At 41.0% G+C, this 144,179-nt stretch overlaps 8 protein-coding genes across 12 annotated transcripts; 4 read left to right on the top strand and 4 right to left on the bottom strand.

The window, feature by feature from the left end:
• Window positions 1–49,619: 49,619 nt before the first annotated feature.
• chst3a (carbohydrate (chondroitin 6) sulfotransferase 3a) lies at window positions 49,620–58,402 on the bottom strand. The gene is made up of 4 exons (XM_035173525.2): window positions 58,008–58,402; window positions 55,595–55,760; window positions 54,137–54,688; window positions 49,620–53,325 (listed from the first exon to the last, which is right to left on the bottom strand). Exons 2-4 carry the CDS (start codon window positions 55,672–55,674, stop codon window positions 52,632–52,634), a joined length of 1,326 nt encoding a protein of 441 aa, XP_035029416.1. The 5' UTR covers window positions 55,675–55,760; window positions 58,008–58,402; the 3' UTR covers window positions 49,620–52,631.
• Window positions 58,403–65,806: 7,404 nt separating this feature from the next.
• Window positions 65,807–80,029, top strand: cdhr1a (cadherin-related family member 1a). Of its 3 annotated transcripts, none has more exons than XM_035171806.2 (17): window positions 65,807–65,983; window positions 67,608–67,703; window positions 68,316–68,461; window positions 68,583–68,633; window positions 68,708–68,797; window positions 68,886–68,972; window positions 69,647–69,763; window positions 70,585–70,728; window positions 71,187–71,265; window positions 71,363–71,463; window positions 71,808–72,011; window positions 72,697–72,849; window positions 73,120–73,284; window positions 74,219–74,286; window positions 76,598–76,826; window positions 76,902–77,159; window positions 78,295–80,029. In XM_035171806.2, exons 1-17 carry the CDS (start codon window positions 65,923–65,925, stop codon window positions 78,895–78,897), a joined length of 2,652 nt encoding a protein of 883 aa, XP_035027697.1. In that variant the 5' UTR covers window positions 65,807–65,922; the 3' UTR covers window positions 78,898–80,029. The 3 variants fall into 3 exon arrangements, with proteins under 3 accessions (XP_035027697.1, XP_035027700.1, XP_035027698.1); XM_035171809.1 differs by having other exon boundaries at window positions 77,538–78,432; XM_035171807.2 differs by lacking the exon at window positions 65,807–65,983 and having other exon boundaries at window positions 67,592–67,703.
• Window positions 80,030–82,910: 2,881 nt separating this feature from the next.
• lrit2 (leucine-rich repeat, immunoglobulin-like and transmembrane domains 2) lies at window positions 82,911–88,069 on the bottom strand. Of its 2 annotated transcripts, XM_035172882.1 has the most exons (4): window positions 87,845–88,069; window positions 86,809–87,590; window positions 84,213–84,958; window positions 82,911–83,923 (listed from the first exon to the last, which is right to left on the bottom strand). In XM_035172882.1, the coding sequence occupies exons 1-4, from the start codon at window positions 87,952–87,954 to the stop codon at window positions 83,897–83,899; spliced, it is 1,665 nt and encodes a 554-aa protein (XP_035028773.1). In that variant the 5' UTR covers window positions 87,955–88,069; the 3' UTR covers window positions 82,911–83,896. The 2 variants fall into 2 exon arrangements, with proteins under 2 accessions (XP_035028773.1, XP_035028771.1); XM_035172880.1 differs by having other exon boundaries at window positions 82,911–84,958.
• Window positions 88,070–88,593: 524 nt separating this feature from the next.
• Window positions 88,594–93,543, bottom strand: lrit1a (leucine-rich repeat, immunoglobulin-like and transmembrane domains 1a). Its single transcript, XM_035172824.2, has 4 exons — window positions 93,178–93,543; window positions 92,259–92,719; window positions 90,996–91,301; window positions 88,594–90,705 (listed from the first exon to the last, which is right to left on the bottom strand). The coding sequence occupies exons 1-4, from the start codon at window positions 93,297–93,299 to the stop codon at window positions 89,639–89,641; spliced, it is 1,956 nt and encodes a 651-aa protein (XP_035028715.1). The 5' UTR covers window positions 93,300–93,543; the 3' UTR covers window positions 88,594–89,638.
• Window positions 93,544–96,623: 3,080 nt separating this feature from the next.
• On the top strand, window positions 96,624–101,478 carry rgra (retinal G protein coupled receptor a). Its single transcript, XM_035171759.2, is given in 8 exon segments — window positions 96,624–97,041; window positions 97,044–97,070; window positions 97,473–97,629; window positions 98,165–98,286; window positions 98,970–99,123; window positions 99,220–99,337; window positions 100,991–101,104; window positions 101,315–101,478. Coding segments are annotated over 8 exon segments (885 nt in total). The 5' UTR covers window positions 96,624–96,992; the 3' UTR covers window positions 101,459–101,478.
• An 11,125-nt stretch (window positions 101,479–112,603) lies between these two features.
• Window positions 112,604–115,311, top strand: slc18a3a (solute carrier family 18 member 3a). Its single transcript, XM_035172898.1, has 2 exons — window positions 112,604–112,966; window positions 113,106–115,311. The coding sequence occupies exons 1-2, from the start codon at window positions 112,937–112,939 to the stop codon at window positions 114,696–114,698; spliced, it is 1,623 nt and encodes a 540-aa protein (XP_035028789.1). The 5' UTR covers window positions 112,604–112,936; the 3' UTR covers window positions 114,699–115,311.
• A 579-nt stretch (window positions 115,312–115,890) lies between these two features.
• chata (choline O-acetyltransferase a) lies at window positions 115,891–125,610 on the top strand. The gene is made up of 15 exons (XM_035172865.2): window positions 115,891–116,208; window positions 116,531–116,630; window positions 117,040–117,231; window positions 117,639–117,757; window positions 118,332–118,385; window positions 118,478–118,658; window positions 120,326–120,503; window positions 120,600–120,769; window positions 121,338–121,438; window positions 121,650–121,778; window positions 121,863–121,985; window positions 122,081–122,222; window positions 122,864–122,926; window positions 123,024–123,161; window positions 123,941–125,610. Exons 2-15 carry the CDS (start codon window positions 116,583–116,585, stop codon window positions 124,319–124,321), a joined length of 2,019 nt encoding a protein of 672 aa, XP_035028756.1. The 5' UTR covers window positions 115,891–116,208; window positions 116,531–116,582; the 3' UTR covers window positions 124,322–125,610.
• A 1,096-nt stretch (window positions 125,611–126,706) lies between these two features.
• Window positions 126,707–143,966, bottom strand: ogdhl (oxoglutarate dehydrogenase L). 2 transcript variants are annotated; one of them, XM_035172336.2, is made up of 23 exons: window positions 143,747–143,966; window positions 142,907–143,139; window positions 142,259–142,429; window positions 141,262–141,364; window positions 139,248–139,363; window positions 138,974–139,128; window positions 138,439–138,585; window positions 138,240–138,330; window positions 137,969–138,148; window positions 137,735–137,863; window positions 136,816–136,995; window positions 136,578–136,730; window positions 135,858–135,960; window positions 135,646–135,774; window positions 134,729–134,879; window positions 131,636–131,763; window positions 131,368–131,546; window positions 131,150–131,221; window positions 130,494–130,619; window positions 128,898–128,970; window positions 128,646–128,809; window positions 128,384–128,538; window positions 126,707–128,300 (listed from the first exon to the last, which is right to left on the bottom strand). In XM_035172336.2, exons 2-23 carry the CDS (start codon window positions 143,135–143,137, stop codon window positions 128,177–128,179), a joined length of 3,060 nt encoding a protein of 1,019 aa, XP_035028227.1. In that variant the 5' UTR covers window positions 143,138–143,139; window positions 143,747–143,966; the 3' UTR covers window positions 126,707–128,176. The 2 variants fall into 2 exon arrangements, with proteins under 2 accessions (XP_035028227.1, XP_035028228.1); XM_035172337.1 differs by lacking the exon at window positions 143,747–143,966 and adding an exon at window positions 143,490–143,651.
• Between the last annotated feature and the right edge of the window lie 213 nt (window positions 143,967–144,179).

The raw sequence follows: 144,179 nt of genomic DNA, 5'->3' as shown, positions 1-144,179 counted from the left end.
TTTCGGCTTTATCACACTAATGTCACAGTGTGGCAAAGTTTTACTGATTTCAGTTAGTGGTAAAAAGTATCTTTGAAATCTTACTTTCTTCATGTTCTTCACTGTATTTCAATTTAATGTGACATTACCCTTTTGCCTCATTATATTTTATAGGCAAATATTGCACATTTTAAATCCATTAAAATCAAATAATTTCATCAATCTTTCTTGCTAACTCATCAAATAATCAAACATGTGATAAGCATATAAAACCAAACAAACATACCAGTTGTATAAATGGGAGAAACAGATACAGTAGCAGTGGTTGTAAAGACAACAACTCCCGTGATTCTACACTACTTCATGATGTCTAAAGTAGGATTCTGAATTTGATTAGTTGTAATCAAGATTTTTATATTGTGGTATTTTGGTACTTTTATATAAGCAAAAGATCTGAGTAAGTACTCCAGCACTGTTTGTGCAGTCCTAATAAAGCTTGTTAACCCAACTCTGACTTGTTTAAATGGGAATCCCCTGCCTGCCTCTTGACACACACACACACACACACACACACACACACACACACACACACACACACACACACACACTAGACCTGTCAAAGGACTCCTTTGTCCGCCTCATTATTCATTTCTTCTTCCACCAAAGTTCACTCCTAAGCCTACCCTGGACTCCCCTTACTGGAGCCATCTGAATGTTGCTTTGTCGCTCCTCGCAGGTTTTTCATAGAGCTCAGGCCAAGCTTAACTAATCACTCATAAATGTTGCTGAGTGGACGGCCACCGCACACGGCAAAACAAATCGCTCGCCATGAGCACTCTAATTGGCCTCAAGGTCAGAGGCGAGTCGGCGTTTGGGAGGAAAATACAACAACACTCTTTAGGTAAAATCTGTCTTCTACTTTCTTGATTCCACACACACACACACACACACACACACACACACACACACACACACACACACACACACACACACACACACACACACACACACACACACACACACTTATGCAGGCATATATTGAACCAGGCTGCAGTTTGTGCACGTACACAAACAGCCCCCCCCTGCGCTCTTCGATAAACCACCCTCTCTCCACCACTGCGCGGGTTTGTGAATTGTTAAAGAGTAACAAAGCTGTTTTGTGCCCGGCAGATAAAAGACCTGTGTACCGGTGAGGTCAGACACTCCATAAATATGTTGGCTCTTCTTATTACAAGCTGTGTCCATGACAAAGGACAAACAGCTGGGAAAAGAAATGCTACATGGCAGGAATGGACAAGGGCCATTTTCAGCCTGGCTGGTCAGACACCAGCCCCTGAGCTGTCCCCACCGAGGCTGTTTACTTGACCCACAGGAGAGAGAGAGAGAGAAGTTGACACAGAATAAGCCCCTCCTCTCTCTTCTCTCTCTCTCTCTCTCTCTCTCTCTCTCTCTCTCTCTCTCTCTCTCTTGATGACAAAGATTAAGCCTTGGAACAATATATCCAATGCTGAGGAAGGGTCATCAATTACCCCGTGATACTCTTCATTACCCTCCACCTGTTTCATCCACCACTTCCCCTTAATGCTCCGCCTGGCTGTGTACGCATCACGAAGGGAAGTTTAAGACAGCATGTAGCGGTGTATTTACATACCTGCTGTCAGATTAGCATGTGTAGAAATGTGACACTCTCCAGGTGTAAGGTGTTGTTGAATTGTGTCGGGGAAGAAAGGATCAGAATAAACTTACATTTCACATTTTTGAGGTTGATTCTTATGAAGGACAAAAAATAACACAAGTATATAGAAATAAATGTGGTAATATATAATTAAATAAATACATAAATGAAAAAAATGTAATACAATTTCCAATGAAAAAGTCTATTTCTGTATTCCTACATTTATTTATTTATTCATTTATGTTTTTCTGCATTTACTTATTTCGTTTTTTCTGTATTTTTACATTCATTTATTTCTGTTTTTTTGTGTCCAAATGTCTCCAGCCTGATTGGTGGTGTCGCTGTGATCATCAGATCTACTTTTTCTGTCTTGAGTTGATCGGTACACAGTTTTTTCTCCCCAGCCATTTTACATTTAGGGAGATTAAATGTACCAGACGGGAAATGTAACTGAGTAGTTAGGAATATATAACAAATTAGCCACTGGTTAGCCATTATTTCAGTGGCTGGTCAAACATTTATTCAAGACTCTGAAGCTGTGAGCAAAATAAAATAAAAAAATTCTGTGAAAAAAAAGCGTATGTTGTCTGTTGTTTGAGGCATCAAATTACATTTCCTATGCAAGAGAGATTTCAAGAAATTGGAAAAACATTATTATTTTTGTTTAATTTTTACAGGGAAAATTATTTTCCCTGAATATATTTTATTTTCCACTCTGTCTGAATTTGATTATTTCTGATATGAGAATCAGTCATAGTGGAGGAACCGGTTAATGTTTGATAAAGAGAATTGGTTTGTGAAAGAGAGAAACTTAATTGGCAGCGTGTGAGGTGCATTCCGAAAATAATGCAGAGCAGCTTTTACTCAACGTGACTCTTGAAGACAGCTTTTCTGAGAATCACAAGGAGGGTGAATATAAATAATCCAAAGAAAACACATGAATCCATGCATGTGTTTTCTTCTGCCTTCTCAGGTAACTCATATTTACAACAGTGTTAATTAAAGCAGATGCACAGGTCATGTTTGGCCAGTTCATTAACTCACTGCTGTTCATCTCCCAGACTTTGACTGGTGAAATCTGGAGGACCAGCTTAAGCGAAACTTGCATTTGTATGTTCTCCTTTCTGTTCTTTTAATATTTGGACTTGACCTTATGGGATTTTTTAAATCAAGACATACAGCAAACAGATGCATCTTTGGATATATCAGTGTTTTGAATGGTTAATATTTAAAAGAAAAACATTACATTAAATTGTCTTCTTTCTCAGGTTTGTTATCGCAGCAGAAGGTTTCATTTTTCTTTCTTTCTCTTACTTTTTTCTCACCAGATTATATATTCATGTAAAGTCTGGGATTCCTTATCTGGGCTGACCCTCTGTGCTTGCTCTGCGTCACAGTGGATGCGAAGGTGGGGATTTGTTTGTTCAGTTGATTTTGGCTGCTGTGTTTCTCATTTTGTCTCAGATGATGCTCATCAGAGCAGCGCTCTTTGGGGAATTGTGCTTCTGCTTCTCCTCCTCTGAGATAATTAATATTTAAAAGATGTTTACCAAGTTTAAAATTTTCTACAAATGTTGATTAATTGTGCTGTTGGTGCTTTAGAATCGCTGTTGTTTCATTTTAGAATCAAATGAACTTTCTTACTTTGCAAATAAAAGTCTGTTTTAGATACACATGTGTCAGGATTACATGCAGTATCATCTATTAATACCTTATTCTGATAGTAAAAGTACACAACATGTTTATTTGGATAAATATATAGAGGGAACAATACTATAATTCCCATTATTTCTTCACTCTCTTACAATTTATGAAAAATAATGTTAACCTTTTACACATTTTTGTGTAGTATCTAATTTCACCTATTAATTATTGAGTTGCTTCACATGAACTCTGATGGTGCCTTCTCAGTGCTATCTGTTTCAAAAGGCCTCATGCAAAATGAATTAAGGGGTACGTATTGAAGAAACCTAATTCTTAAGGGAGGGGGATCTGTTGAGGTGTATTTAAGGGGCAATGCTTGTAATTTATGAGCGCCTATTTTTTTGTAATTAAATACCACCTGATTATTTAACACCACTGTGTGGCTCTGTCTAGAATGGGTGCAATGCCGTTTGGACTATCAAGTAACTATTGTCTCACAAAATGAGATATTAACTGAATTGAAAACCATCCCCTGTCGCATTTGATAATTTATTTGCATAATTAGGTCTTAATTTTAATTCACTATGCAAATATATGCCCCTTTTAAATTGCATTTAAATGTGAACTGGATCCACTGTCAGGCCTAATGTGAACGTATTTAATTTTATTATCTGAGAAGCATGAGAAATTGTTCGGGGCTAAATAGGAAAAGGGGCCAGCACTGGTGATTTAACAGTGTTTGAAATAAAATACACAAACATCTCTGAACATTTTAGCCATATCTCAGAAAAAAAGTCAATAAGGTTGTTTTCACAGTGTCCTCCAAGAACTTGGTGTTGGGAGAATTATACAGTATCTGTTTCTATTTGGATGTCCCTTCCTTACCAGGGAGTGTTATCTCTTGTTTCACTTTTTTAAAGGAGTTGTGCTCAGGAGGCATGTATTGCCATCTATTATTCCGTGAATCAAATGGGGGCAGAGACGGGGCAGCTGAGAAAAAGCAAGCCTCCCGTCCAGTCCAATGGTGGCCTTTGTGGACCGAGGGAATACAAACTCCAAGACAGGACAAAGTCAGAGGAAATTGACCTGCTTGATCCTTTCCCTGAGAGGGAGGCGGCGCTCCGTCTTTCATCTTTTCCCGAGGGCCCAGATCTTTGAGCTACACTTAACAAACAAAATACTGTCTGGACCTAACTCAGGGTAGAGGTTGTCTGAGGAGCTTGGAGATGCTGATACCCAGGGTGGCAGTGGGCTGGTAAGGAGGAGGAGGAGGAGGAGGGTAACCTGAGACAGATAGGCCTCTGGGGTAGGGAAGTAGCCAAAAGGGACAAATTAGCTTTAGACAATAGGGGACCTTTTTCACCAGGGGGATAATTAAACGTTTCTTCATCAAAGCTGAGACAGTTTGCAAGCTGCTCTTTTTGTAATTCTATCATGTTTGCCCCTGAGATACGCATTTTGTATTTCGTCCACCCCCCACCACTCAAACCACTTCCTCAGTACATCGGCATTACCATTAATTTAGATTCTGTTTGATTATTGTGTTGAGGGTGTTAATTACACAGAGCTAGCACCAGCCTAAATTAGCTCTGTGGAGACAGAGGGTCTATTGGAGTGACATACTAGCATTAGCATACTGCACAAATACCTTTGTTATCAATTCTTGCTGAATGTGAGAAGTATTCAAAGACACAAACTTGCTGTGATGTTAGAAAACCTTTTGCTGTTGTTGCAGGGCATGATCATAGCGTTACAAGGGACGAACGACTGACGATAATGTAGGTTTCAGTTAGTAAGTGAGCCAACTTGTCACGTAACAAAAATCGAAACAAAGTTATACCTTAGAGAAGTTAACAAGACTCAAACTTACCCTACTTTTATGTGTGCTTGTGTCATGTAGTACATGCCCTAATGGGGGTGATGCATAATGTGCATGCCTCTGAATGTGCGTATGGGCAAAAGACATTGTGTGACGGGTCTTTTTCCTTGGCCACTCAGCTGTGGACCACAGGGTCTGTTGTGTGCCTTGGATCACACGGAGGAAGCTGAATGATGTTGCCCCAGCTCTCTGAAGGAAGGCCATGCTTGGCTGGCTCCAGAACAGCCTTAACAGGATATCACAGAAGAAACTGTGGCTTTTGTCCAGCTCTCCTTTTTAAAAAAAAAAAACGAAAAAAGCTGTGTCAAAGGGACTTGGGAGGGTGTTTCTTTTTCAACAGATGCTAGAACAGTGTGTAGTGGCTCTCTGGAAGGCCATATCTACAATGGCGCCTATCTAACCCTGTGACATCATCAAAGAGCGTGCTGTGTGGGGCTGCCGCGCTGCAGTGTAGGATTCATGCCATTACAACACCAGCAACATGTCTCTTATGGCACCAGTGAACAACGCTGAGCACCAGTGCTTTCAACCCCGCTGGAGCGTTTTCAAACACACGGCTGCAACAAGGTAAAACCATGAGTTCAGATTAAGAGTCAGTGCCAGACAGACGGCGCATTTTCTGTTCATATCTAAGTTATCATTAAATACTATCAGTAAAAATATAGTAGTTTGAATTGGGAGGGCAATGGATATAATATGTAACAATTCTTTATAAATATATTTTGATGATATATGCATTATCCAAAATGTTTCCAAGAATGTTCAAACACAAAAAAATCCCAGATTTTACTCAAGGTAACAGGACATTTTGGTCCTTTATATTGCTTCATATCTGCTTTACTCATGACTTTTCCCTTCTCTGCTATAACTTCCGGGTTGTTTAACAAAGGAAAAACCCACTGCTAGCCGTGTTAGCAAGTCGGCTGTTTGTGTTGGTCACTCGTAATGGATCATGATCATTTGTTGCTGTGTACACTTTGATACATTACCTCAACCATCAATATGATTTGAGTTGCGTTGGTGGTGGTGAAGACAACAACTCCCATGATCCCACGCTGCGTCACCACGTCATCAAACTAGTTCTATTGTTATTGTTTTCATCAAGAGACCCCTAGTGGCTGAAGTTACATAAAGAAACATCTTATTTGATATATTATTTAATAGAGAGACGAGTGAAATAAATAATAATAATAATAAAACACTTAATCTACTACAAATTGGGTCTGCGTGTACAGTATGTCAACAATATGCCTACATACGCACAGGGAGCATCACAGAGTCAGACAGAGTGTTTGCCTCGCTGTGAGCAGCCCATCTCTGTGAAAAGCCTTAGCCTCAGGGCTATAGACAGACCCCTGGGACCAGCAGGCACTCAAGGGCCTATTTGTTCAACAGAATGTGTTATTCTATCACAGCAAGCCTGTCACAGCAGCAATCATTCAAATACCCATTCATTTCTGGAATTCTGAATCCTTGGGCCTCCCAGGACCATCAGGACTTGTTTGTTTGTTTAGTTTTTGGTGAGGGCTTGTCTCTTTGATTCATAGACACTGGAGCTAGAATTACTCGGTAGGACACGTATTTGTTCTTCAGCGAGGTTTTAAGACTGAATCCATGGCGTCCCTCAACAAGCATAAAAATCATAGGAGCCGTAATAATAAAAGATTACATTATCTGCCATAACTTTACTTAAAATAGATAACACAGAGCCAGAGAATAATGTTTTTTATATCATTATGACATCCTGTAATTTAACATGTTGTCACAGAGGTTAGAGACTATTAATTAATCAGTTATAATAACCGATGGAATATACAGCAGCATTTCCCAGTCAGAAATACATTAAACATATTGTCTTTTACACACATTATGATAGGGTGCATTGCCTCTTGCTCAATGCATGCTGGGATATACTCGTTGGCCTTGTGTAACCCAGAAGAGGATGAGTGGTATATGGAAGAGCTGATTTGATATTGATTGGTAATGATATGATCTTTTCCAGCCTCTCACAGCATCACTGGTTTCTCTGGCTCCGCACAAGGGGAACAATGTGCATCCTCCGAGACAAAGTAATGTGAGATCTTGAAAACAGTTTGAAGGTAACTTTGTCAACTTGGTCTTTCTCATCGTGTTGAGGCTAAATCAGCAGCCTCCTGTTAGTCGCCGCAGTCATTTCAAATCCACCTCCATCCTCGCTCATGAATGTTTTTCTAATTGAAAGTGATATCTCGGAGAGAGTCGTTGGTCAGGGGCTGTGAAGAGTGGTGGTACAATAGACCTGTCAGGGTTGATGGATCTCCAACACAGCTGGGATATGGGTCCCCAGACCAAAGCCAATAAGAGCAGCGGCGGCATGTAAAGACAGAGGGCTCAGCGCCGTCCGTCCACGACCCAAACAAACACATGCACACCTGTATATAAACACACACACACACACACACACATACCTGATCAATAACATATTCCACTGTGGGAGGAGAGGGTGTGTTGAAATGCATAACTGGGATCAGGGTGAGTTAAAGTGAAGGGGGCTGCAGATAGTTTCTCATAATCAGTATTTGTACTGGAGCGCTGGATTTTTTTAGTTAAGTATATAATCAATGAGCTGGTCCATTTGGGCTCGGCTGGTTGGTGATAGCCAGTCATTACAGATTGGCCCGAGTGAGTAATGGGACTCCCACAGAGCAACGGTTTCAACGCAATTCAATAAGTGGACGTGTGGGAGGGGACGTGGTGATGGGGGCGATGCTTTTGGGTTGGGGGGGGGACACGTTAACTCAGCCACAACAAAAGCCTGTTTTAACACATTGATGTTCCTTTTATTTCTTGACTAAGATAATGAAGGGGATTAAACTGTGTATTCTCTTTTCATTCCATGACTTCATGCACTAATCCCGTCATCTAAGGTGGTGAATATTCCAGTTTAATCTCAGGCTTACTTCACTTTTTGTTCTACTTGAAAAACAAAACAAGGCGCCCTTCATCTGCCAATTAATTAGGAGGGTATTAATATTTCAGTGCCTTATGATACAATGGTGGCTGCTCCGAGACAGAATTCACAACAGCTCCTAATGGAATATTGATAACATGGTGACGTTACGTGCGACTTTTTCTCAGCTTTCACTGAAGGTGTGCACGAAGCGAGGGTTCATACACTGGTCACACGTTTTTATTTTTCTGTAACTAAAAACCTTTACGACAAATTGTTCAGTGTTCTGTCGGGTGACTGGTCCAGTATTTTCATTCTTGACCAAATTCGAACATTAACAAACAAATAAAGTCTAATAATATTTTACACCAAACAAATTAGTTATTACACATATATTATGTGGTATATGTAATTATATATATATATATATATATAAATATGTGTAGTATTTGTCTCTCCCTGCAGCTAACTCAACCAAGTTACCAAACTAAAAGTGGCTGGCTAATATATAACCCGATCAGATTGATTCTATTGATTAGATCGATGACCAATGAGTTAATGGTGTTTGGTCGACACTTCTGACCTGACACCTTGATAGATGGCAAGATTTGAAAGTACATTTTACAAAAAATATACAAATTTACAAATATAGATATGCAATATACCTTAAATTATAGATGATTATAGTATCAGGCAATGGGAATCATATTAGACTAAATTATTGAATATTTAAATTGTTGTCTGCTAGTATACTTGTTTAATTTAGTTATTTTCAGGTTTCTCAATAATACTGATTGTAAACACACACAAAAACACATTTCTACATTACATTCAAATGTAATTATGATACAATAATAGCTCCCTTCCCTTGGACTTAGACACAAACATTTTAAATAATAACTTATGACTGAATTGAGTTTAAGCAACATTTTGCATCTGTTTGTTTTATGATTCACACAATGGTAAGACCTTTTCATGAGAATAAAATATTTGCTGCACTGGTCTAACTCATGTTATAATACATAACATGGTATTACAAATATATATAACGGTAAATTATGAAAATCTTCCTTATAGCAACACATGGCCTTAACAATGGCATTATCCCTTTGATTTTCCTTTTATCTGAAGAATCTCCATCACTTTATCATATCTTTCGACTGCATTGTCATATTAACCAGGGCAGAGAGGTCAGGCCCTGCTGACCATTTTCCCTTACATAGCATAACATGACAGAATAACAGAAAACAGTCATATGTGCAATATTCAGCCATTAAAAGTCCACGTTTGACGTAGCATGTCAAAAGTGTGTAATATTCATGCCAGTCTCCCAACATCCTGTCAATCACTCCGTTGTGTAGTTCTGCTCCGTCTTCTTAATATTGACTAAGATTTGCATGAAGGTGTTCACAGATTCCACAAGGGAAATATTTGGGACACAGGAAGCATTCCTGTGCCAACAAAACCTTTCAAAGCTGTTGTTTTACATTTATTCATTTCATTATTCCTCATTTTCATGCCAAACCCATAATTATTTTCACATTAACACCTGCTGCATTTCCCATGTGTGCGTATGTTTGTTCTATCCGTTTCATCTTCATCATTAGGTGTGGTAGCCGCGGCCACACGCTGATGTTTATTAAGGTAGAAAGTCAGCTTCATATATCTGTCAGTGTGTGCAGCAGCAGCAGCAGCAGCGGGATAAACCTGCGGTTGTGGTGTGAAAGAGGTGCAGATTTTGTTCCTCTTTTCTTCTCTCTGGCACGGCTCACACTGGCAGAGCTCGTGTTATTCATGGACAGACTCATTTCCTGCAGCAGCAGCCGCACGGTTCGATAGTGAAGCTGTAAAACAGTTTCAGCTAGCCATAAACACATTTGATGAAAACAAATTAGGAGCGAGAAATATAACTGACGGAAAACATAACAGCCGGCAATGGAATCACATTAGTGGGGACGCTGGATGCCGCTGCAAATAAATGTACATTTAATAAATGGATAAATACAACACATAAAGGCCCATGTTGCCAAAACTCATTCATCATTTAAATGTCTCCCTCTTTTTCCATTAAACCCCATATTAAAACACCTTTCAAATTAATGTGAGGCTTTAACAAGTTGACAGTTCACCACTACAGTAACCTGTTGACACTCAGGTCCTGAAACATCACTTGAGGGGAATTGAACGCCTTTCAGATGAAATCACTAATGGCAATAATCTTTTGACAACGTGAGATGAACGTCTTTTTTTTTTCTCCGTGACGCAGAACTATTGTTGTTAATGAATTTTTAATATCCTTAATGACAGGAGAGGAACGATGTAATTAAAAGAGCAAGTTACGAAAATCGCTGACTTCGGCTCTTTATGGGGACCGTTTTAATGTTACTTTAATTAGAGAACTAACACATTATCTTAATGAACAGATTGCCTTCAAGGAGACCATTTCCCCTGCCGAGCTCAAACTAGCCGCTATGCATATAAAGAAATTTCTTTTTATAAACGGTGAAATAATGAAAGCGGGCGGTGGTGTTGAAGAAAAGATACACACCAACTTCCCTGTAGCACAGCATCATTTATTCTTTGTAAACACAAAGTCCTGTGTTGTGCGGCAGGGATGACAGGTCTGGCCTGGTTGAGGAGGGGGATTGAGGGCAGGCGTGGTTGCAGCAGACGCTTTGTGGCATGAAATACATGCATAAAGCCAAATGTGGCCAACAAGCGGACAAATTGACCACTCCACAACCTTGACACTGTTGACACCTGGACACCCATCAACATTTTTTTTTTACTCGCTGCACGGCTTAGAGGAAGACATGGGGTGGCAGGAGTGAGGTGAGTGTGTTTTTTACGCTGGGGAGCTTTGGGCAGTTGAGTTTAATTTGGGATTTACAAGTGACATTGTGCCCCCATGGCTGTCTTCCTACTGGGCCAGGTTTATGGAGTGAGACAGTGGGGGTCTTTTCCTTGTGATTAGCAGGCCTGCGAGCAGCCATGCACAAAGTATTATAGCCCACAGCATTATGTATCAGAGTTTACAGACCCCCGCCATCTCCGCAGACCCCTTCATCAACGCACGGTCAGGCCTCCACCTTCACTCACACCTTCGGAAGGTCAAACCTCTCAAACAAGCCAATAACTAATGAAGACGTGCAACCTCTCCAACAGACACAAGTAACATTTGAGAAGAAAAAAAAAAATCAGAAGCACAAAAATGGAACACGCACGTGAACACACACACACACACACACACACACACACACACACACACACACACACACACACACACACACACACACACACACACAGAGAAGAACAGATTAATATTATTAAATGATTTTGGGGTTTCCAACTAAGGGGGAAAGCAGAGTATGAACTGTGAACAGCCACATGACGACCCAGAGGCTTATCTCACAGAGGCTGTTTGGCTTAAGCCATGGCATTAATACACTGATAGCCTAAGGAATAGCCAAGCATAAAATGAATGTGAAAGGATGAAGAAACAACAAGAAAAGGGAGGAAGAAAGAGGATGAAAGTGGTTAGGCCTCCAGCTTAACAGACCAGAAATATAGAACTACCAGGAGCATTACAGGGAGACCCTCATTGATATGAGTATTATTTCGGAGACATGCTTTTGTTGCTGCTTCACAAACAAAACCGAGAAACACTAATAGAAATAACTTTTTTTCCCCTGGAAACTTCTCCAGGAAGATACAACACCTAGAAAGATATAAATATTCAAAGGTAAAAAAAAATAAATAAATAGATAATGAACTCGGACACATTCATCAACAAGACAGAATAATAAGGTGCACTAAGACTGATAATTGAATTTGAACAAACATAAAGATCCCGGGAAACAGAAGGGATTGAAGGAAACAAATCCTCCGCACAGCCTTTTGTACCCTTGGCCCAGCGCTGAGGCTTTTATCCCTTTATTTTATTGATTAAAAAAATCCCAGAGGCACTAAAACGTACAGTCAATGATTAATGTCCCTCTCAGAAAAAGAAATTATATGGAATAAATTAAACTACTGCAGCAGCAAATTGAAAAATAAGAATGTAAATGAGCTTTGAATACTTAATATCATAGAGAAAAATAGGCAATGAGGCCCAAAAATGATGAGGGATTAGCACAGAAACATGACATTAGCTCTAATGGTAAAGAGTAGATTTTCTCTACTGTCAAAATTTAACTGTCGCGTCTGATTTTCTGCCAGGTAAAATGACAAATGGGAGACAGCGTGTGGCAATCGAAAGGTCTAACCTTGTTCACAAGGTGAATAATATGGACTCAGAGTTGCATATCACTACTTCAAGAATGAAATAAGAGAATGGAGGGATTATATGTTTTGAAATGCAATCATAGGGACTAAGCAGCACTTATCGTTGGTATGATTTCACAGTGGTTTCTGCAGTCAAAGCATTTATTTGCAGCTGTGGCGGGGAAATACTTGTAAATAATAACACAGAGTTGTATTTGTGCTGAATGGAAGCAATAAACATGACCTCATGTAGCTTTTTGCAGCACCCACATATGCACAGGCGCAAACAAGCTCTCGTACAGTAGTTAAAATGCAGTTTTCGGCTGCTCTCCTGCCTCCCGCATTACTCCTCCAGTTATCCAGCAGGAGAGAGGAAAGGTGTGAACTGCATCATGCACGGTTCTCTCAGTTGGAACCTTTAATTATAACTTCACAGTATCAGTTACAGCAACCTTGCACAGATGCTAAAACCCTCAGAGGCTTGGCTACTCTACCTTACTTAATCTGAGCGGGAGGCACCGAGACAGTGCCGTGCCATCAGCCAATTCAATCACAAGGCAGGACGGCGCCGCATCCTGCATCGGGGGTCCAATCACAGCACAAAACACTTCAAGTCATGTGACACAGCTACTTAGCATCCTTCATCGACACCTGTTTTCTTTTTTCTGTGAGCGCAATATTGTTTTTTGCCTCTTCCTCCCTGCCTCTCGCACGCAGGCTCCCTCTTTCCAGAGGATATAGTGAGGTCTGCGCGTGCAGAGCTAAAGACGCTATAAAAATTGCTGAGGTATAAAATCGAAAGTGCTCAAGCTGTCTGCGACCGGAATTGCTGGCTGGCTCGGGCCTGTTGGAGGTGGTGAAGGATCCCCGGCCAAGACCTGCTAATGTTGTAAATCAGAGAAAGTTTGGGCTTGTTTGTTTACATATTACAGGCTTTTACAGTGGGCCAACGACAGTACACAAGGAGCTGTGCATGGCCCAGCCTATTGTATGGGTCATAAAACTAAAGAATATAATGGGTGCGTGCCGCTTGAACCACCCACTCCTGCACTTGTTCACCAGTAATGCTGTTTTGTTCTTGTGTTACACGAACAAACATTTAAAAAAAAAAACACAACAAGGATTTCTCTCAGCTGCATATTGTGGGTGAGAAACTGTATTTCAACAGTTTGGTCTCATAAAAACACGAATAGAAGGATATTTTGAGTCAGATTTATAGCAGTTGATTAGTCAGAAAAGTCACAAAACGTGGCAGCTCCAAATTATTTTTTTTACAATTTTATAAAGATGAATAAAACAGCACAACCACTATAAGACATTAATCATCTGGAAAATGTGATGCATGGCTACAAAAAGATGACTAGCTCTGGGTAAACAAAGTCATTTGGCTGACAAAATGATGAGGTTTTTACAGGTACGATGCTTAACAATGATTTTAATTCTTGTATTTTTGGCTACATAAAAAGATTTGATTATCGTGATGAATGCAAAATTAAATAAAAGTCCGAAAACATCTCCTGGAAACCTGCAGAGCAAGAGCAGATACAAAAAGTAGTTTGTGTGTGTGTGTGTGTGTGTGTGTGTGTGTGTGTGTGTATAATCCCCATGTGGTTCACGGATACATACTGTGGCAGTATACTGTATATTTTTTAAAACATCCACTCAGGTGTTACCGTGTCTTTCCGAATGCACTGTGAGCCAAAACACTTATCCTTAAGAGAGATCAAGCTTGCACGCTATCTTATCAGCGCTTACAGTGGTGCACATACAGTAGATGTACACTCAGCCGCTCATGCACACTCTGATTACAGGAGATCAACGGCAGGTCAGAGACTCCCAACGTACACTTGCTTCTAATCCACAAGCGCCTCGCTGTACGTATGTGCAGGAACGTGAGCGTGTGTGTGTGACAGAGGGAAAGAGAGAGAGAGGAGAAAGAGAGGGTTTTCGTGTCAGCAGCACTGGTCTGGTTGTTTTGTGACAGTCATAGGCGAAGCGCAGGAAATGCACCACGATGTGGACCAGTCACAGTTGAATTTCTTCAGTGATAAGGATAGATTTTTTTTTTTTTACCAAGAGGCCTGACAGTCCATCCTTACAGCCCCATGATGCACTTTGCTGAGGTTTGATCAGTAAAGCAAAAGTACACTTGAAAAAATGTAGTGTGTGTTTGTGAAGTGCAGGGAGGAGTGTTATTAATAATGTTTCTTTTTCCTTCTGTGCATTTTCTTGTTTTCGTCTGGTCGGATTTAAAAGGACGTGTGACGCCTGACCTCTTACACGTGCACTCGCAGCGACGTACACACACACACACAAAAAGAGGAGGGGAGGGGGGGGGGGAAATGAAGGATGGAGGAAGGTGACAGGTAAACAAATTCAGTGTCATATTCTCCTGCTGTCTTCACTGTGCCACTTGGCATTTTAATGGAAGGGAATCTGATGTAACATATAGTGGTAACTACAACAGCAGCCTCGTACCAGAGGGGAAAACTTAACTCCTCAGACCTATGCATTAAACATATTGTAGAATAGAGTGTAACATTTATCACTGTCATTCCTAGAGAGTTTGTGTAAATTTAAATGCGCTCAAGCGTGCTGATTCCCCCCCCCCCCACAATGTATGCGTACAATGCCACCCCAAAGCCCATTTTCCTGAAATCCTTCTCATTGTTCTGCACGACCATACCACCAAACAGCTATTCATCTTTGGGGAATATGCTGTACAGAAATGTCTTTGTATGTGGGGCCTTTTTCCGTCGCTATGTTCCATGTTTCATATCGCGGAATCCGTCCACCTATTTTTCATGGTTTGATGAAATGAAAAAAACTTAAGTGAAATACATATTTATTTCACTGCAAAACGCATTTGTAGGCTGATTTCAGCGAGATATGTATAAATGATGACCTACAAAATGGATTTCTGGCTCAAGGAATATTTCATAGAGGCTGTGTGTGGTATAACTGAATTGGTCATTTTATAAGAAATAAATTATATTGCTATAATCTATTACTGCTTTTCAGTTTCTCCCTCTGACCTACAGGGAAGAATATCAAGCGGAGAAAGGCCAAAAGACAATTAAATAAGACTTTGTGGATTATTCATGACAAGTACTTTTCCAGGATTATGGGCTGGAGTAAAATGGAACAATAATGTCTTTAAGTGTGGAATATATCGGGACAGCAGTGCATGGCAATACCAGCTGACACATTAAACATTAAAATAAATTACCTAACCTTTACAACTTGCAGTGCCAATAACAGGAAAAATGACAGATCATGGGTTATTATTCACTGAGAGATCCTATACATAATAATGATGTCATCAATAATAGCCACGATGACGTGGCTCCTGCAGCTTTTACAAAACATTTAAGTGAAACACTTTATTCTAAATCATCGGTTCTAATCCAGGCCTCGAGCAGTCGCCTGGAAAAAAAGGACACAGGCTTTAAAAGATTGGGGGAGAGACCGAGAATGACGGGTGCTGAGAGAAGAAAAGGAAAGAAATGAAAATGTGACACATTACATTTCTGTTACCAAACGGCACTCATGAGTCAATTTAGGAAATAATATGAGCAGGAATTCACTGAGGAGGCACATCAGTACTGAAACATGTAAGGTTGTCAGTTACCAGTGGACGACAAATATGTCTCATCTGACGAATAGCAGCATTATCCTGAAAGAGGTTCACAGGTAGCGCTGGTCTTTCATTTTTGGCCGGGCTGTTAGTAGAAGTCATCGTGTTTCAGGCTTTGATATTAAGCCTGTAAATGTGTTTATATAGATGATTGTTGAACGCTGCACTTTGCTTTCCTTTGCACACAAACACTGCAGCTCAACCAATGTAACTTCAGGATCGCAGCCACACTGAATGTGCATGCATGACAATTAGCATAATTTGCACACATAAAATCTGTGCATAAGAAATACTTTTTCTATAGTGCATCTTGTGATAGCATGTTAGCATCAATGCACTTTGTATAGGAATCAATGTGTGTTTTTTGTGCATATGTTCAAAGGTTTGCTATGGTGATTTTTCTCAACATAGACTCCTATGACAAAAGGAGACATAATTTTAGAATTATCATCTGAACATATGGTCCTTTGATTCTTTATTATCTTACGGGCATGGAAACAATATTGTATCCAGTTTAAGGGCCCACAAATGACTTAAAGGAAGTTTAACCAAAAATAAATACCTTAATGGAAGCTACATTTATTTTCCTAATCAGAAATTCCCCAGCTGTCGACGTTGAAAACAGGTTTATAAAGATTTATACTTTTCGAAATATGATTCATTAACATGACAAGAAGCTTCTATTATAAACTATAATGACAATCAGTAGAGCTCATACTTCAGTCTCCTCATGTAACCACATTTAAATTCACAAGATCTGTATTTTTATTTGAATCTGCACCAAATTGCAGACACTCAGATATCAGAATGTGAATATAAAGTATTCTCTGGAAAATCAATTCAAATGTCAAATAATAAAAAATTTAAAATCCTGCAAGATCTTTCCTCCCCTGACATTCACTGACCCAAACTGCAACTTTCATCTTTTTTTGCGTATTCTGGCTAACTGACAGACAGACAGACAGACAAACAAACGCAGTTGTAAATATCACCTCCTTGGCAGAGGTAATAACAAAATTAACATGTGCTTAAACAATTTTGTTTAGATACAATTCTTGCATAATACGCTATTTCCTGTAGCTTGAAAGCAGCGACTAGTATAAATACTATATATATATAAATGCTCTATATACGTATATATACACCAGTATATACTACTGTGTATTGGTGTAAATAAAAGAAAGTACTGAATCCTTAATGCGACGACTCAAATCACAACATATGCCCACAAAGGACGACACATCTTTTTTATGTGACGCTCACATATTTGTCCTCCCTTTATCCTTCACTGTTTTAAGACACTGTCCTCTGTGTCCTGTGAATGTGAAAAAGCAGAATATCTTATTTTTTACCTTCCCATGACGCCTCCTGATTGATGTCTTTTGTTCACACTGATTGTACATTATGGAACACATTACAGCATATTGTGCATTTCACTAAGGGTCATTTTCAGAAAGCCGTTTACTCTGCCTCTGCACAAAATCTTAAATAAATTTAATTGTCTGCATCCACCATCAGAAATGACTTTATGCGTTTTGCTTCATAATGAAGAGCTTTCACATCCATAAACTTAAATCACTGTGCACAGCTGCTGAGGTGTAATTAAAGCATTAAATATGTGAACGATCAACTCCCACTAAACAAGATGACACCAACACCCCCGGCACAGAACTTAGAGGTGAACCGCCGGCTGGCTCGGATTTTTTTACTAAAACTAGCACCCAGGCTGCTGCAGTTTTTCTCTCTTTCTTCTGTTTTTAAACTCTCAGATGTCATTCCCATAAATCTCAGCGGTTCGCCTCAGCATTAGTAGCTGAACTGATGCTAACACCATTAGCTGATGATTTAATGACACTGTAGATGAGGACAGTCAGCCTCTTTCTATCATTCTCTCTTTTTTCAGCCCTGCCTGCTGGCTGAGGATACAGGGAATCTGTGTCTTTTTGAGGATGAGGGTGGTGGTGCTCATATCTCATCCTCCATTACGCCAAGGTCACTCCGTTGCTTTTCTTAATGTGATCAGGGAAAGTGTCACTTTTGCAGTTCTGTGGCAGTAAATAAGAACTGGCTCTAATTTGAATGTAGTGTACCAGAGGCCCTTTATGGGTTGTTAATTTAGTGTTTAAATACATTTAACAGTTGAGAGAGGGTACTGATTAGGCCGGCTCTGCAAGTGAAGGCTATTTTTCTCTCCACTATTTCCACCGACTCGGTGTAGATTATTATTGTTATGATGTGACAGATGAACGCCAGCTTATTTTGAATTAGGAGCAACTGCAAAGGCCACGAGAGTAATAAAATGTGTCATTTTCTTAAATCACTTCCCCTTCATTTCTCCTCTAAAATCCTTATTTATTTATTTATGTTACAAATAAATGGCCCCATGTAACTGCAATTTAGTTAAAAGTTAACCTTAAAAAAACAAGGTTTTATAGTTTCTCAACCCTGTCTCCTACAAATTGAGTTTAACACTTACATTTTGCAACTGTAAATTATCAAAAGCCTTTTTAACAAATGCATTTGCCAAGTCGCAAATTAGTTCGTGTAGGTGAAAGATTATGGTTTTAGTTATTAAACTTCCTTTAAAACCACAGTTGTTTTTCTAACCTCATCACAGAACCATTGTTGATTTAACGTGCTCCTAAGCTCATACAGGACGAGGGCGTCCTCAGGTAAAAACATGACCTCATAGGTCGTCTGTCCAAGCAGCTGACTGTGATGCAGTAACATTTTATTGCTCGTCGACCTCCAGAGGCCGATAGTAACAGGAGGAAAGGAGGAAGTCAGGTGACGCAGTACAGAAGCTGTGTCTTGTTTCATGGGCCACATCCTTCCGAGGACCCGACGTCGGCTGCATCCGTCATTGGCCAAAACCGAAATTAAACGGTCTGGTCTTCTAACTGCTTTACCAGCTTGTTTCACCCTTAAAACCGCCGCCTAGCAACAGCGCTATGGACAAGAAAGTTCTTCAGTTGATTAAAAACGCAGAAAATATGTTGATTTAACATGTGTACCGTTAGCTGTTCAGTCGAGTACTTACATTTAAAAGTGAAGTTTTTGTGTCACTTGTTGTCTCACTCTTTCAAAAACAGTTTGTCACTGAAGCGTTATGATTTTCACAACCTAAACAAACACATGTTTATTGTTGTTACCATGGTGTCAGAGGTCCTGTATGCCTGCCGCTGGCTCTTATTGGTTGTATGCAAGGGTTAGGGACAAGGAACCGAAAAGGTTGTTCAGATTTGAGGACTTGTTGCAGGACTCTTACACTTAGAAAAAGACTGAAATCATCATTATACATTATATGCAACCAACATACTTCCAAGAAGTTGGTTTATAAACAGGATTTCTAAGAGACAGGGTTACATACACACCCATGAGAGGTGATTATTCTCTATTTATAATGCATTGTTCAGATGCAATGTTTTTATTACCTAACCAGAATCATTAAAAGGCCACAGATCACAGCAGGTCTTACTTTTTTGCCAACTTAAATATGTTGGCTACATTCACAGACAAGCAAACTGATAAATGGTTTCATTTTCAGAGCCAAACCCCAGGACACTCTGCACTACATGTTGCTCACTGCGAGTCCTGCAACAACTGATAAAGTCCTTGAGCTCTCGTTTATTATTTTTCTACAACTCACCACTTTTGCCCACTTCCTCCACCAGCAGAGAATACACAGTGGCCATGAAAGCCAATAAGGCCCAGCCAGCCACCTCCACACTACAGATTTCTCCTGACACCTAATGCCAGTTATGAAATTGGGGGATAAGTTAATGTGTCACAGTAACATTGATTTTTCATTTGCTTCTCGCTGCCCCCAGTCCCAGAGCCAGCCTGAGCCTTTCCTTCATGCTTCAGGATGGATTACTGTGGCCCCCTTTGAAACAGAGCATCGCATGGTGACAAGGGAGCCGGTGCGGGTGTTCATGAGAGGTGCCACACCTGATTACAGGTGACACCATCCCACCGTCATGCACTGTGCCGGCAGAGCTCAATTATCAAGATCAAGTCCTTCAGTTCATTTAATTTAATCTGTGTCAATAAATACTTTGATTTTAAACCATTTCTTAATATTCAATCTTCTGAAATCTTTATTTACGTGCATATTTTTTTATTTTCCTTAAAAGAGACTATCTGAGACTAATCTGAATATAATTTATTTTCTTTATCTGATCTATAAATCAAATTCAATTTTAATGGCTTATAAAACAATAAGAAGGCCTCTACAGTGGCGATAAAATGAGTGGTACAAGAAATCTGTGCCTGCTCCCTATGAAAGGAAAAATACGCTCACGTAACAACAACACGGTGCTCAATGAGCTATGTCCTCAGTTCCATATGAGATTGGTTAATACAAAAGCTTGCTGGTGAAAAACATTGTCCTGCTCCCAGTGACAAAGACAAAGTGCCTGTGTTTGGCGTACGCGAGTCAAAGGGACAGGTGACGACAGGGAGGGAGACCAGGGAGGGAATTTGAATTTCACATCTAGGAGGAGGCAGCATGTCATTAAAAACCCTAATTTCAGTGTCAGGTAGACTTACAGGTGATCCATCATCTTGTCAGAGGAATTTTATTTTATTTTCAAAGGAGTTCAAAGCAGGCTTTCTGGACTTTTTTTTTTTCTTCTTTGGTTCCAATTAGATTTGAACACAATTAACAGAAAAGTCAAGGCTCGAGTGTGGGTGAGAGATACCTGCCCGCTGAAGCAGATCTGAGGATAAACAATTTGTACCATAACTGAGGGCCTACCATTCTGCATAAATAAGAGGGACACAAAACTCCTACTATGAAACCGCATCATAATTAAAGATTATCACTACCTTCAAGTTAATATTCCAGTGTTGCTGCTGCACCGCCTCTTCATGTACCACCAGCAAACTGCATATCAGCGCCCATGAATGCCATTTATTGGTACATTTCTAAATGTTAACGCCTGTCAACTCCAATCTCTCCAAAGGAGGCGCCCAGGAAATAAAATGCATCGGAGGGTACCTGAGAGGAGGACACACGTTAACCCAGATAGGCTGTGACAAAACACCATTACCCTCTCCTGTTCACACAGTGACGTACAGGACAGCTAGTGGTCCCCTGTCCCTGGGAGGAATCCATCTAAATGAGACACACACACACACACACACACACACACACAAGCACAAACACACACACTTTTATGTCCTCACACAGGGAGAACATCCTTTGGGTATAAGGAATGTAAACTTGGGAGTTTTCTGTTTCGATAATGAAAAGGACTGACTATAAATCTGCAAAGAAAACAAACATTAGTTTTAAAACTACTGTAAGCTGTACACTGCTTTTATAGTTGAGATGTTTTTCATGTTGTTTTTCATTTTATGCATATCCCTACGCAGACAGTGGTAGAGGAAGTACCAGTACTACAACGTAACAATTATTACAAGTAAAGGACCTGTATTATAAATCTTAAGCAATAGAAGAGAAGAAGTAGGGTTAGAGTTAGGGTTAGATTTAAACAAGTGACAGTCAACAGAAAGATATCGGACTACTAGTCCCGCCTATAACCCGCCCAAAAAACTGAACAGGTAAAAAGAAAAAAGAAACCACACCCCTTACCCCCTTACCTGAAAGTTACAATAAAATAAATAAGTGCAGGCTAAATAAATAATTACAAACAAAGTAACATTGCTTTAAAATACAAGCAGTATTTATATATTGTTGCTTGTTGAGGTGGAACTAATCTTAACATTTTATACTATTGTGAAGTTTGATCCAGGGCGGAAAAATTGTTTAGTTCATTTACTTGAGAAAAAAGTAGCAACATTATACAACTTCAGTCCAGAGGTATAAGTACACGTTATGTTGGTGTTTTTATTATTGTATTTGATGATTCATATTGATACATAAACATGTAAACTGTACATTGTAGTAGTTGCCTAGGTTGTTTATAAGATTTATTAATGAGATCTTTTAAGCCAAGGTTTTATGCATTCAATATTTTATTATAAATATCAAACGTGTATCATGAAGAGTATTCCACATTATACAGTTGTAGTATAGTATGGTATAAAATAGAAGTATTCTAATAAAGAAAAAGTATCTAAAAATTTGTCATTTGTTAAAATTCATTATTTCATGTACTCAGTTACTTTCCACCACTAATTAATAATCAATCTATAACAATGCATGATGTGTTTGTTAGTTATGTTCCACCCTTGTATGCAAACTACGAAAAAGCTGTCTGACGGCCTGACAGCGTTCTGTGATGAAAGAAAGCTGCTGCTGCTGTGAAAGACAGTCGGATCTTCCAGCCTCCAGCGTGTCGATGTTGAATGGTGACAGAGCTCAGATGGATGTGACAGCAGCAGTCCGACCACACTGTGCTCCTGCTGCTGTCGTAACATGGATATATAACCACTGTCGTCCTTACATCAGGCGCCTTAAATGGACAAAAATGCCAGGGCAGCAGAAAATGGCGAACAAACCCGGGGCTTCATTAGCAGAACCTTCCCAGCATGCTTTGCGATGACAAATGATTGACTTGGAACAATATCTAAGGCGATCAGGATAAAGTACCAGCCATTTCAAGGCTCAGCAAAATTCAAATTCTAATTAGACCTTGCACCACATTCCAAATAAAAATGGGTCCCTAGGTGGTTTACCCTATCAGGTGTCTCTCCCAGACCACTGAAACAAAACGAATAAAGAAAATGATTAAAGCGATAACAAAGGCATAAAATTCAAATTATAGCAGCATCACATCTGGGATCTGTATGTCACTGCACTGCCATTCCTGCTCTCTCCCTCTTTTCCTTTGGCTTTCTCTCGCCCATTCAAACACACACATGCATGGAGCATTCCTTTCGTCTTTGCATGAGGGCAATCAAAGAGAAAACGACAGAGAGCAGGAAGGAGAGAGAGAGAGAGTGAAAAAGCAGGGAAATTAAAAGGTAGAGAGCGAGAACGCAAATAGGCTCTCAGCTTTAAGGTTATTAATGACTCCTCAAAAATGTGCGACTTTTCCAATCTCTCCGAGAAGCGCTTGAAGGAGCCTGCAGATGAAGCTGACCTTCACAATGTTCTTTGGTCTTTAGTTAAGAAATTCACTCACCATTATGGCATCATTAGGGAAACAAGGATAAAATTACTCCATGGTTAATGACCTATAGGATCCCCACCAAAATTTGTTTCAGATCTAATAAAACTGAGCTTAACACACTCGAATGAATTATGAGGACTGCTGTGCCGGGGTATTAAAATGTGGGGGAAATAGATTTTCAGAAGCTAGGAGGACTGGACTTTTCAAATCAGATAGTAGAATGGAATTTTCTGGGCAATAAATTCTACCATGTCTCAATTTCATTTTTTTTTTTACCTCACAGAATTTTTCAGGCTGTGATGGAATCTGTGAGTGGGATGGCCTCTAAAAATTCATTGCCAATTGCCGTCTCCTCCTCTATCCCCTTAAGGTAGATAGATTGATGGATGAATGGCTAAATGGGCAAATAAGTGGGGAAAAGTACAACCAAATGAAAACTCAATGTATGATAGAAATAAATGATTAGATAGACATAGATACTGTAAAAAAAAAAAAGATCCCACAAGGCAATGCAAAGAATATGTGATAAGCGTAGAAATGGATCAAAATCTGCATTGATGCTGATTATTTTATTTGTTTACATTTTCTCTCGCTTGCCGCTAAATTTAGTACATGCCAAGCCGGTCATTAGCATAATGCAGGGCAGTAGAGAGGACACAAAAACTCATTAGGGAGGACAAGGCTGGGGGGCGACTGTGCCTCGACAACAAACACATGCATCAAAGTGCACATTAATACACCTATGAAAGTTTGCATGTAACATGATGTAAAGTATCATGAAACGTAAAAGGGGAGAAAAGAAACGCCTTTTTAAAAGCAGTGTTGGTTTAGCTCGGTTTGGTTGCAGCCCCAGAGAAAGGGGTTTGTGAGCTAATGGCATTTGCTCTCTTTAAACTTTAATCTTTCCTATTAATTCCCTGCAACTGGAGAATGTGCGAGAGTTAATGTTCCATGAACGTGTTTCTCACTCTGCAATCTCTTCAAGCTAATTACCTTCAGGTGCTAAATGGGGGGAAATTGCAATCCATTTGGAAGGGAGAAATTTCACCTCCCCTTTGCCTATGTAACTGTGTGCGCTGGTAAAAAGAAAGAAAATCAAACATAAGAAGCCAGGTCCGGAGTGCGTATAATCAGAAAATGGACACTCTGTGCCGGGCCCTGATTGGCTCCCCGTTTCCAAGGTAGCTCTGGGAGAGTAAATTGCTTCCTGTAGTTTCCCGCCTCACTGATTATTTCGCAGGTCGCTCCGAGGTCAGCAGGTGCAGCAGTGGACACAACGCTGAGCAGATGTTTGATTGACGTGAATCGCACAGATTGGCAATCAAAGTTATCTGATGAGAAAGGAGAGGCTCGCAGGACGGCCATTTTGAAGGGCGAGCTCCGAGGAGAAAGAGAAGAAGTCAAAAAATATGAATTAAAAGCAGATTAAAAGTCAACGTGGCAGATTCACGGTCGTTTGTACGGAACATTAAATCTCAGGGGGCGGGGGTGACGCGGTATTCGTCAATGACAGGATCAAAGTTGCAAATGTACAAACCCGAGTTCCCGAGTCGATCGCTAATCAGTAACGCGGGAAGAACGGGCTCGTTGCAGACAAATAGCTTTGATAAGTTTTACCTTGGAGAAGTTTTACCTTTAAAGGGAGGAGGGTTGTGCATGGTGGAGAGGAAAAGAGGGGTAGGGTCAGGGCTGAGGGAACAGTGGGGGTTCTTCACTCTCCTCAGTGGAGTCTGGAGCGTGGAGGGTCACTTTGTCCCCCTGTTTGATCTTTGTCTTCAGATGACACGGCAGGAAATTAAAGAGGAAAGGAGTTTCTAACTACTGTCCAATAAACACAGGGGCAGAATGCCCTCATTTGCCGCCACATATCCGGTGGAAACACGTGGGATCTGTGTGTGATCCACACGTTTAAAACCTGGTGTCCTTAATAAGAGCCGACTCAAAGTGTCAACTTTACACATGTTTTCGTATTAGTTCAACTTTATATCTTATTACAGCAATTAAAAACTTTCAAATTAAAAGCGGCATATGTGAACATAACTCATTGCCAATGACTTTTCATATTAATCCCCTGCAAATGGTCTTTTTCATAGTCATTAGATACAGTGGCTTTTTAATCTATCACTGGATATATTTTATGAGGCCATTTAGAAGATAAAATAATTTGTCTTTAATAAAAAAAAAAGAAAATTCTCAGAAGATTGAAATTTATAATTCCAATACTTAAGAAAATGGGGGAGGTTGTGTCATGATGTACAATGGAAAAAAAAATCCCACAGCAACCCACATTTTTTTTTAGTTCCCGGACATATTTTTTGTGTGTAATAATAAATGAATTAGTGGTGGGGAGTACTACAAACAGAGCCTATCTTGGACAAACACTCGTCGTGACAGCCCTGAGCTCCCACTGTGTTGAGGAATCTCCTACCAACAGCACTCCCTTCCATTTATCTCAGTGGCTGAGGGCAGGAAAAAAAAAAGAGCACAGGCTGGGGAGGCAGAGGGAACATCAAACGAGGAGCATCCCAGATAACTGTAGCTCTGTTTTTCTTAGCGCCTTATGAAACGCACCTCTGCGCTGGTAACTAAAGCCCAAGAAGCACGATAGCTTACTCGACTGCACCCTGTGTGGCCTTTTGGCTCCATCGTTTCATGCAGACAGCTCCAAGGCATAAGTAAACCCAGAACGGCTGCTGATGTTTTCTTGTGTTTTTTATTTCTCTTTATATAAAATGCTGTTACCTTTTTTTTTTTTTTGTTGCTATCTTTCTAAAATGCCAAAGCTATTTGGTTAAATCATTTGCGGTGTTATGGTCGTAGAATGGCTCAGTCGAGTAGCATCCCTGTGTAGTGCTGAAAGGTTATTTTCTTCATGAACACTTGAGGGTCCACTGATCCCTTGTAAGTGTCTGTTGGAAAACGCATTGACATTTTACGTGAATGGAAAAACCCTCCTCAATAGACTCTCTTTCATTGCTCTTCAGGTTTCAGGTCATTATACCCGCAATAGGGGACCACTCAACCTAGTTTGGTATTACCTCTGAGAAAACCCTGACGCTACTTCACTTACTCCATTCACAAATTTGGTTTGGAAGTGAGAGATATAAACCTTTGACCGGAAGAGAGGTTTTGAACCTGTGGACGTGTTTCGTGTGGTGCAGGCATCATTGATTATTTTTACAGCTTAGAGTTTGGGAAAAATAATGTCCGACCATTCGTTAAAGCATGTTTTTACTCACAAAATACAACAATTATAGAACATTGTAGGCAACTTTTGTCAGTTGCTGAAATGTCCCCAACTTTTATGGACTAGAGCCTCAGTTATCACATGTGAGCTGTATCCACTTCAGAGCAAACTTTAAAATTAGACTTCGAAAATTAAACTTATACATGTTTGTGTAAATATAGGGATTAAATACATGTGGTACCTGCTGGGCACACTACAATGTAAAAATCCTCCAACCATAAGTCCTGCAAATATTATTATTACAGAAAATGCACATCAAATATCCTAAAAAACTTTTCAGTTTGTAGTAGTTGTATTAAATATGTAATATTGTTTAATTTGCAGAATTGAAAGATTACAGCTTGTTGGGGTGGAGCTAATTTGACAAATTTATTTGTTTGAACAGTGCATCGTAATTTGCTCTTAGTCTTAAAAAGGTAACTGAAGCGATCAGATACATAAAGTGAGATAAAAACATTTTTTATTCAAAGATAACATTGGAAATGCTGGAAAAGGTTCTGCTGGGTTAGGGCCAAGCTGAGCACTAACTTAACCCTAACCTCAATCCTAAACGTAAACCTAACCCTTGCAGCCTAAAGGGCCAAGGTTCAAGACCTGATTAAAGCCCCTCAGATTTCATCACCCATAACCTTCCACTAACCTTTTCATCTGGATATCTTCGTCAGCCATAATATAATCATATATAAAAAAACGACATACATATAATGTTAACATGCTTCTCTTGACACTCTAATCCTAACCCTACATCAAAATCACACCTATTTATTTTCCCAATAAATATAAGTTGATCCGAAACAACCCTGTGCCACATAATTACATTTTTTTTAAAGGTTTCTCTATTGTGTTAGATTTCATTACATTCCTGATATACAAAATTATCAGGTATGTAATGCAATCCAGCTCCACAGGTGTATGTTTCTTTACTGCAAAGTTACAGCATTACAATGCGCACATGTATTGTTGTGTCCAACCCCCAAAAAAAAGTTAAGGCAAAGTTTCTCTAATCAAACAAGGTTGGGATATAGTGGTGGGCACCAATCTCCATATACAAGTCCATTCAATGCAAAAGCTGCACCTGCCACGGGTTGTAAAAGCTTTTGCGATCCCAGTGAAAACAGGGTTCACATCATTTGGAAAGGTAGACTTGCCATTTCACGCACCAGTATCCCAGCAATCCGTAAAGACCTGGAGACATTCCTCGACAGGATTAGAATTTTACGATCACCAGGAAAACGAGTTCAGAGCCAAAACTCATCCTTTTCATATCTGCTTTTCTCACTTCGACCCCAAAATGTTGACGTTAATTGCCAAAATTTTTACTTTAAAGTACATAGTTTTTTCTATGAGTACAATAGCATAAATTGGGTACTTTTAACCAGTGTCTCCAGAGGTATAATTGGTCTTATCATTGAAAATAAAATGTAATTTTACGGCATATCCTGACAAAAATACAAGTAAATTAAATAAACTATATTTTAGGTGCCCACCAACACTGACTGAGCTACAATGGTCAGAGACTGTGTGGATAGTAGATCACCAGGCTTCCGAGTCCAGTCAGGCTGAGTCGGTTCACACTGATAACGTACTGTAGGTAATGGTGTTTCTGGAAGAGTGAGGCCAGATGAAACACACCACACAGACAGATACCACAGGCATACTGGCCCCTTCTGTTGGAAAATTTCATTTTTTCCGGCAGGATGCCATGAATGCTGAGGCTGAATCCAAATCCGGTTTTCCGCACTTTATCAGCGTGTGGCCCACCAAGTGGTGAGATGGCGGGGGAAGTGGAGGGTTGAGGGAAGAGGGGGTGATCCACTGAGCCGAGACCCTCCACTTTAATCCAATTTACAGCCTCCCCCAGCAAAAGATAATTACAACCCTTAAACCAGCGAGGAGAGGGGTAAAAAGAAAAGGCCTCACTCACCCAAACTGTGCCTCTGGCCCCTGAAGTCTCCACCTAGAGAAAGAGAAAAGGAGGGGGCTCTGTTAGCAGGACTCAAGCAAAGGCATTGTGACAAACTAAGAGTGTGTGTAGCTAATGAGGCAAAGTGATTTTTTTTTCTCCAGCAAATGGATGCCTGCTGGGCAGCGGGAGAATGCACCCCAGGACATCTTTGCTCGCTGATGTTCACCACAGATGTTGGGGAGGTGTATTTTAGGTTGGTATTTCAATAAGAGTGTGTGTATTCCATGAATTATTGTATTTCAATAACAAATATCTGTGCAGCTCTGGCCACCACTGTGTGTTTTAACCTCGTAAAATGAGTGAAGTATTTACAGTTTTATCCTTATAATATATTTTGCCGCAAAAGGGGTTTATTTCTGTCTTTTTTCTTGTTGTTGATTTTAAGAAATATATTTGGTTTTAAAGAAAAAGCCTCCGGATGCTCTGAAGTTGAGGCTGACATTTTTCACCAATTTTTTTTCCCGTTTCTTGGACTGCATCTTTGTCACTATAGTCTTTGAAGTGCGAATGAAGGAATGGGGTAAACTTTTCCAAAAGAATGCGAAGAAATAATAATGGAGGGGCTCACAGGGGAGCGGAAACGCTGGCCAGTCCTAATTAATAGAAGGAGAGACACTCCCAAAGTCCCCCATTCACAAGCTCACAATGGAGTTCTCCACCAAGCAGAACCTAGAATGGAATATGGAGGAGGAGTGAATAGAGACAGGGTGGAAAAAAAAAAAGGAGGGAGACTCAAGTCGTCATTCTCTGAGCACCCGTCTCTCTTTTTGTGTTTCTATTTTATAGCCCTGCGCCCATAGTCCTCTTCTGCTCTGTGCCCAGAGAATCCCACTGGTCAGTTTTGTAAATATGGGTATGAAAGGATGGCACATTTCCAAAACTTATCCAACGCAGACCTCTCTTCTTTCAAATGTCCCCCCCCCCCCATTTCTCTCTCCCTTGTACCATCTCTCTCTTTCTTTCTCTCTTTCTTTCTTTCAGGTGCATTAACAGTAGCCGGAGTCAAGTGCGTTGGTAGCCAGTAACGGGATGGGGGGTGGGGTGGGGGTTATTTTGCCAAGTCAAGTCAAGAGGGGAGGGGTTTGTGAGGGGCAACAGGAGAAGTGTGGACCCACCTGCCACTGATTATCCTCCCAGTTAGAGGGTTTAGTCTTGACCCCTGAACTTCGGAGCTGCCCCACACCACTAATCTGTTAATTAACCGAGAAATACCCTGGAAAAACTTTGAGCGGCCTTTGTGTGTGTGTGCATGTGTGCAAGTAAGTGTGTAAAGGGAAGAGACAACAAGAGCAACAGAGGGAGAGAGAGCGGGAGAGAGGGAAAGAGAGAGAGAGAGAGAGAGAGAGAGAGAGAGAGAGAGAGAGAGAGAGGGAAAGTGTGAGTTGTGGTTCCTCTCTCGCTGCAGTGTTACTGGATAAGTGGGATGTTTCAGCCATAGTTTTACATGCTCAGCACTCGTCTTTTGTTGCCATCTTTGTATTCAGTCTCCTGATAGAGGATCCCACCGTCTCTACAGCCCGATGACACTCATCACTCCTGACCCCAGATGTACTTTAGACCCCAAGTACTAAGGACAAGAGCCTTGTTGTATAGGATGTGCTTTTATTGTATATTGCTTTATAGTATGTTTGCTATATTTTAGTTTTTCTTAAAATATATCAGTCTATATACTATGTAGTATTATGTTCTATAATACATGTTGTATGTTTTTACACTTTCTTACAGTCAATTTAATGGTCTTGCAAACAATTCAACTTTGAAATAAACAAAATCTTTTTCACGTCATTCCTCTTTTATTGTAATATATTTTTACATTATTTTTATTCCCTCCAGTTTCAATCATGCCAGTGAAATAATTCAAGAAGAGAGATGTACTCTGTGGTTATATATTAAGCCTGTGTCAAGGTGTCAAAAGTAAAGACATTGATTTGCTTTTTGCTTCTTCATTTCATCTGGATGCATTGTTATATAAATGTATGTCTGTCAGGTCTTTTATAATAACAATATTTTTTGTGTTTTAGGTCCATGCGGGCTGCAGATTTGTATTTGCATGACACTAAATATAATAACTAACTAGGTACAAAGTGAAAACCCCCAAAACATCTCTATTTATCCATCTAATGTCAATTATATGAATCAACATCGTGTCCACTTCCCTGTTGTTTCCTTGTGATCAGTCTGCTACTTTCTTTCCCTACCATCGTAAAAACACCTGTTATAATATTTCTAGTTTATTCCTGATATTGCATTAATACAATGTTCTGCACTATAATGACCATGATAAGACTAATATAATAAACGATATTTTCCTCGGTTGATGACACACATACGCACACACCAGGTAGTCCTTCAGAAAACAAACAAAAATCTCTGCGGTTGCTTTGACTGGTGCAGCAGCTGATAAGTGGGGCAACAAAGTCAATTAGTTCTGTGTTTATTAGTATGTGACAGGTGCTGGGTCATGCAGATTAACTCACAACCCTTGGAGGGATGGGACAACAATAATGGTGAAACATGTCCGTCCGACCAGAAAGTAAAGGTAGCAAAAGCAACATAGCAAAGCCTGCTCAATTAATTATGTGGATTAATGAAGTTCTGCTTGATTAAATGTTGATGGCATTAAAACGCCTATTTTTTCTCCACACCGTGACATAATGGACACTTACATAAATAATGGAATCCTTCATGGTTATGGAAACCAACACGGTGCGTGATATAAACCACTCCCCCTGCTGAACCCTAAATCGATTAATTAAGGCCATTGTCCTTGATTATCCAATCACAGGTTTCCTCCAGGTTTGACCTCTAACCTTCAACCCTCCCTGACTGGAAGGATATTGATTAAGGGAAATGGTTTTTTGTCTCAGTTACTCGAAACAACATCACCTTCAAAAGGAGAAGCTGACAGAGTTTCTTTTCATTGACCCCAGAGAGCTGTTGTAGCGATTGTTTTCTTACACTTCAGGTTGAATGAAGGGCTCAAACATCACGTTGTGCCCATTTAGACAACTATTACATTAAATAATTGTCAAAAATGAAGGATCAATAACACTCACTGTTCTTTGAAAGCCACTGGTGCAAAAAGTTACCCACCCTGTCCTTCAAACACAATAATACCCCGTTTATTGCTTTCAATATAACAAATGAATTATTTCCACTGTTTTACTCCATGTGGCCGCATGTGATTTGATTCATTTGACGTAATTCTTCGTTGCATTGTTTCATGGTAAACACGCTCTATCAAAATTGTGTTTATTTCCTGTTTTTTCTTCCTCGTGATGGAGGATCTTTCTCCTTTTGTGACAAATTAAGCATGCAATGTTTGCAAATGCAATTACAGTAAAACTGATGTTTATGTAAATATGCAATGCATCAACAAAGATGCACCAATCAACCAGTGGTTCACGTCGTTGTGACCTGAAGCTGCTGCACCAGCCACTGGGGCAGAGCCGGCTTAATGAGATATGGTGTGGTCAGAGTGCTCTGCCTGAGGATGTCCTCTTCATCGCAACACTTGTGATCTGATTAATAACCAGCACTGATCTTTACTGTTCATTTCAGTGGGTTTAAATCTCTCAGAGTCGCAGCAGTTAGTTCTCAATTCTTCTGTTTTTGCCAGGATGGTTTGAAGATTGTCAATGAATTGATGAAGATTATCGCAATCGTGTATTTTTCTCCTACTGAAGTGAAATAAATTGTTAAAAATGAAGGTCGCAATTTGCGTGGTAGAATAGTTAAATAAATGAATTTGACCATTTACTATAACCAAACTTTTTCATTGTTGGTTCATCTTAACTGAGCTTTTAGACGACTAATAAATTCATGTTTGTGGTACATATTTCATTTTGTTGTTCTAACTGTAAAAGTATTGTAGGATTTACTCAATTAGGGGCTGAGTTGGAACTACTTAAAAAGATCCATATATATTGTTACCGCAGTTTTTTTAAGTAGAGCCAGTGTATATTTTTTACAGTGTACTGGTTAGTCAGTGTTGAGGGGAAATGGACCAAGATGTAGCACATTTAAGAATGAAAGGAATTGAAATAAAAAAGAAAGGGATAATGTGCATTTTGTTATGCCTGTTTTATTTAGATGGAAATAGCCTTTCCGTTGTAACATATAACTTGCATCACCATGGGGCCCAAACATAAAGAGCATTAAGGACGTTGTTAATATTTAAACAACCAAAGTCATGACACAAACTCAAAAACATAACTAGTATCTGCCCTCCAAACATAACTTTCAGGTCGATGATTAACCAAAGGTCATGTTGGTCTTTGTTTCTCTTTTCTTTTTAATTAAATCCACCGTGGTGACTAAAATATTAGTTTTACTGCCCATTTTCCCGAGTGGAATTCAACCGCAAAGGATCCATGAGAACAGAAATCCCCCTGGCAGAATTCAAAACACCACTGATGTGTCAACACATCAAATAAATGTTGTGAAATGCCAGGGCTGCATTCGCTCCTTGTTTTGGTGCTTGTTGAACAAGGCGGCGTGGGATTGCTCTCCCTCACCCTGTGGTCTGTCCTCTAGGGTGCAAGGATTCGGAGTCACTCACTGCACATCAGGCTCTCCCCCCCGGGGGCCCTGGCACTGGCAGAGGCAGGTTAACAAACTGTAAAGGCTTCAACTGAGCAGCACACAAACTGTTTTCTCTCCACAAAGGGATTGGCTCCAACAAATGTCATAAGCCTATAATGAGATAGCTGATCTCGGTTGTAAAGAAGAAAAAGAAAAGAAAAATGCTTCCCCTCTGTGGTCACTGGCTATTAGAGTCAGCGAGAGTAAAAAGGGGAAGCCTCCCCATTTTCTTAGAAACCCGCGGAGGCTGGCCAACATGACAATGCTGGTCAATTAATTGGTGAAAAAGTGAAAATCCAATTAATGTGTATCAAGCTGGCAGTTTTGCATGATGATGGCTCATTAGGAGACCAAGCTGAGGGTGGAGGAGTAGATGGGTGGAGGGGCTTAAACCCCACTCATTAAAGCTCTGTCTTTCTCTGTGGGGTTTTAGGGACCGGCTTATTTATTCAACAGGTTCTAAACAAAACCTCAATGTAACGCTCAGTTAGTAGATTTGGAACTGATGAATTCCTAAATGGCAGAGGTGGGGATTCTTTGATTCAAGGGCCGAACTTACTGGTGCACAAAGCTACTGTACTTCTACAAAATATATTGATATTTATATACGTGTTTAAAAGGGAAATGGTGGTAACAATGAATGGATTTTGAATGGAATCACTTGCTACATACACTCGCATACACTCTAGCAGTCCTGTTTTAGTGCATAGAGTTATACACAATGTGTAGATGCATGTAAACAGTTTGCTTTTCATTGTTCTATTATTATTATCCTGAATCTGTTTCACGCAAATTTAGATACTCGTCATATATAAATACATTATAATTGTGTTACATTCTGCATGACCTCCTCCGATGTAAAAGCATAGTTGTCTATGTTGTCCTTGTTAAGTTAATTTAAGTATAAAAAACATATGGATCAGCAGCAAAACCACACACATGGATTAGCAGATCATATCGTTGTGGCCTCAAGATGGTCGGTATATCAACTCAAGCTAAAATAAATGACCTGGAAGGCTAAATTTCATACATAACATGCAAAAAAAAATGTGTCATCATTTAGAGATAATACATGTTATCAAAATAGTTAAGAGTGGAGGTAATGGCCTTATCAGTGTATCACAAAATGAGATGATGGGGCTCTCGCGGCTACTTCTGAACCCCGGCGTGCACTGACAAAATAAAGAATGTGCTCCCATACTCGTGCAGCCAGCCTGTGTTTGTCTAGCCTCTGCCTCTATGTGTAAGATTAATACTCTTGCCACACTCTCATAGAATAATGTCACTTTAATCTTGTTTGGGGCGAAATTCGAAGTGGAGTGTGTCTACTTGTTTCCTGAGATTACTTCATCTTTCTTTCGGCAGCGGTGTGTGACTCTGCCGCCTGCTGTCCCCTGGCGTTGGATGTCCCATTACCCTTCACACGCCGCAACTTTCTGCTGTTTGCACAACACTGGCCACAGGACCCAGCAGCAGCCCAGTATACTATTGATGTTTTTAGTTTTTCGTTACTACTGCCAAGCTCATTTTAGCGGCGTGTCGCCTGCTTCAGACAACTATTGCCAGTGGCTGAGCCGTTGTGAATATTTGAGATGCTTCGAAATGTTGCACCCAACAAAGAACATTTCTGCATCATGTGTTGCTCCTTTTGTCTCTTTGGATTCACTTCATATTTCACTGCTATTACGCTGAGTAAAATAAAAGGCCTTCAAATTATACTGCAGCTTTTTTTACATGATTAACAACGAATTCCTGTAAAAGCATCAATAACAGTGACTCTTTTTAGAAAGATGTACTTTCTTTTGTACAGATAAGATTATGAGCTAATTTGATATTCACACATTTTCATTTTTATTTTCTCATTCAAAAATTTACAATAAGTACTGACACACTTATGTTTTTCCACTGTGTTCACCCTGGTGATTTAGTGTGAATGAGCTGCAGTGCATCAGCTATTAATCTCTAATGAGGCTTGATGTAAACACCACAATGTAAATTGCACAAATTCCTTACACAACAAGTTTGTACCTTTCGTGCAGGCATACACACACACATGCACACACACATTCACACACTTACACACTTACACACAACCTCGGGTCCAATACAATTCCAGATGTATTTATTCTGTCTTGTTTATTGTCTTTGCTTTGTAATTACTTTGTGTATATGCTCTTTAAAACCAGGAAATAATTAATGTGACTTGACTAATAGTAGGTGGTAATAGCAGGTCTAGATTTATTTAGATAATTTAATGCTTAATGTCTTATTAGTGAATATGAATTACAATGTACGTCCACAAATGACCACGAATGTGCAGCCGCTGGATTCCTGCAGCTTCTCTCTGTCTGAGGTAGAGAAACACATTCTGTGAGGCGAGCCAGCCTTGTGCTGTTTGAAGAGGCAGTGTGTTTTTCCCCTCACTTCCTAATAATCTATTCTGTTCAGCCAGCTGCATACATTGACAAATGTTTCCAGCATTAGGTATTTACCCGGTGAAAGGTAATAGATGCAAGGGTATAAAAACGCCTGCTGCAGGAAACAGCAAGCACACTGGCAACAAAACATCACAATAGCAAACACACGTCCTTTTCTCTGCAACAGGAAAATGGTCCATTTGGGGGGAAAAAATCTAGTTTGGTACAAAAAAGTCCAAAATGTAAGGAATTTAACTAAAAGAACCACACAAATTTGATCCTTCCCTATTTGTGTCAATAATCTCTGTTTCTAGAATATTTTTCAAATTCTTCTTCCCAATTTATGAGGTAAACTGTAAAAATGCGCACAAACTGTAACAATAGACAGTTATTTTTTCATACTACTGTGTAAAGTGAAGATCATTGCACATGGTGAGGAGGCAGTGAACCTCTCAGAAATACAGATTTACTCACAGTGTGTTTAAGAAACAGGCTAATTCACTGCCACCTGCAGTAGAACACACCCACATAACATCCAGGGGTTTTGGTTTTCAGTGCTGCCAATGTGCTGATTGTCTTTTGGGTACGTTTGGCTGTAACTTCTTCAACGTCTCTTTCTTTGTGATTTACATTGGTGCAGCTTGTTCTTCGAGGCTAATGAAAGCTGTGACGGTGCATTAATGAGGCCGCTTATTTCAACTGAACTCCACTTCTTCCCTTTACCTCACTCACTTTGTTCTCCCCAACCCCACACGTCCTCTCCCACTCTCCTGTGTGCGTGTATGTGTGTGTGTGTGTGTGTGTGTGTGTGTGTGTGTGTGCTGCGTCATGCTGTTAACATTGTGCCCACTCCTTCACGTTCTTATCTCACATTTCTCCGAAATAGTTTTTTCTATTTCCTGGCTCTTGCTGTTCAACACATTCTTCAGTATGAAACAACGTTGCTGATAGTTTAAGCAACATTAAAATATGAGTCAACCGGATGAATTAAAATTGTGTCAGCGCTTGAGAAACACAAGATTAGGCTTTTGTTCCTCTGCAAAAGTTCTTAACATGTATCTGATACAGTTGGTGCAATCCGTCTTCATGCCTGAGACAAATAGAGGAATTCAAATTGTCGTCTCCAAAAAGATACATACTATTTTATCTACCTTTATCAGGAGGCAAAAAGTTCATGTAAAGAACATGTATTGTACAAATTAAAATAAAAGTGGCAATACTGCAGATAATATTCAAATTAAAGCCATGTATCCTAAAAATAAACAAAGAAAGATATGTGAATGTGAACGTCTGAACAGGTCTAATATCTCTATTATCATACTACACAATTCACCAGGAGATTTAAACAAACAGCGTTAAGAATCAAAGAGTGTGTTGGTGTTGTATTCGCTCGTACTCCGCAGCCTGCTGGGATTAATGGATAACTCCGGTGAGAGACGCCTCTATTCTTTAGGCAAGGCAAAATGACCACAGGCAGCCCAAGAATTTGGCGGTCAGTAACTGTGGCTGTTTCCCATACATATATTACTATAGCAATAGCAGCGGTGGTGATTGAATTTCTGACCTTTGTTGAAATGGGAAAGAGAGTGTGTGAGGGGGGTGGGGTTGTATTTCAATTTTTGTTGTGTCATTCATGTCTTAAAATAACCACAGGGATGAAAGATCATGGGTTTGATTCAATTACAGTGCCGTGTAAAGGCTAAAGATTACTGTATCCTACATGGCACCTGACTCGTAGATGTCTGAGACACATACAAACGTTGATTTCACACACTTTAAATGGATGGGAATTGGCTACACGGACACTCACACAGTTGCTCTTTGCAGCCTAGAAATCTTATGTTACAGTAAACTCACACTTCACGGCTGCAGAAAATAAAACAATTATTTCCCCCTCCAATAAATTCAGCCAATATCTCAATCAACAACATCAAATGAAACAATGCATTTTTGATTAGTTGAGATTTAACTGCCATGATAGTATATTCTCAAGATGACAAACCTGATACTGGACTCCTCATACCACACAATCCATCCAGCTCTTGAGAAACTAGAAGCCGCCAAACTTTTCTAGTTTGGTGCTGGAACCTGGCCGGCTCTGCCAATCAATAGCAGAGTTCACATTAAAAACTGCTGACAGCTGTGGGAGAGAGTTCCCACTTTCATCTCGCGCTGTCTGGCCCTCCAGCTAACCTCACCGTCACCCTCTCCCTTCGCAGACCTGCTCTCTTTATTAATCTTTGTCGCATCCCACAGTCCGACCCAGAGAACTGCCCTGGCCACGTTTTTTTTTCCCGGCTTATCACCAAAACTTTTGGCTCATTTCATTTTTTTTCTTCCTTTCTTTCTCTTCTTTTCTTTGTTTTTTCACTTGATAGCCTTGAACCGAGGCTCCTGCACTCCTTGCAGAGGAGCCCACCCGGCAGCTCTGTCTCACCATATCAACCTGTTTGCTGAAAGAAGGAAAATGAGCTCTGCAAGTGAAGTGTGAGTATGACTGACTGCGAGAGAATTTGTTTTCCCCTCGAACCAATGTTCTTACCTCTAAAACTACTTCCCTCATCAAGAAATAAAACAACGTACAAGTAAGTCAATTCTAAAGCTTATCGTAATACAGACATTTGATTATTTTTAGTCAAACTGACTGTTGCTGGATCCTTGTTTCAGAAGCAGGAGGGTCCCTCTTGACAGTCATAGCACAAACCTGCTCCTGGTTAATGCAGACCTCTGCTGCCCCTTAGGGGCCGAAGAAAAAAAGGACACTATGAAAAGGTCCCTCAGCAGTGGAGGAACTTCTTTATATCACGAATAACATATGTTTACAATTAAAACAGAAACATTCATTAGTTTTCATTTGTCATAATGATGGATTATTTTGACTTGGAGTGAAAGTTGTTTGAGTTTTTTCCATCGGCACACGGTCTAGTGTTTGGTGTTTGGTGTGTGTGTGTGTGTGTGTGTGTGTGTGTGTGTGTGTGTGTGTGTGTGTGTGTGTGTGTGTGTGTGTGTGTGTGTGTGTGTGTGTGTATGCGTGTGTGTGTGTGTGTGCACAGCAGGTCTAATCCCATTAGTGCTGCTGATCCTGGGCCTCAGGATCTGTTGTGTCTCTATCCAAACTGCTTTATGCTTTGTCTGTTTAACTTAGCAGGAGTAAACAGTCTTGTTTTCAGGTTGTACATTAAAAAAAGCTAAAGAAAAATCTCCTCAGGCTTGTTTCACATTTCTTTTCACCCTGCATATTGTATTTTAGCTAACACCAAGCTGAACAACTGTTTTTATAATTGTTTTGAGGATATATTTGAGAAATACACCTCTACAACCGTGGTTAGTTTTTAATATTGTAGTTTTACCTGGAGCCAATACTGTTGGGAATGTTCTAAAATATCATGTTTATGCTCACCTTGGAGTAAAATCTCAATTGCATTGCAATTATGAAAAATATTTAAATGCCATTAATAAAATTAATCAGGGATGAACAAAATAATACAATTTGAGCTAACTGTGGAATAATACCCTTGTAACATATTTAAATTCTAATTAACATGAAATAAATTGTAAATCTAACATCTCTCCTGTTAATGCAATAATATTTGCACTTGAGAATTTCATTAGAAGGTTTGAAAATGTGTTTTTTAAAACTTTCCTCAATTACCTGAAAATGATTCAGCAGCACAAATGTAATGCCAATTTAGAAATGATCACAAAATGAGTTACAGTATGGTGTAACACATGAAATTAAATGAATATTTATGAAAAGGGAACCATCACAGTTGGAACAGACATACGTAGTAAAGATAATTGACAAAAGGAATATACAACAATTATTTTAGGTGTACAGGAGGCTGAGTAGATGATCAAACAGTACTATTCATTACATTTAAAATACGTCCATAACTGGGAGCAAACTCTTTGCTAGAACTGGTCTAGCCGAGTTGAAGTGCGGCTATTCATTATTGGCGCAAAAACCAGTAAAGAGCCTTTGTCCCTATGGGAGAGAGAGGCTCAACAAGGTACATACAAAATGAAAAAACTATTGTGCACACACAAAAAGTATTTTCAGAGACATGGGTGCATACATACAATAAGACTTATATTGTATAGACTAACAATAGACTTGATTGACCCTATCGTCCTTCGTGTAGTGTTCAGTGGTCATTTTGTTAACATCCAGCCTAACGCGGACCAAAGAGTCACCGGGTCTGAAGTCTAGCCTGTAATTGTATTTTTGCACATTGGCCATAATTTCTCAGATGGAAACAGAACAAATGGGAACATGTAGCAGGACTGATTTAAGATTGACTCTAATTTAACTTGTGGAAATGGAATCTGTTGTGGTTAGTAACGATGGAAAAAAGCTAAAGTGCTCTGCCTCTTTGAAACCTTAACACCAGAACTCCTATGTGGAACCTAAATTACGATACAAAGTACATGCAGATTTCTGTAGAGATCCTCACAGAACGTGTTGCTGTTAAGAAAAATAATAAACACCTTCAGCTTTTGCCACATTATGTTGTTTTGGTCCAGAAAAGGCCCACAGCCATGTTAATGTAGACTTGCTTCCTGCACTTAAAAGCTGTGTATATGCTACTGAGGACCACCAGGATCCAGAAATGGTCCAATTTGCTCCGCTGTCTATGGATGAATTCAAACATTTTTTTACCCAATCTTTTTTTGTCCGCTGATCAACTATGCAGCCAAATGAGACACAACCCCACAGAAGAGGTCTGGAGCTGAAAGTCTGAAGCCTTGGTACGGTTCTCTCCATGGGAAAAAGAGGTGTCTTGTGCAATTAGGATGAGGGGTGGGCAGCTGGAGGAGTGGGAGTTCAGGTATCTCAAGGAATAATTTATGAGAAAGGTTAAAAGACATTAATCTCCAGTTAGGTGCTGTGGCTACAGCTACATATATTGACATCCGGGAAACAAGAGAAAAGCAAATTTTCTCTGTAAGATAGTTGTTTTGAATTTAATTAATAATTATTACAAGTAAATGTAATATATCATCAAATGAAAAGAATGATATAATAAAATATATAAAGCAATATATTTTAACTTTACTGTCTTCGTCCCATATGGCTGTTGTCTTGTCCCGTCTTGTGTAACAGGATAACAGGGCAGTTTTCCTCTTTTTAAGGTAGACATAGTGAACAAATGAAAGGCTGAGAGGAAGTGCAGGTAATGTCATTATATCCGAAGGTGTTAAGTTCCTTTTTGTGAGTATTAGTACATGCACTTAACCTTCAATCCCCAGCCACAGGCCCTTTGGGCTTGTTACCTAATAAATATGTCTCCGCTTTTCTCTCCACCGTGAGGTTCCCCCCTGAAACTTGTCAACGAGACAATGTGGAAGGAAGTGAGAGATAAAGTTGCCGGGCTCTCTGTCTGTGCACTGTTTATTTGCTGTGTCAAGGATTGAGAGATTACACTGTTTCTACGCGGTAAGGGAGGAATCTGGTCAAGCATTTCCTCGGGCTAAAAACATCACTTGAGGAGGCAAAGGAGGATTACTGACAACTGCATTAAGAGCAGAAATCCTGACTTAGGCCCATTGGCTGTGAGTAGGGAGTCATCATCAATCATTTATTCCAAGTGGTCATTTACAGTGCAGGGGCTTTATTTTGGGCTGGGAAAAGTAGAAACTTGGCCTGTACGCTTTTTAAACGGCTTTTCTCTGTTTTTGTGGTCGACTCCGGAGAACTGCAGCTTTCTCTGAACTTTTTCTGATACATTAGATGTATTTAGTATTAAAATGTTATTGCAAAAGGCTTAAATTCAAAATGATTTCATATTATTTATAGTAGATGAATTCACACCTACACCTAATGGCATTTAAAGAAATATACATACAAAGCAGATTTTTATTTACAGATATAAGCAGGTCTCAGATGCATTTTCTGCAGCATCTCTGCACATACAGTCACAGTGCAAGACTGTGATCAGATATTAAGTGCTGCATTTCCCATGTATTGAATTGTTAGAGTTACCTGTCCTTTGTGCTCCCTCTATACAGACGCCCACTCGGAGGCAGTAGGGACGGTAACACTAACCCTCACGCTGACAGTGGTGTGATTGATCACCAGCAGATAAACATCAGATCTACGCGAGAAGAGGACAGACATTGATCCCCAGAGGAAGAGAGGACTTGTCACACACCAGCATACACAAACCTCTGTGAAACATCTGTCAAAATACCACAGTGACAGAGAACTGTACCTCTGTGACTAACACGGGAGCCCGCAGACAGCTGTCATCTGTTTTGGATGCCTGTTGATGACCAGACAGAACAATTCTTTTCCATTACTTAACTCATAGCAACCGTCCGAAAGTGAAAAGTTTAAACAGTGCACAAACTGATCCATAAGAGTCTGTACTGACGAAATGATCTTTGGTAGTTATTGCTCATGTCCTGTAGGATAGCAGAGATGAACTCCTCCTGCCCTGAGGCACACCAAACAACAGAAGAGGGTGAAATATTCCCTTTTGTTCCTTCGGCGGCTGTTAAAGATCGCCTGTGGCACCACTGTCACAAACAGAACAGAAAACAAAGTGCAAAAATGTGTGTGTTTTTACAAAATGTCAATCCTGACCGGTCACATGATGCGCTCTCACCTGGCTGGGCGCTGAAAATGTTTTTCCTGTCATTAGCTACAGACGTCATGCAATGCCGTACTTAAGAGGAAAAGAAAGAGGGGAAAAGAAAATGAATGAGAAGTGAATGGTCAGTTTGACAAAAGGGGGCCAGCCCTGCGTCGACAGGAAGAAAAGCATTAGCACCCTTTATGTGCGTGGTGGCGGATTTCCGTGTGCTACACTGTCAGTGTATTTTTCCCCTTAATTAAAATAGTCACAAGTTTCATTGAGCGGTGAATCAAAGGGTGGCTACACCATGAAGCAGACTCAACTCTGTAACCCTGAGTGTGTGTGTGTGTGTGTGTGACGTTTGGAAGTCAGACTTAAGCACACACAGGGACCAGGATGAAGGGGATTTAAGCTGTGCCCATTCCCATGGTCAGTCACTCAGAATTGGTCATTACTGTCCTGCCTGGAGATGAAAACACAGCGATTAAGAACCACTTGGATGAAAACATGACCACTTCTAATATGCCTCCCCACAACCCCCTCCCCTCAAAGACAGGAACTATTTTAGATCCCTTTGTCCTTTTTTCAGTTCATCACTCAGATAATATTCATTCATTCATTGAATTCTCATTCTAATGCTGCCAAGAAGAGAAATGTTTTATTTAAACCAATTCTAAAAAAAATTTTTAAACAAAGACAATAAACCTCTGACACACAAGGGACATACTGTATTTTAGACCTAATTAATTCCAAAGATCCAAACATTTCTGAGTTGACTGATGTGATGTTATTCTCTGTCAACAATGTTTTCAGTTCTGAAGTAAAATATGGTGCTGTTGATGCCAGGATTTTGAATTATGGATGGATTATAAAAACACTTTATGAAGAGTGAAAATCTAAAACTGTTCCACACACTTGAAAAGTGTGTAAACATTTCTGGCACCATCCTTAACTGGTTAAAATTATATCACAAGAAATGGACTACTTAATTATGAATCTGAGCCAACAAAAATCACATGTGGAGTTCCTCAAGGGTTAATCCTCGGCCCCCTCTATTCAACATCTACATGGAAAACTATGGCACTTACCATAGTTCACCAGGAAGCATTCAGATCCCTCAGGTCATCTGAGACAAGTTTACTAAGTGTTCCCAGAATTAAAACTAAGCAAACTGAGGTCTGTTAAAATTGTCATTTAAATCAGGGCCTAAACAATAAACCTTTTGCACTTCTGCACATCACAATATGTCTTTATATCTAAGTACAAACGGTTCTTCTACTTGCTCATGCAATCATCCTGTGCCACTGCACTTTACTTGCTAACATTTCTATACAAACCACTACACTGAAAGGTGTAAATTATGTACATACTCAGCATTTTTATTTTATTTTTTATTTTAATCTCTTGTCTACCTCATTCTGACCTGCCTGCTGCTGTAACACCTGTATTTCTCCGGTGAGTGGATCAATAAAGTTGTATCTTATCTTATTTTATCTTAAACCATTATTGTATGCTTTGGATTACAATACCCTACTTCAAATATTACACTATTAATATTCTTGATTAGCTTTTATTTCCATTTTATCATCTTTTAAATGCAATTTTCCTGTATTCTTAATGCCATATTTTTCTATGTTCTGTAAAGGACAGTGAATTGCCTCGTGTCTGAATGATTCTATATAAATAGACTTGTCTTACTGAGGCATTTCCCTCCAGCCAATTCCACTTTCTCATTCCACCAAAATGAATTGTCATGTTAGCCCATCCCACGGTGAACCAGAGCAGGCTTCTCAGATGACAAACCTCACCATCTCTCAGGATAATACCACGTAGACAATAGCAGACTCAACTGAAGCAAGGGAAAATGCTTGCTCCACTTTGGTCGGTGTATGGGATCTCCTCTCAGCTTTGTCATACTTGATCTCGAGATCAGGAGAGAACTGGATCCCTAGCGGCCTAATGACCAAACACTTTCCACACCATTTCTTTTCCTTGAAGGGAGAGGGGCAAACCTGCTCCTTCGATCACCCCCTCATCAATTATAAATCCTCCAGTGTTTGGATAATTAAAAATGCAGCATTATTTTCTAACTCTTAGCTCAAGACAAGCCCTCTGTGTTTTGTTGGAGCAGGGTGGGATTCCCCTCTCATGTTCTCTCGGGGGAAAGTCAGAAAGAACTAGGGGCATGAATTATGCAGGGAGGATACATAATGGCAGAAATTGCTAATCATAGCTCATGCAACTTGAGAGGGCTGGTCCAGCAGACTGATTGACAGAGGGGTGCTGAGGAGATGACACATGATAAGGTAACATCGATGACTGTAGAGTTGTCTTGGGACCGACCTTAACGGGGGTTCACCCATCACACAGGACAGAGGTGCACTGAAGAGCACTGGCATTATAAGAGGAAGAGTGATGTCACACTAAATTTTCTTCTATTCGACTACAGTGCCATTTGAGCTTTGGTCAATTGAAGTTCATAAATACCACCGGCAACTTAATGACATTTGCTATAATCTTGAAACTGAAATCCCTCCTGTGTATGTGTTGGATAAAAGTTTCCATTTTTGGAGGTGGATGATAAACGTTAGAGAAAATGGCGTTGGCAGCAACGATGGGATTGTTTTGTCTGACGAAGCTGACATTCCCAGAGTGACTTTTAATCCTTAACTTTGGCACTGCACATAGACCTTTCCTATGGCGCTTGGCGTCTGGAAGATTTTCAGCTGCACACTGTTTCCTTTTGTGCTGCTGCTGTGAAGTTCACTGGGAGATTAAGGAGGGAATGGAAAACGTTTTTACTTAGCGGATGGCACAATATCATAAGATATGGATTTCTGATGAGGATGCACTGCTCTGTGTTCAATGTCACGTCTGTTCTTTGCTGTTTTTGTGCACGTTGCTCTCCAAGTAAACAATCAGTCCCACCATTAGTGCGCAGGAACAATGCTACAAAGTCATGCTAAGTGGCAAACCAAAATACATACAACAGTCTCAGTTACAGCTCAAATGGTATAAAGAAAGTAAGAAAGTTAAAGTAAAGTAAGTTTAATAAAGCACCTTTCTCAGACCAAAGTCACAAAGTGCTTCACATAAATAAAAAAAACACAGGAAAGTAGTAATACACAATAAAAAGTGAATATATGCAATAAAAAACAGTAAGAAACATGCAATAGAAAGACAATAAAAACACAAGGACAGTTACTCTGCAAATCAAGGTCCGTACATGTTTTTCTGTGCAATGGCACAGTCAACAGAACAAGAAGATGGGGTGAGTCCTTGTTGAGCATTTGTGCCGTTTGTTGTCAAGTCCTCTCTGTCACTATGATGGAGTGTGTGTCTGACAGGTGCTGTGATTTCCCTGACCCCATTGTATTCAAACAACACAGGCTCCTCACACAGGAAGAGCGGAGGAAACAATGGTACAGGTGAGTCGGGAAGAATTTCCCCTCAAGGGATTCCCATCTGACGGTTAGAAAGGTATGTGTGTGGGTGTGTGTGTGTGTCTGTGTGTGTACGTGTGTGTGTGTGTGTTAGTTTCTTGGTTCCAGCCATCATCTCAAACATACTTTTTACTTCCACTTTACGTTTGTCTGTTTGTTGGCAAAAATCTCAGAGCTACCCAACCAATTTCCATGAGATTGGTGGTGGGACATGACTCAAGATCCGGATCAGGGGACGAGCCGATTCAAGAACTCTCCTTAACTTTCTTTAACATTTTGAGATAGGACGTTTTTCTCAGAGAATATTTGATGGATCTGGATGAAAATAACACATTTAGTGGACTGACATTTAGTGTGTGCAGTTTAATCTGAATCTAGTGAATTAAAATGTGGTTTCAAAGGGGACTGCTTGGCGAGGAATGCACGCTATTGAGTGCCATTCAAGTTTCACACATTTTTGCTAGTGTTTCCCAGCTAAGTTTGGTATATTGACAGAAGAAAAAGTACAGTGTTTTCTCTTCATCATAATAAAATACAAGTTGTTAAACGTTTTCTCTCAATTACTTTGCTCTTTTGAGAGGACCATGACAATGCTAACCCGTCTTTATTTGTGGTGCAGGTGTTGCGTTGTAATGCTGATCCTCATCACAGATTGCTCTACACCATCTAAGATTAGGAAGTAAGAGCATGTGTGTTAAGTTCAGCTCCTGCACTGCCTGTCATTATTTGCGGATTAGTGCTAGCCTGCACCCTCTTTGATGTGGACATCTTTCACACTTCCGTCCCATTGAGCTTCGGGGACGCATTGAGGGGAACAAAGAGCCAAATAATGGATTGAAGAGGAACGGGCATGAGCAAGAGTCGAAATCTGCTTTGTCTCCAGCTGCAGGAAAACGTCCTGTAATGAGGAAGATAAAGTGACGCAACAATCACTGCTGCACATCTGAGCAAAAACTGGAGAGAGGCACCACACACATGGCCGCATGCATGAAGGACATACATATATGCATTTACACATATCCGTGTGCACATATACCATTATATGTTCTCAGCACACACGCACACACACAAACACATTTGTCTCTCTATAGCTTTGAGGACACTCATTGACATAACCCTAACCCTAACCCTTGCTAGCCCCTTACCTTAAACTTAACCATTACAACTAAATGCCTAACCCTTATCTAAACCTAATCTATAACTCTAAGCCTAAAATCAAATCTTAACACTCAAACAGTGCTTGGAATTTGTGAGGACCAGCGAAAATGTCCTCTCAATGATGGTATTGAACCAAAATTGACCCTTGTAACTATAGAAAGACATGTGCATACTTACTTACCACACACACACACACACACACACACACACACACACACACACACACACACACAAAAAGCTCACACCACTTTTGATGATACCGTGGGGTGTACCGCCCTCTGCTGGACACAGGATATAAATGCAGCTTTTAACAATAAGGCTCAGTACAGTCATATCTTCGCTTTAAATGACCATAGCATGTCCTTAAATGATCACTGTGTGTAGTGTTTGTTAATACATACATACATACTTAGTTGTATACCATGCTAATTTTGGGTGCTCCACAGAGCAGCCTATCCGTCCATACCCGGTGTTTGGCCGAGTGGAGCCACCTTCCAGAGGCAAAGACAAGGCCTCTTTCAGGGAGAGCAGCTCCAGAGGCATATGAGGGCACTCAGTGTTCCACCTCAACCACAGGATTTATTTACCTTCCAAAGAGGGGCAGCCAGTAAAAGGAGACGGAGTGTGCTCGGTGGAAAGGTAGGGGTGCAGCACAGTGTCTGTTTGCTTGAGGGGTGGGTGGACAGACCGGAGCAGTGATGTAGTGATAGTGTGACACGGAATAACTCATCATCGCAAAAAGAGAAAAGTAAAAAAAAAACGAAACACATCAAAAATACACCAAATAAAACTATCACTACCTGTTAAATGGGAGAACACTGTGGTGGGTCAGAGGATGTTTAAGAGAGTAAGAGCATGGATGGGAGCCAGAGGAGGCAGATTGGGGGGTTTCTGTTTCCTTAGCAGTCTGCCTTCCCTTAAGCAACACAAATAGAGTCATTGAATCTGTGCGTGCTACAGCCTCACAGTGAGCATCTGTTTGGTACAGTCATTTTAAAGGTATGACCATCTACACCAGCGTCGCCCTTTGAGCAAGCGGGGCCAAAATGTAACTGAAACTTTCTTCCCATGTCAGGACTAAAAAAGACTTTAAGTTTAAGTGGAGGGTTGCAGATTTATTTCTGTATACTGTACGTCATACAACACTAATCTGTTTTTATGTTTTCTACACATCTACAGTACAGATTTATTTTATTATCACAGTTGCAAATTAGTCACACAATTTGATGAGGATGGACCAGATCAGACTAAATTAATTTTAAAAATGAACACTGCAGTTAACATGGATTTGTGAAATATTGTCAACTGTTAACTCAAGGTTTTTAGATCATTCCTCAGTTTAACCTGATACAACCAATAATTTGTTGTGTAAAATGATAATGTTTTGTTTTGCCAGCAAGGTTCCTGTGTTCTTGAGCAATCAGGAAATAACAATTTGTGGTATTTGTTTTATTAGTGTGGCTCCACCAGCTCACCTCAGTTCTTAAGTTCTGCATTTTTGTTTTGTTAAATACAAGTTTGTTAATTGATCAATGTATTCTAAACAATTAGTGACATCTAAAAAGATATTTATCTTCCCACAATTGTCTCCTGGGTTGTATCACCATGATTTATTTTTTTGTTTTTTTTGTGGTTTAAACCTGCAGTGAATGACAAAGTTCTCAGGCAATTTACTTGAGGAGAACAGGAATCGTGTGAATTTGAAAAGATCATTTAAATTCTTGAAGAAAAAAGGAAGCGATAGTCGGATCCACGTCCTTGAAACCAGTCTGAATTATGTTTTTTTTAACTAAATGTATGTACTGTAACATGTAAGTTGTGTATGAATATAATTTCTAGGAGATGGCGTTGCACTTAGAGTTGCTGGTATCTTCAGGGCTAAAACAACCAACATCGAGGTTGTTGCTCAAATATTTTCTGGCTATAAACATTCAAGAGAAATTTGGGAAAGTGATTTTAAACCTGTATTGATCCCTTCCTCTTGTATTTTGGCTTGTATTTTCATGTATTGTTAGTTTTTGCAACACATCTGTTGATCATATGTGAAACTGTTGGGTGTTATATAAAAGACTACCATATACCAAGTTTAGTTTTCAGTGTTTCATAATGAAACTGAAAGGCATGACTGTTCAGAGTTACTGGACATCAGGTTAGTCATCCCTCCCCCTCATTACTCATTACACTCTTTACTCTACAACACGTCTGGTGGTCAAACACAAGACCACAAACCAGTGAAACCAGGCCTGACCTGGCTCTTCAATGACTTATCAGACTGTTCTTCCTTTGCCTGTTGGAAAAACCTGCTATGTTGCTGTGGGAATATTCCGCATCGTGGAAATGAACTGGGAGAAAACCAGCTTGACCAACAGCTGTGAACTCTAATGTGTTTTCTCTCAGCTGGGGACAGAAAGAATGCCGACTTGAATGGGCTCCTTGTTTCGGGCCTTTTTTCTTCAGTCAGTTCCCACTAAGCCTTTTGGGGGATCCCTGGCAACAGCATGAATTTGGATGAGGGGGCGAGACAGAGTAAACAATTCCACATTAACCTGCTTTTCAACAAGCCCATCATTTCAGTGTTTAAAAAAATACCTTGATAAAAAAAGCAGAAATACTTGGTATGCAATCCATGGAGGAAGGATACCTATAGGACATGATTGTACAAGCTTGTTGTAAAATCTTCTCAAGTTTTTTCTACTTTCAAAAGAAATGCTGGAAGAAATTATGACCTTTCTACTGTTTTGGTAATGATCTGAATGCTTAGCTACAACATATTTCCAGTGTGGTGAGCTGTAAGTTTAGAAAAAGCCCAAACTTTCCCAAGAAAAACAACTATTAATAACTTTATAAGTGAAATATAAACAAACTTTTTGGTCATTGGTAGTGAAAATACCATAACTCCGAGCCTGTGTTTGTGCCAGAGACACTTCCTCCACAACTTTTTGTTGATGGGATTTTCATACTGCTGCAAAAACCCTCGAGGACTTTATCTTTCCACTGTACTCTGGCGCTGCAGCATGTAACCTGGTGAGCAACAGAAGGTTTTACTTTGGATCTTTGAAAATCTGAAGAAAAACTTCATGTTCGAAAGAACTCGAGCTGTTTACACATTCAAGAGAGTAACAGCTTCAAAGTGCCATTTTTAATCAAAGGAATCAAATGAATGATCATTTCAATAGAACAAACTAACATTTACATCTGTGTGATACATTTCTAGTTGCTTTAAAATAATGGTTTAGTTTGCAAGAAAGACCAGAATGAGACTGCAAATGAAGTTTTAATAGGTAAAACTGACAGCCGGTCATTTAAGCATTTAAGAAACCCATAACTTTGACAACCTATGAAACATTATCATTTTCTTCAGAGTAAGTCCCTTTAAAGTATCAGACATTCGGCCTCAATATTGAAACAATGTGGCTCTAACATTTGCTTATTTGTCAAGAAAAGTAATCTTGAATTCATTTAGGTTGCAATGTTTTACAATGGTGACACATTTTCAGAGCAGAGAAACATCAAAACGTCCACATATATACCTCGCACACTATTTTCAACCTGTATCCCCAGTTTGGTTTGCTCAAGTCCAACATTTCAAAGAAGGTGAGATAGCCTAAAACTTATGTCGTGTATTTAATCAGACATTAGCTAAAGTAAAACTGCTCGGATATGGATGGATAAATCTATGCAGACCAGAGCTGTTGACTGGGACCCCATCCGATTTGATTTTCACCTCATAAAATACAGACACAACAAAAAGTGAAGTCAGTATTTTATATATTTTATTATTCGACCCAAACACCAAAATGACTTGATCTCATCTATGTAAAATGTACTGTTAACACAGCTTAAAAGCGAAGTGTCTCAGAATTTGAGGTTGGATCTTTTTTTTTTATCACTTTCTTTAACAACGTAAGATAGGACTTTTTTTTTTCATTTGCCCCAATTTCCCACGGAATAATTCAAAGATCTTTAGGAAATAAATAGACATATTTAGGGAAGTGAGAAATACGAGTGTGTGTAATTTGGTGCAGCTTGATTGAATTTGAGGGGACTGTACTTCTACTGCCTTGGTTGGCTGAGTTATACACATCGCTGAGTGCCATTCTGGTGAGTGAAGTTTTTATACTATTTTAACAAAGTTGACAATCATTTCTCTATGAAGGTCGAACCACCAGTCAAACATATCTGCTCCCAGCATATTAGTGAGACTTTGGGGATCTGAATGTGTGTGCACTCTGACTACACCCATTGTTTCAGTTGGTATTTCACAGTACTTAAGTAGTGAATCTGGGCATCTCAAGACCTGCCAGTATTCATATTTATGTTTTCAACACTAAGGTAGTGTAAGCCCACTACTATATGTACATCTATGCATATCCTTTTTCCATGAGCGGGCCGGCGGTTTCCCCGGTACCTCAGCCAAGCTGAACACAATGCTTCCATTGAGGCAGAGTCACAGTGGCTACCTTTATATACCATCAAGAGGGACAGTTAACGCTACAGCACCTGGGTTTCACTTAAAGAGATAGGCCACATTGATACAGTCACATACATGCATTGTACATATTTAACTAAAACCCAAAACAATCTCAAGATTGAAAATTGCACGTCTTCATATTTCTCGTGATTTTATTGCTTTAAGTTATAAAGTAGTTTTAAAAAAAACTCCTCACACAAATGTTCACGTGTGTATTGGCATATTTCTCTGACATATACGGATCAGCTCTAACTTAGCAGAGTCCTTCCCTTTTCATTCCGTGCGAGCTGCCGACAGGAGCAGCAGGTCAGAGAAGCTGCTCTTTTTACTCAGAGGTGGGGAAGCAGCTGGGGAAATATAGCTACTGGCTGAGTAGTGAGTAAAAAATAGCACTTGAATGTTAAAGACACATGTAGGTATATGAGGTAAAGTATGTTTCTTCTTTAGCGTTGCTTCATTTCATTTAACCTTATTATATTTAACCCAGTACTATACTATATATATTTATCTTTACCAACCTTCTGTTGGAAGAAAACCGCTTTAAATGGCATTTGGTTTGAGACATCAGAAGCTGTTTTCAAACATGAACTTTGGAAAATGTCCGGAACATTTGGTCCGGACATTGACATATACACGACGTATAAATTCCGCTGCAGAAAACCTCGTTTTTGTTTATAGCACATTAACAGCGGTGAAGGCCCCAATCACCAAAAGCTCTCTAATCTGGTTTTCTTTTGATATCGCTGTTGGCATCTTCTATGTACATGGCACCTCTTTTTCATCCTGAGATATTTATATTCTTATTGTTTTGTTTTTTTTCGGTTATGGATCTGTCATGCGTTAGAAGTGTCACCAACGCGCTTAATTGCTCGCTGTGAATTATTTCTTACATTTACCTGCTGTATTTCCGCATGGGCTCACTCCGACATTTTGCGTACGCTTTACGAGTGGCGGCAGGAAACGTTATGGAAAATGTCAGAAGCAACTAACTTGGACCTTTGCGTTCCTACATACAGCCCCTCTGGGAAACCCCAGGGAAATGTCAGAGCATGTCTGAAAGCAGCTAGAGATTAAACTGTATTTTCACACCAGGAGACACCAGAAAAAGCCGTTGAACATTCACTTTACCCGAGTCAGTTATGTAAAGTCCTATCAACGCACATCAGGTCTGATCTAATCTAAAGTGATGATATCCTAGTGCAGATCTGTTAATATAGAAAACAGGCTGAACTAGGCAGCATTAGCACTTTATCATTAACCGTATTACTCTCACTTTCACATCACATCATTTTCACATCACTTTCACCTTCACCGTAGTTTATCCCTGAAAATCTAAACATCACCATCTATCAATAAAATCGTATATAATAATCTCAGGCAATCTGTCGTGCTTGACGTCTATGCTTATTTTGTATGAATGAAACACAGAGCGTGACATATCTTAAGTACTATGATATAACTTAAGAACACAGTATGCAAATAAATACTTCTCTTTATCTTCAAGTGGCTCTTCATTGTTATAATGAGGCACGTCATTGGTGAGTATGAATAGATCTGTATGGCCTTAATGCTGTCATTTTGTGTCTTATGGCAGCTTTGCTTACTAGTTTTGGTCTGTGCAATAATGGCTCCTCCTGCAGAGTTCTGCAGAGTCACAGCTACAAATTGTGACCTTCAAGCTAATGAAACAGTCTGTCCTCGAGCAAACTGATGGACTTGTTCATCAGTGTCTTTTCATCGTCCACAATCCTGTACCCGAACATCTTCATGGTGGGTCCACACACTCTCTGCACCACCTGAACCAGTGTAAAGGGAATGCTAAACCTCCATTTTTCTGCATGCTCGGATGATTTCTTCCGGGTGGAGTATTCGTCGCCCTCTTCCTGTGTGGTCTGGGTGTTCCTTAGAATCCAGTCCCTAGCTTGGGGACTGAATGGTATCCCTGCGAACCTGTACATGTCCTCTGCCTTCTGCATTGGATACAGGGCGATGTCCTCGTAACGCACCAACATGTAGCGTTTCCTCAGCCAGTGAGGTTGGCTCAGTCCCACCTCTGCAGACATCCTTATTTGATCACAGTTTCCTTTGAGCTTCTTCACCTCCTCGTCATCTTCGGGCACCTGGCCGTCCTGCGCCCAGGCCTTCCACACCTCGTAGGTAGAGAAAGCCGCCATACGGGATGCTAAAATGGCCCGTGGATCTCGGACTAGCTGGATCAATCTCACATCCAGACGTGGATCCTCCACCAACGGCTGCAATGATTCCAGATGGCGCACACGGACAGTCTTTATGGCATGGTGTTGTTTGGAAAGACAGGACTCCGAGGCGAGGGTCAAGTTCAGCGGCCCACAGCGACGAATCTTACAGCGATATCTAAGAGAAGAGTGGTTTAGTTTTAACATGATGAAAATACCTTTCATAGAGATGCAAAGCAGGAGGAGTTACTTCAGATGTCCGAAGTTCCATGAAGTTCAGTTTCTAAGTTAGAGCAGTTAAAACACTTACAAAGCTTGTACGGGTATGAAAAGTGGTGAAATATCAGGACAATTAGCAAATGACTGGTTCTTTGAAATACAGTCAAAGATGCAAGAATGTGCAGTTAAAAAAAAGTTAAGGGTAGAGTTAAGGAACATATAATTAACCAGGAAGGTCCTGTGGAGATACAAATCTCTACAGCCAGGGAGTCCTGGTCAACCAAACTTAAATTTTGTTGCATATAGGGAATATTCTAACAATAATTTACATTATTAATTCATCTATTCATATAAAATGTCCAAAAAAAGGAGAAAAATACCCATTCCAATTTCCTGAATCTCAGTGATGTTTTCAAATGTCTTGTTTTGCTAAACCTCATTTGACTCACAACCCAATTTGAATGAATTTTAGGTAAATTCAGCGACAACGCTGCAATGTTTTACTCCTAATCTAAATGATTCTAAATGTGCTGCAGCTCTGTTAATACCACCAAAGGCTGGGGTTCATGGGTATGGTCATAGTTCTGCTTATCATATAGAGCAAATCACTGCACCAAACTGAAGGAGAAAAGCAAACTATGTTGATAATAAAAAGGGATTTCCATAACATAACACAGCCTCACCATCTCTGCAGCTAAATCAGTTTGTTTCTTTTTCATATTCAACCAACACTGATCAATGACAGTAAGTATCTAGAGAATGTATCATACTTTTCGAAAACATCTTTGATGAAAGGACTGCAGACTTGATCTTCACAGAGCGATAAACTCGACTCTCTGCGGAAAAGAGCAGCGGTGACGCGTTCCTCAGGTGGGGGAGAGATGAACTTCTCGAGAGGATTGAAATCACACAGGAAGAGCCCCCGGAGTACATCCCGGTAGATTCCTGCCAACACTGTCCCATTGTTTGCCTCTGTGGCCGAACTCAGCATGCGCTCGACGTGCCACAGAGGCTCGAAAAGGTAGAACATGTTCTCCCCGTGCTGGTTGAAAATCTCCCCGACAAACGAGGAACCTGTTCTTGTTCTGGCCAGGAGCAATACGTGCTTACGGCCACGGCTGGAGTTGTACGTGACTAAATCGTCCAGTTCATCATCCTCTTGCTCATCAGAAAAGTTTGAGTAATTCCCTTTTGCACCAGGGAGTTTAGAAAGCAGCATTTTGAGCAAGGACAGGGGGCCATTTTGTGTCGTGTTGCCGTTATCCAGCGGTGAGTGTGGGTCCAGCGGAGGAGCGTGCCTCTGGATTATCTTATCGGAGACCCTGATGGGAAAAATCAATCAACAACAGATTAGTTAATTTTGCATTTATCTTGCACTGTTACATGGATCTACTGTATGTTTGAGGTGGTTAGCATGGTTTAATGTAATGTAACGAAAACAGAAGATGGGCGTTAGTCTGAAATAGTCCAGCACAATAATGCAAATGAAACCACAACTTCATTTTTACATTTTGATCTTCAAAAACATAAAAAGATGTAACAAGTTAATTATGCCGCTAGGACTCAGCCATTAGCGTTGGAGGCTTCACCCACAACACTGCTCATTTACTGAATGGGCTCACATCATGCCAAACTGCATTGTGGTTCCGTTACATTGCACTGCTCCTGCTGCGTACAGCAGCAATAGATGAGCAGTTTTTTCACGTGGCAACAGAGGCGAAAGCCAAACAAATCATGTTAACTTCTTTTTGGCATTGCATTGAAAACTAGCATGAAAGCCGGCTATTAAATGTCCCTATTTTGAAACTGTGATTATTGACGTTATGACGATCGCGCCACCATCAGGTGTCAGGTTAAGCAACACATACGTCTTTTTGTCTTAGCCAGGTTATTTTTCCAGTGTTTCCAGTCTTTGTACTAAGCTTAACTAACCAGCAGTTGGCTAGATTCCCATTTCTAGAAGTGTGGTAGTTTTCCAGTCATCTTTATCTTGACTATATTAAAAGGGCATTGGGAAGGAGGGTATCCTGATCTGTATTTTTGAACAGGTCAAGGAAAAGGCATTGGCAGTGAGCTTGACTGATACAAAAGGCCAGAGCTGGCCCAAAACCTGGAGTGAACATAAATCTCAAGAAAGGACTTGTTTCTTTCCCAGAACTCCAACCAAAGCAATACATTTCAACATCTCCCACGACTTACTGGGTTTTCTGCAGATTTTACACTCTTACCTTGACAGGATATTGCTCTCCTTTTCGATGATGACCAGGGCAACAATACAGATGAAGACAATTGCATATTTGGTCTTCATTCTTGAATTCCGGGTTGGCACTTGGATGTCTAGATTCTGGTCGGCTTGTTGGTCATAGCTTGTCGTGCAGAGGCTAAAGATTCATTCTGCAACAACAAAGGTACTTCAGTATATACAGTTTTTAAAAAAAAGTATGCTCTTATGACAACGAAATGTATGAAATAGTTATAGCAAAAAAGATACGACATCCTCCTCACTTATCCCTGCTCAGCTACCCTACCACCCACACCCTGCTGCCGGCAGCTTGCATCCACCACCCCAGCCTCCACCTTCTAGTACTGAGTCCAAACATGGTTGTGGTAAATTCTATTCATCTTTAACAAATGGATCTTGCCTGCTGTTTTGTTTTTTTTGCACTTGTTCCCAGTTTTATCCCAGCATGCTGCTTGGCTAACCCAGGGAACATCCAAAGATGGGAGCCATCCGCGGCAAGCATAACTGTATTCCCATTTGTGCAATAAATGACTGACCTGAACTGACTGAACTAGCTTCTATCTCAGCACTTAAAGACAAACCTAGATTCAACCAGTGCTTTATTGATAAAAACAACATGCACTCATAGGCCCATTGACCTGAAGCCTGGGGAATATTTAACACTTGTTTGTCTAGTTTCATAGAATCATATGAAAAACTAGGGCTGGGATCGGGGGTAAAGAGAAACACAGATGGGAGAGAGGGAGTTAAGGTAAACAGGAGTGGTTTTTCAAAACCTAGTGGAACACTGCCACATGGCACTGAGTCAGGGATAATGAGCAAATTTTGATTTTATGACTGTGCCTTTTCCATACTCCCCTCTGTTTAACAAGCCACCTTCAAATCTGAAGAAGCCAGACTGTTGCCTGGTGGCACCATCTCACAGGTTAATTCATCGGTATCATTTCTGGGAGTCAGAGGTTTGCCCATGTTATGAAGGGCAAGCTTTGACCTATTGACAGCAAGTGATCTGTGATTCAAATTTCAACATCATCATTTATCAGTATAGAGCACAGGCCAGTCAGAGCGGGTGCGGTTCTATCGAAGCCAAATCTTGCATCATTAGCCGTAGCAGTGTCCTTCCCATCTGCTGGGAGTATTGCATTACACTGACATTATTTAATTTTTTTAACTGTCCAGGAAGCATGAACTCAGATTTTTTTTTAAAGAAGACTCAACCTCACCAGACCAAACTCAAAGACTTCTGAATACATGAGCTATTTTGACTTGGAATTAAATTTGAAATAATTCAGTAGAACAAATTTCATTACTGTGGATTATAATGTTACTGAAAAAGAAATGTAGACTGCACCCCCCCCACTCGAACCCCTCCGTCGTTCAGACCTGTCAAGAGAGTGAAACATTTCTACGGAGCATATCATTAAAAGGGGGGGGGACATAGTTTTGGAGTGATTGTGTGCTCTGTAAGTAAATATCACCCAATTATCTGAGCTTAATACGCCACAGCCGTCAAACTGTCAGGCTGCAGCACTCGAACCGAGCGTTTTTACATATTCAAGAGCCACTGGAGCGTTTGGCAAATCTGACTATCTGCTCAAGCAGAAACACACATCACTCTGTTTATCATCTCACTACAAATTACATTAATGGCTGCCTTCAAACGCCTCAAAGCAGCATCTCGTGGAGACACTGAGAGCTAAATCCCCACTGAAAGCTTTGCTGCTCATCCAGGGGTGATAATAGAAATCATTGACTGTTAAGGGGCAAACGTTGAAAACTGTTTAGAATTGTATCTGTGCCAATATAAGTGATTGATTAATGCTACTGGCATTTGGGAAACCAAGAACACCAACCCCCCCTCTATGTGTGTCCATGTGTGGTGCCCATTTAATAGCAGTCATTTAGGGGGAGGGGGCTTTTCAATTCAAGAGCCTTGTTTTCCCCCCACCACTGAAACAGACGAATGAATACCTCTGCGTGTTAGAAATCCCTGATTCCCTGAAATGATGCTTCCACATACTCAGAGCTAAACCTGGATAAGATGGGTTTTATTGGCAGATCACGTCAATAACATTGAGGATTGTTGATTAAAGTGGACGCAGCCTCCATGTTTGCACAAAACACCATTTATACCTGCGGCCGGCGAGGAAACACAAACCCGACACACACACACACACGCAGGGGTTTTGACACGAGTGGAAACAGGGACGGAGTTTATCATCATTCCTCGTTTATAGCGTCTAAAGGTAGGATGGCAGGACGTTTACGCGCCGCCGTATATACGCTGCTGCCTCTGTGGGTAATTTATCTGAGCTTTAAGTCGTTTCCTGCCGGGGTCAGAAGAAGAAGACCTGGAGGTGTTCAGGTAGGGGGGAGGGGAGGGGGGGCATGACACAAACCTTTTAGCCGCTGGTGTCCCTCTGCAGTCGAGCAAATCGTCCCCCTCGTCCTGTGAGAAGCAGAATCAGAGCATCTCGCTACATTGTCTCGGACACATGCTTCATTGTATCCTCGGCCGCGGGCTCCGCTCCTCCGCCGCATGAATAAGAGGCAGCGCGCAGGAGGAAGAGGAGGAGGAGGAGGAGGAGGAGGAGGCGCGGACTTCTTCCCCAAACACCAGAAAAACGTTATTTTCTGATAAACGATGAAATGCACAAGTGGAAAAACTAAGCCAGCGAGAAATAGTTGATCTCAGCAGCCAATCTCCTTTTGTGATCAAATACTGTCGCTTCCAAACTTTCGGCTCTAAACTTTCTCTCGCTCGTGCGCCGCAGGACCAAACTGACTGCACGAGCGAGATGTGGCCACGCTTTACGACACTGCCCCCACTCACACACACACCCCCACCCCAGTGGGACAGCCTGTACAGGCAGTGGTCACGTGATCCCACTTTGTATACAAACCCCCACTTTTTTTCTCGAGGAGGAGAGTCAGTGTCGATCCTTCTCGCAAGAATTCCAAAATGAGCCGATCTTGTCCTTGCCCTTCCTCAGTCAAGTTATTACAACTATGTGACGATCTCCGCCTTCTCTTCATCACACGCTGCTGCCTCCAGTCCTGGATGAACCCTTTCTCTTCTGATTCCCCCTCATGCTCCTCATCATGCCCCCAAACGTCTCCCAGGGGAGTTGATCCCCCTGTCGTATTACCAAAAGATGGCCAACTTTGTCCTTTTGCTTTATCTTCTATTTTCCTAGCCCTTGCTTGCCCTTGCTTGCCCTTGTTTATACTTAATTAAATCCTGCAAATAATAAGTGCTTTATTCCTCTCTTTATCTTCTTGGCCACACTCATCTGTCCACCAAGGAACCGTCTTCCTCTTCATTCTCTTCTTACTTCTAGATATTGACGGCTTCACAGCATCTAGAATTACTGTTTTAAGCTTTTTTTTTATCAATCTCCTCCATATCTTCATTTAAGTCTATTTTATCCATCTCTTTCTCACATATATACCTGAACACTTCCCACTTAACACTGCTAAAAACCCACTTCCCCAATACTTCCCTTTGTTCCCTTATTTCTCTGTGGTGCTACATTACTCAACACCAGAAAATGACCACTGCCTATACTGTTGTTTCTTCTGATACATGCCACTCACATATCCCGCTAGGTTTTCTGTGTGCACATCTAATCTAGTCCCTCTTCCATCATTTAGACAAACTATACCTTTTCCTTCTAGCAGTTTTTCAACAATCTCCCCACAATGTGCTGTGAGCATTAAAGTCTCCACATACCAGCACCCTGCTACCATCCAGCCCTTCAATTTGTGTTAGCTTATCCAACTCTAGATTCCTACAAGGCTTGTAATAATTAATTATAACAAACTCTCCCTCACTTGTCCATATCTCTATTGTAATATATTTGTGTTCATTCCCTCTACCTACCTCCCTAAATGACATGTCTTCCTTTATAAATGTATGTGCTACATTTATAAAGGAATAACACACACACACACACACACACACACACACACACACACACACACACACACACACACACACACACACATTCCTTCCCTCCTATTACATAACATACTATATAGCATAGTAGTATATCTAGTTATTCTGAAATCCAAATTTTGACTCAATCCTGTTTCCTGTACACAAATATCATCTGATTTACTGCTTAAATCTTTTATACACTTTTTGAATTCTTGTCCATTGGCCAACAAACTCCCAGCATTCCATCGTAGTATAGGAAACCATATTAATACTATTGTTGTGATTATTATACCTAAAGCGTGATATATTCATGATATATACTAGTAAGGCTCAAAATGTGTACTAGTGTAACTAGTGGGTATTTCGACCCCACTAGTTAACTAGTACACATTTTGAGACTTACTAGTTTACTAGTAAGGTCAAAATAGGCTTTTACTAGGAAACTAGTGAGTATTTTTGCCTGCACTAGCTTACTAGTGTGCATTTTGGCTCCCACTAGTTCAACTAGTGCAGAAAATTGTAGGCCACTAGTTTACTAGTGAGCTTATGTCGGAGCTTTTGCAGCTCACTAGTTAGCTAGTAACACTTTCAGCATTACTAGTTCACTAGTGCAGCAAAAAGCCAACTAGTAGGGACTTCGGTGCTACTAGTGCGGCACACAGTGTTACTAGTAAAGTTTCTGTTGTAACTAGTTGAACAAAAGTGCAACTAGTTTCTGAAAAAGAGTGACTAGTAAGATTTTTTGTTCAACTAGTACAGTAAGATGCTGAACTAGTGCGACCAAATTTCCAACTAGTGCTGACAAAGACCGAACTAGTGGAGGGGACTGACATTTGATATCAAGGATATGGAATAAATGCTCAAACGTCTTGCCATACCTGAAAGTTTCAGTAGACAGGAAAAAACCCTAAATCAAATTGCACAGTAGAGATGGTAGCGATTGCAACAGCTCTACAGTGGATAGAGTGAAAGAGTTAAAAACCAAGAGTTTAGGTTGTTTTGTGTATGGATTCATGCTCAGAATTAATGTCATTACCGTCATTTTCATTAGTTGGCAAGATATGGTTCATGCAGATGTTTGAGACTCTGCATAGATTTCAAAATGAATACTGCGATAACTTTTATGTGGATACAGGAAAATTGTAAATTGCTGAGAATTAAAGATCAGTCTAGAGACACTTTGACATGTGACGGTAGGAAATGCTGAGGTGAAAAAAAAATTCAATGATGGCTAATTTTCATTTAGCTGTTTCAGTTACTGTGTCACACTGTCATGGCTTACTGGCAAACATAAAATAAACAGACTGGTAATCACCAGTGCACCATATTCAAAATTGTAGATAAATATATATGCATGCCTAAATATTCCTCCAACAAACCAAAGTCATGTTGATGCATTTATTTTTTATTTGTCATCCACCACCAGTGTTTTACCACTTGGGGGCAGTAGTGTAAAAGACTGCAGAGAAGGACTGTTAGCAGAACAGCACATGTTCTAATTTGCACAAGGCTCAGTTTGGCCAACATGATGTTCGCTCAGCCATCAATTCGTCTCATTGTAAATTCAACTGCAGGGTGCATTTGATGCACTTCTCTTTTCCCATTTTAATACAGATTTTATGTCAAATATAATGCAGTCAATAAAGTGAATTGTGTTTAATGATAACTTTCTAGAAGTTCGGCTTCTTTTAGGTGAATTGTTCGATATACTGTAGTGAACATAATGTGTGTTTTGTGGAAGGGTCAGTGAATCAGTGATCGGATTTGGTTTCATTGACATCATTTTAATTGACTTTTAATGTGTTTTGATGTGTTTTGCATACATTTCTTTCATCGTTGCAGCAAAGTCCTGTTTTGCAATGCAAGTTGCTGAGTGACAAACTGCTGAGGCCTCCATCACACAGGGACTATCGTGTTTTTTCGAAAAGTTTCGTAGCACCTCAGTGGACTGCTGCTGCTGCGCGTGGTCATTTCAGTCCACAAGGACTCCTGCAGAAGTCATGTGTCATATCTTTTAGGATTGTGCATGATTCATGACTCTGTATTCACTCTGCAAGCACTCTCAGAGGTTTATGAGAACGAAGGGCTGTTAACCTACAGTATACTCTACATGGAGAGATTAAAGCAGTGACCTAGTTTTAGAGTGGACCGGGACTAAAAGCAAACCTCTGCCCTCGGCAAACTGCACAAGAGATTATCAATAATAATCCAAAATGGTAAAGCTGAATTGGGTATCTTGAAAACAGGTGCTCAAACAGTCAGAGTGATCCTGTAGTGACCCAAGTACAATGGGGTACAAATGATTTAATGTTTCCTTTTCTATTTTTGACATGTGCACTAGAATTTCTTTTTCAATGTATTTTTGAAAAGCAAGGATTTGCCAGTGCACTGGTTTGCTTTGACCAGGGGTGTGTGTGTGTGTGCACGTTGGGCGTATTTTGGGTATACTTGGGATTCTTGTAATCCCAAATGTTCTTGACGTCTTAGTGATAAACTGCTGTTAGGTTGTCTACATGTTTATCTGACATTTTTATGGACCCTCACGTTTTGGTCGAGGATGAGAGGACGGGAGCCAAAGTAATTCTACTTACTCTGTTGACATCGCTACTTGATAGACAGCCAGAAACGTTCCCTAAACTTCAACCGCATAATGTGAGCAAACACAACTCAGCCATATGTTGCTGAGAAAAACATCTTCTCATATAATGATTACATGCAATATGAATGGAAATTAAGTGTGAACTGCTTTAACTATTACTTCATTGTGATAAAATAACTGAGCGTATAGTGAATAGTAGTGTGTGAGTGTTTTTGCTTAGTTCAAATCACACAAGTATCTTATTTTGTAATTTTATAATACACTGGCCCATGTAAAGGCTTTTTTATTTTTAGTCATCCACCTGATTTGCATGAATTACTATTCGTATACAATACTATGTATGGATTATGACAGATTTTTGTCCTTTTTGTTTTTTAAGATTATACACTAAATGAAAGGAAAGGCAACTTCACTTGTGCAGCACAATGCAATTTACTTTAACAGTTTTTATGCAAGTTTAGTTAAATAAAAGAAAAAATACAGGAAATAAACAGAGTAGAATGGCACCAAATTGCACACACTCATAGAAAGCAGTTTCCTCAACATGCCTGATTTTTTTCATCACGATTCAAGCATTATTCTCTGGGATGTTGATATTGATATCTCGCAATTTTAATGGAAGTGATAGAAAATAAATAAATCCACGCTCCGCCACTTGGTCAGGATCTGTGCCATGGACGTCCCATGTCCCATCCTGCCACCAAGTTTCGTGGAAATCCGTTTAGTAGTTTCTGTGTAATCCTGCTGACAAATAAACCAACCAACGAATAAACAAACAAATGGACAGTGGTGAAAACAAAACCTAGGAGGTAATAAAAAAACTATCAAGATGAAATAGTGGTCGTGCAGAATAAAATTTGAAGTGCAGATCTAAAGCCCACTGTGTAACGAAAAGGTTTGACTTTACTTTGCTTTGACAGTCGTGCTTAATGGTTTGTCTCAGATATTTACAGCACATCCATAAAGAAGTGGGCCCTTGTTTGGATTAAATTCTGGGAATAATCGCTCGACTGCTGCTGTCTGACCTGAGAGGTCAAGTTGGTTGATATTGTAGCAGAGGATGATGCCGTCTGTTCTCGATTCCTGTTTTCATGCTGATGCTGAACCCCTTAAAGACGATATCCGTTTAAAAGAAGGAGCAGGACTGAAGTGGCCCATCTGGTCAAGGCCTGACATGATTTGAGACATTGCACACTCGTGTCTTTGGCTGATTCATACTAAAAATATTGCGGGTTTGGCCTCGTCTATTGGTAACAGCCTTGAGAATCAAGATCAAATGATGCACATGCAGCAGCAATGCTACCGAAATGATAAACATGCAAAATGTTCCTGTGGGCAGCCTAATGGCTCCATCCCCGACAGGAACAAAGAGGTCAGCATGTGTTGCTGTGATTGACGGCACGGGATTAGAAACTAAGAAGATGACAACAGATGAGCAGTGAGCTTTTATCCGTATGATTTTTTTTTTACAGTGATCATTGCAAAGACACTTGCACATACATGCCTCAGTGATATGATTTTTTTTACTATAGAATAAATGCAGGTTCAAACATTTTAAAGAAAAGTCACAGTAATTATGTGTTTGTGAACCAAAATTTTGTTGCACGCTCCACGCAGCATGTCCTCCAGTCTACTGTCTGGCTACTTGCAGCAACATTGTGTGCTAATTGTGTTTTACATTTGTGTCTGATGGAGCCTGTGTGACCACACACAGGCTCCATGCATTACAAGATGAGAAGGGATTAGAGCACAGTGGGTTAATCTTTAGGCCTGCCATCTGCCAGTGTCATGAGAATTAAACCTGAAACCACGGCCCTGACCACCACCATGCTGAAGTAACCTGACAGGTGATCTTTAATACTGAATATATATTGGGTTTTAAACGATGGCCACACACTATATATATATGTTCTGTGACCATCATTAAAAAAAGAAAAAACATCACAGATGTGCGTTTGAATACTTTGCTGTCTGGAAATGTTAGGATTCCAGGCTGGCAGATCTCACTGTACATGTAGGAATGTACATTTTCTGCCAAAGGTCACTGATTTTTTTCAAATAAAGAATTACTTTCATCACATTTCAACCCTGTGTGTCAAACTCCAGTTTTTCAAAAGGACAATTTATGGCCACTGAGGTCATGCAATATACTGTACATTCAACCAGTACCACTCAGATTATAAAGTAGATTTAATTTCAGTATGAGAATGGACTGTAAAAGGTTTATTCATGTATGTAAATCCTCTTGCATGCAACATGTTCTAATGGTGTGCACAGGCACCACACTGTTGTTTTGTCCGTACACGCAACATATTATGTTTTTAGAGGGAAAGACTAAATATCACATCTATTTATGTATTTACAGTCCCACAAATATAATTTGTATCTATATGCAGTTTAAGGAATGTATTTTAAAATACTGTAGGTGGTCATTCAGTAAAAGTTAAATTTAACAATTTAGTAAGACTATATTTAAGATATATTCTTTTACGGGCATTTTAATCATTTTGCCCATGAAAATTATTTTTTAAAAACTGGACCAAGCCAACTTGAAGACATGTATCAATATATATTGTATCAAAGGGTTTCAAATCCTACTCAAATGGAGAACCATTGAGTTGTTATTATATAACAATTGCTTTACCTCTGTTTACCTCTGAGTGGCAAATAAGATTATTAGACAAGAAGATTAGCCAGCTTCAGTAACCAAGATGCTATTCAAAAAGTCCCAGAGAAACATCAGGTTAATCAGTGGTGGTTTTTAATTGAAGAGACAAATCACGGTTTACACAGTGACCCTGTAAATAAACAAACAAATTAATAAGAACAACAAAAAGTTGCAAACCAACAAAAAAACCCACAATCCTTGCATGTAAAACTCGCACCTTCTGATACGGTAAAAATGGCGTCCAGCTTTGTTTGTCACTATCATTAAATACAGATCATGAGTCCAGACATTCACTTTCTACCATACAATCCAAACAGAAACTATAATCTCATCAGATCATTCCCTGCATTTCATCCACATCATCCTCAGTTGGACGATTATTCTGTTAATTGAGTAAATAGTGGATTTTTTTTGTTCCTAATGCACAGATGGTTGTGGAGTGCATAGCAGATGGTCGTGCAGTATATAACATGAGGAAGTGTACAACATTGACCAGAAACATGGCATGGATTTTAATCCCTCTAGCACTATCTCTAAAACACAAAAGTTACTAAAGCACTTTGTATTAGTAACAACTAAGTCGACTCTGTGTCCGTACATAACAGTGAAAATGTTAACATAACGAAAGTATTACAATTGTACAAACGGTATGTATTGCAGATACAATATTTGGATCAGAATATAGAATAGTATTAAAACAGCTGACAAGTTTAATTTTGTCATTCTGACAGTTTAACTTTCTTACCTTCAGACACAAGACTTCCATGTATAATATTTCAATATCATCAAAAAATGAAAAAAACATTCATATATTTATACGCAAACCAGTGTGAAATATAAACCTGTGCATCATCTGCAAAGTGGTGAAATATCCTTGTCTTGTCTGCCCTGTAAACACGGCCATCTCTTGTGTATTGTGGTTGAAGAAGCCCTGTCGGACCGAAGGGGCCCAGGAGTGACTCTTAAGATGTGTCATTGGATTAGCATGTGAGCATATGCCTTTAGCCTTCTCCAGTCCCCCGCAAACACCTGAGGAGCTGCATCTCATGTACAGGACTCTCGACGGAGCCGTCTTCATGGTGCGGTTTCACTACTTCATTCTTTAGGATGAAGAATGTAAAGATACTACATCTACCACAGCTTTTTGTGTTTGTTCACGCCTGCTTTGGTAAGTTTCTCCTCTCGATTCTGTGCTTACGGTGAGCTCATGTTGCTCCGATTGTAAATAGCGTGCAGATACATGTAAAGGCTTCTGGGCTGATGACTATTAATATTTTATTCTTTCAATTCTCTGTTCAGTTGATTCATTGTTTTTGCTTTTATTTGAGAGTATTTGACTCTGTAGGTCTGATTCAAAATTATTGAATTTAGTTTCAAAGGTAACATGAACTTCTTATTGATACAAAGAAAAGGAAATCACAGTCGATATTACAGACAGAAATAGCATTGTTTTTGTCTCAATGTATGGTAAAGGTATCTCAGGAGGTTGACGTAACGCACCTGTAATCCCAATCAAAGTGCCCGAGAAAACAGGGGGCGCATGCGCAGCGTAGAGCTCGGCTTATGTCACTCAAGTATTTAAGGCAACTTTAATGAGAGGGACCATCATGGCGACCTCTCATAAGTAATTGTGAAAGCTAAAATATAGTTTAGCTATTAGAGAATAGGTGCAGCTAACGTTAGCCTTAGCACAGCAATGCTAACACTAGCAAACCAAAGTAAAGCTTCTGGTAAATCACCAGATCAATTAAAGCAATTGCAGAAACACTGCTGAGTGTAATGACGTTTGATTAAGGGTTGGTGTTATAGTGCTGCCCCCGGAAAGTCAATCTCACAATTGCGATTTTACAAGTTACGAATTTGTGTTTGTTTGTTTGTTGTTGTTGTTTTTTTTTGTTGTATTTGTGCAGTGTAATTCAGGGGACAATTTGGTCCCCATAAGCAGCTGTGGAGTGGCTGTGTTTTCACGCTACTTTCCTGGGTTAAACTAGTTCACTATATTAAGTCATCGTATCTGCTGTGACAAGATGTCTGCGCTATAGGTTCAGACCCAGTATGACAATGAGCGAGATGGAAGAAGCTGCAAAATCAGAATCAGGGAAAACTTTATCTTGTGCCGTCTGCTTAGAAGTACTTAATTTACAACAATTCACGTTATCCACGTAGTTAGCATGCATTAGCTCAGGGAGATAACTTTGTTTGTTTGCTTCATTATGTAAATGTTGCTATCAACCTTAAAGCTCCGCCAAACCCTGTTCAAAAATCTGAAAAAAAAAGAAACTAATCCTTAAAAATTTGAATTAAAAAACTATTAAATCGGAATCGTCTGACAAAATGTTTGAATAACATTCAACTTTCAATTTGTGTGAGGCAGTGTGGTGGACGGGTCATGAAACCTAAAGTCTGAATCGAGTAACAAGTCTCTATTCTTCGAGTCCGAGTCACTAGCCGAGAGAAGTAAAATCCATGATAACCAAAAGTATGCTTCAGAAGATCTCTTATCGCATTTTACGTGTAATTGGTAATATTTAATATTAAAATGGCTATAGATATATTATGCCAGGTTATTATGGCCTGTTACACAAAACTAACAAAAATCTTCGTCAAGTCTGAATGCAGTCAATGCTTGAGTCTGAACGCCACGAGTCAAAATCGAGCTGGAGTCCTGGATTGAAGGAATATGATGTTTGTACAATCGTGTTTTATTTTTATTTTTAAATTTTTTAAAACATGCCTAGTCTCAATTTAAAACATTCAACCATTCAATTCTATTTCCATGTGTCTGTCCTCAGCTCAAGCAGACTTTGCCCCCTACTTCTACGACAATGGACCGTACAGCAACAACGGGAACCTGGCTCTGTTCAGCCTGTCAGAGGACACGCCCATCGGTGAGACTCACCTCTGACACACAGGACATTCAGTGCAAACAGCCGAAAAACCAATCAACAAAATAGTGTGTTTTGCCCGCTAGCGTCTGAGAGTCCAGGTTGTTAAATAGTCTTTGATGGATGATGTGTTGCGTTGTACGTACTCACACAAACATGTTCATGCTGGTTCCACCTGTTGATGTCAGGAGCATTTAGCCGGCTGTGAATGTGGTGCAGTTGTCCCCCTGCTCCTTACATCAGTTCAGGGAACCTACAGTATTATCCTGCTTTCTACTGGTAACTGTTAACGTGCCGCACCAGCTAACTGTGCAATATTCATTCTGTGCAATCCATTTCACTGTATATATTCGCACACAGTATTGTATATATTATTTATTTTCCATTTCTATTTTTATAAATTAACTTACTTAACTTAAACTAACTGTTTATATTGAATGTTTACATATTACTTACTGATTTCTATTTTTTTTTACTGTCCTCTTTGTTGCTTATCATATCTTATCTTATCTTATTACAGTTAGAATCACGTTCTTTTTACATAAACACATCAAGACTTTGTTTCCAAAACTGTATTTGTCCATAACTGAGGTTTAAAACGATGTGTTCCTTTAGGTACACAGATCTATAGTCTCAACGGCACAGACCCTGAGGGCCATGAGGTGATGTACGGCCTGTCATTTGATCCTGGCTTCAGAGAGTACTTCAGGGTCGACCCCAAATCTGGAAACATGACTTTGGTGGAAAAGCTGGACAGAGAAGTAAATTTTAACAAGAGAAAATAATCAATTAAACTGTTGATTTAGACTTAAACTTAACCTTCATTCCTAAAGAAAGTTAGATATCCTCCATATTAACCGTTTCATTTTCATCTTTCCTCAGAAAGAAGATTCAATTGACGTTCTTGTGAGCATCACTGATGGAAGAAGCAAGGTACGAACAGCTGGTTCCATGCGTGACTATATAATTAGATATTGAATCAAAATAATATGAAATCTTCTTTTCAGGTTGTGGAAAGAGTCACAATATTTGTGATGGATGCAAACGACGAGAAGCCTGAATTCAAAAACATGCCTGCGATCATTGATGTGCTGGAGGTACGTGAAGCTTATATCTTTTGTATATTTTCAATATTCAAACCATAGATGTTGTGACCTGGGTTATTTTCTGTGTTGCACATTTTAGACAACTGAGTCTGGCGCCAGCATCTACGGAGTCGAGGCAGTGGACAGAGACACGGGCTCAGGAGGCTCCGTCACCTACTACCTCCAGGTATCACATGGCAGGAGTCAAACACCGGCCACTCACATCCAATCCTCTCTGACTTCTGTGTTTAATGAAAACAGCATGCAAACAAGCACAGATGAGACACTTGAAAACATGAAACACCGGCTGAAACTGGCCACGTCTGAAGTTAATCTGCATGCGATGTAATGTATAGATGTGCTGATTATGAGGTTAGAATCATTTCTCGTTTGCATGCGAGCGAATCCGATGGTGAAGTTATGACGATGGGGATTAAATCACAATTACATTTGTGTCAAGTATTGGAGGCTTAGAGGGCTGCAGTGGCAGCGCGTGCCAGGGAATGTTAGTTTGCACTTTGGACTATTAGGACCACAGAACAGCTGGCCCGAGGTGAACAGTGATGAGTGAGGCGGTGCACATCTGGACCCAGCAACTATCACCTGCCTGCCCTGTCCATCAGCATATGGCTTCTTTACATCCAGATGGACAAAGGGATCGACTTTATAGATGATGTGGCTTAATTCAAGAGGCTACTCAGTGTTTTTATGCAGCCATCTGACCACTCTTCATGATAACTCACATGAGTGGGTTGTAAATGGGGTCTAGGGGGTTTCAGTGACAGGCTTTTACCCACATGACCGTATTTGTGTGTCTGTGTGTACTTTAAAATCCTGCTTTTCTTCTGTTCCCTGTCACAGAATCCTCCGTCCACTTTGTTTTCCATCGACAGACACAGTGGTGTCCTTCGTATCCGATCTGGAGAAATGTTGGACTACGAGAAAACAAAGACCCACTTTGTGACTGTCATTGCAAAGGTAACTAGAGTGACACTTAGAGCACATAACTCTACCAAGACCTAACTGTCCCCCTGAATTCAATCAGGCCCCTGTAGATAAGGCAACAAAACAATACACATCATTTAATCATCACCCCAATTGCAGAATAAAGTATAATAATCGTCTCTGTATTATTTGTTTTCACAGAAAAAACATAACCTCCTTGGTTTAGGTAATAAATATGTCAAAGCTCAGGGTTTCTGTTCTGGAATAGTGTTATTTCATTTTCAATTTAAATGAACTCTGTGGAGTTAATGATCGTTAGCATAAGAAATGTTTTGTTACAGTTTTGCAGTTACATAATAATTGTATATAAATGTAATTATTAGGAAATGGAGTTGGCCCACAACTCTACTGTGACACAACACATACTCATGCTGCCTGTTTTAGGCTGTCCCAGTTAGTTGGTGGTGGTATTGCTACAAGAAACGTAGTAATGTACCAAAAAAAGGAAGAGAAGAAGAAAGCTGGCCAGTATAACCTGTATCACCTTGAAAATACTTCCATAATCGGCTTTGCAAATATTTGATGCAGAAGGAAATATATGGATTAAGCCTTGAGAATACAAAAGTAAAACAAACGTACATTAATAATGTCCCAACTTAAAAATATTTACACAACCCTAAAAGAGATCCTTCCATTGAAGGGGGATCTGACAGTGGGAAACTGAGATGTCTTTTGATATTTAACCTTTTAAGATGTGTTAATAGGTGTTTATTAACATTATTATAACAACATCAAATCTCAAAGAACAATAGGAAATCAAATCTAAATTTAAATATACATTTCTTTTCTTCCAGGACGGTGGTGGTGACTTCAATGGCAAGGAGCAGTTTCTGTCTTCCTCTGCGACTCTGACGATCAATGTGATCGATGCACAGGACACGCCGCCATCTTTTATCGGGACGCCCTATTTTGGCTTCGTTTATGAAGTCTCAATGCCCGTGAGTATGGAAACATCTTCCAGTGACTTTCTGCTACGATTTCTGTTTTTAAGTCTGTTTACATCACAGAGTTCTAATGGCTGACATTTCACAGTAATGTCGCTGATGTTTCCTTCAAAGCTTTTCTCTATTTTCTCTTATCTCCTTGATTTCAAAATGTCACTGCAGAAGACAGATTACACATTCTGACTTTTATCCAGAGGAGAATAATTAGCAACCTGACATTTCATGTAGCTTTGATGAGTCAGAGAAGACCCTTTGGTTAAAGCTGTTTGCAAAAAGGTGCTTTAACTGTTAATTATCAGTTCATAGAAAAATATTGGAAGTATTATTTAATGACCAACTGTATAGCTGGTCATCTCTGCATCCTGGTCTTCTAACGATAACCCAACACCGAATTATCAGTCATGTTTCACTACTGATTAATGCCTAAATCTATCATATAATTTTGTTTCCAGGGATCTGAAGTATTCATTGTTAGTGCCAAAGATGGTGATGTGGGGAATCCAAATCCGATCCGTTACTCCTTCGATGAGGGTACGAATCAAATTCTAAGAGGAAAAAAAGAGAAAATTTAACTAATTCTGTTTCAGAAATATGTTCATATGTCTGTTATGTGTATGTGTGTCTGCAGGTGCTGATGCTGTTTTCAGCATCAATAAAACAAGCGGCTGTATAACTCTGCTGACCTTCCCTATGTATCTGAAGAGAGAGGTCTTTAATATTAAAGTCAGGGTAAGTCGCACGTCATTCAGACATCCAACCAGTACATTCTCTAAAGTATAAAGTTGTATCACCTCACCAAAGAAAAAAATAGTTCTGCTGCATTTAAATGATCTTTGAATTTGTGCTAAAATACCTAAAAAGACTTTATTTAGTCAAACAGACCCTCATTCACGTTACATCTGCAGGGATGAACAAGGAAATTCCTCATTAATTTGGATTAGATATAGATTAAAAATAGGATTCACAAGGTTGAAGTATTGTAGTGAAACTGGCAGATAAAATCTCATACAAGCTCACGTGTACTGCCCACATAGGTGATACGTATGGGCCTAATTTTGACTTCATGTTTCCAGGCTTCAGAAGTGAGTCCTGAAGGCAGACTGATGGACTACGGGGTAACCACCTTGGTGATCCGTGTGGTGGACCTGAACAATAACCCACCTACTTTCTATGGAGAGAACGGCACACAGAACATGTTTGAGTTGACCATGTACGAGCATCCACCGGAGGGAGAGATTCTCCGAGGGCTGAAAATCACTGTCAATGACTCCGATCAGGTGGGTGAGATCATAAATGTTTTTTACACCCAGTGATGTTTTAAAAGTGCCTCCATCAGCCACGACAGCGGATCAGTGCTTGTTTTTCACGTAATGACAAATTACATTGTTATCTACTGGGAAACTGATTAAATCAACACACGTTGTGCCACAACACTGAGTGCACGCTGGTGTCCACCTTTCTGTCTGTGGAATCGCTGTAAGCCGGCCATTATCGCAGACAATCCTTTTAAAATTGCATGAACTTGAGAGTGAGCCAGGACAAATTGAAAGGTTCACGCTAACTGCGCCATTTGTCGGCTTATGCAAGTCTCTCTGTGTTTCCAGCTCCTTGCATGAGCCTCGGCCGCTGCTCACCAAATGTGTTCCGTGTTAATACTGTTACAACATCAGGGTGAACTCTCTCTGTCCACACATATTACGTTTCATCAAGAAATACATTGCAGCCAATGATATCCTATTGATTCCTAATGCATTGCTATAATACTGAAAGGACACAGAGCTTTTATATTGATTGAATGGACTATATACGACTCGGATTATGCTCTGTGTCTGCTTGTTTGTGATAGCTTTGTAGCAAATTCAGCTTACTATAAATAAGTTCATGCATGCGTAATATACCTTTGAACGATTTCCCAGATGAGGCATTTTGAATAATACGATGACGCGTGTTGTGCTCACGCAGGGCGCCAACGCCAAATTCAATCTGAGGCTGATCGGACCAGGAAGGATGCTGCGAGTCGTTCCTCAGACTGTGCTGAACGAGGCCCAGGTCACGATCTTGGTGGAGGACTCGGCTGCCATGGACTACGAGAAGCACCATTTTCTCACATACAAGGTGAAACACATTCAAATGGGGTAATATCACAAGTGCATGTACAGTCGACCTGAAGTGCAAAACAGAAAACACAACGACTGCTACAAAAACACAACTGCAAATAAGAAAATACAACGATAAACTATAAACAGCTGCTTGTTTTATTGTTTGCTGTTGTTCTGCACCTCTGGACCACTGGATTTCAACAACAGATAGCAGATACATCAACTGCATCTCCTGCATCTCCTGCATCTTCTTTCATTTTATTTATTTCAAATCTTTCTCCTTTAGCTCCTGGCAGTTGAGATTGATACTCCGGAGAGATTCAGCGCAACAGCAGACATTGTCATCCACCTCCTGGACACCAATGACAACGCTCCCAAATTCTCCTCAGATTACTACATCGCTCGGATTCCAGAAAACTCACCCGGCGGCTCCAACGTGGTGTCAGTCACGGTGAGTTGAGCGTTCATCCTGTCTAAAAATACATGCCATCACCAATGTACGTCACTCATGAGCTCAAGAGGAATGTTGATTTTAGCAAAATGCCCAAGCGGCCCATTAATTCCCCAAATGTGGACTTTTTGGGCTCTGAGGGTTGGGATAAAATGTGAAAACATGTAGATAAAAGCTAGGCGAGGTAAGCTGCCAGATGGCTATCACTTTCATTTAGTTGTGTAACATCAAATTCCCAGATTTTTTTTTTCTAATGCTTAGTAGCACATGCAGCTGCATCACAGAAATAACATGAACACTGAGAACATGTTGTGTTTCTTTTTTTTTTCCAGTGCCATTTAGTTTAAAAACGATTCGCCCTTGTCAGTTCATATCAGCCCTGCAGAGGCTCAAAGCAACAGGGAGGCTCACTAATAAATCCTCCCCTTGCGTGAACACCACAGAGGCTCGTTGCCTTGATCCCAGGCAATTTCAATCAGATAAAAGAACAGCCGACAAGTGACCTTGGACACACGGAGACGGCAAACAGGCATCCCTGCAGCGACAGACAGACAGATTAGCTGATGCCCATGATGATGTTCCCTATGACATCAAAAACCTGTCTTTTTATAGCTGACCTATGTAACATCATGTCCCAATCCAGCACAGATTCACTTCACTTCACTTCGTGTTGGCAAACAGTTCTGTCTCCTGCTCATTCAGTTTTAAGAAAGGAGATGTGAACAAATGCAACCTCAACGTGTTGGGGCTTGTTAAGGAAAGAGAAAAGAAAGAAGCATGTATCATATTGGTCACTAACCTGACGTAAATCTAAATGAATGCTTCATCGTACTGGGCTACATGTTGCACTAAAACCCTTATAGAGGACATTCAGATCACCCTGGCTAAAGTTGGTCAAGTCATATTCTTTTCTCTATATTCTGTTTGTCTCCAGGCAACAGACCCAGACTCAGGACCTTGGGGTGAAGTGAGGTATACGATCTATGGATCCGGGGCTGAACTGTGAGTATGACAATGTGAAAGGCTTTGGGAGAATGGACCCAGTGCCTACTTCAACTTCCTCACATCCACATAACACCATTATTCTTTCTATGTATGTATTTGAAAGGCATCTAGCTGTTGAAGTAACACATATCCATGCCAATCCATGCGGACATTGGGCGGCAGGCAACCTGTCCAGCATATTACAAGGCCAACATATGGAAAATCAACCATTTACACTCACATTCACACAAACGGACAATTTAGAGCAGAGGTAACCAAGATCTTTAACGCTTAACGATCAGGACATACTGGTGGCAGTTGCGCCGCGGATCTGCTACGTCGTTGTCCACACCGGCAGTGAGTCTGCTGTGGTTCTGGTTTATCTACTGAATTTTCTTGAATAAATGTGCTGTTATGTACTGAACTAAATGCCTGGACACTATGGTGTGAAGATGTCCATCTTCCGGTCTCGCAATCCATCAACGCCTTGTTAAATGAAAGGATTCAGACGCTGGAGTGCTTTTATTTATAAATGGGCACTGGAAGTATTTGTTTCTGACATATTCGACAAATAAACATTGCTCGCAGTTCACAGCAGAATAGACAGTGAAGATGATCTTTCACCACAGTTTTAATGTTTATCTGTGGAATTTGTCACAAACATAAATATTTGCAACACTTCCTGTCTTCAGACTATGGGAGGAAGAGAGAGTAACCAGAGAAAACCCCCACACAGACATGAGGAGAACACGCAAACTCCACACAGGAAGGCCTTAGCTTAGTTGGGATTCAAACCACGGAACTTTTTAATAAGAGGCATTACTGCTAACCACTGCTCCACTGTGCCAACCAAAAATATGACATTCACAACAGAAAAGAGATTTTGATCATAGATACCAACCAAATTGTGTTTTTGTTGCCCTCACTGTGCTTACCACTGGTGATTGGTCATGTCATTGTAAACTCATATTTCTCACACCCATGTTCTGGCAAATTAAATTAAAGCATTACAAAAAAATGTTTTAAAGCACGGATCCTTTCTCAACATTATCAGCAGTTGTTTACTCTTTGCAGATAAAAAAGTAGTTTTATTATACTTGAATATAAATGTCAAAGAATATGGATCTGAGCTTGAATGTGTAATTTTAACCACAGAACTACTGTGTATGAAAACCAAATGCATCTGCCTGAAAGCTGTGCAGGAACATGACTTGTTGCAGACTTGTTTTTCATATGAGAAATATGGTCCAGTTTATTGCAACTAAGCGCCCTGGCCCCCCGGAGGATTTGCTGGCATTTTCTCTCATCTCGATTTTTATTAGATTCCTAGTAGGAGTCTAAATGCGGAGAGAGAGAAAAAAAGGCTCAGCGGTCACTGTTCTCTCTCAGTGATAACACACAGTTCACCTCCAGCTTTCACTTCATGCCCCTGCAGATAGAATACAACAGATCTGCAGCATTTAGCACAGTTAGTACCTGACCTGTATTCCAAACATACATCTGCAATGCACAATGCCTATCGTCAGGTGTATGTCCGTGTAGGGTCAAGTTTAATCTCCCTGGGCTGTTTCCTATGAACCATTTGCTTTGTATGATGAAATGTAGGTGGAAAAAAGAGTATTTTGGGACTTCTAAGTAGAGATTTTGAGCTCTGTAGCAATGAATTAGTGGAGATATGTGATGTCACATGGCATCCAGGAGTAGGATTTTCCAAAATAAGCAGAGGGGAGAGATTTGGAACAGTTTTAGCTTAGTGGGTACTTGTTTGCTCAGAACAATTTTCAAACTGCGTCACCTCAGATTAGTCTCAGCAAAGGATACTAAAAAATATAGCATGTTGTGTACTTTGCCAGTATCTTGTATAGAAACACTTCAGTGTATACAGGACTGTGCTGTCCTGATCTTTGCCTGCTCATCCGCTGCCTTCGTTAATCCCCTAATGGGATTGGAGGAGAAAATAGACTTTGCGGCTGTAGTGACTACCTTGCACTGTGACCTGTAGGGTAACTAAACAAGTCAGTCAGTCCAACAATCCACGTCCTTTCTCGCTCTGTATGTTAATGGCCAAGTCTTTCTTCACTTAAATGTATTGGAATAGAACAGTAAAGTGATGATTTATAAGGGTAGTTCAATGTTTTGCAAAACACACATATTCCCTTTTATTTTATAGATTTACATGATAAGACACCCACATGTCTGCACATTAAATCAAGTATTAGAGTCACAAGGTCACATGAAAAGTGGAACAAAGGAGAAACAGATGCTCCATCAGATGCTCCATCTATCACCGAGCAACACCTCTAAAGCCCATCTACATCTCAATTCAAAGGTTCCTGATCCAGCCCACATCTGGGATCATCTACACGCAGCCCTGGGCGAGCCTGGATGCAGAGGTGAGATCCAAGTACAACTTCTACGTGAAGGCAGAGGACATGGAGGGGAGGTACAGCCTGGCTGAGGTGTTCGTGACGGTGCTCGACCTGAACGACCACCCACCAGCTTTCAACGAAAACTTCCTCGAGAAGACGATGGTGATCGGAGCGCCAGTGAAAGTAGAGGTATGTGCTCCCCTTGAGATTAAAAGAAAAAGGCAAAGTCAGAGTAATGTTTTTTAATTCACTGCATTTCCGCAGGCTGTAGATGACGACGCCGAGGTGCCCAACAACGTCATCGAGTACGCCATCATGAAAGCTGACCCGGACAACAACATCTTTGACATCGACATCGACACTGGCGAGATCGTGCTGAAGTCCTACATCAAGTCGATGGCCATCATTCAGAACATCACCAAGCAGAGGGACTTCACCTGGTCCCTGGTGGTGCAGGCCCGAGACCGAGGCCAGCCGTCCTTCAGCACCACCGCAGTCGTCAAGATCGACATCACAGAGGCTGTAAGTTACCACCAAGTATACATGAATAACAGTTTAACAGTTAGATGCGATGTGATGAATTATATTCTGAGGTTTTACCCTTTAAATATATGAAAAATACAGTTTGCAACCATTAGTTCATCAGCATCATTTTATAGCTTGTGCCGCTTGAATGATATTGGAGGTGTTATATTGGTAGTTTATGAGTATTATATAACAATAATGAAGAGATTTTGCATTTTTATTCAAAGAAATCGCGTAGCGTCTTTGCACCACCTGAATGATATGTATGAAGGTGCAGCTTTTCTGCAGAAGAAGACATTTCATAATTTCCCAGATTTCAGGTGTCACCAGTTGTTGAGTCTGAGTCTCACGCAAATGCAATTGTCATGTTTGCAGATCAAATCCAGATTTTTCTCGTACTTCTTGGGCCTAAGGAAACGTCCGGGGGCCGTGTTTGGGATTTGTTTGACCGTTGTCACCTTCGCCATTTCACTGACAATCATCATTTCAACTTATATTTACTGGAGCTCTGTGAAAAAGTCCCGTGTACAAGCTCAGGGCAAGATCAGAAAGATTATAAGGAGGCCCGTGCCATAAACGAAGCTTGCCTTGAGAGAATCCGCACAGTAGTACTGTTGTTTTTACTCTGTGGTACCGAGATTTTGTAGTGATTCTTTTTTTTGCAGTAGAACAAGGCTGTGTCTGTAAAAGAGTACAGGAGCACAACATAAACTATTCTCTTTTTTCCATGTTTTGAATATGACAAAATATTATTAGTTCTGGTTTTTCATTTTCACATTGAATTCATATCTATAGACGTGAGTGGTCTCCGTTATGGGTTTCCCGGTCAACCTCTCTGATCTTGTCTTGACAAAATAATAGTAGATTAAATGTTGATCAAATTTTAAAAGGTTTAATTTGAAAAAGAAAAATTCTAGACAACGGAAAAAGATGTTTTATACAGTTTTATGCAGTACATTTGCAGTATTTTTTTCTGAATATACATAGTTTTGTATTTTGCACCTCACATGACATTTCAGCCAAATGAGTGAAAGTGCGACAATACACGGGACAATATGAAGTAGTTCATCTTTGTGTAACAGACTATAACTTCAGTCCCATGGATGTGAATTCTCCCTGTGCTCTTTTACAGACCCAACTCAATGGGGGGCCTTGGGGATCATTTATAATGCAGAGTAGAAACAAGCCTTTGCAAATCCTAGGCATGCTCGGTGGTGTCATTAGTCTCATGGTCATAGTCACTGTCATCATCTCCACGGCAACATTCATGCGCAACAAAAAGTCCAACCGGATCCTGCCTAACCGCCGCGTGAGGAGGAGGCGCAAACAGAACGCCTGGAACTTCAAAAACCCCTTCAAGGAGCCGGACACCCCCGGAGAGAAGTTCAAAGTCGAAGAGGAAGAGCAGGAGCCCGAGGTCTTCGTGGAGAACATCAACTACAACAACAACGTCAACAACGTCCACAGCATCCACAGCGTCCACAGCGTCCACAGCGTCAACAACGTCAACAACGTCGCGAGATACTGGCCCCCGCCGCCCTGCGCCCCATCTCTGCCCCCTCCACCACCACCCTACATCCCAGGGGAGAGGCACTGGGCCGTACCCACCATCTCGGCGACAGTGGCACCCAAACCCAAGAAGAAGCTATTGAATACCAAACAGGACACTGTGAACAAAGCACTGGTTTCAGAGCTCAAGCTGAGGCTGGAGCAGAAGAGGATGCTGCACCAATAGTGCTTGATAAAACAATCTCAGCTCCATTCAGTAGCTGTCCAGCAGCTTCACTGATCTTTACCAGCAGAGCAAGTCTGCAAACGTTTTACCTCCACAAAGGAGGTTCTCACATGTTCTCATGTTCTCACCCCTGTCCATTTGTTTGTTGGTTGGTTTGTTTGTAAGCAAGATTATGCAAGAACTACAGGATGGATTACCACAAAACCTGGCGAAGGGATGTGGTTTGATTCATTGATACAAGAAACTATAACATTTTGGTGCGGATCTGGATCAGGGGTCAGATCCAGGATTTTTTTTTTTGCACTTTCTTTAACATTGTGTGATTTTTAAATGAAATTTGGAACAATCCTCATTTCTGACAATTGAGTGGACACTAAAGAAAACTACAGGTAAATGATCCAAAGCTCCAGAACAGCCACTAAATTTATCTTGAGATAAGATTGTTTTGTCAAAGTCGAGACTGAACTCAATCTTCAATAGTGCTTTGTGTGTGCGTGCGTGCGTGCATGTGTGCATGCGTGTGTGTATGCGTGCGTGTGTGCATGTGTGTGTGTGTGTGTGTGTGTTTTTTTTTTTCAGAGAGTTTAAATACACTAAAAACAGCTAACGGCATAATTCCTTGTATACTAATGATGCAATTTTCATACTGTATAATGGGAAAAAACACTACATTCATGTTTGCAATTCACAACCGTTCACTGTTTGTCTGGTTCAAGTTTGTGTGTCATTTTATAACAGATAAATTCAAACCTTTTCAACCATTTGTTGAAACACTAGTGGCTTGAAGTGTATCAAGAAAGATCCCTTGTCGGGAATGAAGTCATTCAGATTTCAACAAGCGAGACTGTTTATTTGGGATCCGACCAAGCTCCTTACAGGAGATTTCATGACACTTGAACTGACTAAAGAGATCAGCCGGTGGGTAGGGGACCAAAGTGGTCACGTTAGGAAGACTTTTAATCCCACTGCGCAGGTGTAAAGCACCAGATAGTGTTTAAAGAGCAGTTTGTTTACTGCTGTATATGTGGTGGTGTCGGTTTCACTCCCTCAAAAAACTGTTCCGTTGTCAAAAAAACTGTTGCTGTCAACAATTGTATTGAAATCACTACCAATTAAAGAACATGATTTGTAATTATAAAAGTGAAATAAGTGTCATTTTACACCACACTTCTCCATTGAAAACATTCCAAATTTTACAGTGCACCATCTTTTATAAACTGATTATTTATTTTGTATGTACAATCTTAATCTGAAATCTATAGCTCTAGCAAGATTATCAGTTTATCTGGTCTAACTATAGCTACACGTTAAAATGAATTGAACAGTTTCATTTAAACTACTGACAACATTTCTGTGAAATGGCAGGCACACATAATCTAAGGTGGTCTCATGATTTTCCAGAGCTTTGGCTACATTTGTAAAGAACTATATTGAAGTAAATAGTCTTAGTAGGTAAGTTGTCCATATATGGATGGATGCTTTACATCTCTGAATTTTAATCGTAGATCAATATGCAGTTTAATTATTGACAATAATAAGCAGACCATTTATTCCTTTACACACCAACAACTTACCTACAGCAGAAAACTAATTTCTTTCCACACATACAACTTAATCAGTAGATTCTTCTGGTATTTGAAACCTGTTGAGACAGTCACTGGTATCTATTCACAACCAGCTACATGTGTACAACATTCTGAATCTAGGTCACTAAGGTTAATGGTCTGTTGCCTTGAAGGCCCCACGAGACAAACACCTTAAGACTAACGCCTCCTTAATGAGTCTGGAAATGTACTGAACTGCCCCCTTCTGGAGAGAAAGGAGAAGCTGCCTGGACCACAGGTGAGAGACAAACAAGGGGAGTAAAAGAGCTGATCCCGAAACCTTGAGGTAGGTTTTAGTGTCAGTGGTTGTTTAGTCTAATTGTTTTCGAGCTGTACTGACACAGCAGAGGAGAGAAGTTGGTTCAGTCGTGTAATATTCAAGTAGAGCAAGCAGAATATGTAAATCTCACACAACAATATTCTGTTTGCTGTTGTTCTTAGTTCAACCTCAGCAAATGTTCTGCAAATATGTAATATATTACCCTGATACAAGCCCCTTTGCCCTCCTTGGCTCCGATGTCAATGTGAGCGCTAGCAATTACCAAGTTACACTGAACCACTCACTGGGTATTTGTGTAGACATCAGCCAGACATGCACACTTTTTTCAAAGTTACATAAAACATTGAATTTGCAGATTACCCTCTCTAATCCCAGGACCAATTTGTTCATCTATGTACAATATTGCATCGTTGGCGAAAAACCAACACTCCATCTGCCCTGATCTGGTTTGGACGGACAAGATGTGTGCGACTGGCAGCAAACTTTCACATGGTCACAATGACACACAGTGGATTCTGGGGATTTCTTATTTATTTATTTTTTTTATTTGACAAATTAAAATCCACCCCATAAATTTAAGTCAGATTATACGTACAAATGTGCTGCTGTTTCAGGCACAGCGCAGTCCCCAAAGATCTTTAAGAAACCAAACCCAAATTTTAGGTCAGAAATGTCAAACGCACAAAGATTTTTTTTTTGACATTGCAAGCTGTTAATGCTCTGAGGTGGAATGAGGGAATATGAGGAGCTGCCCAAATGATCATGCATTATGCCATGTAAGAGGCAGCCGGGATTACTGGGCTATTTGATAGAGGATTACAGAGTTGAAAGTTGCAAAGTGCATTGATGCTTTAGAATGAAAGAAGAATGCACATGCACAGAGTTTAAAAATCATGGCATGCATTTGAACAAATTGAGGAACTGAAAGGCAAAATAAATTAAACATCTTTTCTGGATTAATTCCTTAAAATAGGAAAAAATATATAATGAGCATATGTAGCATAGTGCTTGAATAAAACACTGCTTTGTGCAACATTAGGGTGAGTGAGGAGGAAAAATAGGAAAAGGCTGAATAAAGATACGATTCATGTGCTCTGTGGTTAAATAGCTGAGACTAGCTATAGCTGAGAGTGTTTAAAAAATTCACATTGTCATGTGTCATACACAGTGGATAAGGATTACAACAAAAAGTAACATCAATCCCCCCACACGCAAATCGTATAAACACATCTGAACAAGCAAGAAAGCAGATGTGCTCCTGCGCTCCAGAAATGAGAGCTGCCAATCTCAGCCAGTCGTTTAAAACCCTCATCTTAAGTCAATAGAAGCGGGTCCGGGCAGAGATGAACTGATCTCCTTGCGTCACAGGAGACAACACATGGGAATGGAGGACAGGACGGGTGGGGTGGGGGGGGGTTGGTTTGTGTGATCTGATCATAAAGTGACGGCAGGAAGGGATATTGGAGAGGATGCCAGTGTTTGGGTATTATGTCAAATGAACAATGCCATTGGCCGAGGCATATCCGATGTGCCATCTGTCTGGGTCGGCCGGCACAAAGATCATGTGTGACGCATGCCTGCTGAGTGGTGTGTGCGTAGAGGGGGGGTGACGTACATGTGCAGTGATGCAAAGAGGATTAAACACATGTTAATGAAACTTTACAGTTCAGTGGTAACTAATTGTGAAAGTGACACTCAGTGCTATGTCGACCATAAACTAGGAACTGTCGATCATTTTCAGTCCTCAGAAGTTCCTGAATGTAAACTAGTATCACTGATCACTTCAATGCAGATACATAATGTGAACAAGTTTTTCCCTGTAACCTTGTGCATAATCAGATAAACACACACTGATTTGCGTTAAAGGGGAACTTCAGATATGTAATGGTCCACTTGCAACAAATGTAGACATACATAGAGGAAGCCTATTACTAAAATGGAACTAGCAGAGATGCTCTGACTCCTTGAATGGATCCAGCTTCAGAAATGCAGGGTCCTTAAATCTCTGTAATTGAACTCAATACCCGCTTCTTTCCACACCTCCAGTTTGTATTGATGACTTTCTGTTACAACTTATTAGATGTCAAGCTGACAAACAGGTTTCCTCCAGAGCCACCTCTGCCAAGGGGTTATGTTTTCATCACCTTTATTTAGTTTGCAGGATTCAGCAAAAAATACCAAACGAATTCCCACAAAACTTGCTGAAAGGATGTGCTATGGATCAGTGAAAGCCAATTTAGCATTTTTTTCTTCTTTAACATTGTGAAATTTCCGCTTCTCTCTCAGAAAATAATAATGGATCTTGTTGAAAAACATCAGGCACCATTAGGGGACTGATATTCACGAGTGTGTGCAATTTGTTGCAACTCGATTGAATATAAGGTGACCATTGGGCCTTGGTGGAGGTATGAGCTCTACTGACGGCCATTTTAGTTACATACTTACTGCCCCTTAAATTATTTTTTTAAGGTAAAGCACGAGTAATTAGCCCTAAACGATGAAACACAAACACACAAAATTTTTATAATAAATCAATTTAATTTAAATTTGGTGGTAGTGTGTGTGCCTGGCAACTTAACAATATAAAATGGACAAGTACAGTATTTAAGGTTTTGTCACTTTGCTTGAGGTTTTGTCACATATAATGCTGTTGTCAAAAGAGCTATGCAAAGGTACTATGTCACCACGACACATGGTATGACCTCATACACAAACACATACAAACATATACACAAACAAAATCAAAATTTAAGATGAAATTAACAATTAATGAAAGGTTTCCAATTACAAAATGCTTGAATATTTGATATATTCATTATGGAAGAGAATGTCTTTCTTTTCACATCAAGTTTCATTTTACAGTAAAAAAAAAATTACAGACTAACTGACAGTGTAAGTGAGATGAGCCTAAATGAAACAGGTTAGCAAGAAAGTCAATCAATCACAAAGGCTTCATATAGAGCAGCAATTAAAAATGTGTCATCACTTACATTTATATATATATCTCATGATAACAACGTCCAACGTGTCGTATTTCAGACAGAAACAAACTGCGGCACTTTTCTCTACACTGTTGCAAATACTTGAATTACACTCTCGACATAATGGTCACCATTCACATCTTTGCAACACACGCCGCGGCCTAGAACAGAGGAAGAGATGAGATTAAAACCAAGGCAGACATGAAAGTCATTCTTTTGAATATCCTAGTCACTGTATATCAGTATCAAAGTCAGCACGATGCAGCGGATTTATTTAATCTGATCTCTTGTACTAAGATAATTGATACAGACTGAGTCATCGGCCTGTTACAAGGTCAGTTTCATGTTTTCTCGCTGATTTAACAAAACAGTAAATTAGTATAGTACGGCTGTGAGTCTGCTGTGTTCAGCTTTGCCCTTAATCATTCTGTCTTCTGACCTCCTCCTCACCTTCCTGTCTTCACTGGATTCCTTATTAACCAGGCCCTCGTCGCTGGCGGCCTGCAAGCTGTCGAAGGTGCCCTGCCTCTCCCGCTCCATCTCATGGGAGCCGCCCTCTCTCCGCTGGCTCTTCCAGAACTTCATGACATCCTCCAGACAGGAGAACCTAGTGTCAGTGGTGCACGCGTACATGCCTATAGGCACGGCCAGCACCATGGCTAAAACTATCACTATTATATGAATCAGTTTCTCCCTCTGTTCCATCTCAGTGACGTCACTTCCTGTTACAAACACAATGCATTGGCCTGGACGTGGCGTCTTATTCTTGAGGGTCACACAGATTTCATATTTGGTGGCAGGCATCAAATCAGAGACAGAGTACGAATGAATCCCGGGGCCGATGTAGATCATTTCTTTCTTATTATCATCTGCACGGCCAAAGTGGATGGTGAACCAGGTTTCTGCAGGACGGTCCAAGGCAGCGTACCACTCGATGGCTATGCCACGTACTGTCTGTTTGGCGATGCGGATTTCAATGTAGAAGTTTTCATCCCCAACACTGGGTGCAGCCGGGAAGCCGGGGTGGTTTGACGGGTGGGAGCCGTCAGGAGAGAGAACATCCAGGAAGACACTGACAGAGGAGTTCCCTATAAAGTTGACAGCGGTGCAGGTGTAGACGCCCCGGTCGGCCGCATGGAGGGAGGGGATCACCAGGAAGGATCTGATGGTGTCCTCATCCACTCTTTCCAGAGACTCTGGGAGGAAATAAAGGGGGATCCAGTGTTGTTTTAGAGAACATGCAAGTTTAAAGAATAGAATTCAATCTGTTTTCAAAGAAAGAAAGAAGATAAACACAAATAATGTAATCAAATAGGTCCTTTATCTACATTAGAATAATCTGAGGTAGCCACAATGACACAAACATATCAAAAGCTTTAAGATAGAAATGATTTGTGAGGCTGCATGTTAAAAAAAATATTTTCAGCATTTGCTTTTGTCAGTTGTTAAATTTATTTGTATTAATTGTGTGGTACATAATTGTTGTAAAATTATAGTTCATATAATAATAATGTCTAATGTGATAACATCAGAATGCTTGTTTTGTCCCTAAGATATTAAATTCATAAAAAGACAAGACAAAGAAAAGACGTAAAACGTTCAACATTAGAAAGATAAAACCAGATCATGTTTGGCATTTTTGGTAAAAATTTACTAAAACAATTAATGTATAATAAAAGATTAGAAGCAAATCATTTTCCTGTCAATGAACTAGGACTAATCAACTAATCAGGAAATGTTAAAGTGCAACATGATTGATTATACGAAAGGTATAAGGACACTGTGATCTATTTATTTGACACATTAGTTACATGGTTCATATGATGTATTTAAGAGGCAAATTGTGGCATAATAATACATTTTTCTGACTTCTGTAACTAATATAATATAATATAAAATTAAGATTGACCATTTATGGTCATAGTTATGATGGTTGGGTCTGTTTTCCTTGTATGTGTTAAATTAATTAAAGAGATAAGGTGTGCCAGTATTTGAAAACTGTGTTCCACTTTCTAATATGGTACTGTTTTTTTAATTATGCATACTTTGTAATTATTATATACTATTTAAATGGCTTACTGATGATAATAATAACAAAAGCCACTAACAGAATTATAGGTTTGGGCAGCCTGATTGGCATTTGTCCTCATTCATGCGTTGTTGTTTCACTCTTTAATTTACCAAGAAGATCTTTAGTTTGACCTTTGACCTTGTGGAAAACCATTACAGAGTATCGGCACCAAAATGCATTCATTATTGGAATATTGACATTTAAGAGCAGACCTATAAGGTTATTATAACAATACTTTTGGGGGCATAGAACGTCCATAAATGAAAGTGACTGAAGGTGACTCTCATTAGACAGTAAGACGCCTGTGGTTCTTTAGTAGTAACTTGTGACTGCAGCCTTGGATCAATTTTCTCAAATTGTCAATTGTCGTGATTTAGAGTTGGATGACGGAATGATTGGAATGATTAATGAACAATTTATTGATTAGTTTAAAGTCAATAACTTTACTGCTTTCCCTTTTAATTGCTATTATTGAGGATACAAATGTAAACACAGTATTCTACTTTTCATTTGATTTAGCTAGAGTAAACTAAAGGTAGCCGACTGTTACCTCTGGTTTCTAACTATTGGTTGCATGTTATCAGTAGCAGTAGAAGCTGTGATAGTATCAGTATAGTGGGGACAGTATTGGCTGCAGCAGCCTGCTTCCTCTCAGTTTATGATGGACTGGTAACTTGCAGGTCTGATCTACAGTAAGCAAAAGGTTAAGTCTAATGACGCAGATGTTTACTTAATTACTCAGTATCCCAACACTGCTGACATTAGGTAGGCTACAGAGCACTATAATCTCCAACACTCTTAATCAACAGTGATGGTGTTGTGCAGCTTGAGGGAATCAGTGGTGGGCCAATGTCCAGATTTAGCCCTCCTCCCTTAAGGAGAGGTTCGAGGCCTCTGCGCTTAAGTATCTAATTTACCGCGAAATATCAGTGGAGCCAGTGCCTGGATGACCCGCTGCGAGTGTCACACTCTTACCATGAAAGCCTCTGATTATCTTCAGACCATATGTCCACCACACCGCGGGGTCTGGCCGGGCCTTGGCGAGGCAGCGCAGCGTCAGGTTGGCGCCCTGCGGCAGGCTGATGTTGGAGGCTGGGCTGCTCACCGCCGGCTTCACGCACGCCTGCAGCTCGACCTCGTGGAAGAACTTGCCCGCCCTAAAGTCCGGCCCGGAGCAGGTCAAGTAGGAGTTCATCAGTATAATCGGGGGCGTTGGGGACCTGATAAACTCCACGAAGCCCTTGAGGCGGCAGTCGCAGAGCCAGGCGTTGTCGTGCAGCGCCAGGACAACGTTCACCCCGAGGGCGGTCGCCTCCATGGCCTGCAGCTTTTGGTAGAGGGGCCAGTTTTGAAAGACCTCCTTTGATATGACCGTGAGCCGATTGAAGGATAAGTCTAAGTAAGTCAGACCTGGCAGAAATTTTAACGCATGCTCCGGCAGCACGTCCAGCTGGTTGTGCTTCAGGTCCAGGACCTTGAGAGCCGGCGTGTCCTCGAACGCTGTCCATGGTACTGAACGCAGCTTGTTCCCCTGCAGGCGCAGCTCGGTCAGATTCCCCAAACCCTCCAGGCCCTTTGAGTTTATGAGCGTGATGTCATTGAAGTTCAACCACAGGTTCTCCAAGAAGGACGCACTGGAGAAAGCCCCTCTTGGTATTTCAGTAAAGTGAGATTTTTCTATGCGTAATTTGGTCATATCATCTGGGAGGTTCCCTGGTATGGCCCCGAACGCGTTCTCCTCCATACATATGAGCGACCTACGTGATTAAAGGGAAATAGGATAAGTGAGCATTTGCTTTCTGTGCCTCATGAACACAGCTTTATCGCCTGTGTTGGCTGTTATTAGGACCACATGTTAGAAACAAACAGTGCTCGACTTGATTGAGAAAATATGCACTCAGTAATTTTCAGTAAAAACATAGTCTCCGTCATCCACAGCCACCCAGTGACACAGCTAAACCGGATAAAAATATCTCTGCCTCACAGTGAACTTCGTGAAATCAGGTCTCACCTTCCATGACGGTCCTCGACGCAGCTGCACCCGGGTACACATTGAGGGACGCTTCCATGCGCTTGGGTGTTCAACACAACTATAACTAGCAGGTAACAAATTATGTCCATAGTCCGCGAAAAATCCCAGAAGTCGTGGGCTACATTCGTGCTCAAGACATGTCGAGTGCGGCAGACGAGAGAAGCCTATTAAACCTAATCCCTGACGCACCGTGAAGTGCACTAAGCAAGTGGCATCTAATTCTTAGGAAAGACACGAAGGATTGACACTTAACAGAGTTAGTGCGTCTGACCCACTCACTTCAGATTGGCCACACTTTCTAATGAGGTCAACTGTTCTTTTCTAACTTATTAATGATGCTTTATTGAACACTTAAATTGACAATAAAGACCAGTTTATTATTATTATTATTATTATTATTATTATTATTATTATTGTAATGTATGTTGTTGTTGTTATTCATAATTATTATAATAATCACGATCACAATCATAATTGTTGAATAGTGTCAGATCTGGATCCTGCCGCTCTGGAGCCAGAGAGAGAGAGAGAGAGAGAGAGAGAGAGAGAGAGAGAATTGATACCTTTATTGGCATGTTCTGATCTCATTCCTCAAATGTAGTTTAATCAATTAACAGCACATCACCCAAATTAATAAAATCAATAGTATAAACATTTTCCCAGTGGTTGAAAAGCAATCAATATGTCGAGGTGAAAAAACACAGGTAAAAAGACACAGCAATGCCAACTGGATGTGTATATATAAAAGTTTATTTAACTATATTCAAATAATATAATTGAAATGAACAGATCTACATCTCATTGGGGGTAATGATGCCTCTAGGTGGCACAAAACAGGTACATAGAGATATTTCAGTATGTGTCTCGTTGCCGGGAGTAGAAATCATTTTTTTTAACATTTCATTTTTGGATCATGTCCACGCTATTTACACGGTGTCATAGTTCAGACCTTCATGTACTTCTTTCTCCAGCTCCAGCTTTTTTCTCCACTCACCAGAGTTGTTGAACCATGCCTGTGTGTATATCTTCTCTGAGAACGTATGACAGATTATACAGGCACAGATATAACTGTATATGTAAGTGTACATCATCCAGGTAACATATTTACAAATCATACACGTACATATATGATATAAACAATGGAGTGTCTATCGCTGAGTTCCCTTTTAATCAGATTAGGATGTAGAGGTTTCTTTAATGGGCCCTGTGAGTGAAATGAAATATTAATTACAATAATAATTTAATTTTGTTGACTTGTTTCCTCTTACAGGCTTAGTGATTTAAAAAAACATTCTTTTAGACATTAAAGCATGAGTGTGTTCGGATGCTGTGTCAAATGTCTTGTAATTGTCTCACTATTACTGTGTGGATACATGTGTGACCAGGGAGTTTGGATGTTTGGGTAAAATACAAGTTAATTCAAATGTTAAATATTCTCTAAACTGATATTTCCATGATAGTGCAGCGTGCAAAGGTCCTTTGATAGAAGTTGGCTCTCTGTGGCGGCGGAGTCGGTGGCGTGATCCAGCGAGGAGGAACAGGTGGGGGGGAATCCCAAGGTATGGGCGTACGGGAGCGGGTGAGAGGGGGACTGACGTTAGGATGTCGCTGAGAGTGGGGGTACTGGAAGTGATGGGGGTATGGATGTGGATGGACATGCAGGTGGGGGTGGTGATGGGTATGCGAATGCGTGTTAGTGTGTGGGCTGGTACGTGGATGCGGGTGAGTGCGAGGGAGATAGTGTGTAGCAGGAGCCGGAGCTGGAGCATGATGTCAGCAGAAGTACTCGTTGGGCTGTCCCTCTATCTTAGCCGTGGCCTCAGAGTCCAGGCTGGAGCGGGCCGACAGCAGCCTGTTGGACTCCTCTGGGTTCATTCTGTTCAAATACTCGCCCTCGAGCCCTTTGGCCTTTGTACCAGGTGACAGCGTTTCAAAGGTCACATATGAATCTTGGATGTCCTTGGATTTCTTTCCCCAGTACTTCTGAATGCGTCTCTTCAGCGCCCCACAGCACACGATGACGGTGAGTGGGACCGCGATGATACAGGCCACTGTGATCACAATCACGTTAATCAGCCTCTGGGTGCCAGTGGCACTGGCTGCTTCATCAGTGGAAAATATCACACACTGCTCCTTCTTGGGGATCAGCCCCCTCACACACACACAGGCAATGTACTTGGTCCTGGGCACCAGCCCTTCGATGGTTACACGGTTCTGTCCCGCCCCAACATTGATCTTCCTCATGTCCCTCTCTCCAAACACAGCGTACAGCACACTAAAGGCTGTAGTGTTCTTGGCTTTAGGGGCTCTCCAGTTCAGAGAAATTGTATTGTCTGTGTCCCCCACTACCTTCACTGACCGGACCACCCTGTCTGGGTCCTGCTGCAGTGACGAGGTGTTGGCAGCCAAGTTGCTCAGGTTTGTCTTCTCCAGATCCAGCAGTGCATCTGGGTTGGAGGAGGTGGCAGGCCCCGGTGTGGCTCGGTCAGCCAGGCTGAAACTGGCTAGTTCAGACTCAGAACCAACCCCAGGTGGAAGGCCAGGATCCAGGGCAGGCAGGGATGAAGGGGTCGAGGTTGGAACCAAATATCTGGCCACCAGTTTCTCCTGGTAGGCGGCTTTGCCTATTTGGTTGGATTTCTTGACTTTTGCCTTCTTTTCACTACTGGTTTGGTTCCCCTCTGGCTTTGGGGTGTTAGAGACAATAAGAGAAATTACAGCCTCGGCATTCCCTGCATAGTTAGTGGCCTTGCACATGTATTTCCCTGAATCCCGATAGGACACAGCTGGAACACTGAGGATGGACCAGGTGATTCCTTCCTTTGACGTTTCCTGCTGAACTGTGGCAGCAGAAATGAGAAAATATGGTTGTTACACAATGACAAAAAAGGACAATACGAAAACGTTAAAATATTTTGTGGCCCCTTTAGTAAACATGCAAAGAGACACCAGCAGGGGATCAGTGTCGCAGAACTCACTGTTGCGGCTGCAGCTGTCAGTCAGACTTACAACCTGACTATCTCCGCTACTCTATGTTTAATTAACAGCAGCACTATAGCTCAGACAAAAGCATCTTATCTCAAGCTCTAAACAATGAAAGTCCCTGACATTCAGAAAGCTGCTGACTCACCTGTTCCATTGAGGGCTCGTCCATCGCCCCTGCGCCATGTCAGGTCCGGGATGGGGACTCCAATGGTCCCACAACGGAGCAGCACATTGTTTCCAACAGCGCTCCGGACTCGTGCCACGGCTGTGTGGATGCGTGGCAGCTGACAGCGCCTCAGCTCTGCATCACTGAACAGAACCCCCGACACACTCTCTGGGGCTGAACACCGCAGCCTCGTGTCGATGAATGCCACCGACAGAGTTGGGGACTTCTGGAACTGGACCAGGTCGTAGAGCCGGCAGTCACACACCCAGGGGTTGTCATGGAGACCTGAGGGAGAAGGTATAAGTGAGGCTACAGGAGGAAAGACAAGCGTCCAGCTGTGTGCAAAGTGATGGACCAGCCAGCAGATGGCTGGTGTGGATGTTAAAATGTTAATCCAGTAAGAGGATTAACATTTAATTCATAAACTACATTATGACCATGACTATGGCAATGATGATGATGATTATTATGATGATGATGATGGTGGTCTTGTGGTCAAGGTCAGGTCTTGCTGTCATTTAACCCACCTGCCCTCAGAGTAGTGGACAGCTGAACGTGGAGCAGCTGTCCACTACTCGGTGGATGAGGAGGTTTTAAACTCTACGTTTTCTGAACACGCAGTGGGATGTGAAATGTAGAAATATTGTGCACGTCTTTCTTCAAAATTGAAAGAAAATAGAACAAAACAAAACACAAAATGAAAATCTCACTTCTTCCACACTGACTTAAACCGAGTTTTGTCCTAAAGTAAACTGGTGCTGAATGGGCAAAGGATCATGTATAAGCATGAGGAGAAACAAATCTATCACAAAAATGTCATATATCCACCATATATATATTTAATAACTGATTTCTGTAGCCTGTGTTTGTCACAGAATTATTATCAAATATAACATTTAGTCTGTTTGTAACGACATTATAGTTTTTTTTATTATATGCTTAATAATGGATGTTGAATTAAAATGTGATTTTGGTCTTTACGTGATAAATGTATTTTGCTAAATGTGTTTTCCAAAACAAATCTTTTCCTCAAATATTGATGTCATTTTATCGTCAGATTTACCGATAATAAGATGAAGTGATGTGTTGCTTAGCAGCTGTTATCCAGCTGTTCAAGAACATTTCTTTGCGCAAACGTAACACAACTGTATTTGACAGTGCGCACTAAGTGTTTCAATAAAGACACAAACCTGGAGCTGAGGGATTGGATGCATGAAGGTTGTGCGACAGGATGTCACTTACCAAGTATCATCTTGGAGCTCTCTGGTCCTTGCGCTGGTTTCACCGCCAGCCAGGTGGACAGCACCTCTGCAGGCAGGGTCAGCAGGTTGTTGCTGGACAGGTCCAGGTAGGTGAGGTTCTTAATGTGAGTGGTGGCCTCCGCGGGCAGCGAGGTGAGCTGGTTGTTGTGCAAATCGAGAAGTCTGAGGCTGGGCATGTCCATGATAGATTCCCAGGGAAAGGCGGTGAGGGCGTTCCCGTCCAGACGAAGCTCTTCCAGGTTGAACAATCCACGGAAACTGTCCGGATTCAAGGCGGACAGGATGTTGAAAGACATCCACAGGAATTCCAGACTGGAGAGGTAGTTAAAGGCGTCGCTTGGTATCCGCTGAATGGCCGTCTTCTCAATCCGCAGCTTGGACGTGTCAACAGGGAACCCGACAGGCACAAGAGATATGTCGGGATCATTGCAAATCACGCTCCTAAAAGAGGAAGAGACAAGTGACTTTATGTTCAACATCCTGTGCAAATTACGCAATTTGAAATTTTCACAGTAAATGAAACGAGTAAATGAAATGTAAAATAACAAAATTACCATTAAAGTCAATTAAATCATGTTTTGGACTCTAAATGACGAGTTCACATGCAACTAAAATCCTGTGCATAATTCTGAAAAACCCTCATTCCCCAATCCATCCAAACACTTAAAAACGCATACATGGGAGGGTTGAAAGTGCCTTTGAGAGATAATCCTGCATTAAATAAAATTGGACCGACATGCACTCCCTGAATTATCTTTTGTACACGTGTTCACCTCTGTGCAAAAACCTATCCTCATGTGAGGAGTAGACCTGCCCGTCTAAAGAAAACATGCGTCTTTACGCACAAACCAAACCACACCGCAGTGTGTTTTGGGATATCAAATAATGTCCATGCTTACCTGGCCTTTGATCCATCACTCAGGTTGTGGTAGAAACAGCTGCACTGCGACGGGCAGGAGCTCACTGGGGAGACAAGTTCACCTGTGGCCACGTAGAGCCCCAGGAGCAGAACGAGGAACATTTTGGCCCACTTTTACGCATACGCAGCTACATGCGCCCAGTTTGCGCCCTCTGAAGTCAGACAGACTTGCTTTTTTCTCTCATTTACAAGAATATCATCCGCATGGCTTTGTCCCACCGCTTCGCTGTCCCATAGTGATCAGACTGCTATGAGTCCCGAGATAAAAAGGATATACAAGGATTAGCGAGGACTGGCGTTCTTTTCATTTGGATGCGTATTGCATCCCGGAATCCGATAGGCTGTGCAGAGACGTCCCTATTTATTATCACAGAAAAACACTTCCGAAATGGTCATAATCCACTGTGATGTTTGGATTTTTTTCTTTCTCTCAAATGTAGTTTGTTCATTTGAGCCCTGCCATGACTGTTAATCTGAGTGGGCAGCGCTGCGTTTTACCACACGGTGGCCCCTACAACAACCTGAGGCTCCTGTGCAGTCAACAGATGTGCATTTCCTGACTCTCATCCTGGTTGTATTTGGAGGACATTGAATGTTAATGTCACAAAAGAAAATAGTAGCTCTGTTTACTTGGTCTGTGGTAATGCTCTCCAGCTACTTCAGAATTATTCAGTGTCATTAGTGAGTCCTCCTCAAACAGTTCTACAATATACTGTCACATTTTATGGTAAATATTGAAGTTGGGAAACTTTGTGTTCATCCTACCTGGTTTATCTGGTATAACGATTTTATAATCAATGTATTTTCATAAGGTGAAAATGAATTTGCTTTATTACTGTTCATGTGTGTGGCTCATTGGATGATTGGATGTCAGCTATTTCAGGGGTCTGTTAAGCAACCGACACAATCTTCAGACCAACGTTGTGCTTTTACTTTGTAGACAAATTGCTAAAAAAGGAAGTGATTCTATGAATGTTGCTGCCATGACAGAGATCTGCACCCACAATGTCTGACTCAGTCCAATATGAAATGAAAATAATCAAAATGTTCTGGCTGCGATTCTGACCCAGGTTTTGACTCAGGGGTCAACTGCTGCTGTTGTTTATCCAAGGCAGCGGTCCACAGCCTGAAGGCACACTGCACCACTGACTATTATAGCGCTGGTAAATACTACACACACGTTTTTTGGCACCTGTCCCTTGTGTTTCCCCCTTGGCATTAGAAAGTGTGCCGACTCAATAAATAGCTAAACACACTTTGTTTGAAAAACTTGGCAGCCGGAACCCACTTTTACATTTGACCCAGATTTAACCACTGAGCCATGGTCAGGGGGTTTTATTACAACACAAATAGTTTAGGAGAGAGAGAGAGAATAAAATCCCATTCATAATAACAGATTATAGAGTTGCTTTATTTAGAAATCATCGACGTCTGTGTGTTTTGTGTGCATCATTCTGACATATTAGCTTCTCCTCTCACCCACGCTGCACCTTTACACACAATATTAGTTTTATTGAGCTCTTACACTTAGTATTAAAATCCCTCTGAGAGGATGAAAAAGACTTGTTTCACAATGTATGGCTTTAGGGCCGTGCAGGTCTGTACTGAGGCCACTAACGTGTTAAGCAACCCTGTTCCCTCGTGTTAAAAACGTATACATTCCACATTGCACTGCAAGACGATAATCTTATTTACTGAAGCCCCTTTTATATCGTTTGAACCAGAGGACTGGACTTTATTCGAGCTGCAACGTCATTCTTACTGTGCGGGAAAGTCTAACATAGAATGTATATGATAGTTATATTGAATTAAACAGGCCTCACATGACCAGCAGAAATGTTGTATATTCAGGCCTATTTGTGTCACCATTTCTTTACATGTAGGATTATTTTTAACCCTGTTTAATCTCTGGAGAGAAAAAAGTGCACACCTAAACTCATGTTGGGGTCAAGCAAGGACAAAGAGATTTGGGTGTTTGTCGTCAACATCAATACGACAAATGAAACCAGTTCAGTGTATTGTCATAGTTTATCTTTATCTATATCTTACAAATCATTTAGTGGTTATTTGTCTCATTATGGCCATATAAATAACCCGCTGTCAAGTTCTGGAATGACTATACTGACTTTGTCATAAGATGTAGATGTAAGTGTAATAACATAATGGATCGTATAAGGATCATGTCAAATTGCGTTGCCATATGATTTAGCGCTTTATGCATGTTCACCTATATTTCACAAGGTTCCTGATCTTATAATCCTCAGAGTGAGACACACCTCAGCCACACAATGTCCGGCTTGTTTCCCCTCCTTCAGCCCTGTGGCATGAAAAGCTGCAAGTGATGGCGCAACTGAAACATAGCAAATCCATGGGAGGCTCCGCATGATGGCAGGATTTCATGTCATCCAAACATTTGTCGATCGGCTAAAGCTAAATAGGAACACAGACTTTAATTTGGCACCACATTTCATTTCACCCATATCACACACTAAACCCCAGACTGGAGCGCTGTTGTGTCTGCAGCTCCAAAAAGTGCAATTTAGTTTTGTGCCTCATCATTCCAGGCAGATGTGGAGTTTAATCTCTTGAGGTCAGTGTGTCTGAAAAAAGTTTTTAAACAAAACAAAAAAGACGTCCGGAAAACAAAGGCTGACATGTCGAGTTTCACATTCACCAGTCGAACTGAGTCCAGCCACGTGGGTCAGTGGATTAATAAAGAGACTCTGCAGTGTATTCACAATAATCACTTTGGGTCATCAATCAGTGAATGGACAGGGTTATGTAATGAACTGAAATACATCAGATACATTTATTATTGTGTTTCTACATAAACTGTGGATAAGATGCAAAGCAATGATGTGCATATAGGAGGATGTATATCTAGGAATAATAAACCAGGAGTCCCGTATCATACACCAGAGTAAATGGAATTCATATATAATAGTCTATATTTTTAACCCTTTGTCCAGTGCATGTAACCTTGAGTGAAACAGTTGCAGCAAAACGCGGGGATTTAAACCATGTTTGAAGTAAACTCCATCATGACATGACTATAGATCTGGAACCAGAAGATGCAATAACCTGAATGAGATTCAAAGATATCTGGAGCTACTTAAAGAATGTCCTCAACTGACAATTTCACCGTTTTACCTGTTTTACTGTGCAATACTTTATCCTCGTGCACTGCTTTATCAAATTAATATATATTAATATATATATATATATAATCTAATTACTTGTCTATAGCCTATATTATTACGTTTTGGAGATACACAGCCTATTTCGTTGCACAATGAAAAATGATAATATATTGCATTCTATCTGTGTGTGTGTGTGTGTGTGTGTGTGTGTGTGTGTGTGTGTGTGTGTGTGTGTGTGTGTGGGGAGGAGACACCTGTTGTGTCTCCTTAAAGCGAGACGGAGCCTTCGTCCAACCAACGTGTCGTCTGGCCGCTCGATACCGGCGCAGCCCGCATCCTCGTCACCGGGGGGACGCAGACACAAAGGCTTTGTTGTGCAGGGGCTCAAACTAATTGAGGGCTTTACGGTTGCGGACAAATGCGCATTAAGGGTTACTGTTTGTGCGGTTATGTTCATTAAGACATTCCTGCACGGATTGGGGCGACGCAGAGAGAGGGGGGCTTTACATAATGGAGTGCATGCTTTTCACGTGAAATGCGCCTTTAAAAAGCGGGACTCTCCTCTCTTCTCGTCGAAGCACATCGTAAACCAGCGGACGCGCACGAGTGAAAAGTATTTGACAGCTGCACTTTGTTGAGTGGACTCGGATTCAGGATGGTGTCGTCGTACCCGCTGCCGGATGGCTTCTCCGACTTCGATGTGTTCTCCTGGGCTCCTGCCTGCTGGTGGAGGGTGAGTGTGTGTGTGTGTGTGTGTGTGTGTGTGTGTGTGTGTGAGTGTGAGTGTGAGTGTGTGTGTGTGTGTGTGTGTGTGTGTGTGTGTGTGTGCGCGCGTTTTTACGCTGGATTTCAGCCAAATACGATGTTAACCCGTGACAGGACCTGACGCCACCTGGGCTCCGGCAGCTCGCAGCGGGAGGAGAGGATGTGCAGCTTTACGCTCACACATCCTCTGTCGTGTTGTTGTTGTGCGCAAACAGAGAAAAACACTGCGATGTTTGAAAACACTATGATGTGGTGCCTCTGGTTCGGAAATGTCACGGTGCCGCATGTGACGCCACCGTGGTGCGCACTGATTTCCATTCATGTTTTGGTTTTTTTATTGTTTTGGTTTTCTCCTGCTCTTCGCCAAAAGGTCTGCTGGGCTTCTTCCTGAACGCGGTGACCATCGCTGCTTTCCTCAAAGTCAGGGAGCTGAGGACCCCCAGCAATTTCCTCGTGTTCAGCTTGGCCATGGCTGACATGGGCATCTGCATCAACGCCACCATCGCCGCTTTCTCCAGCTTCCTGAGGTGAGTGATGCAACCGGCCGCTGCTTTCATGAGGAAAATATCAAGCTCTGATCTGGACAAACACACAATTCTGTGAGGGAATAATAACAGCTGGTTAAAACAGTGCTGGAGGCGAATAATCAAGCCTATGGAGCCATATGTAATCGATAGATGGTGGAGTAATGGGGGAGTAATGGTGGAGGGTGGGAGGGTCAGTCCACTGCTGGAGCCTGATGTGCAGAAGCAGGGGGGTTTCAAGCTGTTATCAGATCACAGCTGCTGCTCTCACTGTTCATGAGTCCAGGGATTATATATATAGGCTATATACACATATGTGTGTGTATGTATATGCAGTATATACACTGCCTTTGTTATTTAAAAAAATATATATCTAGGGTCTAAAATGCCTCAGCTTGAAGGTTTTCTTGGCATGTTTGGTCAAGATAACAATCTCTTTCGGCCACACCCTGCTAGGGACCAATTATCCCCATTCTCTGTTGGTGGCTAAATACTCTTGTTTATACACACACCCACTCACTCATGTCTTTATCTCCAGGTATTGGCCATACGGCTCTGATGGATGCCAGACTCACGGTTTCCAGGGTTTCGTGACAGCTCTCGCCAGTATCCACTTCATCGCCGCCATCGCCTGGGACAGATACCACCAGTACTGCACCAGTAAGTCAACACCTTCCCCAGTCCCTGAATGACGACAAAAGCAAACGCATCATCCCACTGTCCCTCCTCAGTGTCACTCTCACACACACAAACACACACACACACACACACACACACACACACACACACACACACACACACACACACACACACACACACACACACACACGTCTACGCATACTGAACAGGGTTTTGTCCTTTGTCTCCCCCCCTGATCTTGAGACCTCTTACGGCTCTGAAGAGGTCAGCTGGTCATCATGCGCCCTGTTGTCTCTGGAACGGCCCGCGGCAAAATCTAAAAGCGCTGAAATACATTTGAAGAGACAGTTCCCTAGGAGACATTATTGTGTATAAAAAAACCTTTTCATTTAACTTTTAATTAATTCTTTTCCAAATCAGCCCCACTGTTATTTTATTTTTGGCCATCCTTGGTAACAGGATACAAGGGGAAGGGAAGTGATTCAACACCTGAGCCATTCTCACATCTTTCACACTGATTAGCAGAGTTCAGCACGTTACAGCAGACCACTGGGATCACATGATTAATCATTAGCCCTGTTATGACTCAACAGTGGTGCTGGAGACCTTTAGAAAAATAAGAGAAGTATGTCAAGCATGTAGCCATGTTTTGCTGGAGGTGTTTAAATTATTGATGAGGAATGATTTGACTCTGTGCTTTCTAGGGACAAAGCTGCAGTGGAGCAGCGCCATCACTCTGACTGTGTTCATCTGGCTCTTCACCGCCTTCTGGTCCGCCATGCCCCTCATTGGCTGGGGAGAGTACGACTACGAGCCCCTCAGGACCTGCTGCACCCTGGACTACACCAAAGGAGACAGGTAATGTATCCATGCATCAAGATAAATACAGATTTCTCTGTATCTTCAATAAGCATTTTTTTCTGACACCTTTTCCATGTATTTCTCCCTCCACAGAAACTACGTGTCCTACTTGATCCCCATGAGCATCTTCAACATGGCCATCCAGGTGTTTGTTGTCATGTCCTCTTACCAATCCATTGCACAGAAATTCAAGAAGACTGGAAACCCCAAGGTAAGTGTTAGAGAAGTCCAAAAATATTACAGTCAAGTTTTCTGTTTTCACGCCAACACAGAGGACGGTTGTCTGGGGTTTTGCTTCAGATACTCCAAACCCAAATTTGATTGCATGCATGATGCAGAGGAATTCAGAAATCATTCTGAAATCCAAGAAACTAGCAGCTGAAACTAACAGAGAAGTTAAATCGAATGCGCAAATCCTTAGAAACACGATGCAGCTCATGTAAACACTGTGAGCGCTTTTCATCCCTTCCTCGCGTGAGCACAACTCCCTCAACGTGGTCCTTATTCAGAGCAACAAAAACAGTGAATGGGGGGTGTGGTGGCTGTTACACACCGTATATAGGTCATTGCCTCAGGGGGAAGACCCCGTGCCTCGGCCGGGGAATGCGGACAGTAGCTGGTCTGCAGTGAAAAGAACAATGTATCTGTGAATAGAGAATTCAGTAGAGGAGTTCCTCAGGGGGCTGAATCAGGTTGCCTCACTTTACATTGCGTAAGGCCATTACTCACAGTTATCTGAGTCGGCCAGCAACGCTTTCATTCCAAATGAAAAGGCTCCGGAGGAGAGACACCGAGCGCACCACCACAACAAGGCAATTATAGAATGACTTAAGGCCTCATTGCCCCAATGTCAAGCACATAACGTGCAGACTATGTCACAAAAAAACGCTGCAGAGACGGGGTTAGAGGTTCTGTCCGATGTTCCTCTATCCTCAAATTAACACCTGGCCTGTCATTTTCAGACTCCTGCTGGGCCTGTCAGTGCAAGCCCACTCTGACCATTTTCCTCCTCACCTTCAGGGCTTTATTTTAAACTGTAGAGGAGCTCCTGCAGTTCCTCAAGATGCCAAATACATCAGGGTGAAATGTGTGTAAGATAATGCACGAGACATGTAGAATATGTCCATATGACTGAAGGTGCAGCCATTAAATGTCTGTGATTCAGACTTTATTAATCCCAGAGGGGTGATTTGTTACATTGTCCAAGCCATTCATGTAACTAATTAAGAAAAAGTAGATTAGCAGCAACAATTCGGAATCAACATGCCAGTGACTTATGGTTCCTTTTGCTTTCCGGACCGCCCGATTTTCCAAGAGTTTTTGTCCCTTTCATAAAAACCCACTAAACCAACACAAAGAAAACAATGAAAGTTGCAGGAGTTTAGCTTCTTCAACGTGTGTATTCCTTGGTTTCCCCGCTTGAAAGTATAATCAGTGTTTGTAATATTTTTTCCCCCAACCTTAAAGCCTTTTATGTGGAGTGAACTGGACATTAAAGGGTTAAACTTTGCTTTGCATGCGTACGCTCAAGCTCAGAATAATGTCTACTCTGACCCCTGGATTACAACCTGCCTCTTTACTCATTGGCTGCCTGCTGTTTTCTCACTGAGCCTCGAATTATCTTAACACAGATATTGTTTTTATCCCAGACTTTATCCCTGGCGTGTGATTCGCCCCCAAGTATAAAAAAAAAGAAACCGAGGCACAAGGCATTTTTTTGTCTCCTTCGCTCTTTATGGTTGATCGGTAACTAATCATTTTTGTTCTGATCCTCTCTCCCGCGCCCTCTCTCTTTTCTCCACTTTTCATTCCTTTCCCCCGTTAATCCCTCCCGCTCTACCTCTCTCTCTATCCCCTGCTGCAGTTCAACCCCAACACTCCTCTTAAGACCATGCTGTTCTGCTGGGGCCCCTATGGCCTCCTGGCTTTCTACGCCGCTGTGGAGAACGCCTCCCTGGTCTCCCCGAAGCTCAGGATGGTAAGGAAAACATGACATACATGAGCACACACATATTAATGTATATAGTTTGAAATGCAGCTCATACACCATCAGCTGCTCACTGTTGCATGTTGGATGTGCATACATTTCCAGTCTCTACATGCAGAATTAACATTTGAGAATTTTTGACCCTTCTGCAATGCCTTTTAAATGCTAACATCCGTGTGTTTCTTGCTCCCGTCCCTGCAGATGGCACCTATCCTCGCCAAGACGTCCCCGACCTTCAATGTCTTCCTGTACGCTTTGGGAAATGAGAACTACAGAGGAGGCATCTGGCAGTTCCTCACCGGGGAAAAGATTGAAGTGCCTCAAATTGAGAACAAGTCCAAATAAACTGAGCATGCAATATCGCACACTTTCTGTCCTGGTGGTTTCTCGCAGGTACCTCGATGTCTCTGTGAGTGTGTACGTGAACGTGTCGTGTGTTGAACAATGGTGGCCATTGCCCCCCCCCCCCACCTGCACACATCTGTCCCAAATGTTCCTATTGTTTATTGTTTCTGCGTTGTGATTTTTCGTGAAGGAGATTGTGAACAAAAAATTAATTAGCATATTCTTTTTTAAACTACTTTAAATAGACAAACAGTTCCTGCTGTGTGTGGTTTACTGCACCTCACAGTCAAATACTTTGGACGTGGCTGCTTCTGTAAACAAACACGTGATTTTTGTTGTAGTCAGTGTCAGATTTAATGCAATTCCTTTGCCGAGTAGGGGATGACTTTCATTTTGAATTCATCCTAACAAAATGCTTATTGTAAACAGACACTATCCATGGTGGCTGACTAAAAATACAAACAGTCCTATGAAGAAGGTAGTGATGATCCCCATGTGAAGAGTAAAGCAAATATTGCTATTGACAGTTTTAAGGAACATAAATGCAGCTCGACTTTTCTTTTAGCTGAACTATGATATAAATAACTAGCGAACCAAACAACACTTATATTGCCAAGAGGCAGCCATCTGAGCTTTGTCATTCATCCTTTAAAATCATTCAAAACAGCTACTCTCAAACGTTGCCTGTTTGTATCCTAGTCGAGAAGCGAAGGCCCTAAACGAAATGATATGAATCTTAAAAAAGTCCCAACAGACGACTAATATCACCGATTTATGACCTGATGTCTCAATACAGCGTTTATCCTTGTTTTACGACGCCTGGCAGTGAAATGTGAAAGTGTGTGCATGCCAATAATGTGCCGAAAAGCTCTGTGAAGCAGCGAGCGATCGCTGGATCCAGAGGAGAACGGCACTAATCCACCAAACAAGAGCAACATTCTTCACTACACAGCCCCCACGATGAGTTAGAGATTAGTCGCTGCCCATAGATTAACTGGACGTACTTCTCGCCTCCAGATTTACATATGAAATGAAGACAGAAGTATGTGTGACGTTCAAGAGGAGTCAGAGTTAACTCCTGGTCTTTACATAGAAAAGATTCCTGTTTAAATTAAGATCAAGATTTACCATTCAGCCTTAGATTAAATTAAATTCACCTATTAACTCTTGATCATCATTGAATAATACAACTATACTTCTCTACGTGTGATTTTATGTACTATAAGAAACGAGGCATTACTTTGACATTTCTTTGAGATGTATTGTCTGGCCACAGCGTTAAACAATGCACAGTTACATGCTGGTTATCATATAATCAATATTCTTACCGTAGGTTTCAAAAACCAAAAGAGTCCACTGTGCTGTTCGTTCTACTGTCGCGTTTGATTGAGTGAAGCAAAGGATAATGAGGAATGTTATCGACATCCAACACATGATCGGACTCGGGGGTCACAGTGCAGCGTGTTTCTAAATTCAATAACATCATCACAAGAGCCATTGATCCAAAAAAGAAAGTGGACACAGATTTCGACAGATTCAGTATCTACAACACGTTGCATGTATGTGATATATGGCATCACAATGTAAAATCCTCATCAGCATAATCACTGCCCTGTTCACACCCCGACTCTCCCATGTGCACATGTGAAGTTCTTAGAAATCTTAAGATTAGTAAGTGGTGAACATCTGGACTCCAGATGTTGAGGGACCAGATGACAATTATACCATTCTGTACAATCACCATGTAGTTGCATATAGATTTTGTATATGTATCAGTCCCAGTGAAATCCTGTAAACTCTGAAACCTTGTATTTCCATTTAATTGTTGCGGAGTTTGTGGTGGAAAATTTATCTCGAGATGTGAAATAAAGAGTTTCTCAGACCGGAGTTGTCTTTGAGTTTTAATTGTAAGCTCTGCAGAGAGTTACACAGTCAGCAACAAAGCTTCAGAGTGCAACCACGGATAGTTAAAAAGAAAGGTTTTTATACATTGTGATAAAACAGGAAACAAAACAGTAAGCAGACAGGAAAACGGCTGGCAATACTACAGAAAGAGGAATCAACCCCAGCACCCAGTTGCACAGATGAAGGTCAACAGGAGGTGGAATTACGTAAGTAAGGGAATGAACTTTGAGGTTGCAGCCGCTAAGTGCACAGAAAACAGTCAAAACAGTAGTAAGACATTCATCACAGTGGTAAGACATTGATCAGTGGTATTTTCCATTACAGTTTGAAAATAGTGTGTGTGTGTGTGTGTGTGTGTGTGTGTGTGTGTGTGTGTGTGTGTGTGTGTGTGTGTGTGTGTGTGTGTGTGTGTGTGTGTGTGTGTGTGTGTGTATAATATAATATAACATGTATTTTTTTTCCTACTATATAATTTTACTCTATAAGATTTATAGTTTCTTTATTTTTATCTTTTATAATTTAATAGTTTCTTCGCTGATTCAGGTTATTTATTCAAGATATATAATCAAATAATCAATTTAAAATGCATTATTATTATATATTAGGCTGCCTAGCAGGATTCAAAGCATTTAATAAAATTGACCCCTGTTAACCAGTTGTGACATTAAAGTGATGTGTAAATTGATCAAAATGCATATGTGTTATTCTAAAATGAGCCTCTCTTTATATTAAGTGCATTTATTTGAACATCTCACTATTTCCTCCACCACATATACGTATCAGTGCAATCAAGAGAAGTAGACGTTCAACCAGTGAGAGGAAGATAACACCCTGAGGTTGCAGCATTTACAGTAGAAGCCCCCAGTTGTGGGTATTAAGCAGATTAATTGTTGTCAGTCTGTCAGCGGAGCGGCTTGTTGCATAATTATGTGGTAATGACACACGAGCAGAGGGCAAACCCAGCCAGTCGTCAGCATTGTTCTTATTTACTCCAGCTAATTCAATCATGGTGGAGTAAACTTTCAGATGTCATGTATTTGTAAAAAGATTAATTTGGATTACATGGATGAGTCTTTAAGAGATTATCATTTTTCATAATAAATATAAAACTTCCACAAGAACCCTCATGACGTGAGTGTGAGAGTCCCCAGACATATGGATGAATGGACATGTGGAGTTGTCAGCTGGTGGGAAGAGATACTCTGACCTCTCTCCCTAACCCACCGGGTTGGTTGGTGGGTTGGTGGGTGGGTTGGGTTGGGTGGGTGGGTGGGTGCGTGGGTGTGTGGCTGTTTGGGTTGGTGTGTTGGTGCGTTGGGTGGTTGGTGGGTTTGTCGTGGGTTGGTTGGTTGGTTGGTGGGCGGGTGGGTTGGTGGGCTGGTGGGCGGGTGGGTGGGTTGGGTGCGTGGGTGTGTGGCTGTTTGGGTTGGTGTGTTGGTGCGTTGGTTGGTTGGTGGGTTTGTCGTGGGTTGGTTGGTTGGTTGGTGGGCGGGTGGGTTGGTGGGCTGGTGGGTGGGTGGGTGTGTTGGTTGGCTGGTGGGTGGGTGGGTTGGTTGGTTGGTTGGTTGGCTGGTGGGTGGGTGTGTTGGTTGGCTGGTGGGTGGGTTGGTTAGCTGGTGGGTGGGTTGGTTAGCTGGTGGGTGGGTTGGCTGGTGGGTGGGTTGGTTGGTTGGTTTGTGGTAGGTTTGTTTTCTATGTTCATGGAGTTTATTTGTATCCTATTTACTAATTATCTAATTAATTGCTTAGACAAATTGGCCAAAGATTTAGGTCAGTGACCACAGTTATTTTTATTATTAATTTTTTTCATCAGCTTTCGCTCTCCTACAATCAAACATATTCAGGTACTTAAGGGTTCACAGAGGATTATGTCTGGTCACCCAATCAAGTTTTCATATGGGCTTTTTGAGAGGATTACACAGCAACATGAGCACGAGTGCTGGAGAACGAAAGAATCAAAGAGTCAGGACAGTTCCAGAGAGAAAGAAAGTTTTATGCATCAGCATTTCTCTAAGCAATACAACTCTATAGAGGCTGATTTTAACACATAATACACTGTCATCCCAAATCAACTACAAGCAACACATCACGTGGTTTTTGTATGTGTGCTCCCTGCCCTATCAAGTCTGCAGTCGGTGGATTCAATGATGAGGATGTAACACTAAACATAAACAAGGTTTCGTTGTGATCGTGATGCACCAGGTTTATTTTGTCTTGACAAAGAGGCAAGATTGGAGATTTGAAAATGTGTAAATGGGCACAAATGATGTGTTCTCACCCAGTTCATCAAACACACACAGTATATGAGCTAGAATGGCACTCATTAGACTTCATACGTCTGCCAAGGCCCAACAGTCCCCTTATGAAACCACTTTTAATTTCACTAGATCCAGAATTTTATTGCACACACTAGCACCTAAACATGGCTGATTTCTTCCAAAATCCATTAAAAAAAAATGTTAAAGAAAGTCAAATAGATTTACTGGAACGGCCTCCTGATTTGAAACCACACAAACATTTAATTTGTTCTTTCTTGGGTCATGCTCCACCCCTGCACAACATTTCCCTGAAATTCGTTGAGTAAATTATGCGTAACCCTCCTAACTAATAAAAGTAGAAGAAAATATAGCCTCGCTGCAGACTGGGGCAATTATGCTTGTTAAACACACAATTCCCAATAAATTTGTTGGAAACTGGAGAGTCTTCATTTTGTCCATCTATGATACAAGACTAAGAATCTGCAGCCGTGCTCATAGCTCTGTGAGACTGTGCTGCAGCTCAGGCTTATGAAAACTAATTTGATGCATTATTATTATTATTTTGCATGTTTTTGTTCATGGCTTAAAAGGAATTCCTGTTTCTCTCTGTAATGTTAACTGTCTTTATTATGAGGTCACAACTCTCTGTTACTTGGAGCTAAAACATTTATGGTGCATTTTAAAACATGTACCGCAAAGGCCCAAAGTCACAGATAATGAAAAACATGTTGCAGCCGTGCCCTTTTCCCCCCCGAGCAGCCTTAGTCTAAATCCTTCTTGTTTACAGAACCCCTCTGCTGAAGGGTGTAGTGAACAGTCTGCCCGACCTGCATGAGCATAGAACTTTGACAAATTAGTGTCACTTCCTACGCTTCCCTCCTTGGCAGAATCAGGTGGTGATTTCAGCGCCTCGTGATCGACCTCACACTCAGCTGAGCACAAAATGGAGGTGACATGTCAGTGTTCTGCCTCAGGTCCACCACACTTTCCTCTGCTTCATCAGTGATCTTCACTGTCAGATGTGAAGCCGATTATGTAACCCCACCAACGCCATAAGACTACACACACACACACACACACACACACACACACACACACACACACACACACACACACACACACACACACACACACACACACACACACACACACACACACACTTGCTCTTGTTGAGCAGCCACAGGACAATCAGCTTTCATGCTGCACCCAGCTGCTTTTCCAATCAATTCATTGACCCCCAGAGATCACACTGTTTTTTTGCACAATAACTAATGGACATGTCACAATATTTTACACACGTTCAATCTTGAGACAAAAATCCAATGTAAACCTAACACACCCCCTATGAGGAAAAAAAGCACATCTTTTTTAAAGAAACTGTATTTTTACAGGATTAATGTTTCTGTGTAATCTGGATTAAAGTGGAGCTGTGCATCACTGCTCTGTTTTAATTGATTAAACCGCTCATTTTTATCAGTATAAGGTGGACAGTATTGTGACCGCTTCACACTGTTCACACCCTGACTTACACACACACACACACACACACACACAGAGAGAGAGAGAGAGAAATCAAGGCAGATCATCTTGTACTGAGCAGTGAATGTCACTGTGATGATCACCATTTCATAGCATTTCATAGCATTGAATATGTTGCATATAAACACATGTGGAATTCAATGTGTTTCATTTTCCAAAACTTGGATCACGACATTTCGAAGGTGCTGATTCACTGAAACTAAAGGTGACACATCTTGACACATGGTTTGTGCAGGGACGGCACATGCACATGCAATCCTGCAAGTCAATTACTAATACTCAGTCAGCTACACTACGCTTTGATTGAATAATCGAATTTCACACATGGACACAATGTTTTTAATCCATTCAGTTTTAGGGATTTAGCCATCAATCAAAATGTCTTATTTTATTTAAATGCAGAATTCACACAGCACTCATTAAAAGATGTAAATGCCCTGCCCTTGAATGGTGTAGCCTATACAGTCTAAACTTCTGAAATACTGTATCGCTGCTGGGTAACACTGAGACCCGGTCATGCTGCAGCTCTACTACGTTTTTTGATCAAAATGTTAATGTCAGCGTAGGGGCACGCTCACAATGACAAAGCTAACATGCTAATTCAGCTTGCATGCTTTAGCGGGTGCAACGTTTACCATAATCACTGGATCAGTTTAGCATGGTAGCAGGCTAGTAATGGCTAAATATTTCATTTTTGACTACTCACTTGTACAGGTAAGGCCACATAATGGGCCGTGTGCAATGTGTTGGTTGACAACGTGCTATGTGTGCGTGTGTATAGGCAAGGCAAATTCGAGCAGATACTGTGTGTGTCCAAATTTCCTTCAGGGTGATGACATCCATCTTTTCTTTATCTTAGATCAAACGACCCGAGTGAAGAATTTATCAATAAAACGTTTGTTCTTCTTTGTGATGTCAGACAAATCAGATCAGAACATCAGATAATCTCAATTTGCAGGGAGTCATCTGTGCACTCAGAGTCTCTGAGTCATCTGTGCAGTGTGCAGACTTTTGTCGGATTTTTTCATTCTTAACATGCCTGAAATTCTTTCATGTCCAAAATGTTAACTTTTCAGACGCCCTTTGGAAAAAAGAAGCCATGTCATTCTTTTAAGACTTTCCTTCTCTCTTTCATTTTTTCTTTCCATCCTTCTTTCCCTTTTTCCCCTCTTAATGTCTCTTATGGCATTCCTGGTGTTCTTCATATTTCGTTTCAAGTGATTTTAAAGCGTGAAATATCACTGATGATGCATGAGCTAAATTCCACTCTCCTCCACAAGTTCTGTGCTTTGTACTTTTCCCCTCTCCTCTTCCTTCCTTTCCTGCATTCCTTCCAACTTTCCTTCCTTTCCCTCCTCAGAAAACCTCCGTCTGTTCACATTGACTGCACTGTTGGCATTTGTTCACTTGTACTGATGAAAAATGTAAATGCAAGACTTGTATCTAAGTGTTGTGCCACAGTGATATTGTTGGGTTTAATGAAGGAATCTCAAACCACAGTAGATTACAGCTGGAATGCAAAGCATGTGAACTTTGATAGAGTCATAATAGGGGGAGTTTGAGTTTAAAAACACATCCGTCCCTCTACTGCAGCAAGCAACTGGATTTATGGATGTTAAGTCCATCTATAATTTTAAATCTCTTAAATCTGTTAACATATTTCACTATATACTAAAAAAGAACCTAACATTGTAATCATTCAAGTGCATCAGGGTTATTTTGTGATGTTTAGGCCGTGTGCATTTTGCTGTAGGGGCTTGGGTTTTTGTACGACCGCTACAAATTAATACTTTGGCAAGCGCTCAAGATTACGTGGTGATCTTGAATCTCCCGAGCTAGTTTCAAATCAGATCAGGGCAGAATCCCAGGGAGAACAGCACAAACATGTTGATCCCCTAACACAGCCAATCCAGTTATGAGGGCAGAGGCGACTCCGCCCTTTGACAACGCTCAAGAGGACACCGAGCTAAAAACAGAATGACCAAGTTGACCAAATTTGAAATGTGTTTACACAGACTGTTTGTGTTCGTTTATCTCCTCTTCCTGTGTGTGTGTGCGTGTATGTGTATGTGTGTGTGCGTGCGTGTGTGTGCGTGTGTGTGTATGTGTGTCTGTGTGTGTGTCTGTGTGTGTGTCTGTGTGTGTGTGAGAGAGAGATTGAGCCCAGCAGTCTCTTGGGTGAACCAGAAGCCGTTGCAGAGTTCCGGCCTCCATGACGCTGCATAAGCTCTGCAGTGACAGTATGTTCAGTGGGGGAAATAAATGTGATTATCAAAGCTGTTCTCTCACCAATATGACGTAACAGGTCGTCTAAAAATAAAACTGGAAATATTTGAGCCCCCTTTCTGTTTTCATTCCTCACATTTTTTTTTTCTTGCCTTGACTTAACCCATCTACGTCAAACCAAATCTCTGGGGTGATACGACAGGCTGGATTTCACTGTCGGTGGAAAGTACAGCGTGTTTGGTGGTTTAAAGAAAAGTCGATTGTATTCAACTGAGGACTAAGTGTATCAGCAGGGCTGTAAGAATCTGACAAAAATACATGCATGTGACTTTTCAGAACTCTCAGAAAGGCTTGATGAGGGAAATATTGTATTTAGTTTCCATGCTTTTCATAGCTATTGTTTGTTTTTGCATTTCATCCCAATAGGCATTAATGGCAGCATCACATTGAAGTCTTATTTTAACACAAGAAGATCATAAGATGAAGATCATTGTTTACCCTAATCAATGCTGCTAAAACCTTTATCTTGATGTTCTCCTTTACACTTGACATCCATTGCACTTCTGTCCGTCCTGGGAGAGGGATCCCTCACATGTGGCTCTCTCTGAGGTTTCTACCTTCTTTTTTTTCCCTGTTAAAAGGGTTTTTAAGTAGTTTTTCCTTACTCTTGTTGAGGGTTAAGGGCAGAGGATGTCACACCTTGTTAAAGCCCTATGAGACAAATTGTGATTTGTGAATATGGGCTATACAAATAAAATTTGATTGATTGATTGATTGAAGATCATTTTTAGTATTGATTATATATAACCGTCATCTTAACTTTCTTTTGTTGTTGTCTTTTCTATTATTGATTGCCTTGGTGTGTATTTGTCTCTAAATCTGAATGTTTTTAACTAATTTTTAATTATTTTTTAACAGCCAATGTTTTGTCAATCACATGTAAAGCACTTTCAATAGAATTTCAAATGTTTGAAGGGTGTTATATAAATAGTTTGATTGATAGATTGAAACTCAGTAGAGATCATGTGACAAGGTTTAACAATCCTGCACATGTTTGTCTAATTCCTGTTATAGAAAAATAAAAGGAGAAAGGATGTAGTCTGGGTTCTTCCAGTGCCCGATCCCTAAACTGAGTTTGTTTCAAATCTGTCCAGACAAACAAACAAACAAACAAACAAACAAACAAACAAACAACATAGTGAGCGACGTAATGAGTATGGTGCTTTTATAGTGGTAGGATGATTTTAAGTATAATGAAAGAATAAACTATATTTTAATAAGTTTGTTTTGTGTAAGTGACTTGCTCTTAGAAACCTCTCGTTCTCTGAGGAAGGCCTTTAGTCAAATATATTTGTATTTTTTTCCTAACAGTTCAGATACAGAGTGGTGGCCGTGGGGACATCATTACAGAATAAAATTATACAGTCTGAAATCCTACAGCTGGTATTTACTGGACATGTTTAAGGATATGAGGACATCTACTGGCTGAACGAGGAGACGTGAGACTAACACCACAGGAAGATTGTTGGACGGAAATTTTAAAGCAAAATGACTGGTTGATGAATGACTGAAAACATGATTCCATTCACAGACAGGCAAACTCTCTTCACATTAATCACTGTTACTTGTTTTCTGTTTTTTGTCTGTTTGGTTACAAAAACCCAGAAGCTGGTGTTTGTCGTACAACAAAATATTTGGAGGGAATCTGGTAGAGTCCACTTCTCTGATTTCAAATGTTCATGGACCAATCCCACCCTTCCTCCACTAGGTGTCAGTACTGCTCTATCTCATATTGCAGATCGGTGGCCTCCTGCAAAAGCTGACGATCCAAGTGCCACTATGTAAAATGTCTTCATCCTGAAAACAAATGGGATGAATCTAAACCACAAATGGATAAAAACACAAAAACAGACACACTCCCAATGAAGGGAAATGACTCAAAACAATTTCTAATTCAATTCTCCCGATTGAAATATAATTCTAACCGGTGCAAATATCTAGAAACTATCTAACTGCACTGTCACACTAAAAACAAATAGCAACAGAGGTAGATTAGCGTTTGAAATGTAATGAATTAGCTCCATTACTTACATGTTGTTGAGTAAATGACAGCGACAACTGCTGAACCTTTTCCACGCCGGTAGATGGCAGTGTGTAGCCACATTTATTTAAACCTCCAGTTGTCTCGCGTAATGCACTTTTGAAGTGGAACTAATAGGATCTCATGAAGTTTTCTTAAAATATAGGAGGAGGAATTTTACAGATTAAACCGTCAAAACATATGTCTAAACATATGTGATGTTCTTTTCGACTTTTCATTTTAAAATTCTGATTTCATTTTCTTTCTAAATTAGTGAAGAAAGACAGGATTTGGAAACTTTAATGGAATATATTTTGTGCAAAATAACAAAATTAGAAAGCAAAGTAAAGGTAGAGAATGAATTACAATTTTAGATGAGATTTTCTCGCATATGAGTGAGTTCTTATGAGTTGTTTCCTATTTTTCTCAGATGTTCCAATGATTTTGAGGATCTGCCTCTGACATCGTGTAAAAGCACAGAAGCAGTGGTCGGATATTTATCTTTCAGCCACAGTTACACAGTCACACGTGGAGGTGAGAGGACAGGGTCAACCTTCCTGGATCAGACATTCTTTTTTCTCCTCTCTGTTACACTCCAGGAGCGTGGCTGCGCATTATTGAACCTAAACTCACATCAGCTCCGTGGTGTCAGAGAAACAAACAGTTTTACTGTTGGTGACTGAATTAACACACAAGTTTTATTGTTTGGGGGGGGGGTCTGCTTGGAGCGACGTCCTCCGTGGAGCTGTCCGCGGGAATGTGGTGCTGAATCAATCGAAACAGTTCTTTACACAATTACTGTGACGTGTGCGTATTTCTTTAGAGTATATGTCTTTGCAGGAGTGTTGCCACTGAGTTCCGGTACACAAACTGCAGGTTTCATTATGTCAATGAGTCCACACTAAGTCAAAAGCAAGTGTCACTATAATGATGAATACTAATCCAAACTGTTGATAACTGTCATTTGAAATTAAGAAGATCAAGTAAAACGGAAACTGGGGCACGCACCATGGTCTCTGCTCTGAAGCAAGTGACTGGACAGCAGCGTGCACTCGGGATTTTGTGTTTAATTAGCATAAAAGATCTGCTGGAGAGCAGCAGGACCGTGCGTCACAGCCATCGGCGAGGATAGGAGGGAGGAGGGAGGGGGCACCTATGGGAGTCAACAAACTGCAGAGTGTATCCCTGCTAATGCCGTCAAAAAGCAGTCCGGTTGATGTGAAATGATGACTTAGCTCTCTGCGTAACGGGTGACTGGAGACAGCTGCATGGGAGCGTTTGGGAGCCGGAGGGGCGCAGCGTACACGGACCTACAACAAGGAGCAGGGTGGAACAGAGAGCTGCAGGTGAATCCCCCCAAACTGTGAGCGCTGTTCGAGACCGGCACTTCGCCTGAAGGACGGGATATGAGACAATGAAGCAACTGGGGATACAACGTGTCCAAGTCACGAGAGTGGAAATGTGCGTGCGATGACGGACGGCGCAGGGGACAGAGAAGAGGTAAAGCAGAAGAAAGTTATCTAGCTCATTAGTCGGGCTCCCGGTGCCGGAGAAGAAAAGGGAGGAAATAAAGACGGGACCAATGTGCCAACCGTGCGTAAATTTATAGACCAATCAACCAGATTTTATCTTTTAACAGACAAGACTTGAGCCAGAGAAGGAGAGAACCATGGAGCCAGAAGAGACCACACAGGGACGCGGCGCCAGTTTGGCCCAAACTGCCGCCTCCAAACTCTCCCAGATGGGTGAAAGAACTAAACAACTGGGCAACAATGTAATCCAAGACCCAGAGCGACAGAAGCGGATTATTCTCGTAATAGTCTGTACAGCACTTTTGTTAGACAACATGCTTTACATGGTGATTGTGCCAATTATACCCGATTACCTTGAAGGGCTACAGAAGGCAGCGGATCGAGCCCAAGACGCAGTTGTGTACATCAACTCCACCAACAGCACCATCCATAAAGCCCCTAAAGGGAACTTCGACCTCCAGATAGGGGTTCTGTTCGCCTCCAAGGCCATCCTGCAGCTCCTGGTGAACCCGCTAAGTGGCACCTTCATTGACAGGGTCGGGTATGATATCCCGCTCTTCATCGGACTAAATGTCATGTTCCTCTCCACTCTCACATTTGCCTTCGCCGACAATTACGCGACTCTGTTCCTGGCGCGCAGCATGCAGGGCCTCGGCTCGGCTTTCGCGGACACTGCAGGGATCGCCCTGATCGCAGACAAGTACACGGAGGAGAAGGCGAGGAGCAAAGCGCTGGGTATCGCCTTGGCCTTCATCTCTTTTGGGAGTCTTGTGGCGCCCCCCTTTGGAGGGGTGCTCTATCAGTTCGCCGGGAGGCGGGTGCCCTTCCTGATCCTGGCCTGCATTTGTCTCATAGATGGCGTGTTGTGTCTGATTGTGCTGAAACCCTTCTCAAACCGGGAGAGAGAAAACATGCCAGTGGGAACTCCCATGTATAAACTGATGATTGACCCATATATAGCTGTAGTGGCTGGTGCTCTGACTATTTGTAACATCCCTCTCGCCTTCCTTGAGCCCACCATCGCCAACTGGATGGAGGAAAACATGCACTCCAGCCAGTGGGAGATCGGCATGACATGGTTCCCTGCATTCTTCCCTCATGTTTTAGGTGTATATCTCACTGTCAAACTAGCAGCCAAGTACCCCCATCTCCAGTGGTTTTATGGGGCTATAGGTATGGTGTTCATAGGCGCCAGCTCCTGCACGGTGCCAGCCTGTAAAAACTTTGGACAGCTCATGATCCCGCTGTGCGGAATCTGCTTCGGCATCGCCTTCGTGGACACGGCGCTCCTGCCCACACTGGGTTTCCTGGTGGATGTGCGACACGTGTCGGTGTATGGGAGCGTGTACGCCATCGCAGACATCTCCTACTGTGTGGCCTACGCGCTGGGGCCCGTGGTGGCCGGACAGATAGTGCACGACCTGGGCTTCGTTCAGCTCAACTTGGGCATGGGCCTCGCCAATGTGCTTTACGCACCGGCGCTCCTCCTGTTGAAGAACGTGACGAAGATGAAGCCTTCGTACTCCGAGAGAAACATGCTCCTAGAGGACGGCCCGACCGGACTGTACGACACAATTAAGATGGAGCAGCGGGAGAAGAAGAGGAAGGGTTTGTGTACAACCCTCGATGAGAATGGCGTTGAAACCTTTGCGCAACGGTCGTATTCAGAGGAGGAATCCTCGGGAGGAGAGTATGCGTAAAAGGACCTTTAACCGAGTGTAAAACTCTCAAAGTGCCCATGTAGAGTTGTGTGCATCCCGTCCGATCAATTGCATAACACGATCAGGATTGTGTAACGACATCAATTATTTACTGTCTTTGGGTGACAGTCCCTGCGGGTATATTGTCAAATCAAGTAGCTTCACGCTTTCTGCAGTAGAAAGGCGCTCGCTGGCGTGTGTTCATCTTCAAGTGAGAGTGTATTGTGAAAGATGTGTTGAGATTAATTGTCTATTCATGAATTAACACTATTTACCACTGTATCAGAAGCCGACTCGTATTCAGGGACTATGTGTAAATGTATTTTAACAAAAAAAAAAAGAACAATTATAATGTACTGTTTGCGTCTTCTAATGTAACCTGTATTTTCTTTTCGCCAGAGTTGTGCTGCTAAACTCAATATGCAATACCGCGTGTGACTCTAAACTGTTTTAGAGGAAGTTAAACCAGATGGAAATTAGCTGAAATCTGCGTCTTGATGTTTTATTTTCATTTTTTGGATGATGTACTTCTGGAATGCAAAGCCTCACTGTATGACCCAAGACTGTACATACGTGTATATTCATGTACATAATTAAATCAGTATTATGTCAATGTTACAGTTCATGGGAATCTTTTTATTTAGGCAATACATTAATATATTTCGACATAATAACACTATTATTTTCCTCTACAGGTGAAATATTCCACACTGACAAAAATATAACTACAATAAAATTATACTTATTTTATGGTTTCATTTATAACACGAGGATTTGTTTTTCACTAGGCATATTTCAAGATTTAAATTAATTCATGTTAACGAATGCCTATATTATAAGGTAGTTTTGTGAATCGTATTAGTAAGCAGTGGAAATCCATTATATATATATATATAAAGGTCATTTATCTGAATAAAAAAGGTTTGAACAGGTTAAGAATAGAGTGTAATAATAATATCATGGTATTCTGAGTTTGATACTGTGCGTAAACAAATGGTTTCTTAACGCATCCGCAGCTTCTCCAAAACGCGCACACTTTGCATTTAATATCAAACACAGCGCCGATTAAATCAGTCAGATGCAGAGAGGTGGAAACAACAAATGCTTCCAGGCTGCCCCATGAAAAGTGCCTAAGTTCTTAGAAAAGCCAAAAGGAAGAAGTCTTGGCCACATCCACGATCTGTTCCTCAGCACCACAGCAGCAGCAGCGTGTGCGCAGCCGGTGCGTTACAGCCGGCGTCTAAATAAGGTGCAGTGAAGATGTAAAGCGCCAAATAAACTTCCTGGCGAATGGCAGGACTTCTGGGAGGAGCCTGGCAGCCGTGCAGGGGGGGTGAGGTACCCTCTCAGCATCTCCCCTCATCCAGCGAGGGACTTACGCACTTGCCATGCTGGGAATTCGAAAGATGCTTTAAAATTATAGAGGACCGAAGAAGTAGTTAAGATTTAAAAGTCAAGATGGACAAAGCTGATTTTTCCTGACGAGTGGGAATGACGGGTTTTCCGGCTGGTGAGTAAAGTGTTGTTTTTTAAGTGACTGATCATTTTGAATTAGGTTAGTTTAGTATGTTGGTATTATTCTGGTAGCATGACAACATCTAATGCGCAAAGATAATTTGGATCATCATGCTGTTATGAGTAAAAAGTGCGCATTCTTGCACAGTTTATTCAGAGCAGCGGCACATTTCTTTATTTTATACTTTAAATGTTTGTCTTAAATATTCAAACTAGAGTGAGATGTTTAAATGCAGCTGCAGCTCAGACTGTCACATGTGTCTGCTGCTTTCACGTGTCAGAACTTCACACTGGTTTTATTTTATTTGTGGACATAGAGTCTGTCTCGTGAATCAACCTGCTGCCTGACAGCCGCTCTGCACCGTCAACATGCCAGTTCTGGACCGAGAGCCCTCCAACGATTCCGGGGGAGACGATGTAAATATCTTATATGTGACTTGTATGCATCTAAAATGTATTCAAAAGGAACATGCATGGGAGAAGTTATGTTTTTCTATAAATTAAGGATGTTAAAAAAGCGAATGAAAGTAAAAGTATTAATTAGATGAAGACATAATAACAGTCAAGGAGGAATCCTAAAAGAATAATTACTATATTCTGATATTTTAATTAACTCTTGTTTTGAGTCAAAGTGTATTTTCTCAGTTTCCTGGTTCCAAAGTAATATTATTTATCTTGAGTAGTGTTTATTTTCTTGGTAAAGTGATGCAATGCATGTGTCAGAGGAGACTCGGGCCCTTAAAGTTGATTCGAAGCCACACATTTAGATTTAAAAAGAAAGAACTTGGATTTTGGGAGGGGGATTTTCATCCTACACTCTGTTCAGGGTCTGCCGAAGCTGCCGCTCCCCCCCCTGAAAGACACGCTGGACACGTACCTGAGGTGCATGAAGCACCTGCTCACAGAGGAGCAGTTTAATAAGACCCAGAACACAGTGAAGGAGTTTGGGGCCCCTGGAGGAGTGGGAGACCTACTGCAGAGCAAACTGGAGGAGAGGAGGTTAAAAGAGGCCAACTGGGTAAATAAATAAAAGGACCATGACTCACAGAGTAATGACTTGTGCAAAACAAGGTATTTTCAACAATAGCAGCACTGATCGACAGAAACCTGAGGATGATTAGTCCCACACACTCTTTTGATGTTAGAAGGTAAACACACTAAATATTTTCCATTTAATAAGCTGCATGATTTATAAACACTGTAGATTGAAAACCTGCATTTCGTGTGACCATATTCAAATTATAGTTCAGTTTTACACCACTCTTCCTAAACACTATATGTAAACAAACCCTTCACAGCTTTGGAAAACACTTCACAGAAATATTGATGCATCGACTTGAGCAACTGATGTAGAGCTTCCTGTTTACTCACCTTTGGATGACTACTCCTCTGAGATCTTACCTTCAGGTGATTCCCTCTGTTTAGGTGTACGACTTCTGGCTCAATGACATGTACCTGAACAACAGAATGGCTCTGCCCGTCAACTCCAGCCCTGCGATGGTCTTCCCCCTGCAGAACTTCAAGGCTCCCATCGACTCTTTGAGGTATGAGACACAGCACAGTCGAGACAAACAAGTCTGGAGAGGAAAAAAAACAGTGTGAATATATTGTCATGGAAGTAGTGTTTTTTAACCCAAAGCAGACTCTGTAAAAGAAAATGCAGCAACTGCAACGCACTGTAAAAATCCCTTTACAGGTAATGATGGTTTATTACAGCATAAAGACTTGAGAAATGAAAGTGAACTGTGTAAATGACTCGGACACCGGCTCTGATCGATTATAGAAAAACTCAACACTTCCTTGCCACACATTGACAGATGGGGTCATTACCCGGAGCGTCCTCAGGGCTGAGGTTAGGCCTGGCTGCTGGTGGCAACGTTAATAGACAGAGTCTGTGGTTTGGTTAACATGGTATTGATCTGGCACCAGCTCCTTAAACACAGGATTTACATAAAGAATTATAATGTTGACACAGCTACACAATAAATGAAGAATTATGGGTCAAATACTGAGAATAGAATGCCACGAGGAGTGATAAAGTACAAGCAGAGTGTGTGTGTGTGTATGCGTTGTGTGTCTGTTGTCATGTATTTAACAAAACAATGTTTTCTTTCCTAGGTTCGCTGCACACTTACTTTCGGGTGTTTTGGAATACAAAACGCTTCTAGATGCGTAAGTTAGACACACAGCACAGCCAGACAACAAATAGTTGACAGTATGTATATGAAAATAGGTGTAACAGCTGTGTGTGTGTGTGTGTGTAGCCGTGCCCTGCCTGTGGACTACGCCCGGGGCCAGCTGGCTGGAACCCCAATGTGTATGGAGCAGTACTATCGCCTCTTCACTTCCTACCGCCTACCGGGACCTGAGAGGGACACACTAGTGGCCCAGGAAAGCTGCGTGATGCCAGAACCTGAACACGTCATTGTGGCTTGTAAAAAACAGGTCAGACAAAGTGAAAAAGCAAATCCTGAATTTGACAAAACGATCACAACACAAGTTCCTTTTACTAGATTTTTCCACCACATCACACAGTCAAAGTCGATCATTGGAGGTGCTTGGATCAATTTGCATGTGAGCTCAGCAATGTCAGGACTTCTCATCTGTGTTGCTCAACATTGGATGAATTGGTTCCCCATTCAAGGTCCACAAATAAGTCCTTTAATAGATTTCAACCATATTACATTCAGTCTTCACCAGAAGCTCAAGATTTGGGAAGATAAAGACTGAACCTTTATTCTTATTAGACAAACTTAAAACTGTTCACCTCCCAGCAGACTTATTTGCAATTAGAATGAAATCTGGCGATGGGCTCATACCAGCTGCAATGTCTGTCAACATGTTGATGTTTCGACCCTTGAGTAGTGCAGACTGCAGACTCGGCCTCGTAATGCGAAAGATGGCATAGTTTGTATCCAGGATACTTTAGCTTCATTTCTAGATAGTGGGAGGACGTGGAGACATGTTGTCCATCTTTATATTCTGTCTGGGGTTTGACCATACCCATCTTTGAACTCAGCTGTTATTTACATCTCAACTAGACACTGGCAAAGTTTCATGACCGTATCTTGCACGGTTTTGACAAAACACGACATGGAGACAAAATCTGTCCACCTCTGTGGCTGTTGTCACTCCAGGACAATTACACACACACACACACACACACACACACACACACACATACATGAAAACAGCCCTGCTGTCGTGTCTGGTAATTAGACTCTACATCTGTGTCACTCACTTGTGTGTGATGGTACAATAAACAGGCTCTGCAGGCACAGTGCAAACTTATCTCCCACAAAGTAATTACCAGACCTCTGGGCTGCAAGTCTTCTCTATTGAGTTATTATCTATAACATGCTTGACATTTGTGCCTCAGCTCTGTCACCTTTAAAAAAAGAATGCATCAATATTGTCAGCAATCTTAATTGCAATATTTTGTAAATATAAAGACAAAAAGGTCAACTTCAGATGCATCTAGATTTAGTTCATCTTGAATTAAGTTCCTTGCTTCAGCCTTTTTTCTTCTGTCACTTCCCCCCGAGTGTTTTGGGACGAGGCAACAGCATGAACTTAGAGGTGGGAGTAAAGACTGAGTCAACAACTCCACATTAACCTGCATTTCACTCATGTCATTCTCAGCCTCAGCATTTCAGCACGTCAAAAAATACAAATTAGACATATTTGCGTTAAGTGCATGTAATTATCATGGTGCACTCATCATGTTTATTGTTGGTATTGGAAAACACATCAAGGTGCTACAACCAGGTCTGATGGAAAATAGAGAAGTTAGACAATCATACTGGTTTTTAAGAAATCCCCATGTCTGCAAGGATTATTACCAATATTTCATGTGTCTTCACTTTGTGTTTCTTGCCCCATCAGATTGAGAAGATTCTTATAATTGAGATAAATTTATTGCTTTAAAATTAAGACCAATCTTGTAATTTGCCCAAATTATTCTTTCGGAAGTGCTTTTCTGATCATGTACATCTAATCGCATATAAGTGTCTCTGTCATTAGGAGACAAGTTACCCGTCCTGCCCAAATCATAGATTAAATATTAAAGAAACACATGAGACATTTTGTGTCCGATCTAAACCTGTGTCCAGTTCTTCGTCCTGGATGTGGTGATCAACTTCCGCCGCCTGAATGAAAGAGATCTGTTGACTCAGCTGGACAAGATAGTAAAGATGGCCGAAAGTGGAGAGGAGCAGCTCCCACCCATCGGTCTCCTCACCTCAGATGGACGGACAGAGTGGGCAGAATCTCGCAGAGTGTTAATGAGAGGTACATTATGAATGGAGATCCTACATTTTCTGTCAAAAACTCTTGTTACCAGATTTGTTCCCGAATACACTATTTTTTTTACTTGTTACGCTCTAGAGTCAACAAACAGGGATGCTCTGGACATGATCGAGCGTTGCCTGTGTTTGGTTTGTCTGGATGACGCCAGCGGTCCCGAGCTGAGCGACAGCACACGTGCCATGTGGATGCTGCACGGAGGAGGTGTGGCCAAGAATGGTGGCAACCGCTGGTACGACAAACCGATGCAGGTCAGTGAGCACCGTTAACTGGTCAGGCTTCTTGAGTTTCTGTCTCTTTAACCTGTGTGCCCTGATTTAACTTTGAGAACTGGTTGAAGAATGGTAATTTAAAAAAGAAAAGACAATGGAATCAGGATAAAATGGCTGAATGGTGGACGCTCCACAGCCGGATCAGTTTACTTCTCTTATTTCTGAGGAACATGACGGACAAAACTGATGAACAAATTCATCTCTCACAGTGTCAGTGGATGTCATTAGCAGATCCCAAGGCAAATTCAGATTCTACATTTGAAGGAGCTCTGGTGGAGAGTTGACATTCCCACTGGATCACAAACCCTGAGCTTAAGACATGATATTAGCATTAACTTTGATGGAGATGTTTTGATGAAGAATTCAGATTCCTTGAATGAACTACATGATTAATTTCTAATAAAGAAAGAGTTGGAGGCCTCCTCTCTAAATAATTTGTATGTGAAATGTATATGAGGGAATATTAATCAGACTACAACCACAAATGAGCTGAATCTTAGCATTGCAGTTTGGTTTTAACAAAACTGAAGATAGCGTCACGTGTCAGTTTGTTGTAGGAGCTGACGGCTGCTGTGGAGTCGTGTGTGAACACTCGCCATTCGAGGGAATTGTCCTGGTCCAGTGCACAGAGTACCTACTCAAATACATGTAAGAGATGAAATGCAATTGCATCTTTAAAACGCAGAATACGTGTGTGTGTGTGTGTGTGTGTGTGTGTGTGTGTGTGTGTGTGTGTGTGTGTGTGTGTGTGTGTGTGTGTGTGTGTGTGTGTGTGTGTGTGTGGCATATGCTATAAGACACCAGATAACACTAACCTAAATAAAATTCTAAACTATACAATATTCCCATCTGACGTCAGGATTGGCAGCCCATCAAAGCTGGTCCGAGCTGCGAGTGTGAGCGAGCTGCCTGCACCGCGCAGACTCCGCTGGAAATGTACTCCAGAGGTGCACAAGCTGCTCGCCTCCTCCGCTGACAAGCTGCAAAGGTCAAAGTGTTTACTGTACGTTCTGTTAAATCAGACAAACGCATGACAGCTTTCAAATCACAGGGTTTGTCCTATGTTTCTCAGGCTGGTGAGAAATCTGGACATGAATGTCCACACATTCTACGAATACGGGAAAGAGTTCATCAAGAAGCAGAAAATAAGCCCAGATGCCTACATTCAGGTGGCTCTTCAGTTGGCGTACTACCGGTAAGACAAAGCCAAACATAACAGGACTGATTCTGATGTATCACATCAACCTGAGTGTCCAACCAACAAGACTTTCTTTCTCTCTCTCTTTCTAGATGTCATCGCAGACCAGTGTCGACGTACGAGAGCGCCTCCATACGACGCTTTCAGCAGGGCAGAGTGGACAACATCCGCTCAGCCACTCCCAAAGCCCTGGCCTTTGTCAAAGCAATGACTGATGGGATGCAGAGTACAAGCGTAAGATGTTTTAGTGCGGACTCTAGCTGAATCTTAGCATTGCAGCTTGGTTCAACAAAACTGAAGAAAGCGTCACTGTGTCAGTTTGTTGTAGAAGCTGACGGCTGCTGTGGAGCTGCTCAATCGATTGGCAGATAATAATAATCATTTGATCAATAAGAGCCGACCATACACACTTTGGTATCTGCGACTATGTTTGCTGATATGAACATTTTATTTTAAAGAATAAAAAAAGCAGAAACGATGTGCCATCTTTGTTTGTATTAAAGGTTAAAAAATATATATTTTGTATATTATTTGTAAGTTGTATAAATTTGGTTGTTGTTTTCTTTATATTTATAGTCATTTATAATAAACTGTATGGTTAAACTATAAGATAACCTCAATAGCCTCAAATACATTTCTTTTGTAATAAGAGTTTGATAAAAAAATCGACAGAATCATGAAGGCTGCTGCTGCTGCAGAGTAAAAGCTCAGTTTGAACTACATATTGAAACCATCAGTAGTCTTTGCTATTAACAGTGAGATTTAATCTTTTACTTCAGTCTGTGTTGACGTTCCTCAGCATGAAAAACTATGCATACTGCAAAAAAAAGAAATTTAATAGCCTGTTATTGATTCTCTGTTGTTTAATTCTGCAGGATACAGAAAAGATGGAGATGTTACATGGAGCCATAGCTGCACAGACAAATTACACTATTCGGGTAACTACCCTCCAACCTCATCCACTGAAAAAAACAGGATTTCAATGTTGCTTATGAATGAAAATTCACTTACATACTCTTGTGTTTTGTTTTTCAGTCTATCACAGGGATGGCAATAGACAATCACCTACTAGGACTGCGTGGAATTGCACATGAGCTGATGATGGAGAAGCCGGAGATTTTTAAAGACGAAGCCTATCTCATCAGTAACCAGTTCATCCTCTCCACAAGTCAGGTATCGGATTTCAAAACATTAAAGTCAGTTTTAAACCAGTTTTTACTCATGAAGTTCAGTTCACACGTCACAAGGCATGAAGCTCAACCTGTGAGAAACAGCACTGTTGTCCTCTGTGGCTGTAGAGGAGCTTTCTGAAGTACAAACTGACGAGGGATGGTGTGTACTGGCAAATTAAGTGGGTTATAATAAAAGATGCTAGTGAGTTGCACTGTGTAGGATCCAGCATTTTTGGAGCTTGACCAATACTACAGACGAAAACTCAGGATATCTCCGACTCAACCATCTCAATTCTGTTTTTTTTTTTTGGTGAGAGGCCCAATTTTATGTAAGTACAGCACAAAATTGCTGGAGTAGCACAGTTAGAGAGCAACACAGTACATACCTGATCTGTTTCCACTTTATTTTAGCTTCTCTAACTGAGAGAAAATGACACACAAACATCCCCAACTGCAACAGAACTTGATTGGACACTTTATTTGTAATTGCAAGTAAATATATAAAGATAAAACCCCTAAAATACTGTTTATAGATATCAGCATTTTACAGATTATTTCTTAGGAAATTCACAAAAATGAGGAAAAATACAATATCTTACCGGATCTGAACCAAAATTTAACGGGTCCTTCCATGACCCATACTACATCCTTCCACCAAGTTTCATGGTAATCTGTTCTGCGGTTTTGGTGAAACCCTGCTAAAAATGCAAAATAAAATCTAACCTCAATGGTGGAGGTAAAGATGTAAAAACAGCACTGAAGCCTTCTTTCTTCCCTCAGGTCCCGACTACTGTAGAGATGTTCTGCTGCTACGGACCTGTGGTTCCAAACGGATATGGAGTGTGCTACAATCCTCAGTCAGACCACCTCATCTTCTCGGTGTCCAGCTTCCGCGAGAGCCCACAGACATGCTCGGCAGAATTTGTCAAGTGTTTGGTGCAGGGACTGTTGGACATGAGGGACCTGTGCAATAAATGCAACTGCACCCCGACCAAGCAGAGGAAGGAGCAGACGCTGGAGACGCACACGCAAACGGAAACAAACTGGCAAAGCAAAACACAGCAGAGACCCTGTGAGTCGTCCAAGAACCAACAAGCGCTGCCACAGGTTCTGGTGAAGAAGCCGGACCAGACTCAAGTGGAGGCTCAAACCCAGACTTGATAACAGGAAGAGGCCCCAGCTTTGAAGAATGGCAGTAAATCATAGGAAACTGTCGGCTCCAGTGAAACTAGTGGTGGTGTCAGTTTAAATGTGTTTTTCTGTGCTGCAATAATTTATTGAGTCCTTCAAAGAAAATCCAATCTAACTGTGATACGAGATGTAATGTGAAGCCGTTGTGTCGTGTACAGTATCGTTAAATCTGTCAAGTGTTGACGAACATTGAATGAACTTTTTCTCTGAGAATATAACAGTATATTATTTTATATGACAGGAACGGAAATGTCAAAAAAATAGCAAATATACGTAGATAGAAATTTGAGCCAAATTTGAGCTTTTGATTCTTGTTTTGCACTAAATTGAGACGAATCGGCCAAAGAAAAAAGGAAAGAGAATGATGACAACCAGAGCTGCGGATAAGGTTGTTGGGAAATGAGCAAATATTGAAATGAAAAAAATATATATATTATTCTCTCTTCGATATTTCTGCATCACGCCCGTCAGTCAGTGTGACAGGACCAAACCAGTCTGTGACTTATGACAAACGGTTGATTGTCTCAGTATATATGTCAATTTGCAAAGTTGCATGCTGCCTATCTAATGTTTTCCTGAAGATTATGGTACATTGTAAAACCCCAATCTTCTATGCAATCTCCCCAATGTTGTCTTCATAAATTATTGTCTATTGCACCAATAATACATGTTATCATACATGTGGTATTACTAAAATACCTGTTAAAAAAAAAATGTATGTAAATCATTAGACATTTAGATCATATGAAATATACATACGACTGATTTCCAGGGGATACTCTTTAGTTAATCAATGTGAATGTTGAGTGTGATTATCATGAAGTTCAGGAGCAGAATATTAATCAACCTATTTATTTTTGTAATATATAAATTATAGTAAATGTAACTTTAAAGGTGAAACTTACTGAGCAGAGGTGATCACTGTGTTTATGTCTGTCAAACTGTATTTATAGAGTATAACTGAAGATTAAAACAGAGAAACTAATATTGAAATTGTTCTGTTCGTGTTGCTGTTTCCAGATCAATAGTGTAAAATCAATTTGTTTATTTATCTTACGTCGCTGTGAATGTGTTAGTTTGAACTAAAAGGTTAATTTCACTGACCTGTGGTGGAATTACAGAATAATACATTATTATAAGTTGCATATTTCTACATGTGTATTCATAGGCTAGGTTGAAACAGGTAACTAATCAGAGCCTTGCCCCCCCTATCACCTTAATATGTACAACAATATCAACCAATAAACTATTTGTTTAGATTTTTGGACAATGATCTATGCCAGATTCTCTATTAGCAGTTTCTGTTTGCTGTGAACCATTATATGTATGAACAAGTATCAGTGAATTACTCTGATATTGAAGAAAACATCAAAACAAGGAGGGAAGTATGAAGTATGTTTTTCTCTGAAGTGGGTTCATCACTTACTGAATGTAAACATATGTGTGTCTTTGTTCAAATTTATTATAGTATAATATATAGGCTACTACATTATACTATAAACTATGTATATCTCATATTTAGATCATTTTAAACCTAATATATAATATATTTATACAAAACGTGTACATACAGAGATTTTGTTCCTCATTCAAACAAACTATAGGTTTTGTGTAAGAAAAACACTGTTTGTTTGTGTTGGACTTAACAGATTGAAAAGGGGGTTTATTAAGGGAGCAGCTGAAACAGGGGTCACATATTCATCACATTTACTTTCAGTTGATGTTGGTATTAAATGTGTTTGATTGCACGGCATTGGAAGGGAATGTCATGGAATCTTCACCACCATAGTCTAATATCAACTTTGTATTAGCCATTTACTGTCTTAGTTTATACTGGACTCACATTATTAAGTGAGTTAACTGGAGACTCTAAATTGACTGTAGGTGTAAATATGAATGTGAGTGGTTGATTGCCTCAGCATGTCAGGCCTGTGATGGACCAGGCTCAACGCCGCCCTTTGCATAATGTCAGGTGGGTGTGGCTCCAGCCCCCAGGCAGTCATTAAAAGATAAGTGACGCAGATAATGGATCGATGGAATATGCATATTCCTGAATCATGTTTAAAGGAACACAAAAAACCTGGGAGTAGTTCATAAAATTCCAGCATCGGTTTACAAGTTGATATGCGGGTCACTGGGTAAATAATGCCATGAGCCCTTTGGAGACTTGGAGACAACAGGGTGGGCTCCATACACGATGTGCAGAGAGTGACAGGTGGGAAATCAAAAGGTATCGATAATAGTTTGGTCCATTTATAAGTATTATATTTATCATATCATATTTATTTGTTTCATTAAACCACAAACCTTTTTCCAGCATCATACTCAACGTAACATCACAACCACATCACTTAATTGAATTGAAACATTTTATTGCACATGTCATTATTCCTGGTCTAAGTTAAACCCCATCGACCATGAACATTTGTTTTTCATTAATAAATTAAAATACATAAACCTAAAAAGTCATTGAATCATGTCTGTGTATGGCTTATAAGTAATTCTTACAGCTGTGAGAGGAAAAGGAAAAACTTACAGTATATTTAAACAGGAAGCATAATTTTTAAGGAGCAGATAATACCAGTGCTGTTAAATACCTGGGGATTTCCATGTGACAACCAAGCGTCAGTATTGCTCTCACAGCATCCAAGGCTTTGCTGTGTGTTGTGTGCGTCCCTCAGCCTCCAAAGAGGAAGCCGAGCCGTATGTCCTAAGTAGAAAACATGGCTACAAGTCTCTGTGCCAGCTGGCTCATGTCTCCCGGTGAAGTGAGGTGTGACAATAAATACACACTCCTTCACTAACTGCTAAGATAGCCAAAGCAAATACAGGCACTAAAACCTACTGATGTGTTTCCTCTCACAATAGTCTTCATACCTGTGATGTGTGATTCACATTCAGTGTTTGCTTCACTACAATAATCATATACAAAAATCACTACAAATATAAATCAGCACTATATATATAAACTAGTATTCTGCATAGCAACAATGGAGGTATCTACATTACTAAAGCTGCTACAAAACAGTGATTGTCACAAATCTAAACTTAGATATTTGACTGTTAGAGGTACAAGGAATTTACTGTTGCTACTTCACCACTAACCTACTGTGGATGCTCATGTGGCAGTTCTGTGAGTGATCATGTTTAATGTTTGTATATTATTTTTGTAAGGAGCTTTTATTTTGAAATAAAGGTGTTTCTAGTTTTCTTTAGACTAAACTCTGTGGTATATGATTACATGGTTAATGATTGTTTATGTGGTATATGATTAAATATAGTGCAGATTTTCCAAGTTAAGCTGGGATCAGACTACATGATATTGTTTTTTTTTTGTGTGGTAATGTCCTTCTACAAATTAAGGAAATACAGAAAAAATATATATTTTGGACTATATAAACAAATATGACTTGATTTAATTTGACAAGCATGGCCAGGGAATAGCAGTGAGCACTAGCCCCAACAATTTGCTGCTCTATCTAATGCATTACATTTGTGCTTTACAGTGAAGATCACTGGTTTTGCAAATAGAGCATCTCATGGAGTGACTACTATGGATTTGTTTGAAACCTCAAACCTAGTTTCTTACATATACACTGTCCTCCAGGCTGCTCCGGAAACCACAGTTCAGCATTAAGTCAGTTAGTGTTGCAGACTTATCTTTCTTGTAAACTCATCAAGGGTTAGGATTGTGTTTACTGACACCAGACTGTCATACAGTAAATCTATATGAGCTTTAAAACTGGGCCATGAGACGAAATAATAATTAAACTCTGGTTGGAGATGAAACTGCACCTCCAGCCTGGTTCTCTCTCCAGGTCTCCACTACATGTGCTTCCCCTGGAAGGCGCTCAGGTTGAAAGCAGTGTCCAGGAACCTCCTCAGCTCATTCAGGTGGGTGGACTTGTTCCCTGTTGCAGGCGCGGCTGCAGGGTCCCGTCCCACGTACCTGGAGGAAAACACTTGACGGTTCAAATCCATCACCAGATTCTCTAACATAAACTTCCTGTTTGATTCAGGTGAGACCCTTACCAAATGTGTTTCTTGTTGGCCACCACTGTGAGGAAACGTGGCCGCACGTAATCATAGTAACCCATGTTCTTGTGCTCCTCCTGACACCAGACCAGCTCGGCGTTGGCAAACTTTTCTGCCTCTGCTCTGACCAGGTCGAACGGGAATGGAGAGATCTGTGGGGGAAGCAGAAGAATAAGTGAAATAACTCAAACGCATCTCTCTCTTATTTTTGAAATCCACAGTCCATGACAAGCTCAGACAGAGGAGAGAGGTTAAACACCTGTTCAAGTCTGACAATGGCGACATCACTCTCCAGGTTGTGCAGCTTTCTCTCTTTAGCCAGCTCGTAGTAGACTTTACCAGTGCAGAAAATCACCCTCTTCACATGACCTGGGCTTTGATTTGCAGGACCCTCGTCAGGAATCAGCCTCTTGAATCTAGTGCCTGCAACCATTGAATATGGTGTGTTGGCTCCAAAACATTTTTGACATATTATCAAGTCACATTTCACAGAGATAAAGTCAAACTTCACCTTTGGCGAGGTCATCGAAACTGGATCTTGCGTCCGGGTGCCTCAGCAGAGATTTTGGAGTAAAAACAATTAACTGTAGGGGGAAAACCACAAGAGTTTCTGTCAGTGACAAACAACAGATTGCTCCTGTCATCCGTATCGTCATCGCACGCATTGAATAAACTCCAGAGATAAAAGTTTTTATCTCTTTTCACGCTAATTTGTTGCCGCCATATAGCATGCAACATCAGCATTGGGAAAACAAAACATTTCTTTCAAAAATCAAATAAATAAAACCCTTTGCGCTCAGCCAACCAGGTCCAGACTTTTTCTTAGAAAAAAAAAAAAACAATATTATCCCCTATTGGCCCTCTCGCTAATTTGCTCGGGAAGTACTTTTCTCATGCTTCACAAAGCATCACATTTATGCGCGACAGGGGATCAGTTAAGACATTCACTGTGGCTGAAAACCGAGACTGAAAAAGAGAGCAGTGCACATACAAAAAAGAGAAATTAGTTATTTCTCACAACTTTATACCCAAAGTAGTTCTTCTCCAGGGGTTTCAAATATTAAATAAGAACATAGAGAACCATATTTGTGCTGTATGTGAGTAATTTGAATATTATGGTAAATGATCTGTATTTAGAGCTTTTTCTAGTATTGATGACCACTCATATCATCCATTCACACACCCATTCATACAGCGCTTCTATGTGCAGCACTTTCTCTCTCACACATCATTCATACAGGGTTCACTATCTTGCCTGAGGACACTTTGGCATGCAGAATGGGGGAGGCGGGGATCAAACCGCCGACTTTCGTGTAAGAGGACAACCCGCTCTACATCCTGAGCCAGAGCCGCCCCATTATCATAAGCTAAGCATGTTTTTGCTAAATGAAATTCTTTTTGAAGCATGGTTGTGATATATCATTTATCATAACATAGCAATTTTGATGGTAAACAAATACTTATAATAAACTCCAGATTTTCACAGTTTGGACAGAATTTAAACAACAAATGAGACAAAGTTCATATTTTATTTTTTTAAGTCAGTTTTTGAGTTGTTGAAGAATCCAGCAATGCTACACCAATAACTGCTGTCAATTCATCAACTGGTCTATTTGAGTATTAGTTAGTTAGTTAGTTAGTTAGTTAGGTAGTTAATTTGTTAGTCCTCTTTGTCCCTTGAGGGGAATAAGGCATCGACCATCTGCCTCCATCTGGGGCTCCCCAGGGCTACGTCTTGGGCCTCTCCTAATGAAAAACCCATTTCTTTCAGCTCAGCCGTCACAGTTTGCCGCCATGTTGTTTTGGGACCAACTCCTTTTAGGTCAGAAGATGCGACATCCATTGTGGAAGTTGTTGATCTTGTTCATGTCACCTTTTACTTCACGCCAGCATTCAGAGCCATAAAGGAGAACAGGTTTGACATTCATATTGCAGAGTCTGACCTTTGTTCTCAGGCTTTTTAAAACGATGCCATGGAATTTTCTTTGAGGGAAAGCAATGGCTTGTATGTGTGATTTGAAGGAAATCAAAGCAAAAACATCAAATCACATCAATCGTTAAATGACGAGCACGACACAGATGTAGTGAGGACGGTGTTACACTTTACCGGTTTTCTGAACGGCAGCAGAATCTGCCGTCTGAGCACATGACAGTAGTTAGCAGGCGTGGAGCAGTTCACCACGATCCAGTTACAGTCGTGCAGCTGCTGGACTTCAAAATCTCCATTAAACTCCTGGTTAAAAAAAAAAATTAAAAAAATTAAAATGTTATCAACTCTAAAAACAAACAAAAATTTCATGTGCACAAAATCATTAAGTTATTGTAGGTTGCAGCAATGTTTCTTTCCACGCTTCATCGCATCAGTGCACTGTATCTATCTCTTTCTCCCTCTCTCTCTCTCTCACATGCACACACAGCGGAGAACGTTAATTCCCCAGTATGCTCCCACTAATAGTTTGATCAATATCCCATTTGAAGATGAATCTAGGAAGCTTCTGCTGATGCTGTGGTTCCCTCCGTGAATGTTCCGGTGTACGAGCGAACCCTTTGCCCTGACTTACTGCTGAATACCAACCCTTTGGAGGGCACATTGAAAAGACCCTAAAGCTCCAGAGACATTGGCAATCATCACTTAAGCAGTCGTGACATCAGCATAGCCATTAAAACGGGAAGCTGTTGGATGTTAACTGCTGCGCACTGTCAAATTCTTTCACATTTATCATTGGGTAATAACTGTAATGTAAATGGTACATGTGACCATACAGGGAAGTGATCGGGGTCGTCTTTGCTCATCTGCAGGAAGCGTTCGGGTCGAGCTGACGAATGTTCAGGACCCTGAGGACAGAAGACGAAAGGAGCACGACACGTGATGAGAGAATGGAAGAGGAATTTCAACATGTGGTTGATAAAGAAATTCAGGTTGATCTATAAATGCAACAGATTGACTTTCTAAAAACAACTGGTTGAGTTTCCATTCTCACCATTCCCTCCATCCCATGAGGCAGCAGGAGGATGATACCATTGTTGCGGACCCACTTGGCCTGGCCTGAGCTGATGAACTGGTCGATGATACACTGGGCGGTGTTGTGAAAGTCACCGAACTGAGCCTCCCATAGGATCAGAGCATTTGGATTGGCCATGGCGAAGCCGAGCTCAAAACCTGAAATTACAATCATCATCAAACAGAGCAAAAAAATCTATTATATCCGTCTATAGCTCGCTGTGTAGCCAGAGGGACTCCACCCTTACCCAGCACTCCGTACTCTGACAGGGAGCTGTTGCACACAGTGTAGGGAGCCTGGTCGGCCCACAGGTGGTTCATGGGAACACATGTGCGTTTGTCCACCTCTTGGTCGTGAAGAACATGATGACGGTGACTGAAAAACACAAGAGAGGCAGAAAGAACTGAAACTGGCAAACAGAAAAAAACTACTGTTACATATGGTACACAAGACAGAGAGTAGAAGGCACAGAAGGCACGGAAGGCAATATTTCAAAACTTGAACTAGTTAATGTTTCTGGTATATGCGTTATAAAAAGATTAAATGATGAATCCATTATTGATTATTGAATTGAAGACTAATTATTTAGATAATAGTATTTAGGGAAACAAAACAAGGTGTGATAAGACCAAGACCAATTCAGACCAATCCTGCCACATTTTCTGTATAAGCTGTTTTTCAATGATGCTGGGGAAAACAACTGGTTTACTACACAAGGACACACACACACACACACACTCTACAGCCTCGTGTTTCAGCCCCTGACAGCCCTCCATGAAGAGTACCCTCCTCTCTCCTGATCTTCAGGCAGCGTGAGACCCAACAAGAGATGATGGGAGCAAAGAGCCGAGCGTTAACAAGTTCTGCCAGTCGGCTCACTCACGGTGCAGGAATCAGCCCTCAAAACCAGCACGATCAGACAATCACTTAGAGCCCTTTAACATCACTCTAATAACGTCCACACACACACACACACACACACACACACACACACACTGGGCCTACACAGAGCAAGAGGTTATGTAATTGTCAGGCAGAACGACTGCAGGAAATAGCAAAAATCTATTGATTATAATCTTGAATCTGATATATTACCTCCTGGAAGATTAGACGATCATGATTTCAGACCTCTGAATAATACCATCCATAATTATGGACTAATGAGGCCACATAATGTTCTGCATAATTGTTGTGTTTGATCCTTGCTCCACATTTTGCTGGATATACATTTTCACGACAAGAAACCCTTTGATGCTCGAAGAGAATCGAGAGCATCCAGCATTAATTGAGTTAATGTCATTTCATGTTTCATTTTCTCAATCCAGTTCCACATATTCCAAAGAGGACACACACACAAAAAAAAAAACTATACGAGAATGAGGTCTTTCTCCGGGATTGCCTCATACACTGGGTACCCAACTCTCATCTTTCTGGTATTTTAAACGCTGGTAAAAAAAAAAATACACACTGTCCCTCTGCCTGGGGGCCCCATTAGTCAGGGGAAAGGGGTGCACGACGCCGCGCATGCAACCCACCCAAACACAACGACTGAATCCATTAGTCCACACTGTTACGTACATCACAGAAACGCAAGCAGGTCCACTCAACTGGAACGTGCCAATATGCTCAGCTCCTAAGATGGGAAACGAGGGTAGAGGTGGGGGGATGAAAATAGCGATAAAGGGAGGTAAAGTACAGCTGAAGTGCAGTGGCAAAAAAAGGAATACAATCTGGAGAAAAACAACAGGTGATAGCGAGATGAAGGGTGTGTGTAGCACTTTTTTTTTTGCAGGTCGGGGAAATTGCCCTATTGAAGGGGACAGTGAAATGGGAGAAGTGGATGTCAGCGGTAAATGCGAGGGAGAAGAAAAAAGCCCCGTAGCCTCTGGTTAGTTAGTGTGATGTATGTCGCGGCGAGGTGGAGGGGGGCCGGTGTCAGTGAAGATGAGATGCTGGAGAAATGATAGAGGACAGATGAGACAGGCGCAGTGAGAGGGGGGAGCTGGCTTTGTTCATGTGTCACTCGTTCCCTCCATACCATGACAACACCATGTGGGCTTCATAGATCTCAGGAGACTGCGCTGACGTCTTCTGTCTGACAGACTCACTGGGCCACTATACCCCCACCACCCAGTTTCTTAATTCCCTATCTGCATGAGAGTGTTTTTTTTTACACTTTAACTCAGGTCAGGCATGATAACCCTGACACACTCAACAAATGTGCCAGTTGGAAATAGTACATTTGGGACAATCTCAAGTTGAGTCATTGTAGAGCTGGTGGCACAATATTATAGTCCCACTCCAGCAGCTTATTACTTCTTTCTTCCTCAAAATTACATATTCAAAAGGATTGTCATGAAAACACTTGACTCATGGCCTTAACTGTTGCAGTATTAAGGTGGAAATACTTAAATACTGCAGTGGAACGGTGGAAATACTCAGCCATGATGCTCAAAATCTGTCTTTTGCAGATTGTAGCCTGAGTTGTCAACGCGACCATCATCACGGGAATGGTGATGACCCAGAGGCTGTGTATTTTCATATAAAAGGCATTTAACAAACACTTAATTTTCACTAAAGGGGAATTGAATTATAGGTTTTCCAATATTGTCATATACTTAGAGTTCAATTTATTAGGTACACCTTCCAAAGCTAATGTTGTCAAATCCAACTGTTATGCCATAAGTGCAACCTTTACAACTATATAATAATTACTGAGGTTGTAGTTTGTAAACATATTTCATTACTGACTACTATGAATTAACCGCTCTCTGACAGTGACAACAAAAAATGAGCATTATAATATTCCTGAATGTTGAATTTGTGGCAGATTTTTTGTATTGGATTAAATTAAACTATATAAGTGTACCTAATTATGTTGCCAGCGACTGTATTTTACAATATGGAAAACATATTTAAATGTTTTCCATATGATTTAAATAAATATGTTCAAAACAATGAACTGTGCTCATGTTCTTGCAAAAAAAACCCTCTATAATAACAATAACAACAACAACAGCTGAAAGTTGATAAGCAATGATACTGACGACTCACCCAGCCCCAGTACGTCCTTTTAAAGCCAGATAAAGCTAATTCTTGGTTTGTGTGTGAGCTCATTCACAAGAGGAGAAACTATGACTCCCACAGGGATTTCTAAGCTATAAAAATCTCAGTGAGAAAAAGATCGATATACTAAAAACACTGTTTATTCAATAACTACCCTTAAGGTAGGTCCTTGTAGTGGATGATAATTCTAACAGACATGGAGGTTTAAAGAAAGAGTAATATAAATCCTAATAAAGGAAAGGTTAATTTTTAATTTGTGTTGACATGGACTCACCTAAAGGTGCCCCTCTCCACATCCTGCCCACTGAGTCGCACATGGATGCCGTCTTTGAGGAGGGAACCAAAGGCCATGTACTCTCCTAGAGCCCAGTCCATCTGACGATTCTTCACCAGGTCTGCACGACCTCGCAGGATACGAGACACGCCTGGACACACAGACAAGTGATATCTTAGAAGACCGATGGAGAGGGGCTTGTACAGTATGGGAAATAAGACCAGCAGTTATAAGATAATGTATTTACAGGTGACCGGTTTTAATTGACTTTATATCCTACCTGTAAGAGAAATAGCTAAAAAATGAAGGATTTGCTGCAGAGAGGTTTGTATTTTACTAACTTAAAGCATATCATTCAGGTGAATGTTTCCAATACTGCCGTAAAGTGTGGTCTTCTGTCATTGTGTACATTTCTAGTTCAGTTAAGTGTAGATCAGTATTAGGGTATGGTCACACATATGCAAATGGTAAATGGCCTGCATTTTATATAGAGCTTTTCTAGTCTTGATGACCACTCAAAGCGCTTTACAGTACAGTTTGCCCTTCACCCATTCACATACATTCATACAGTGCATCTATGGGCAGCACTTTTTGAGAGGCCATTCGGGGTTCAGCATCTTGCCGAGGGACACTTCGGCATGCAGATGGGGAAGACTGGGATCGAAACGCCCAACCTACTGGTTGGAGGACGACCGCTCTACCCCTCAGCCGCCCCATGACAAATGTGAGGTGAATATCAGAAGTCAAATTTCAACTAGGTGAAGCCACGCTTTGATTTGTTTCACCACAAGAAGCAAATGTTTTTACTTGCCCCTCCTTCTCACAGATTGGAAGTGAGCAGAAGGTAAATGTTTGCGTATGTGTGACCTGGCCCTACTGGTAACATCACTATTCCTGCACAAAGCAACTAGACTCACCAGGGTGGATCTTAAAGTCTTCCAGAGGCACGGAGCTGGCAGTCTGGCCAATGTGCTGCAGAACCTCCTCCTCCAGTCCCGTGTACACACAGCTCATATTCTTGGGTTCTCCCTCCGCTGTGAAAAAATCTAAAGAGAGAGCGACGGCTTCACTTCAGCAAGAACAGAAAGTATTCACAGACAAAGAAAGAAAATGTTTCAAAGGTTTTTACCGGGCCAGGGGGAGTCGAGCCAGTCTCGAATAAGTAAGATCTTTTCATCCTTGGAGCTGGTGTATGCCTCCTCACATATCTTGTCATATTTGGCAACTTCTTCCTGCAACAAAATGTGGTATCACACATATTAACTGATGCAAAAATAGATTAGTTTAATGAAAGGACTGCACCTGAATAATCAAAGTGTGTAGCTGAGTCAAAGACAAAGAGAAAATATTGGAGGAGGAGGGGGAGGATCACCACTGACATTAATGGTTCTGCCCTGCTATATGACAAACGAGGCTTGTGCAAAACTCCAAATACCAAACGATGTCCATCAACAGCCGCGAACTAGCACACCACAGAGGCACTGCAGTATTTCTCCGTGTGGTGTAAAAAAAACTGTTCAGAATGGATGTTGTGATCAAAGTTTATGGTTTGGATGAAGAACCCGAGCAGTTCCACTGAATGGTGCAAGAAACTGAGATATACTTCAACTTCATTGAGCAATATATACTCCACGAGAGGGATTGTGAGCCGAGGAACTTTGTCAGTAAATTGAAACTCAAATACAGCAGCGCTGGCACAATATATATTTACTCAAAGGCCTGGGTAATATCTATGTGTGATTTAATACGCTATAGTCCTGCAGATGGTGATATCAAATCAAACAGAATGCAGGACGAGCTACCAATATACACTATATTTAACAAGAGCAAACTGCATTAGATCACAAACCTCGTATTCCTGCAGTGTCACCACTCCCTCAGCGATCAGCTTGTCAGAGTACTTTTTCAGCACATGCTCCTGCCGATGGATCTGTTTGTACATCAGCGGCTGAGTGAACATGGGCTCGTCCATCTCGTTATGTCCAAAACGTCTGTAACAAACCTGTAAAAACACACACGAACCTTAAAAACACAAGATATGCTTTAATATGTAGTTGTTGATCCATTCAAACTTGACTGAGACTAACCAGGTCAATGACCACATCCTTGTTGAAGGTGGTCCTCCACTCTGACGCAACCCGACAAACGTACATGACGGCCTCGGGGTCGTCAGCATTCACGTGGAAGATGGGCGCGTTGACAACCCGAGCAACATCAGTGGGGTAAGGGGAGGAGCGGGCGACCCGAGGGTCTGTGGTGAAGCCAATCTGGGAGGCAACAGACATTAAACATAACTTTGTTCCACTGTGATGGGACAAAAGCATGTATAAAACTAAAACTTTGACAACTCATTTAACACGTTTCTAAATTACATTTAACTTACAATCATTATTTTTGACATAACTGTGTAAAGCAAATGTAGCAGGAGCAGTAATTACACCAGTAGGATAATTATTATGAGTATGATTGTGCAAATGAGTATGATCATTAGTATCAGAATGATTATTAGTATGAGCACGAGTATGAATGTGACTATGAGTAGGAAAATTTAAATGAATGTGAGATTGAGATTGAGTCTGTATGACAATGAGCGTAAATCTATATATGAGAATGAAAATGATTATGAGAGTGTGTATGAATATGGCTACGAGTGTGAAAATGAGGATGAATATGAGTTTAAGTATGACTGAGTATGAGAATGAACATGATTATGAAAATTAGTACGAGTATGCATAAGTATATAACTGTGAGTATGACAATGAAAATTAAAATCAGAGTGAGTAAGAGTATGAGTATGCCTATGAGTGTGGGTATAAGTTAGTATGAGAATGAGGATAAGGATGAGTAGGAGAATGTTTATCAGTATGTGTACGGGTATGAGAATGTTTATGAGTATGAGAATGTGTATGAGTACGAGAATGTGTACGAGTATTACTGCCTTAAACTATTGTCAGGTGAGCAAATGTGCCGGGTCACATGTTACAGTGACATGGATCCCTCCAGTACCTGGTTATTGACCACCACATGGATTGTACCATGTGTCGTGTAGGAGGGGAGCTCACTTAAGTGGAAGGTCTCATACACAACTCCTTGTCCTGCAAAAGCAGCATCTCCATGAATCAGGATGGACATGACCTGGGAACACAAATCACAGCACAGACTCAACAGGTGGAAACCCCTTGCCACTGTGTTTCCAAAACATAAACTCAGCCGTTGTGTACGTGGCATAATAATCTTTACCTTCTTTCCCTCTGTGTCTCCTCTGTAGAACTGCTCAGCTTTGGCCTTTCCCTGAACCACTGGATCCACTGCCTCCAGGTGGGAGGGGTTGGCCATGAGCGACAGCGTGATGTTCTTGTCAGTCTCACGGTTAATCCTCTCGTGGTGCATCCCGAGGTGGTATTTAACATCACCTGAACCCTACAAGTACAGATATGAAGATGAAGTTGTATTCCCAGAATGCTCTTCTCTGATAGTTTCCCATCTAGTCAGATATTAGCAGCTTCCTCACCTCATCAGATGCCTCTAACTTAGGGTCAAACTGGCAGAAGATCTGGTTCAGGTCCTTACGGATCACGTTAGCGAGGACATTCAATCGACCTCTGGAAATATAGTTTACAAAATCCATATCAGACATGGGAGGAGAGTAACAGGCTGCATACATACAGTACATTGAATTGAGAGGTGAGAGACGATGTAATGCACATTACCGATGTGGCATCCCCATGATCACACTGTCGATGCCCGCCTCACTCGATTTGTCAATGATGCTTTTCAGAGCAGGGATTAAAACTTCACAGCCCTCGAGACCAAAACGTTTCTCTGAAGACCACTTCCTGGCCAGGAAGTCCTCAAACCTAAACAGAAAAAAGTTCTGTACAACATCATGACGGTTTAAACATTAAAACGTTTTTTATAGGTAACCTACTGTGTGAACAGGATATTTGCATTACACTAATTTACTATACTTTTAAATTAGCACAAAGCATAAATATGTCACAGCAGACGAATATGCAGAACATAAGAATAGGTAGATCACCTGCAGGAACCTCCAGTGACTTCTAGGATCATTTATCAAGAATGAAAATGAGCTCACATGAAGAATAGGGTGTTTATCTTTCAAAATAAACAGACGCACAACAGTTTTGTTTATGTTACGCGAGTCCCTGATGTGAGCTATAACTAAAAGTGAAGTATTGCGCTGTCACCAGAGTGTACATTGGAAAATGTTTAGTCACTGCTGACCGTGTGGATCTGACCAGGCGGGCGAGCAAAGTCCTCTTCTCAGCATTAGTGAACTGCAAGATCCCCGGAGTCTCAAACTTCTGACGGATCCACTGACACTGGTCCACGTTGTTTATGAACATGAATTCCATTCCTATGTGACCACAGTAGGATGTCTGAAAAAGAAGATATCAAACAAATAATAATAATAATAATAACAACATTCTAATAGTTACATGTCCATGCATTCTGGCTTTCCTTATTAGAAAAATGTTTGGACGCAAACACAAAATACCTCTAGTCTGCGTATGATTTCTCTGAGAGGAAGAGTGGTGTTTCCTCCTCCGATGAAGGTGGTAGGGGGAAGCTGGAAGCTCTTGTCCAAGTCAGACTCATCAAGACCATAGAAACCTGTAATAATACCATGTGAAACATGGTTAGGCCGACCTACCCCATATTATATACATGTATGTAATATACAACATCTTCCATTTCCAATAAATATGTTCTCCTTCTCATACAGTCTCCCAAATTTAAATTTTATGCAGAAGAATGAAGCTCTTTGTGTCCGGGGAGAACTGTTATAAAGTAATTTATTAAGGCTTTAGAAAAAGATCCAAAGATTAAGACCAAAGAAAAGCTAAAACAAAAGTTCCTTTTCGGCACAATAACATTCATAACACAGAAACATGATTTCATCCATGTTGTGGTGTAGTGACATGGAAATTTGATATATTTTGACGGTAGAGATTCTTCATCTCATATCATGTGAACGAAGCAGAAAACATAGTAGAATATGAAAATGTTTTATTATTATTACTGTGATATACTATGATCATCATTTAATCATGGATATTCAAATAACTTGATTAGTTGATCAGGTTATGAAGCAAATGTCAGACACTATTGGTTCCAGTTTCTCAAAAGCATTTACTAATTTGATCTGTTTTATGTCAGTGTAAAATTAATATGCACTTGAGTCATTTAGTTTGGGAATCAGGGAAAAAACAGCAATCTGAGGATGTCATCTTAGGCTCTGAAATTGTGATGGATGTTTTTCTCATTTAACTAAATGATTAACTGATCCATCAAAAAGTATAATAACCAAAAGATAAATTGAAAACGAGAATACTAATTAGCTGCAGCTCTAAATGAGACTGCACTGCTGCCTCAGAACTCTGAGCAAACGTCTGCAGTGAATAAACTGACAAAACTAAGTACGTATTAATCAGACTTGATTAATTTGATAGCAAAACTTGAAAGAATAAAGGTTGGGCAGAAAATACAAACTATTAGCCAGAGTGTGGGAGCCCAGAGGAGCCGAGGAGATACAGTATTTTAAAGCATCAGTATCTGAAGCCTCACATCTGCTCGGACAAAACCCACCTGAGAGAGCTGCTCAAACTCAAGACCACAAGCAACATAAGAGGAGACAGGTGCAAATCATATTAGGAAACCAGGAAAGATAAAGGGGCCAGGAATAGACTCGTGCACTATCGGCTGAGCAAATAAGGGGCCGTGGAGCCTGTCATTTACTTTCATTAAAGGAGCTAGAGCCCTGATGACAATACATAATGCAACGCTATGTCCTGATCACGGATAACTTCAGAAAACAAGTCTCTCTCTCTGTTTCTGTCTCTCTCTCCTCTTTACTGGATATTACTGGACCTTTCGACCACATCTTTTGACCTTCAGTCAGCTAAATAAAATGAAGAAAGACACCAGCTCGGCCTGAGATGGCGTTTTGCTGTCCAACCCGTATACGGACTTGTCAGAGAACATGATGGGGCCTTTCATACTTTCATATTCTTGGGTCTGATGAGCTACGCAGCCCTAGATGGGAAATGTGTGTATGGGTATAAATGCACAGGAAAAATAAAAATATTTTATTTATAATTATAAGGAAGAGGAGGCTTTTGAAGTATAAGCCTGTCAAAGAGAATACTATGCTTTTAACTGAAGTATTTTAACCCAACATGTCTCCTGAGTTAATTAAAAGAGAGTCTCATCAGCATATATACTGCCTGTGGGTTAATTCCTTTACTTTCTTAAAAGGGGATATAAGAAGGAACTACACCTCTCATATACAAAGTCTAAACAGGAAAATGTATAATTAAACCAGTAGTTAACCGTTATATATCTAGTCTATCTATAATTCAAGTATTAATAACACTAACTGTTCATTCAGCCTGTTTAAGTCTGTTTCACTGATCCTAAGGTTATGAATCGACATCAGTCCTCTAAAGTCAGTAACTTCACAAACATATTCAGAATTCTGATGTTTGTTTGTTGTAGGTTTGTGTCGGCACCTAATTTATCGATGGTGGTGATCAGGTCCGAGGGAACGAAGGAGTCCAGGTCAGCATCCAGGATTCCCAGAGGGTCTAACTGAGCAACATGGTGACCACGGATCTGCTCAGAGAGATGAAGATGAGAAAGAAGAGGAGGAGAGAATCAGGTAAAAGAGTAAAAGAAGTCAGTGCCAGGAGAGAATACCTGGTAAATCAACAAGGGTCTGCTGCCATCATGATGCTGACGAGTATTGACAACTGGACAAAAACAGCTAACACTTGCTTATAGGTCAACAGCTCCATTGAGGTGCTTTAATGTGCGTATGCGCCGCCTACGCGCACGCGCACACACGCCACGCACACACACACACACGCACACGCACACGCACACACACACACACACACGCGCGCACGCACGCACGCACGCACGCACGCACACACGCACACACACACACACACACACACACACATTCCCACCAGGACTCCACCGGGCTGGGAATAGAAGTGACGCCTTTGCCAAAAGACTGAATTTAATAAATCCCTCGGATAGTTCCTTGGATTAAATTGAGAGCGAGGGGAAATGTTACCACCTGTTTTGTTTAAGTAGTCTCTTTGATATTTCCATTTTCAAAAAGCAGCTAAGTAGGTTAGACTTAATCTGCCAATTTGCATAGCCTCGCACATTGACAAACAAATCGTGTATTCCTTTTAATGAAAGGACACAAACAGCTCCCAATGCCGGTCACATCTGTCACAGCGAGCCAAGTTGATTTGTTTTATGCATTTTTCACACACACACACACATTGGAGATACAAATAGTCAGCCATTTCAAGACAGATGATATCTTAATTCAGTACACACACTGCTTTGAGATCCAAACAGATGCCCATGAGATATGAGACCAATCTTTTAATTTGTAAATAACATAAGTCCACATTACAGAGGCTGATTCATGTGTGTGTCTCTGTATACGTGTGTGTTGCTCACAGTTGGGCAGGGTGAGCGTGCACTAACCTGGTAGGCTCTAATGAGAGTGTGCACAGCCAGGTGGTCCTCCACCACTTTCTGTGCCATGTCTGGTGAGTGGGACAGGACTCGGCCCTGGAGCAGAGCGGAGGGGCGTCCTTCACCCGCCTCGCCAGACGGGCTGGAGGCCTGGATGCTACGGAAGAATGTGTCCCAGGACTAGAGGAGAGAGGGAGACAGATCCAACCGAGGTAAAGAGGTTCATCTCAAACATGGGCCAAAAATGTCCTGCTAGCAGTGGACTGTAAGGTGTTTCAGTGTTTTCTTAACTTAAGGTGAGAGTGTGGAGAGGGAGGGAAAACTGTCTGGGGGCTGACATGTCATCTTGGATATTGACAGCTACAGTATATTTGCACATGGTATGAAGTAGAATCTTTTTATCGAGCTACCAGTACACCCAAGTGCTGGTTTATCATGTGCCCATTGGACAGAGATCTGCAGAACTGTCACACAACACTGGTAACTACACTAAAATGATTGTAATTGATCTGTTAAACCAACTGGATGCTCCACATTGACCCCTCTGTAAACTTCCTCTCATGGGCAAAATAAAAAGATTCTACTTCATATCCTAATGTATTAGTGGTGATTGACTGATATCTGTGAATGAATGGCACACATGTTGCACACGGTTACCTCGTGGACGTTTTTATGATCCTCCAGCCAGGCAAAGTACATCTCCTCCATATAGCTGGAGCTGCCGGCCACCGCTGAGGGAACAGGCGCAGCCCCGGAGGAGCAGCCTCTCCTGGGATCGACCCAGCGGCGCCTGCAGGCCGGGGCCCCTCCACCACACCCGCGCAACCACTGGCTCCCCCCTGCACGTCCGCCCCGCAGCACACCCGCTAACGCCCGCAGCTGACTCATGACTGGAGGAAGAGGAAAGATGGATGCAGACATCTCGCTTTTTAAAAATGTTTTTATTGACAAACATTTTACCAGCAGCATGCATTAGTGGTTCTGACGCCAAACAACATTTTGTGCAGAGTGATTGTAGGTTACGCACAATTGCGCAGACTCGTTATGTATGAAATGACCTTTGCGAGCGTATATTTACATGGAACTTCCTCTGATCGCTGCAGCAAAACATCTGAGCTGTAACTCAGCGCAAGAAGCACAGCCGGCACGTAACGGCCTGCGCGTCTGTTTCTGCGCAAAGACGCTCCAGCTGCAGAATGCGCGTAACCAAGTGAGCGGCGGAGTGTGACTTGCTCCTCACCTTTTTTCCCCCTGCGGGATGCTTTAGTGTTTGCGTCGGGGCTGCAGCGCCATTATACCAACACCCAAAAACACTGTGTATTTCATTCTGGGTTTTGAAACCGCTAATCCCTCAACGTCAACACAAATCCCCCATAATCCACCCCTGCTCGTCTCTGACACTGCAGAAGCGCAGCGGTGTCACCGGAGGGGAGGAAAACAGGACAGTGGTTTTAAAATGTCGCGTGGTTTTTATTTATTTGGAGAAGTTGCATTTACCTTAGACCGCACTGCTCTTTGACTCTACTGGCATCGCCGAAGTAGGACAGGTGGCAGAGAAGGTGACACACATCCGAGAGCTGGCAGCCACGTCGGTGTGGACACGCCCCCCGGTAACACGCGCGCACACACGCTCACCGTGTCAGGTGGTGCATCCCAGATAAAACCAAACACACCGGATCAGACACAGAGAGAAGACAACAAATCAATTTATTAGTAAATCAATAAAAAAATGGTGCTACAAATAAAAAAAACACCGGTCTGTTATCATATTTATAATCAATACACTTACTTTAATCCTGGCATTTCAGGCCCCTCCACACGCACACACACACACACACACACACACAAACACACAAACCCTCTCAGGTGGTGCTTCCTCTTCAAAGCTAAACACACCAGCTCAGACACACAGAAGGAAAAATTAATTTCA

Source organism: Hippoglossus stenolepis, chromosome 12 (assembly GCF_022539355.2).
Source record: "Hippoglossus stenolepis isolate QCI-W04-F060 chromosome 12, HSTE1.2, whole genome shotgun sequence".
NCBI lineage: Eukaryota > Metazoa > Chordata > Actinopteri > Pleuronectiformes > Pleuronectidae > Hippoglossus > Hippoglossus stenolepis.
The sequence above is the reverse complement of the archived record's forward strand: the minus strand, read 5'-3'. Positions and strand labels throughout refer to the sequence as shown.

Excerpts from the sequence above, each read along its gene's own strand:
- chst3a (XM_035173525.2), bottom strand. The coding sequence starts at position 55,674 with ATGAAGACCAAATATGCAATTGTCTTCATCTGTATTGTTGCCCTGGTC. Across the intron at positions 54,689-55,594 it reads GAGAGCAATATCCTGTCAAG|GGTCTCCGATAAGATAATCC; the intron begins GTAAGAGTGTAA and ends TTTTCCCATCAG. Across the intron at positions 53,326-54,136 it reads ATCAAAGATGTTTTCGAAAA|ATATCGCTGTAAGATTCGTC; the intron begins GTATGATACATT and ends CTCTTCTCTTAG.
- cdhr1a (XM_035171806.2), top strand. The coding sequence starts at position 65,923 with ATGAAGAATGTAAAGATACTACATCTACCACAGCTTTTTGTGTTTGTT. Across the intron at positions 68,973-69,646 it reads CCGTCACCTACTACCTCCAG|AATCCTCCGTCCACTTTGTT; the intron begins GTATCACATGGC and ends TCCCTGTCACAG. Across the intron at positions 71,464-71,807 it reads TCTTTAATATTAAAGTCAGG|GCTTCAGAAGTGAGTCCTGA; the intron begins GTAAGTCGCACG and ends TCATGTTTCCAG.
- lrit2 (XM_035172880.1), bottom strand. The coding sequence starts at position 87,954 with ATGGACATAATTTGTTACCTGCTAGTTATAGTTGTGTTGAACACCCAA. Across the intron at positions 87,591-87,844 it reads GTCGAGGACCGTCATGGAAG|GTCGCTCATATGTATGGAGG; the intron begins GTGAGACCTGAT and ends TTAATCACGTAG. Across the intron at positions 84,959-86,808 it reads GATAATCAGAGGCTTTCATG|AGTCTCTGGAAAGAGTGGAT; the intron begins GTAAGAGTGTGA and ends ATTTCCTCCCAG.
- lrit1a (XM_035172824.2), bottom strand. The coding sequence starts at position 93,299 with ATGTTCCTCGTTCTGCTCCTGGGGCTCTACGTGGCCACAGGTGAACTT. Across the intron at positions 92,720-93,177 it reads AGTGATGGATCAAAGGCCAG|GAGCGTGATTTGCAATGATC; the intron begins GTAAGCATGGAC and ends TTCCTCTTTTAG. Across the intron at positions 90,706-90,995 it reads ACGAGCCCTCAATGGAACAG|TTCAGCAGGAAACGTCAAAG; the intron begins GTGAGTCAGCAG and ends CTGCTGCCACAG.
- slc18a3a (XM_035172898.1), top strand. The coding sequence starts at position 112,937 with ATGACGGACGGCGCAGGGGACAGAGAAGAG. Across the intron at positions 112,967-113,105 it reads GCGCAGGGGACAGAGAAGAG|ACAAGACTTGAGCCAGAGAA; the intron begins GTAAAGCAGAAG and ends ATCTTTTAACAG.
- chata (XM_035172865.2), top strand. The coding sequence starts at position 116,583 with ATGCCAGTTCTGGACCGAGAGCCCTCCAACGATTCCGGGGGAGACGAT. Across the intron at positions 116,631-117,039 it reads ACGATTCCGGGGGAGACGAT|GGTCTGCCGAAGCTGCCGCT; the intron begins GTAAATATCTTA and ends CACTCTGTTCAG. Across the intron at positions 118,386-118,477 it reads TACAAAACGCTTCTAGATGC|CCGTGCCCTGCCTGTGGACT; the intron begins GTAAGTTAGACA and ends GTGTGTGTGTAG.
- ogdhl (XM_035172336.2), bottom strand. The coding sequence starts at position 143,137 with ATGAGTCAGCTGCGGGCGTTAGCGGGTGTGCTGCGGGGCGGACGTGCA. Across the intron at positions 130,620-131,149 it reads ACGACCCCGATCACTTCCCT|GAGTTTAATGGAGATTTTGA; the intron begins GTATGGTCACAT and ends TTTTTTAACCAG. Across the intron at positions 128,539-128,645 it reads CCATTGTCAGACTTGAACAG|ATCTCTCCATTCCCGTTCGA; the intron begins GTGTTTAACCTC and ends CTTCCCCCACAG.